The sequence below is a fragment of the Orcinus orca genome, chromosome 12 (genome assembly GCF_937001465.1).
Source record: "Orcinus orca chromosome 12, mOrcOrc1.1, whole genome shotgun sequence".
Taxonomy (NCBI): Eukaryota; Metazoa; Chordata; class Mammalia; order Artiodactyla; family Delphinidae; genus Orcinus; species Orcinus orca.
Window position 1 is genome coordinate 38,099,119 of NC_064570.1, and position 144,179 is coordinate 38,243,297.

Below are 144,179 nucleotides of genomic sequence, written 5' to 3' on the forward strand. Positions count from 1 at the left end.
CGTCTAACACATGCCACATTTCTTCTCAGTTATCAGGAACATTGGAAGTCATTTCCTGATTATCATTTCCAAGTAGCTTGAGATAATATGCATACATGTTGAGATAATATACATGAATCTCCTTTATGAGAATGTCCACTCCTATTTTTCACTTAGCTTTGCCTTTGACATAGAAATAGTGACATACGTCCACCAGAACTTTCACACCATTAGTCACTACCTTGAACTAAGAGTATGTCAACATTGCAGATAGTTCTGTTTTATGAGATCTTCTGTGTCTTCGATCTTCCTTTTACTGACACATTTTGCAAATGTGTCAATGCTGAAGACCACATTGCACTAAATAAACATAATAGAGAGGGTTTTTTTATTACTATAAATGACAAAATCTATTTCAATAGCACTTAAACAATCTAACTTTTGGATTACACAATACATGTTATATATGACATGACTGATATGCTTCACTTTATAACATATGTTAAGTTACAACATTTTTATTAATGAGAACTCTAAAAAGCAGAATATCCTGATAAAATTAATTTGGGGTAATGTCAAGATATTTTTAAGTAGCAGGCATTTGTAGTAGAAATAACCTGAGCATTAGATACCCAAGTTTTAAAATCCTGCTTCTTCCATTTATTACTCTGAACTCATCTTCACAAAGTCTTTACTTTCATCAAACTGAAGTATGAGTTAAAATAGCTTCTTTACATTAAAAAAGTACTTGGTACATAATATGTTCTCTCTTCTTCCATGTTTATTAAGAACATTTAAAAAGTAGAATAAGCTATGTATTAAGTAATAAATAAGGTAAAGTAATATAATTCAGTGTCTTTAATAATTTTAGCAATCAATCAATAATCATTTTACTGTCTGTACTACTAACAATATTGACAGCAAACATAATGACCAATATTATTTCAATATTCATCAATATTTTGAGACTCTTCTTTGTCATAATTTTCAGTTTTGCTTAATAACAATCAACGCACACTGAGAAGCCTTGGTCTCCTTTGGCTTCTAGTTCAGTTTCATGATACTTGCTATTTTCCAATTCCTCATTTGCCTTGGTAAGCTGCATCCTCAATTGATGGGCATGAGTTATTAATGGCAAGAGCACATAAGGATGGATGTAGCAGGAGACATTGGTCAAAGCACCATAGTAGTTTTCTCTCTCTTCAAATGGGGCTCCAAGTTCAGGAAAAAGCTACTACACATATAAATATAAAAGATGAAGAAATCTGGAGCAAAAGAGGCAAATAACGTTTATGACTTTCAGTTATAGATGTTTTCCTTAACACTAAGATCAGTTTATAATGATAAAAGGGTCAACCCATTGACAACATACCAGTTATAAACCTTCAGGTACGTAATAGTAGAGGCCCAAAATACATGAAAGAAAAACTGACAGAATTGAAGGAAGAAATAGACAATTCAACAGTAGTAGTTGGTGTTTTCAAAATTCCATTTTCAATAATGGATAGAATGACTAGACAGAAGATCAACAAGGAAATAGAATACATGTACACTGTAAACCCACTAGACGTACTTGATATCTTCAGAGCAGTTTGTGTTTCATAATTTTTTACCTAAATGTAAAAATTATAGTTTCCATCCTGTAACAATTAACACTAATAGTTAACATTTGCTATTTACCAGGCATTATCCTAAGTGTTTTGCAGGTTTCTTATTCTTTAATAACCACAACAATCCTAATGGTACAAAGAAGATGTAAAAAAAAAAAAAAAAAAACTGGCTGATGTCTCATAGCTGGTGAACGACAAACAAGGGTATTATGGTCTGAATTGTATCCCCCCTGCTCTCCACCCTGCCAAATTCATATACTGAAGCCCTGAACCCCAGTACCTGAGAACGTGATTGCATTTGGAGATAGGACCTTTAATAAAGAAGTAATTAAATTAAAATGAGGCTGTTAGGGTAGGTTTGAATCCATTCTAACTGGTACCCTGATAAGAAGAAGAAATTTGGACATGGAGAAACACCAGGGGTGCAGGTGCATAGAGGAAAGACCATGTAAGGACACACTGAGAAGGCAGCCACCTCCAAGTCAAGGAGAGAAGCCTCAGAAGAAACCAAACATGCAGACACCTTGATCTTGGACTTGTAGCCTCTGTGAGGGTGAGAAATACATTTCTGCTGGTTAAGCCACCCAGTCTCTGGTATTTTGGTAAGGCAGTTCTAGAAAACTTACATTAAAGACTTAAACTCAGTGTCTGACCTGAGGGGCCACCGTGCCAACCATTACTCTAGGGCATGATGGCAGACATGGTTATTTTTGTTTGTCCCTGATTTTTTAATATGTATGAGTTGTTTTAATCTATCTATGTTATTAATACCCACTTTGAACCTTTTTATCCAGGCAATTGTAGAGAGCTATTTAATAATCTAAAAGTTACTTTAGGTTCTGAGTAAATCGTGATGGATTTCTTGTTGGTCCACAAATGACAAATCTTATAAGAGATCACCTCTGACTCTGGAACACCCATTCTAAAAGGTATAAAATGATTTTACTAAGAAACTATTTTAGAAACAACCTGGAGGTTGTGAACCCTAGAAAAATTAGAGGCAAAAGAATCCCACTAGAGTATTTTGCTTTCCATAACATTGCCTCCTATAATCCAGAGAGGATTTCATCTTTGCTAGGTGATTATTTAAACAGAAGGAATCCATGGGAAATGACAGACTCCTTGTTGAATACTTTCTGTATATACATGACCTCAGAAAATCCCGTCTAAACTTATGGAAAAGTGCATAGGCAGCAGGTAAAATCTGAGAGATTTTTGCCTAGACCAATACATAAATTATATGCAAGAGAAGAATAAATGGCTAAGCAACTCTGATTCCAAGGAAAGTTACAATTCCAAGGAAAGTTGTCAATTCCAACCAAAATAGAATACCTGACATAATGTTCATCTACAATGTCTAGACATTTATTCTTAAATCAGTGAGCTTTCAGCCTCTTACACTGATATTTTCTTTTCTTTCTTTTAATGTACAATATTGAAACACATTGCATTGAGGCACATGCCGAGAGTATTGGTGATAAAAAACACATCACAAAGGGAGTAGCAAAGTTCCTAGAATATATATTTCTTAAAAACTAAATTAGGTTTATTATTCCAGTGCTTTTATTCTGCTGGAGTTAAAAGTTCTTAAAATGGCAATCAATTTGAAAGACTTCTTGTACTATTGATATGTAGGTACTGTGACAATTCCTCCCTTTGTAAAATAAAAAGAAATGCTATATTTAAAAAAATTATTTAAATAATGCTAAACTGACAAGAAAATAAGGGAAATCCTCATATGATAAATACAAGACAGGTGTGAGAATCTGAGGAAGGATTTCAAAGACTGAAGACGGCCATTGACGGGATCTTTTGCCATTCCCATTTCATCTGAAGTTTTGGCTTGAATAGTTACTGAAAATATAGGAGATATAGCAGGGGCCCTGTATGAGGCTGGAACATTTGAAACACACAACAGTAAATGAAGTCAGGGCTATTTAAGACTAAGGTTAGATGCTTGATGGGGACAGGGCAATATTTGATCGCCATCATTCACTGTGTACAAATATCAGTTCCACAGAGATCAAGGATTAAATGTGAGAGGCAAAAATGCAAAATGTTTTAGAAAAAAAGAGAAAATATATATTTTTTAAAGAAAAGAATGCATAGCTTTCAAAAATTTTAATATTAGAAAATAAGAAAGACTTAATAGTTTAGAATCCAAATTAAGAATTCATGTTTTAAAAAAAGATCCACAAAATTTAACACAAAGAAAAAGACAAATAAAATATAATACAGTGGAGTTAGTGAAATAAGAAGCAAAAGTACAATACAGTTTCAACTAAATTATTGATATAAAAAGGCCTATGGCAATGCTAATAAAGAAGACATATATTAATAATATGAGGAGTAGGAAGGGGAGGTGAATACAAATACAGCATAGGTACTTAAAAAAACAGAGATTAATATAAAATTTATGCAAAAAAATTTGAAAAGTTTATTGAAAATGATCAAATTTCTAGAAAAAGAAATACAGGCAGGCATGCCTTGGAGATATTGTGGGTTGGATTCCAGACTACTGAGGTAAAGTGAATATTGCCATACAGCCAGTCATACAAATTTTCTGCCTTCTCAGTGCATATAAAAGTTATGCTCACACTATACTATAGTCTACGAAGTATGCAATAGCATTATGTCTAAAACACAATGTATGTACCTTAATTAAAAATATTTTATTGCTAAAAAATGCTAACCATCATCTGAGCCTTCAGTGAATCACAGTAGTAACATCAAAGATCACTGATCACAGATCACTATAACACATATAATAATAATATGTTTGAAATATTGCAAGAATTACCAAAATGTGACACAGAGATACAAAGTAAGACAATGTTGTTGGAAAAATGCAGCCAATAGACTTGCTCCAGGCACAACTGACACAAACCTTCAATTTGTAAGAAAACCCAATATCTGCAAAGCATAATAAAGAAAAGCACAATAAGAGGAGGTATGCCTGTACAATAGCCTAAACCAGTTCAACGAGAAACTGAAAATTGAATTAGTCCTGAAACCACTGAGGATGTGCTATTAAGGGTATAAATATTTACATAAGGAAAATACCAGTCCCAGATAACTTTGGGCTTGCCATTCAAAGAAGAGAAAATCCAATCTTGCTCTTTGCAATGTTATATTTTTCAGAGATCTACTCATAAGTGGTAAAACTATAGAGAAAATAAAATTAATCATTAACATAATTTGGGATAGTTATCTTTAAGTGGAATCAGATGGCATCGTGTAGAGACGTGAAGGAGGATTTAAAACTATTGGTAATGGTCTATATCTTAAGCCGAGGTATGGATATATGGGTACTCCTTCTGTTATTCTGTATATATACTACAAACTTTAGCAATGTCAGAATGGCTTAAGACAATAACAATTTCTTAAGTTTTTATTTGATTTTTCAATAAATAATACATGCACAAAGTTCAATTAAAAAAACATGGAAAGGTGAAAAGTGCAAATTTCCTTCCCACCCTTACTCAATCTACCCAATTTCCAACTCCCCCCAACAGACAACAAATGTTATTAATTCCTTTGTATTTTTCTGCATTTCCTTAATATACAAGCATATATGTATATTTATTTTGTTCCCTTCCCCACTTTTTTACATTAACTATAACATATTCTGTACAATATTCTGTACGTTGCTGTTTTTCTGAACAATGTATCTTAGAGATCTTTCTATTTTAGTACATAAAGTGTTTCCTCATTTTTTTTACGTTTGTATAGTATTCTGGTTTATTTAAGCAGATTACATCAGATCTGTATAGTATCCTTTCTATGGATATAGCATATATTTTTAAACATTTTTTCTTCCAATTTTTTGTTCTTGCAAACAATTATCCTATGAATATCCTTGGAAATACATTTGAATATATCCTATGAAATATTTCTCATGTATGCAAGTATGTTTGAAGGATAAATTCCCAAAAGTGGAATGGCTGAGTCAAAGTACACTTCTTTTTGTAGTTTTGATAGATATTGCCAAACTGTCATCCATCATAAAAGGAACGTGAGGAAGAACTTATTTCCCCATAGCCTCCTCAAAAGAGTGTGCCCTGAAACTGCTCCACTGAATTTTTATTTCTCTCATTTTGAGCATGGTACAGCATCTTTTCATATTTTTAGAGAGGCTATGTTTTCTTTTCTGTGAACCATATGTTTATATCAGCTGCCCATGTTTCTATTGGGTTTTTCTTTTTCTCATCCATTTCTAGAAACCTTTTAATACATGAGAACTTAGCTCTATATCTGTGATATGAGTTGAAAAATTTTCCCAATTTGTCCTTTGTCTTTTGACTTTTAAAGGGCTTGCATTTGAAATTTATCATAATACATGGTATGAAGTATGAAGCTATGCTGTTTTTGATTATAATTCTGTTTCCCGAAGAGAAATATATTTAAATTAGATTACTCCCAACTTAGAATACAATAGTATTATAAGTACTATGGGTTTTTTTAAGTGCATTATTTTAAGATAGTTGACTCTGTGTAATATTTATGTTCTCAGTATGGGTCTAATACCATATTTTCACACATTATTTAAAAAAACATAAAAATGCAGTTTAAAAGTCAGATAAAATGATAATGGCCAAGTAACTCCAAAGCCACCATTTTCCAAACTCAACAATAGCAATGCTGAGATAATCTCTGATAAAATCTGATACAGAACATTTTTACTCCTTTTTAGTGAACTGAATTAAATATTTCTGTACACTTAGATTAACCAATTTATTAAGATCTATAGTTCTCTCCAATTTTTTTCTTAAGATTTGAGAAAATCCAATCTGTGAAAGATATCAGCCCATAAAATTCCTATAGCAAATCCTATGAGAAAAGCTCACAATAAGGTAACACAGTAGGGGAAATGCTTGTGGGAAGCTCTCTCCCAAACAGTACCACAGCTCTCCCATGGAACACATAGTTGATTTGCAGCCATCATGATAGAAAAAGTCACCAACCTCCTGGCCTTTAATCGTTGACAAATGTAGAGACGATAGTCAAGAGTTAAGTTGAGTAGTTGTGCTGAGCTGCTCCCCATCCCATTTTCTTCTTGAAATCAAGGAACACATGCTTCTAAACACAAGATAGTTGGCTTCATTGGGTGACTATTGTTTTCTTAGTCATAGGCCTGATAAAGTTTCATCTTCCTGCAGGACTGGGCTTATGCTACATCTACTGATTGTTAAGATCCTTTCAAAGGCTGGGCATAGTGGATATGTACAGTCTGTTTCTAATTTTAATACCCCTGAATATTGTGCTCTTAGTGTTAGTAGATGTTTACCTAATATAATACTGGTGGAGAATTCCAAGCACAGTATATGGTATGGGGAAAAAATGAAATGGGGACATATGCAGGAGAAGAGAGTTTAATAGAAAAGGGTTAGGAGAGCAAGGAAGAAGTTATTAAAAGCAACAAAAGTATCACCAAATTGGTTGAATCTTCATTCTAGTATGAGCATTTCCCTTAATTAGTTGTGTGACTTCTAGCAAGACAGACCTTATAGGTTTCCATTTATATACTAATAAAATGAGCAATTTGGATTACTTAATCTCTGAAGGACCTTCTAGCAGTAGCATCTATTATTCTCAAGGAAAACAAAAAGAAAGGTAGTTTTTGATTGTGGTGAGGAGGGCCATGCCTGAGGGATAATAAGAAAGCTTTTTTTGCTTTTTTCCTTAGGTGTTAACAACTGTCTGTTTGGCAGTCTTCATTAATCAAATATATTGAATAATTACCAAATATCCTCATAATCGTTCCAAGTTAAAAATATGTATGCTACAGATTCTTAGATTTTTTTAAAGTCTTGAATTATATCCATAATTTGTTTTATTATTTTTGAGAAAAGTTTGTTAAAACATGTTTATAATAGCCATTAAATGACAAAAGAGCAACTGTGGCAAAATAAGGTTTAAAATTCTTTGCGCTAGAAAAATTGCTTTCAAATACCTTTTAGTATGTAAGTTGTATAAAAACCACTATTTGGCTTCCCTGGTGGCGCAGTGGTTAAGAGTCCTCCTGCCGATGCAGGGGACACGGGCTCGTGACCCGATCCAGGAGGATCCCACATTCCGCGGAGCGGCTGGGCCCGTGAGCCATGGCCGCTGAGCCTGCGCTCTGCAACGGGAGAGGCCACAACAGTGAGAGGCCCGCGTACCGCAAAAAAAAAAAAAAAAAAAAAAACCCACTATTTTTTTCTAGAGACTGACTAAAATCTTTAGTATATAATCAATGAGGGAAATAAATTTATAAAGACTTCAGAAACACATCAGCTCACAAAAATAGGTAATACTTTCCTGCTCTCAAAAACAGGATGTTTTATTATGATCGTAATAGATTATCTGGTTTTTTCCCATAAATTTAATGCATCAATTGTTGGTGGTCTGAAATATTCCTTTATGAAAGTCAGTATGTGAAAGAAGACTCAATTTTTCTATTAGTTAACTAACATGGCATCTAGCCTGCCCTAATATAGACACTTTCTTTTAGTGATTTTTCTGTATGAACAGAAATAGAGAAGCCCTATGTTTCCCCAAGATGGAAGTCATTTGCTGTTTTTCTCTCTATTTCATAAGTGAAACTTTTATTTGCTCACGGCTCCTCCTAGATGAGTTATAATCTATATTCACCGTGTCTTGTAATTTGTCCAAACGTTCTCACAAGTTTCTCTGAGTATTTTATAATATGACTACTTTATAAAAAGCAAAACTTCTAAGTTTCACATACCAACAGGAAGTAATCCTTTTAATTCTACCTAAATTAACACCTCTGGATCTACGGTGATCGGAGCGCCCTTTAACTGTGATACTGACACGTAGAATACACCCAAACCTTTTCAGGAAAACCATGGGTTTGTGGTTCTCCCTGTGGATGAGGGAAAATAACAGATTAAATGGAAAGATTAAATTGTGCAGTCTATCAGGGCTCATTGATCTTTTGTTCTTTTGGTCTTCTTTTCTGATGAAAATTGATGTTTATTTTTCACATATAATGAATTAAAGCAGTATGGAATTTACCTTAAAAGGGACAAAACTGGGCAGGAACTGGCACCTCTGGATGACCCTGAAACGCAGCTTGTAAGATTCATTTTCTATGAGCATCTGCAGCCCTGGCAACCACTGGCAGTGCTGAGCAGAAATGAAGGAACTGAAGAATCCTGATAGCCATCCCCAAAATAGCAAGGAGAATGATAGATTATATTGTATTTTTCCATGAAAGGTAAGGGGCCAGATTAACAAGAGGATTTATAACAAGATCTAGCTCATGTTTTGGGTACAAGTATTGTCCCATTTCACAGGTGAGGAAACAGAGTGCCAGAGGTCACACAAATTAAACTAATAAGTCTTCATTGTACTTACACTACTACCTGACAGTATATAATTTTTCTTATCTACTTTTTGCATGTCTTCTCCAACAGAATAAGACTTTCATAAAGACAAAGGCTTGGTTTTGTTTACTCCCGTACCTCTGGAGCTTAGAACAGTACCTGGGACAGATAAAGTGCTCAATTAATGTCTGTTAATGTTAAAAATGAAATAAACTGAAATCATCATCCAGTCCATTCCACTGCTTCAAGGGGAGGACATTACAGCTGACACTGGTTTGGATCACCATTCTGTCATTCCAGAAGTCACTAAGTTCTTTCCAGTGATTTGCTGTTTATAACAATCTCATCAAATATATTGTATCAAGTCAACAATAAATTCAAAATAACATTACAATATGCCCACAAATGTTTAGAGTCCCTTTAAAAATATTTTATACTTCTAAATACTAACACCATTTTCATATGTCTCCATTTTTAATGACAAAGTTACTCATAGCTATTTGACACGATGTCTTCTAAATTTACAGGAATTTAGCTTATGACGAAAAGATTGAAAGGGCATATACGCACATCCACATTTTAGAATCTGAAATTTCATTTAGCGACACTTTATTGAACAGAAATCCATTTGTCCTCAGAAATCAACAGACTTGAATAATCTAGACATTAAATGAAACATGAATACTATGGGTTTAAGAATATAATAAAGTGACCTATTTTGTAAAATTTCTAAGTCCATTAAAAAGTGCATATAATGAATAAATTTATCAAAGAACATATTGTTAGGATTCAATCATAAAAAAAATTCATGAAAAAAAATTCAGTAAAAGATAACATGAATTACAGTATCTTCCATGTACTGTGCATACTTGAGCTTGAATCCCTTATTTCTGAAGTGATGCTAAACACATTCTTGAAGATTGGCAAAAAATGTTGCCACAGAGGCAAATGGCTTCTACTGTACAGACTGTCAAGGATAGAAATACAAGAAAATCCTGCCTTGTTTCTGAACAAGAGCCATTTAATGTCTTCTCTATAGAAGAAGGTTTTCCAAACTATCCATTAACCCTGATTGCAATATATTTATGTAACTGACAAGAAACATGATCATTGCTGAGTACCAATGTACATACTATACATCACAAAGTCACTAAAGACTGGTTGTCTCCTGAAAACACTTTCAAACATCTATCCTTATTTTTCAAGTTATAGTTCTTTCTTCAGTACCACCTGTCAATCCTTTATTTTCAGTGTGTTCTTAATAGAAGTCCTGGTAGGAAATTATAAAACTGGAGGATTGAATTATTACAATGTAAGGAAAGGCACAAAAGTGTAGTGGGGGAAAAGGAATAGCATAGGTTTAGCAAGAACAAAAGGATAAACTGCAAAGGATAAAAATCAGAAACTTGTCACACCAAGAATCAATATCTAAGATATTCGGTTACTAAAATTATGGGTGTGTCCAAATTGTAAAAAAAATAATATGGGGATAGCTAAGGACAAAAAAAATGTGATTGTAAAGTTCAGAAAATGATACCTGCAAGTAAAGTACAGAGAAGGGAGAAAGTTGGAAAGCCAGTTAGACTATATGAGTTTGATCAATTCCTGTCGTGTGGTGTCAGGACTATAAGAAATATGTAAAGATATCAAATATAAAACTCATTTGATATAAGACTTCTGTTAAGAGGGCTCATGGACTAAGTAGTGTAACATATAGATTTCTAGATCATGGGAAGCTCTTAGAAACACCAAAAAACTTCCTCATTTATAATTGTTTCAGAGAAAGGGTGATCATTATCTCTTTCCTTCTTCCTGCTTTTTCCCTCTCCTTTCCAGTAAAAGTAAGTATATAGGCATATTCTCTTGATCTGTCTTCCAAAGTGGAAGAACTATGGTCTTTTAACTTCCTGCAATTTTTAAAAATTGGAATTAACTAGGATAATCAACAAAGAACAATTTACTATGGTTTTGAGCTCAAAATGACTTTTCATCTGAGGTATCCTGTAGTCTCTCTAGGTGTAAATATAAGCCATGAATATATAGACACAACATCTAATGATCTTAGGGTGACTTCCAAAGATAAAGCTCAAAAGTTATGTAAAATTTGGGCCCTGGAGTAGAGACCAGATTTGGGAGAAAGGGGAAGAGAATTCTCGGCTCATGATAAATTCCCACTTTGATGATGTTTTAAAAAAATATTTCTTATTAAGAAAAAAAGGACTCTCCTTAAATGTATACTACTGGCTAATACATAACTTGTTGAAACAACTTAAGATATTCATGCAGTCTTTTTGGATTTGCTACTAAATTCCAGTCACTATTCAAGGCACTGGTAATACAACAGTAAACAAGACAGACACAAATATCTGCCTGTGTGGAGTTCATATTCCATTAGGGGAAAATGCAAAGTGAACAAAATAAATAAGCTTTATGCTGTATTAGAAGGTGATAAAAGCTATGGAGAAGAAATAGAGCAGAAAAAAATACGTGAAGAAACACAGGGCCATGTGATTTTAAATAGGGAAATCCAGAGAGTTCTAAGAAGGTGTCATTTGAGCAAAGATCTGAAGGAGATGAGGGAATAAGCTACGGGGATATCTGGGGGAAAGAGGCAGAAGGAACAGAGAGTAAAAGTTCTGAGGTGGAGGAATGCTTGGCAATTTCCTGGGAGTGCAAGGATGACCGTTTAGCAAGAAATTAAAGAGTAGATGAAAGCTTAAGAGATGATCTAAGAAAAGTCAAGGTCAGGGGTGAGAGGGTATAGTGTCTAGAACTTTAGAAGCAAGAAATTACTTAACAATTACATTTGCATCGTACAGGTAAAGATGCCAGCCCAATCAGAAAATATGCTCTTCTGCTATACTGGTGCTTACAAACCTCGTATCACTCCTCCTCAAACATCGTTATAAGGACTGTGGTTTTTACTCTTGCAGAGAGTTTTGAGAGGAATGAAATCATCTGAGCTCACTAACATGTTGTGCTATAAATTGATTCTAGGGGGCAAGGGCAGAAGCAAGGACACTAGTTTTCAGATTATTAAACTATTCCAGGTGGAAAATGAAATCTTGGAGCAAGGTACTGATGATGAAGTTTAGAGAAGTGGTCAGAGTGTGGATACTATACTTTGAAAAGGAGCTAAAAGTATGAGCTAGCAGATTGGATGTGGTTTTGAGATCAAGAGAGGAGGGATAGAATGACTATAAAGTTTTAAGCCCTAGAAACTAGAAGGTTAGGGTTGACTCTTAGTGAGATGATAAGGTTATAAAGAGGAAACAGGTTCAGGATAGAGAAGTTTGGTTTTGTAAATGTCAAATGTGAGATGTTCGTTAAACATCCAAATAAAATGTTTAGATATATGAATTCAACAGAAAGGATATTACCAGTCTTCCCACGAATCCCAGGTACAAAGAACATTTAATAATTTTCTAGCAATAAAGTCTTATTATATATGTTTTTAAATTTTTAGGAAGCATTTATAAATCAGGATGCAAATATTTCAGTCCTATGCAACTGAGTGAGTTGTGTTTATATGGGTATAACGTAGCATTTTTTTCTTAAAAGACAACTAAGCATTTACGGTTTCCAACTGATACTTTTATGCTTCCAGTTAGAAAAAAAGGGAATAAGAGCATATTTTATTTTTAGAGAAAAGTGATACTCAGAGATAAGGGTTTTGGTGGTGCTGCTGTGTGCAGACAGACTACACACCAGAGCCCTGCCCATCATGTCCCCATGGCCTCTGTTCTTGGGCTAAGCATGTTTAACTCTTGATATCAGAAAGTCTTGACATTTTGAAATCATTTTCTGTATTTAGAATTAGTAATACAGTTTAATGCACTTTTAAGTGACAAGGAGTGCAGACCATATCTCTGGCTTTTTGTGTATTGTCTGGTTGCCCTTGTTTTATTCCTACTCAGGATGCTTCTGCAGTAGCTGCTAGAAACGTGGGCTCCTCCTGACAGAGCTTTACAAAGAGGTGGCAATAACGAGACTTGATAACCTCAAAAGCTGTGCACAGGAAAATCATCTGCGTTTGAGCTAAAGAAAGTCATGAAATCAATTATAGAGGATTCTAGTTAGGTGTCTCTTGCCCCTCCATAGATGGTTTTTCATCCACAGGTAAGATAAACGAGGAAAACTCGCAGAAGATACAAATGTGTATTTATTAAGTCAGCATTTTTTTCAAGTCAGAATGAATTTTTTTTAAATTTTACTTAATTATTTATATAGAATTTAAATCAATGTTTTTTATAATTCAAATTTCTGAATTTAGTTCCTTGTCTAATCCAATAACATTATATGAAAATGTGAAAATGTTAGTTATTTTACTTATTGATCATTCCCATTGCTCCATGCAACTTAAAAGTTAACTTACTTCTTCATTCAAGCTCTCCTTTGAAGTCTTGTCTAGAAGTTATAGACTATTGAAAATGTAATTTTAATGAAATGAATTGTGTTTTTCCCTTTAGCCCCAAACATACAAGTATCAGAAAATTTCAGGTGTCCTAACCAAAATAGCTAACTACAATTTCTCTCAAAATAAAGTTCCTGTTGCCCATTTTTAGATGACATTTTAGAAATCTCCATTTCACAGATGCAAAGATCCGTACTACAAAATTCAACATCTACTATATGCAAAATAAAGGCTTTTTTAAAGCAAAAATGTATATTTATTCAAAATTACATTATACCATTTTTAATATTGTATTGGAATAAACAATTCCCTCAAAAGGTCAAAGGTAGTTGAGCCAAATAGTAAACAGTGTGCTCAGTATTCTTATAATTACCTCTTGGACATCTTATTTAATCTGTTTTGAAAACAAACACTACTTAGTTTGGGGAGTTTTATTTATCTTTTACACAAATATGAAAACTGAAAAACTTAATTAAGAACAAGACAGAGCTTTGAACCTCTGTTATATATAACCAATTATAATGCATTGCAATTTTTTAATATGGTTTAGGGTTTGTTCACTTCTTATTTAGGTCCCTCTCATTCACCACAAGAACTAAGTTTGACAGAATAAATGCATTGCTATCATTAAGGAAAAAAATATTTGCATGAAATTTGAAACTAAGTCAAATACTGACTGACCAAATACCTTCTGAATTGTAACAATGTCCACTATTTACTATAAAAGTGCATTTATTGTATTTAAGACCTATGCTTATTTGTTTTCTAATTTTTTTTTATTTCAACAGTATCATTTGCACTCCTTTAAAAAAAATAGTACAACTTGAGTGTCTCAGTCCAGTGCATTGCTATTTCATGTTTTTCTCCTACAGTATAGGGGAATAGATTCCCACGCTCAGCGCAGAATAGGTTCCATAGTATTATGGCCATGTGCCGGGCTAATCTATGGATATTTACTAAATAAAAACTTCAATTCATGAAAAAAATGATATGCTTTAAGCCATTAAAGCGATATAATAATGTTTCAAAGCCAAGCCTCCTTATGTATTTATTATTTTCTCCCTTTCAAATAGTAATAGTGCTAACTAGTTCCAAGAGCATATTGGAAAACATTTTTTTCAACTAAAACAAAACAAAATCCTTTTCACTACTAAAGATAATTACACACACACTGGATATTTAGCCAGTCCTCCACGTTTGTTCCAATATATTTTAGGTAATCTGCTGATTCTTACATGATCTAACAGCCTCATAAATTTAAAATGTATCACTATTTCTTAGGCTATATAGCTATATAGCACATATAAAATGGAACATTTGCCTATTAGCCGATTGATGCAAAAAATGTAAATACCGTATCTGAAAGTTCACACATCGTGCCAGAGCTCTGCTCCTTTTATTTTGTGTTGAAAGTCATTCTGAAATGTCCTCATAACTGGCGGCAATTTTTCAAGTAATTATTAATAAACACACACCAAATAAGAAGCAAAAGAGATTATTAACCAACCAAACCAGCTAGACGCTTAGATAAAATAACATAAGATTGTACAACCTTTCAGCAGGTTTTCTTGATATAACTTCTTTAAAGGACCATAAGCATGTCCATACGCTTTTGGGTTATTTGTAGATGAAAAGGAAGTCTGTTCCTGAAGACACACTGCCATAGCTCTAAAAGTTTCTTTTTGTGAAGAGTAGTAAACATGTTTCTTGATGTTTAAAACAATTCTGCATTACCTTGATGCATCAGAGGGACCTCTGTTCCCTCAGAAATATTACGGAAACTTCAAATGTTTAATTTAACAATGTGACCTAGTTAATATTAAAGAGAACCCAGCTGCTTGGCTTTCTTGCTTATGAATGTACGAATTTTCAGTACTGTAAAGTAAACAAGCATTTTATATGAAAACACTTAAGGAATGTCTCTGCCTACACTTATGCAAACTATTAATGAAATAAAAGTAATCATGCATGTACTTCAAAAACTTGCTTGCAACACTCAATTTAATATTTGTATATTGTTTTAGCATAGTGCCATGTTTGTCAGTAACATGTTGAAGTTACTGTATTGAACTTACACAATAAAGACAATACTATACGAGAATACTCAAAGCAAGACCTCAAATATCCTTCTTCAGATTATAGCTATATTTCACCCTTATAATATAATAGATGCATGTATTTACTTTTTGGAAGAGAGAACAAATAGAATCCATATTCTAGTATCACTGCTTTATTCCATTTTTAAAGAGGCACTTCTTCATATTTCTTAGAATATATTTTTATGATAATCTCTTCCTTTTAAAATATCAGTCAAAAATGTGTGCAAATATCACGGACAACATAAGGAAGTTACTTATTTTTAAACCAGCTTTGGAAGCAGCTGCCCCTGAAACACTGGAGAAAAGAAATGATACAAGAAATAGAAGGTTAGGCAGGCTAAGTGAGGGAAGTAAATGAATTATGGGCCTATTCCAAATCAAATGTGGTAATTCTTTGATGCCTACAAATTTTAAGTAACAAGATAACTGAAAAAGAAAAGCATAGCTCTCAAAATAGAGAGGCAAATCATTAGAGCAAACAGTCTAGTGCTCGAGTGTATGTGTGAATGGGGATGTACTATCTCAATGAAATCGAAAGAATATAAGGGTGCTTATTTACTATGTATGTAACAGTAGACATAGCAACATAACACAGAAAATCACATGAGGAAAAAGAAAATTCCTAAACAGTGTTAGTTAGCTGGTGCTGAGGGGAAAATTCATAAAGTTGATCAAATGTTCTCTAAGCAGCTTCAAAAACATTACTGGAATTTTTTTCCAGACTGAAAAGACATAGGCAGACCGAACTAGATACAGCAATTTCAAAACACATCATTGTTGTAATTTGTTCATTCATTTAAAAATATTTTACACAATCCAGCCAACTCTCAATTGCTCATTTGAAAAAGAGCCGTCAAGCAGCAATGCCAATGCAGTTTCCAAATGTGGGGTAGGGAGAGAGTGTGAATGATACTTATAAGTGGGTAGGTATACACATAAAATATGCCTTCCAAGTTATTTTTGTATATGACACTAGCCTATGACAGGGGGAAAAAAAAGCTGGCTATGCTGGTTGACATCTGAAGCTGGTAGAATTCTGAAAATTGGCAATAAATGGTGCATATCAAATGAAACTCATGAAAATGCAAGGTTGACTGGCCTCCTGTACTTACTTTCTTTCCATTTTATTCCATCATATTGCCTAACACTTGCTTGTATAGTATATAAAGCCCAATGCTAAAAAATGTATGTCAAGTTGGCAAAAACGTAAGAACAACATTGGTTAGGTTCTTAGATTAAGAGTTGCTGTGGCTTTTTATTCCAATGCATTCCAATCTCTGTAATATTTATGGGTGGAGCAGAGGACCGACAGTCATTATTCTTCTGCATTTGATTGGAGGTCAGCATTTTTAAGGTATCTTGCATTCATATTTTTAATGTATATTTATGTATTTTTACAAATACTAGACAGTCCATTGGTGACACTGCAGAATTGTGTACTGATCTTGATTTTAAGATTCTTAGCTATAGAATTAGAACTTGACTTTTTAAAGCTTTTGACTAAGAAGTATATGAAGGCTGCTTGCTACATGCCTTTATTTCTGTTGGTTTCCAAAAGTTCCTTGAGATATTTTTCTTTCAAAAGAATATTTTAATGTTAAATCCTCAGTCTCAAAAATTACCACTCTGAAAAGGTGGTAAAAATCTTGCTTTTTCACACTAGAATTTGAAATTTAAAGTTAAATTTTTAAAATGTGCTATCATTGCAAAATTTTTATGAAGTGAAAACTTTAACATAAGGATTCCAAATCTAGATTTATACTATAATATAGTATCTCAGATGCCCTCAGAAGATTTCATTATCTCTCCTGGATGCAATATGCTCTTAAAATCTTTTCTGAGAAGAAAACGTGAACTTACTGGATCATTAGGAAAATTAACTTGAAATTGGGGAAAACAATATTACTCTCCATCACCTGATACTGCCTACTGCCTTTGTTGATACCTGTTGTTTTTTTGAAGACAAAATATATTGCACTAAAATGGCAGAGTCAAGATTGCATTACAAATTAAATTGAATTCCCTTAAATAAGTTCACTGAAAGTCTGTTTTACTATACCTCATTTTCATTAACTTTAATGGAAGTGGTTTTCCAGAGTTAGCATTGCATACAGTAATCTATTACGTCTCTAAGACCATTGAATATGTGTGATTTACTTTGTAAGCCTGTCACATTGAGGATTTATTAGAGCTCAGTAAAAATATATACGTGTGTGAGAATATATATATTTTTTCAACCAGTGCACAAGAATTAGAAATTAGCCCCTTATTGGTACTTGGCAACTTTTATGTTCAAAATTAGCTGTCAAATACTATTCATGTATGAGTTCTCTTTCTCTTGATCAAAGAGTTTTGGGGGAAAAAGTTTCTTAAAGTACATCAGACAGGGATAAAATGGGGTCTGGAATAAAGGACACATTGTGAAGACAGCAGTTTAAAAAGAATCCACTCTCTTTCAGAATTCCACATCTTAATTTGGGGAACATATTTTTTCACAAGACTCCAGGAATTAAACAACATAGAAGAGTTCAAGTGTTGAGTTTACCAGGTCATTTGCCATTCCTTGTCTCCCAAATGCAAGGCCAGTGATAGTCACCAGGGTACATTTTCTGTGAACTGAAAATCACTAGACAGTTAATACATTTATCATAATAATTTCCTAGAATCATCTAGTTCCCTGTGCCCATTAAATGTACATTTGAGTACGACAGTTTCAGAGAAAAACAATGAAACAATCACTATGATAGCTGAAATATGGCTTCATAGGAAACAGGGCTACATTTAATTAGCTTTAATTGCTTATGTGTCTTTTCTGTTCTTGTTATAGTTCATATCACTGGCATAGACTCATAAGCCAATCTTCCAATTTAAGTTACTACCAAAATTTACAAACTTGACGTGAAGAGTACATTGTATTTACAAAGAACTTGGCACTTACAGAATAAATTATTGACCTTTTAAAAAAAATTCAGACCAGGGCACCCATGGTTCAGGCAAACGGGAAAGCCTGATGTCTTATATATTATGCTACATTAACGTGAATAAATAAATTTCCAGCTGGTAATTCCTCCACAGCGCTGGCCCTGGTGCTGAAAACAAGTACCTTCCATTTCTAATCCATGGGGAGGGTAGAGAAGTTATCAGTCCAGAGAGAGCAAAGGTTGCATGTTTTCTTCCTCATTTTTATCCATGCGCTTTAACACTGTAGGATCCACAACTGATTGGGATCTAGAAACGATAAAGCCAATGTCAGTGCGTTACTGCCAAAGAATCACCTTCTGTTCTCTGTCTTTTCTCCTTTATTACTTCTCTCATGGATGCGGATTAACTTTTTCTACAACAAGAGACTTATGAACTGAGAATGCTGCACATTTAAAGAGATACATTTATGGTGATGTTTTGCATCAAAGGAAACAATCCCCTCTGGCCTCTGAATAGAAAAATGCACAGCAGAGGATTCTAAATACATAATAATAGGCTTAAGTTCTCTTCTTTACAGTCAAGGAAGAGACTTTTCTTTGAGTCTGAGAATTTCTAGTACAGGACTGATGCATTCCAAGAGATCACCAAATGGGGGAATTATTACAGTGAACTTATTGTTATAAGAAAAGAAGTAGAAATAAAAGGAGCCTTGATTCCTGTCTGAAAGGGCTCTATGAAACAACTTCAACAGGAATGTGCATTTTTAACCATCTTTTTTTATATTTAATGAGAACTTTAGGAAAAAAAATCAATATTTCAATATGAGTTTTGTTCAATTTTCCACTAGGGCATCTGAATAAAATCAATCTTACTCTTGAAAACTTTAAGAAAAGTAGAAATACCTCTTGTTTAGTCAGGAGCACTTTATGATTAGGAAAGCAAATAATGTGAAAACCCCTTGCACATGCCTTTGATAGCAGGCGGGAATTATATCTCAGTTCCTCACTAGGAAACAACATAAAACTGGGAAGGAGGAAAGTCAATGAAAAGTGCTACTGTGGTGGCAGGAAGCTGTCATCTTAATGGCTATGGCATTAAAGAAGCAGCTGCCCTTTTAAATTCTCCTCCATAATGAATTTTTCCCCTGCTGCTGCATTCCAACCATTTGGCTATTGCTGTGGCAATATGCCTCTTCACAGACCTCATTAATTTTCAAAAAGAAAGACTATAAGCTAAAATACAACCACACATGCTAATGAAGAAGAACAGCAATGGAACTAATTATCAAAGCAAAAATAATTACAGAATTAACTGATAAATTGACTCCTTCATTTAAATAAACTTAAATTCATTTCTAAAGAGAGAATGAAAAGGAAGGTGAGAACTTTAAAATAAGGAGGTTTATTTCCTAAGTCACTTTCACTATTTTACCTCAATAATAGGTATTAGATGCATATGTCAGAATGGAGACTGGCTGCAGTTGAATGTGGGGTGTGTGTGTGTGTGTGTGTGTGTGTGTGTGTCTGTGGGTGTGCAGGAGAGAGAAAGAGACAGAGAGAGAGGGAAGGAGAAGGAGAAATGATAATTTATCTTAGAAAAAATACATGAATAAAATACATTTTAACACAATTGACAATTGCACAAAGCACTTAATAATTAGACTTGTAACATTGTTTTTCTTAGACTCAACTGAAATAATTGGTTTCCCAAGATGAATCCATGCTAAAATATACAGGGGTTCATTTAATGTCCTGCACTAGAGGGTTACTTGACAACGAGTACCCACTAGACTATAAATTCCATGAGCAGGGACTTTATCAGTTTCTCTCCTTGCTGTGAACACAATGCATGTCACAGAGTCTGTTACACAGTAGGATTTCGATTAACTTTTATCCAATAAATAGTTTCCATACTGAAAGAAGATGGCTATCAAGCATTCAAAGCGAAGAGTGATGAAGATAAAGCAATTTATCCTGTGGAGAAAGAAATTCTTAACAAAAACATTTATTTTAAAATTCTCACAAAGTTAAATATATAAATGTTGAGGCATATCCTAATAATATATTCAAGTACACACCAAAGCTCTTCAGACAGCACAGAGTCTACAATATAATCATTTGCCATAATGTTCTATTAAAACACACATCATACAAATACACATACACATGCACACACATCTTTTAAATCCTTACGTTCCTTGACTACTTTTACAATCAAATGTAAAATAGATAGCTAGTGGGCAGCAGCCGCATAGCACAGGGAGATCAGCTTGGTGCTTTGTGACCACACTAGAGGGGTGGGGTGGGGAGGGTGGGAGGGAGGGAGACACAAGAGGGAAGAGATATGGGGACATATGTATATGCATAACTGATTCACTTTGTTATAAAGCAGAAACTAACACACCATTGTAAAGCAATTATACTCCAATAAAGATGTTAAAAAATTTTTTTAAATAAAAAAATATTAGAGGATATGGCAATTTTAATAAAATAGTTTAAATTACAGTGCACTATCCAGCCTGGGATTAAGTTCCTAGTTTGCTTTTTTTAAAAACGTCTTTATTGGAGTATAATTGCTTTACAATGGTGTGTTAGTTTCTGCTTTAAAACAAAGTGAATCAGCTATATGCATACATATATCCCCATATCCCCTCCCTCTTGCGTCTCCCTCCCACCCTCCCTATCCTACCCCTCTAGGTGGTCACAAAGCACCGAGCTGATCTCCCTGTGCTATGTGGCTGCTGCCCACTAGCTATCTATTTTATGTTTGGTAGTGTGTATATGTCCTAGTTTGCTTTTATCATGCACTACAGATGTCAGAATTGTTGGATGATGAATGCTGCTGGCTCAATACGCAGAATGATTCCTCAATAAAACAAGCCAGGCAGAAACAATTTCTGATTAAGATTTTTTTGATATTTAATTGCCCCAAGTGTACTGTTGTTTTAGTCTAGATTTTCTTTTGTGCTCTCTTATACAAAAAAACAGGGTTATTTGTGCAGGATCATAACTGTTAATAAATTGGTCTGTTTCAACTGCAATAGAGGAAGTTACCTAACATTAACTCACAGTACATCTTAGCAGTCTCCAGCCTCTACTGTCTTTCAATGAATAACTTTTTTTCCTCATGAAAACCTATAGTTTAACTTTAATTATCCAGGTATCATTTATTCATTTATTATGTATCTACAATATTGTGCTATACCTTAGTGTTTAAGAGACTAGATTTTAGACAGAAATGGATTCCAATTCCACCTTCTGCTATTTATTAGTTCTGTGACCAAGGGAAGGCTATTTAAACTTCCTAAGATTTTGTTCCCTTATCTGTAAAATGGGGAAAATAATACCTACATCATACAGACGTATTGAGGATCAAGTGCAATAATGCATGCATAACCCCCGGCATTAATTCCGGCAGATAGCATATGGTAGTGGTTAAGGAAATAACTTAGAGAACACTATTACCTGTGTTCCAGCATTAGTATTGTAGCTTTGGAGCTATGTGAAATGCAGAAGTTACTTACCTTCTCTGTATCTGGGTCTCCTCATCAATAAGATGGGTATAGTATTACCTTATTAGTTGTTTAGAAAAGCAAAGGAGTTGATGTATACAAAGCATTAGGTAGGGTTTGGCACGTAGTAACAATAGGTGTTGAATATTATTTAATAAAATGGAAGTGCATATTACCATTAACAACATTAGTGTTGATGCTCACTGCAACTGTTGTGTGCCAGACACTATCCTGGGTCCTAGAGGCATAAGGTAAAAGACATTCCCCGAGTTCAAGGAACCCATTCTCTAGTGAATTTGTGTTCTTTCACATGATTATACTATCTCTCCACAAATTTACACGGAGAAACATAATCTTCTAGCTATACACGTAGCTAAATTCACCCAAAGGAACAGTTATCTACAACTCTTTGGTGAAGGAATGATTTTCCCCTCTCAATCTAAGAATGATATAAAACTGGAAAAGGAGATGGAGGAAGGGTGGAACCTAGAAACAATTTTCTCCCATCCTTGATGGGGAACTACCATCCCCTGCCAGAGAGAAGATAAAAATAAAGTGAAACAACTTTCTTGATCTCATTCTTCAGGAGTTTTCAAATAGAACCATATAAGCTTCATATGATACAAAAGCTACACCAAACAAAGAATGTCTGAAATTCCAATCAGCCCATGTCAGAAGCAAGAAACTCAGGGTTGGGGAGGTCATCGTGCTGTAAGCCAACTCTTCAGGGGACAATATGTCCTAATTAATTGGAGAAGAAAATCAGGATCCAAAAAGACTTCAAAATGTGGATCGCCTGAACCAAATCTAACAAGAGGATGTCAATTAAAATAATGTGCTTGGAGGAAAAAGCTAAACACAGAAATAAAGAATTATGAGGATAAGGATCTATAAGTAAAGAGACCAGTTTTAAGGGGTTCAGTATGAGTCAGCAATGTGCCTTGGCTGCCTGAACAGCAGCAACAGTGACAGCAACAGCAACTAAAGGAAGCCAATGAGGTCCTCACTGCAAAGCCAGAATTCTGGAACCTCTATGCAAGTAATGGTAACGTCAGATGTCACCTCTACAATTCTAAACACTACACCTAAAAGGGGCCACTGACAGACAGCAGAGGACTCCTTCATTCATTTAACTGGTGCCTAGTGAGCATGGTTTGTGTGCCAGGCTCCACTCCAGGCACTGAGGATTCAGAAGAGAACAGGATAGACAAAGCCACTAAAGTCTCCCTGAAGCTTACATTGCAGGACAGGGGGATAAATAACTAAATAAAATCAATCATTTCACTGACTAATAATGAACTATGAAGAAAATAAAGAAGGTGATTGATAGGAAGTGTCTAGAATGAGTAGGAAGTAGAGCTGATTAAGACCTGGTGACTGAGAAAGAGCAAAAGACCCTCTTGAGGAGATGACCTTTGATTGGGGCCAGCCATTGGAAGACAGAGGAAAAGAATATTCCAGCCAGAGGTGACAAGAATAAAGACCCTTGGATAGGAACAAACTGGGGAGGCTGAAGGAGAATAAAGAAGGATGTTGTGTCTGAAAGGTAGGGGAGGAGAGGAAAGGTAAATAAACTTAGAGGAGAGAGGTAGGCAGGATCAGATCATGCAGCATATTGTAAGTCTCGATATGGAGTTGATTGTTTTCATTGTATAATCAGCAGTCACTTAGAAATTCAAAGCAGAGGAGTGAAATGATCTGATTTACATTTTTAAAATATTATTTTGACTGCCACATGGATAATATAATAAATGGAAGGTAGGGGAGCAGGGTAAAGGTGGAGGCAAAGAGAGCTGGTAGGAAGTTTTGGAGGAAGTGTAGGTGATGGGGATGCAGCTAAGGCTGTAGAGGATATGGAGAGAGGTGTGCTCAGAGGAGGGGACCACATTAGTTAACAAGTCACAGAAGGAGGGGCTAAAGGAAATGAGCATTGCTAGCTGGCAAAGGAAAAGACTAAGGGACACCTATGAGAGCTGTCTCCAAATCCTCCTGTAGCTCAGTTCTACAGTGAGGGCACTCTGTGTCATGCTGTCACAGAAGAGTAGACAAGATGTATATCAACAACATGAAAGACTCTGTACCTCATGGATTGGAACCTTGTTCCATCACATATAGACTATGTGACTTTGGGGATACAAATATCTGTTTAACAAGGTTGCTGTGAGAATTAAATAAGTGAATGTTACCAAAAAAGTACCTAGTAAGGGCCTAACTCATGAGAAGTTTATTAAAAATGGTAGACTGTAACAATTATCACTGTTAGAATTTTAATTTTTATCAGAAGGAACCTATTCTTAGGTAATGGCTTTTAACCATTTTTGTCTTAGACAACTTTGAGAATTTGATGAAATATGCCTTCTCTCCAGGAAAAAAAAAGCACTATATATACATTTATATATCTATATATACATACATACATTGAAACATATACACACACAGTTTTGAATACAACTTTTATCACTTTACAGACCACTTTGAGAGTCCATCAATGAACCCCTTTGGTGAGAAGAGCATATAACTCAAATTAGGAAGCCTTGTTTTAAGAGGAGGGAGTTGAAAAGCCCAAACTTGATTTAAAGATAAGCTTGTCAATTAGTGGAGAAATTAAAGCTGAAGATGTTCCTGGCCTTTCCGTTCTCTCCAAGGAGTTGTGGAGCAGCCTGGGGAGAGAAAGGCATCACAGCCCGCCCCCCAAGAACAGCAGCAGCTGCAGCAGCAAATAAAAGAGGCCGGTCTCAAAGATGCCACTGCATGAGTCAGTGGTGACCGAATGACCCTAAGGCTTTCCTCAGAGAAGGATGCAAGATAGTGTTTGCAATGACATGGGAGATGCCCTTGTGTCCTCCCTGAATTAGGTGAAGAGAGACTTGTAGGAGCTGGGGTTCCTATATTTCCAGGATAGGAAATGAACCAAGAAATAATATTTGTGATCCAAACGAACCCTGGGCTGGTGTGGCCTGGGGTAGCATAAGAATTAGATGTCTTCATCTAATTGCTACAGAATGCAAACTCAGAGGCAGTTACGCATTTGTGTGTGTCTGGCAACCCCCTTGCCCTCGATCACCAGTAGATCATGGCTGGACATATGTTTTTACCCATATTGGACACAAAACACCTAGGAAAGTTTTTATTACAGAGCATGTGTTGAATAAATACCCATTGACTGAAAGAAAACAGGCCTAATAACACTATGAGAGTCAAAGCAGGAAATCAGATTCTGACTCAACAATGAATTTTGTAAAGATTAAAGCTGTAGGGAAAGACAGTGTTTTGCCCCAGGAATGGCTAGACAGAAACTTTTAAACAGAAACTTGGCAGAGATGCTGAAAAAAGAACATAAGCTTTGAATGTTAGTGTTTGAAGTGTGTGTCTGTTCGCTCTATGGATCCCTTCCTTCAAATGAAATCTTACACAGGAGTCCAAAAATTTGTTTAGATAGTCAGTCTCACCGCAGTGGAGATGGGCACTGTCCCCACCCGCTACCTGCTTGCCCTGAGGCACTCAACCAGAACCTTAAAGAACAGTTTGAAAAGCCACTGGATTGGCTGACTTCTAAGGGGCCAGCTGGATTGTGAATTTGGAACAACATTGAGTTGAGGTTACCTTGAATGAATTTATCTTTGACTTGAAACTCCTTAGACATCCAATCATAGGAGCATGAAAGGCTTTAAAATGTCACCAAATAGCTACTTCAGAAAAATATAAAATCTGGAGTTGTATCAGGTGTCCCCACCCTGGCCCAGCCCGCTTCCCAGCAACCTCCAGCATACCTCTTCATGGACTTGGGGGAGAGTTCCTTCTCTACCTCCTTCACAGGCATGCTGTAGGAGTCCACATTGTATTCACTGTCGTCATCATACTCGTGGTCTAGCAGTGTTCTTGCCCAGGTTCCCATATCATAAGGGGGGAGCATTCCTCCAAACTCAGAGGGCAAAATCTCAGGATGAATTAGTTGGTGTAGACTGTTCAGGTTGTTACCGTGCAAAAATATCTACAAATGCAAGAAGAGGGTGGGAGAAAACACACAGAGGAGAATAAATATCACCCAGATTTTGGGAACTGGGCGGGGGGTGGGGGGGATGGAGGATTGAGGATAGGAAAGCCAAAGCAAGAGTTTTCCATGTCTGTTAAAATATTTAAGCCCCTCATCTACTCTGTGAAACAGGAAGGCTGGTTCTGTAATCCTAATACTTCATATAAAAATCCTGAGGCTCAGGGATTTTAGGTAGCTTCTAGAAGGTCAGATCATTATTGGTTTAAAGAACTGGAACAAGAAATTTAGTTTCCTGCTTCATAGCTGGGAACATGAGCAGAATCTAATGTGCACGTTGATCTGCATATTATCCTGGTGTTAGCTGTACAAAGCTGTTGATGTGCATAATGAATGCTGTTAAAAGACTCTTCTCATAAGGACTCAACAACTGCTGAGCCCATTCAAGTTATTAAACCCAAAAGCTGTCACCAGTATGGCTTTCTCTTTATGTTCAGTAAAAATAAGAATACTGTAACCACTAAATTACTGCTTTATAATACAAAGTATGTGATGTAAATAAAAGTAGATTAGCATCACCACAATGCAAGGTTGACTGAAGTTTCACATCCCAAAGGACCAATGTTCTATAATGTTGCCAGCATCTTCTCTGCTAGAGATTTCCATGGTTATCATTCAAATCAGAAATGGAATGAGTTGAAACTGTAAAGCTGTGTGCATCTGTTAATTATTCTTATCACTGTCTACATAGAGCTTTTTGTTAAACTGGAGAATTGTTTAAGCTACATACTCAAGATTTGTTTCTCCATAAATTGCTACCTCTTTCCTCTTCTTTCATTTCAATCTCAAGACTTCAGATCAGTCTTCTCTGATAAAGTACTCTTGTCACCTCATATAAACTTCTATATTTATTTAAAGATTATAATTTATAAGTGGCTTAGAAATCTCATACTTCAGGTTCAAGATGAACAGAGGTTCATCTTGCTTTCCATACTTTTAGAATCCACGGAAGTAAATATACTGGAAAACAGAGACTAGTCTATATCAAATAAAATGAGAGGAATGGGAGTCACCAGTCAACAAATAATTTCAACAAATTGTGGGAGTATAAAAGCACCTGAGATCGGGTCACTGGTCAAAATGATCACAGCAAGTGGCTGGTGGAATACATAATGTGGGGCTTACAGAGGTGGAAGATACTGTCTTCCCCAAGTTAAATCAGGTTAATTGCAAATTTTACACCTTCCCCTTCCTACTTACAGAGCACAACAGGAAAACACATACACTCTCTCCTTCTCTCTCTCTCTCTCTCTCTCTAGCTCTCTCTCTTATAATTTTCCTGGGAAAATTAAGTTCTAGCACCTGAAATCCCTACTTTATTAGGTATACAACCTTTATTTCATCAGATGTACTACTTCATGTCAGAAACCTTATCTTTCAAGTCATGCAACAGTTAGGTAATAAATCCTTAGAAAAGTAAATGTAATTCACACTACTTCTCTTTTCACTAACACTCTGTTCCCTCCTCCCTCAACATCACTTTCAGCTTTGGCCTTGTTTCCTCTTTCCCTGAAAAAATAGGGCAACCAGATGAGACCCACCCACTAGCATCTGTGTCCATATGCTTTGCCTTTGCTCCCAGCACAATGGAAGAATAAATTCTACAAAGGCCAACCCCTCCACCTGTGCACTAGAATTCATTCTCTCTTCCACTCAGTTATATTTCCCAAACAATTCTCTCTTGTCTCTCTCACATCATCAGATTTCCTCCTCTTCTGTATCTTTCCCATCAAAGAACAAACATGCCAACTCTACTCTTCCCTCCCCCACCATACAGATGCATAAAACCTCTCTTGACCTTACCTCCAGTTATTATCCTATTTTTCTCCTTCCTTTCATTGCAAAACTCATCAAAGGAGTCATCTATATTCATTGTCCAAGTACTTTTGTCCCATTTTTTCTGAATCGAATCCAAATAGGCTTTGCCTCCCACCATTGCATGAAAATAGCTCTTGTCAAGATCCTTCTCACTGCTAAATTCAGTGTCCAATAATTTTCTGTCCTTATTTTCCTTAAACTCTCAGCAGCACTGGATATAGTAGATGGCTCTCCTCATTGAAACACTTTCTCCCAGGATCTCTTGGTTTCCTTCTATTTGATAGATGCTTTTTTCAGACTCTTTTGCTGGTTATTCCTCACCTCCCCAGCATCTTAACATCAGAGAGCTCCAGGCTTCAGTTCTTGGATTTATTCTCTTCTCTAACTATACTCACTCCTTGGTGATGTCATTCAGTCTAGTGGCTTTAAGTATTGTCCATACACTGAAAATTTATATTTTGAAGCCAGACCTCTCTTTTGAACTCCATATTGGTATTTCTACTCTCTATGTCACACCTCCACTTAAATGGTAAATGGGCACCTGGAGCTTAACATATTCAAGATTGAACTTATAATTCTCTCCCCCAAATCAACTCCTCCCTATTTTCAATGTCAGTTAATCGTATAAATATGCTTCTAGTTTCTCAGGCCAAAACATTTGACTCATCTTTTACTTCTCTCATAATCTAAGTTGTCAGTAAATTCTTTTGGTACTATCTCCAAAATCTATCCTGAATTCAAACATCTGAACAACTCCACCCTTACAACCCTAACTCAACTCCCATCATCCTTCACACTGTGTTACTGCCTCCTAACTGCCCTCCTGACTTCCACTCTTGCCACCAACACTCTATTCTCAACACAGCAGACAGAATGACCATGTTAAAACATCCGTCAGGTCACATTATTCTGCTCATAATCCCCCATTGCCTTCTTCTTTCTCTTAGAATAAGTCCTATAAGATCCTCTATGAACTCTTTCTGTGAGCACATCTCCTACTACTCACACCCTGCTGGAATATGCCATGCACACATTTGTCTCATCATTTATTGAAGTTTTACTATATTCTCCCCCGTGTATATTTTTTCTTCCTCCATTTCATGCAAGAAGTCTGGTTCTTTGGGTCTCCTTTGCTTCAGATTACCTTACAATTATACTTAGGCTGAACTTTTAAATTTAAAAAAATTTTATTTTCCTAAACCGTGCCATTGAAGAGATTATGGTAGCTGACCATAATTATGGTAGAAAGAGGGTAGAATATTTTTAAGAATTAGCAAGGAATAGAATAGCAAGCCCACGATTGAGGAAGAAGTGGAAATTTGTGACAACTAGCAGGAAAACCTGTTTCCTGTCAGCTCTTGGGGTGTGGCAGGACCACATCTGTGGACCAGCTGAAGAGTGCACTAGGGTAGTGGATTGAAACCTCGCCATTGGGTTCTGGCTTCAGTAAAGATGCTGAACCATCTCCTTCTGCTGGAGCAGAAGGAGACCTTAATTCAAGGAACTAATACTAGCTTGAACAGTGAGCATGCCAAAAGTGGCCATGATGGATGGGAAGTTAGGCTCTACATGAAAGATTCTAGACACTGGTGAAATTTTGAGAAGAAGGGACCCCTGTCAACCCCTAAGGTTGACATTCCCATCAGCCCAGTGTGTTGGAAACTCAAAGTCTGATTTAATTTAAGAAAATGAAGAGCTAAATGTCTACTGTGAAAGAGGATTCACGACTCTTTCCTAGGTTTCCTTTTACCAGTTTTTCAGAACATAGATTTACAGCATCTGTGTTATAAGTTGTTTGAGTAATACTGTAATGCTGAATCACTTGGGATTCCAGTAAGGAAATATAATAATGTTGCATTGTGCATTGATTATATACTTAAAAATTAAAGGTGTTTCAATCTATAATTATTTTCTCATACAAAAATTTCCAAGTCATATAGTTTTAATTAAAATGGTAAAATTCAAATACCTCAATTCCATCTGGAATAGTGCTAGCAATGCATTCTTGTAGGCATTGTCAAAATCATCAAATTCCATCAAATAACCCCCAAACCTAGAACTTTCCTTGTTTTGTAGACTTGAAACTCTTCAGTCTTTTCAACAGAGCAAAATCATGTCACAACAAGTCACTCCTGCACTCAAAGTCTTTCAAGTGTTCCTCATTTCACTCTGACTGAAAGCCCAGATCTTTACAACAGTGTACAAGACCCTCTATGAGCAGGCACACTATGTTCCTGCCCGTCCAGTCCCCTAATATCCTCCCCAGTAGCTTATTTGTCTCCAGCTTTTCTGGCCTCCTTGCTGTTTGTCAAATATTCCAGGCCTTTTTCTACCTAAGGACCATTGCCTTTGCTAGTCCCTCTACCTGGAACAGTCTTCCCAATACATCCACAGTTTCAGCTCTACTACCTCCTAGCTGTGATTTAGAGCAAATGGTTTCACCTTCTATGCCTCATTTTCCCATCTATAAAAGGAGGAAAATAACAATGCTTACCCTAAAGCTTTGTTGGAGGGACTAAATGAGTTAACATACCAAGAGTACTTAGAACAGCACGCGGCATAGCGTGAACACTACAAAAGCATTCATTAGTACAATTTGCGCTAAAAGCCCCAGCGGGTATTTTGGATCACCTGATCATCCCTTCATAAAACAATGCTGAAAGTGTTTTTTCTGAGGCACATCAATACATTTTTCCAAGTTATAAAATGTAAATTAATATGAATCTTGGTGGTAGAAATAATTCCTAATATAAATTATAATTGTTTACAGAATTCTTCCTCCTAAATTACTAAAACATATTCAACAAATTCATAAACAGAAAACTCTCTGTTCACAAATGTTTGACACCGACACATACTAACAATGATTTCACTTTCACACTCACAGTAAGGCTTTTATGGCACTGAGATACCTGAAGTGCCTTCTCATTCATGAGAAACATGGAAAATTATCTTCCCTATGGATTTAGAAGTAACTATATTTTCCTGTGGAACTAATCATTTGAAAATTGGTCACAGCACAGTGGTAAAAATATCTCTAAATGCAGAGCTATTTGTATTCAAATGTTAACTCTACAACTTTACAGCTGTGTAAATGAATAAGCAAGTTATTTATCCTTCCTAAGACTTACTTTCCTCAGCTTTTCAATAGGAGATGATGCTTACTAAGCTTACTTTTCAGAGATGTTTGGAGGATAAAATGAAATAATGTACATTAAAATGCATTTTAAAATATTATCAATAGTGATAAATGTGTTCGGTATTTACAATGTGCCATGCACTGCATTAAATAATTTATATAAATATTCTTATTCTCAGAAAAATGATTATTTTGGAACCTACTTTGAATATCCTCATTGTTGGATAAAACTGAATCTTGGAATTCAAGTAACTTGTAATTTAAAGAGATATTAAAATTTCTACACATTAGTATTCTTTCTGAAATGTGTGATTGATCAAGACAATCACTACAAAATTATATTAGAGATCACAAAATTCACTATATTCAATGTAATACATATTGTGAAATAACTAACCCCTATTTATAACATAAAAAATTATAACTTTTCCCTGCATATTACTTGAAATTAAGTGTACCAATAACAATATAGTAACACGGTATAATTTTTTTTACTTTTAAACTGAGGCTTTAATGTATAATGAATGTGCTAAAATGTTCCCCATTTGTGGAAAAGCAAGAGAGCTAGTTTTTAAGTATTTCTTTCACAGATACACTGTTCAGAATTAATCACAAGTTTTTACATTTTGTAAAATATCTTTTATGTTATCTTTTAGAGTTATATTCAATACAGAAACACATTTTACCACAGCACATGTTATACATACAGTATGCATCATAATTTATTGAACGGGGGAGCAGAAAGGAAATTAAAAAAACAAAGAAGCAAACAAATACCCTTTTCCGAGTCTTCTCCTTCAGGAAAGGCCGGATCACGGTATACAGGGCATGGATATACCATGGTTGGTTGACAAAATGAATTCCTCCAAATCGTGCTGGGAAACTATCCTAGAGTAACATGGCGAGGAAAAAAAATCAAAACACGCTTTAAGACACTGAGAAGGTTTAGGGAAGGCCATATGGTATACAAATTTGTTATTCCGTACACTTAAATGATTATGTGTATAGCTAAGGAGAAGAAAGAAGGAAGAACCTTAGGAAGAACCTTATTGCAATTAATCATTGTAACTTTCATACAGAAACTGAAGCAATATGGAATAAAGCACATCTTTCTCAAGAATAGGTTGTTGATAGGAATTTCAGCATTTTTAGGAGTGCCACGTTTTAAGCCTGCAAACTGCTAACAGTCATTATAGACCAAGAAATATAAGTAAAAGACTTTAGAAATTTGTCAAATAATGAATCTATGTTAGATAAGTGTCTATTAAAATGTATTTAAATTAAAATGTTTTATTAAATTTCAATGTAGTTATCTATAATGTGAGGACGGTCAGATATCAAAACTCACTTTATTCTCTTTATTTTATTACCAACTTTACTATAAACACTCTCCTTTCCTTATTCCAACTACAAAAAAAGGAAACACGCTTAAGCAAAATAAAAACCTGGAATTGTGGTGTAAGAAATTTGCACATGCATTTTGCCAAGTTAAATGAAAGTTAAACCCTCTGAGCTCACCCAACAGGAGGAAAACGGGGCTATCACAAAGCCAGCCTCTCCTTCAGCAAGAACTCAACCATGTAAGGTTTGCATCTGAAGTGATGTAGAGGTGTTTTCCTCCTTTCTGTGACTAAATAGGTGCATCTCAAGTCCACCCCCAAATCTGAAGAGAATCCTTAAGCCAAATAAGTTACAACATTTGACAGTGCTACGGATTCTACGTAAATGGACATAGATTTTGCTACTGGTTCAACATTCCACGCTGAACTGACTACAAAAGTCTCCTTTAAAAAACTGTACCACTGGAAGTGTCTCTTGAGTGGCATGATAATAATTGGCATACATCTAGATTCTACTGAGAACATAAACAGGAACAAAAGAGAAGAAACTGAAATAATTGTAGATCTATTTTCTTAATTTAAATTTTCTCTTGAACAAGATTCAAAAGATTTAAAAACATGCATGGTGTAACATCATTAAATTATTTTGTTTTTAGGGGACACTTATGAGCATTAGAAATTCATTAGTGATTTTATATATTGATTTTTAGAGTCAACAAACATTTTTTCTTCAACAAAATTTCTATCTTTGAGACTAACACACTACGAAAAAACCACAGTACTTCAAATAATAAATACATTCGTAAGCTGTGTCTTATTTTATGTCAATGTCTTACTTCTTTTATAAATTTGTAGCTTTCATTCATCAAGAGTATTACAAAACAGAAATGAGTCAGGTAGAAATGCAGACATAGTGTCTTTTAATTTTTTTATTTTTTCAGCTAAATATGCTTTTATTTTCATATGAAAAAATACATCTGACTTCCACATAGCAGGTTACTTTTTAAAAAATTTTTATTGGAGTATAGTTGCTTTACAATGTTGTGTTAGTTTCTACCGTACACAGGCATAGAGAACAAACATATGGATACCAAGGGGGAAATGGGGGGGGATGAATTGGGACATTGAGGTTGACATACATACACTATTGATACTACGTATAAAATAGATAACTAATGAGAACCTAGTGTATAGCACAGGGAACTCTACTCAGTGCTCTGTGGTAACCTACATGGGAAGGAAATCCAGAAAAGAGGGGATATATGAATCATATATGTATATATGATTCATAGTGTCTTTTAAAATTATGACATTTTTATACATAAAATGAAGATAAATAATGTATATACAATAAAGAGAATACTAATATGTGCCCTCCACTCAACTTAAGAAATAGAATATAATTGGTAACCTTGAAGATCACTGTATTTATATATTCTTCCATTTCCCCCACATTTTAAAATTGCACATTGTATTTCAAATATAAGGATTTCTCTTGCTTATATCAATATTTTATTTTATAAATGTTATAAATATATAAATATTATATTTTTATTTTGCATATTTTATATATTTTATATATATATATATATATATATATATATATCCCTTAAAACATACTGTTAAGTTTTTTAAGTACTTAAGCTTTATAAAAATGTCATAGTCAATGTGGTCGGGTAACAGTGTTTTTGCGGTTCGTTGTATCTGAAATTTAAACACGTTGTGCATAGCTATAGTTCATTGTCACTGTTGTATAGCATACCATTGTATGGAACACCACAGTTTATTTTCTCCTGTCCCTGCACATTGTTTTCCAAATTTTCGGTTTGTTTTGCTATCACCAACACAGCTGCTCTGCAGACTTCATTCTCAGAAGTGTCTCTTGTGCACGTTCAGGTGTATGTGCAGGGTATTTATCTAAAAGTGTTAAGGTTGAGTCATAGAGTGTATACAGTTCAACTTTACAAAATTGTTAGGAGCAAACTGCACCAATTTATACTCTTCTTTCCCCCAGTAATGCAGGAAAGTTCTGGCTGCTCCACATACTACACTTGGTATTACCCATCTTTCTAACTTCTGCCAATCTAGTGGGTGTAAAATAGATTCTCGTGACACTTTAATTTGTTAGTTGCTTCGTCTTTGCTTATTTTAATTCCATCATTAATAACATTGTTTGATAACATAACCATTTTACACAGAGGTGTTTTGTTTCTGGGTCCTTGAGGGCCTGAATTTGTTATCTCTGCTGGTCTTGTTCATGATATCTTGTTTATGGTGGATCATATTTGGCTAATATTAATCCTTGGGAATCCTGAAAGAGATAGTTTGAGGATGCGTTTGTCCCGACAAGACCTATATTAGCTCCCACTAGGTTCTATCCCTGGATATGGGAGAGGCAGAGAGGTTCCTTAAATGTTTCCTGGCCAGCAGGGATTTCCCCAGCACAACCTTTCCCTAAGGATGCAGCACCTGGAGGAATGCAGGTTCTCACATCCAGTCCCCAACTTGCCCTCAGTGTGTGCAGGCCTCACGTCTTCTCCTGCCCACCGTGCACCCCCAGCAATCATTACTCTCCCAAACTCTAGGTTCCTACAGTCAACATTGGCCTCCAGAACCACTCAAGCTTCCCTTATTCTGTTTCTTTCCAATAGACTCCATGTGTTTGTCTCTGTTGGGACTTGTTTTATGTTCACAGAGTTCAGTAGAGCACCTAGACGTATTTTCATTGTGATTTATTCAACACCCTGGTGCTTCATGGCAGGGAGATCTTTAAGAATTTTTAACCTACAGCACTACCTAAAGCAGAACTACTTAGTACACTTTTAAAATATACTCCTGAGTGAGCATTTGATCTCTAGAACAAAACTGAATGAACACCAGCTATCAGGTTTTTAAGCCAGAAGTCTTAGCTCAGTGATTTTTAAACTTTGAGAACCACTTGAGGTCATGCCTTCTACTGTGAACAAAGAATATACACATGTAAACACATAACTTACACATGATGCCATGGATTCCTTGGACACATCTTTCAATACAGAATGACTTGGTCAGTACCAAATCACAGTTTAGGCAGCGTGAAAGAGAAAGGAAAGCACTGACTTTGCAATCAAGTAGACCTAGGTTAAAATTCTGACTTAATAGTACCTCTGTGTTAAAAAGGTATCAAAGTATCAAAGTCCAAAGCAAGGACATAATACTTGATTCCTTCCTTTCCTCAGTGTGATATCACTCATTTCCTTTCTCTTTTTCTTCTCCTTGTGGTATTACCATTATACACATGGTACACCTTTTGTAGTTGCCCTGCAGTCCTTGGATATTCTGTTCTGTTCTTTTTTCCCTTTGTTCTCTTTGCATTTCAGTTTTTGAGGTTTCTATTGATATATCCTCAAGCTCAGAGATTCTTTCCTTAGCTGTGTCCAGTCTACTGAAAAGTCTATCAAAAGCATTCTTCATTTCTGTCACAGTTTTTGATCGCTAGCATTTCTTTTTGGTTCTTTTTTAGGATTTCCTCCTCTCTGCTTACATTGTCCAGCTGTTTTAGCATGCTGTCTAGTTATTCATTAAAGCCCTTAGCATATTAATCATAGTTTAAAATTCCCAGTCTAATAATTCCAATATCCCTGCCATGTCTCATTCAGATGCTTACCCTGTCTCTTCAAATTTTGTTTTCTACCTTTTTTCAGTTATGACTTATAATTTTTTCTTGATAGCCAGGCATGATGTACAGGGTAAAAGGAACTATTGTAAAAGGCCTTCAGGAATAAAATGGTAAGAGGTGGGGGAAGGTAAAGCATTCTATAGTCCAATGGATTAGCTCTTGGGCTTTTAATGATCATGTGCCTCTGGACTGTTAACTCACAAGTGTTTCTTGATTTTTTTCTCCCTGCTTGGGTGGAGCAGGATGGCTAAAGTACCTGGAGTTGGGTATTTGCCTTTTCCCATGTGGAAGACTAAAGTTGGGAGTTTCCCTCCCCCGCAGGTCAGTTAAGCTCTAATAATACCCCAGCAGGTTAGGTTCTGGTTACCTGGTTTCTCCTGAGAGCAAGCCTTGATGAGTAGAGCAGAGTGCTCTGGCATATGTAAAAATGGTCCCTTTTCCCCTCCTCCTGATGCAAACACAAGGAGATTTTTCTCAAATATTTACGGTGAGAACTTGGTCAAGGTCCTGGAGGTAAATCTCACAAAAGTGTGGAAGGCCCCCCTATACCTGCTCCTCTCCCTGGAGCTTTAACTCTCAGCATTTTATACAATGAGCCTCCAGCAATTCGTCATTAACAATTCAGGCTGTCCTTCCCCAGATTGGTTCCCACGTAGGTTTCTGATCATGACTTTCTGCCCCAATAAGCCAAGACTCCCTGTATTCACCTGTTTCTCTAATCCTGGGGGGTAGGGGATTGCCCTGTGTCCTCACACCACTTTTATAGACCTAAGAATAGTTGTTGAGTTTTCAGTCTGTTCAGTTTTTTCCTTGTTAGGACAGAGTGGTGACTTCCAAACTGTTTATATTAGGAACTGGAGACCAGAAGTCTGATCCCCTTTATTTCTGATCACACCTCAGGTCTTGCAGTATTTATACCCCCACCTCTGTGTAGCTTCATATTTTCATATTCACCTTCCATATGATGCTAGTGTGATCACAGTAAAATCCGAAACTCACTACCTCCATTCCACTCCTTAGTACCATGTCACTTCCCCCCATCCCCTTCATGTCTGTTCATGTTCACATGCTGTTTTATCACTTGTTGATTCTGTTCCTTCCCATATGCATCCCTCCCTTTTTGTATCATCTGCTCTTACTAATCCCTTAAGAATTAGCTCAGGCAACCATTTCCAGGAAGCTCTTTTGATCCTTTTCCTGACTTATCCCACTGCTCTCACATCAAAGCCCATCTCTACCATCACAGTGCCTAAGTCCATCACTGCACTTGCCATGATACTAAAATTGTCTCTTTATTTATCTGCCTCCACTACTAAATTGTGAGCTCTTTGAGTGCAGAGGTTGTGTGTTCCATATGGTCTGTTGGTGCTGGGCCTGGCATCCATTTCCACCTACTTCATGCCCCACCTAACAGAGCAGGGGATGGAAGGCTAAAACAGGAATCTATGTTAGCTAGGGTTCTGACTAGGTGAGATCTGTCAATGAGATGCACTTGAATAAGATTTAAAGGACTAAAGGGAGGCAGCAGTCACCTTCCTGTGCAATGACAGCTGCTAAGCAAGCTCTAGAAGAGCAATTGTTTACAGTAGTATCTGCACACCACCTTCCACTTTCTAGTTACCACCTTTGGAAGGTAAAAGTCTGCTGGGACATTAGCAGAAAGAGGGCGAAGACATCAGTTTCTTGACCTCTGAATCACATCTGCAGGGTTGGGACCTCAAAACCAAGAGAGCAGTCACAGTCCTCCGTAATTTTCATTCCTCCTGCTCTTCCAGTGAGGTTTTAAGACTCACGCACTGCATTTAAATCCATTTTTCCTTGAACTATGCAGAGAGGTTTCTGTTTTGTGCACTGAATGCTGATCCAGACTGTGCCTGATTCATCCTTCTACTCCCAGCATTTTGAAAACCTGTGTATGTGAATGTGTGTGTAAGCTAGATGAATATTTATTAAATGAAATACATTCTGATATTTATTATTTAAGTAAACTATTTACATTCTCTGAGCTACAATTTATCTGCAACATGGGAACAATATTTAACAGGACTGCTAATGGCTCACCATTGGTGCCACTCATTGAGCCCACCTTCTTGGTGCTGAGCTACCATATTAACTCCCACTTTACACACGTGGAAATGACCGCAGTGGTAATTTTATAATATAGTTTATTGGGCAATTGTTTGGCCCTAAATAACACTAGATAGTAGAAAATAATAATCAAAATATTAAGAATATACAGTATGTTGATCATTGGCTCTGGCCACACTGCTCTTCACTGGAGACAAGGAAATAAGTGCTTTGCAATTAGTGAGAATATAGCCAAAATGGGCTGAAAAGAGTTAATAGAATTTCTACCTTCCAAAAGCTTTTGCCAATTCACCTACTTCCATTCGTTTTTCCTTGAGCAGAACACTTTGTGCTTGAGGTACAGATTGTCTGGCCTGAATTCTTCAGTTAATGGAAACTTGACCCGCCAAAGCTCTAGTGGAACTCGGCATGTCTCCAAGCTTCTGCTGACCACAAACTCAAATAAATATCCTTCTTTGGGAGAAGATGGATTTGGAAGTACTTCCAGCATGTAATATGTGGGTTTCCTTAAGAGTTGACAGCCATGGCAAACAACTGCAAAATGAGCTCAGTCAAAGCAAAGCCTTGATCTTCTCCTCATTGGCATAAAAACACTATGAACACAAGAGACTTTGGCATCATGGGCACCATATAGAGGGGTAAACATATTTATATCTACCAAATGTACATAAGAGAATTATTCACATATTTCTAGCAAAAAAAAATACGTTTGCCCTAAATATCTAGCTATTCAAGAAAAAAAAAATTAGAGAATCTGAACTATTAGCATGTAACTCAAATTTTTAACTGATTTTGATGAAATATAAAAATTGTGTATTAAGATTAACACTACTATGAGTAAATTGTCAGATTTGAGAACATAAATCAATATAGTTTCTGGTGTAATTAAAGGTTGAGGTAATAAATGTGAGGAAAATGAACTTTTCTATTATTACATCACAGCTCTGGTCTTGTTTCACAAGTAAGACTGTCTAGGACTCCTAAACCAGACTGTCTACGGTTCCTCAACTTCTTCTTAAACTTATCAACTGGGTTTAAGAATTGTCCTCAATGTGAACATAGGCAAAAATTGTATTTGTAACTCACCCATTCAGAATTAAATCTATTCGGCCTTTTTTAATGTTTGTTTTTCTTTTCCTCTTTTCTTGCACTTTTTGTAGCACTTAGTTTCAACTACTATATGCGCTATGGCAAAATGCATTTAGTGATAAATTGTAGCACCAGCACCTAGAAATTACACCTTTAATTCCACAACTCTACCTCTGAAGTTATACTAGGATCAAAAACATTGGACTATTCTTTTATGAAGCTTTTAGAATAAATATAAAACACGCTTGTTGTAGAAATTTTGAACACAAAATAAAATATAATTTTTTTTTGCGGTATGCGAGCCTCTCATTGCTGTGGCCTCTCCCGTTGCGGAGCACAGGCTCTGGACGCACAGGCTCAGTGGCCATGGCTCACGGACCTAGCCGCTCCGTGGCATGTGGGATCTTCCCGGACTGGGGCACGAACCCGTGTCCCCTGCATCGGCAGGCAGACTCTCAACTACTGCGTCACCAGGGAAGCCCAAAATATAATTTTTAAAAAGTCACTCATAACTTTACCACCTAGAGACAAAAGCAATACTCTAAGCATCTTGGGGTATGCCTCCATTTCTTTTCAGTTATGTTTTATATAGATGACATGAAACTCTAACAGTCTGAAATTATGATAATAGTTTTTTTATAATGGCTCATATGTGTGCAACATACACGATATCACTTTCTCTAAAAGTATGAGTAGGTATAGAAAGTAGGTGATTATTGTAGCAGTTGGTACTACTGGTTCCTTAGGTAGGATCAACATTAGCTTCCTTCAGATATGTTCAAACTTCTTAAGATCGGTCTGCTTTGATAGCTAGTGGGAAGCAGCCGCATAGCACAGGGAGCTCAGCTCGGTGCTTTGTGTCCACCTAAAGGGGTGGGCTAGGGAGGGTGGGAGGGAAACACAAGAGGGAGGAGATATGGGGATATATGTATACATATAGCCGATTTGCTTTGTTATACAGCAGCAACTAACACAACATTGTAAAGCAATTATACTCCAATAAAGATGTTAAAAAAATAAAAATAAAAACTTTGAAAAGAAAGCATAAAAAATATGCAATCAAAAGGTGAAGAGAAAAAAGATATAAAAGATGGTGTTAAGTAGTTATTAAGAATATTATGTTATTTGTATAGATTTTATGATATTTGTGGTATGTGTCAGCTTCTTAAAATGTGTAGTTTATAGCGATTCATTTCATTATGAGTAAAATTTCATCTTGTATCTGAAAAAAAAAAAAAACGATTGGTCTGCTTTGACGTGCTAACCGTAGAATGTTTTGCTAAATATGTATATTGAGGGTATTCTTCCTAGATGGTAAAATAGTATTTTAATCTCATATCCGTCTTTTATTTATTTATTTATTTATTTATTTGTGGTACGCGGGCCTCTCACAGTTGCGGCCTCTTCCGTTGTGGAGCACAGGCTCCGGACGCGCAGGCTCAGCGGCCATGGCTCACGGACCCAGCCGCTCCGCGGCATGTGGGATCTTCCCGGACCGGGGCACGAACCCGTGTCCCCTGCATCGGAAGGCAGACTCCCAACCACTGCGCCACCAGGGAAGTCCTCATATCCCTCTTCTAGAATGTTGTACTAGCTATTTGTCTACATGTTGTACCCATCTTCAGAAGCTTAAGATTCCTGAATGAAATCACGTTTGTTCTAGTTCCAAAGCCCTGCTCCCATTCCCTACCACTAGCACCCTGCGCAGAGTCTGCAACTGAAAAGAATGGAACTATAGTTGTGATCCCATATACTTAGTGCCATCAATAGTGGACAGACAGATCCAGGCAAGTCATTCAACTGCTTTCACAAGGGAAACAAAAATTTTTACCAAAACATTCTAACTAGTGCCTTCTGCCAAACTGCAAGAAGACAGGCAGGAAAGTATTTAATTATCAGCTAATTGGTATGTCTTTTTCTGTGCCTGTCTCATGACTGGTAATAAGCCATATGTAAATGAATGTAAGTGACATTGAAAACAAAGGATCTTGACCCTGGTATGGAGATAAGAGAGTTTACATTGAAATCGTACACATGCAGGAGGATGCTTCATCTCCATCCTCTTAACTTGTAACTGTCCATTAAAACCTCATGCTATCCAGGTAGGCATCAAATAAAGGAACTTAGATGAAAAAAATTGTGTAGAAACAAAATTTCACCAAAAGGAAGTAATTGCTCTGACATGTAGGGAAACAATAATGATTAACATTTTCTACAACCAGTTTGTTTAACATTTAGAGTTTGTCATCAGAGAAAAGAGAAGAAAATAAGCGAATGGTTGGAAAATGACTAGTGAATTCCTGTTTCAGGAAACAAGTCAGCCTTCAAAGATATATCACATTGTATTCCAAAATAAGCACTTAGCAAAGCTTTTTGTTTGATGAGCAACCTCTGAAACAAAATGCATGTAAATTACAGATTTAAATTTTTATGATTCCTCAGAAAACAGTGTCTTAATTTTAATAAGTGTTTTAAGAAACATGGATTAATGATGATGGATCATTTAAAAGAGTGATGAATAGGATACATTAATTTCCCATTAATAAGTGATATTCTTTTTAGAATTAAAAATTTTTGAGATATGACTACATTTTGAAATGATTTTACCCTTATAAAGGTTAAAATCTTAAATCCAAATACACACTAAAATATAGATAACTTTTTATGTTAAATTTTTAAATTTGAAAATTGATGTTCTTAGTTTGCATTTGCAAACTTTACAGTATCTGTTTGTTTTAAGGCCTCTGGCAAAATGTCAGCTATTGTTTAAAGTGTCTATCATGAATACAAGTGTGTCAACATGAATTTCTATTAAGGGTGATCAACAGAATGTGCTCTACCCAAAGGCAAATGCATACCATTTACAACACTTCTATTTTTAAAAATAGCCACTTTCCTTCATCCTATATGCATCGATACTTGGCTAAAGAAGATTTCATGGCGCCACGACTCCTAATAATGTCTCTTTTGCCCTGTCACTCTCCTTTTATAAAATTCAGTTCCCATTATAGAGATATGCTAGCTTTGTTCTTTTTCAGTTTTGTCTGAGGGTGTTCTCTGTTTTGTTTTGTTTTTTAAGTTAATTTGAAATGATGCCCAAGTGCAAGTGCAGTGATGTTGCCTGATATTCTCCTTTCTGGGGAACATAAAAGAAAACTTAGAGGGGCTCAATGGAGGGCTCTATCTTCTCAATGCAAATAACTAGGAAAACTGCTATAGGATCCTAAGGTATTAAATTATCATGTCCTTTAAACTGTGAGTGGACATGAGCTGTAGGGAGAGCAGGTCTCACACCAACATTTTGAAGGCAGAGGCGTTTGACTGCATTGCTTTGGTGATTGCTTGGACTGAGAGAGTCTTCCAACTTCCACTCCAGAGGTCTAGGAGGAAACTTCTCTGGGTCACTCAGAACCCAGTGGTGGCCAAGGACTGCTCCAGCTCACAAAGCTACAGGCTTAGAGAAAGGGAAGGAGTGATCCTTTCCTCGTCCAAGACGGCACATGATTGTCATCTGCTCACATGAAAATGAGAATTGTGTAATGTTCTTATTGTTGTAATTTTAATGTAGACCATCATTTCCCAATTTTTAATTTTGTTATAAAAATCTTAAATAAAGTATAGTTCGCTTGCCTAAATCTACAAAGAATAACCTCACTTCCTCTCTCACCAGTAAATTATCACTTGTAAATAATGGTTATACACTAATTCCACAGGAAAAAACACAAATGTTATTCCATTTTTTCCTATTCCTGCTATGTTTCAAACACATGTATTGAGGTAATCCATAACACTCTTGGCTTCTAGGTTCCAGGGATAAATCCACGTACCTATTAGGTAAATGTCTCTGTCAGCAAAAGTATTCCTGTCCCTTCCTCTCAGCCACATAATCAGAATTATTAAATAGACCAGAGGGATTACTATGGAGAGAAAGCTTACGAGAGTACATTATGACTATATGATCAGGGTCTCTGAAATTTGTGGGCTAGAACTGACTAATCTTTCTCAAAATCTCAGGTATATTCTAATTCCAGACAAATCACTGTTTTATTATTGTGTTCTTGTGCTTATAGTTGATCATCTGGTGTTGGTTAACTTTGGTTCAAATACAACCCTTCCCATACTGTAAGGAACCCTGGAACACAATGTTGGTACATTACAGTGGATAAATCCCTATACCTAGATAAAACTCTCAAATTACACTGGTGACACAGTGATATCAACTTTGCATATGGAAGGGTATGTCTGAGTCTTGAGTACAGTAAAATACAGACAACTTAAAGTGGGATAGTATATAAAATATTCCTCCTCGAAAGAGCACTACCTAGATAAAAAAGTTGCTTAAAGTATAACCAACACTGAAAATTAATTTGTACCATGTTTAGTCATCACATAACTGAATGAACAAGAAGATTTCTCTTTCATGAGCAAAATAAGTTGGTATTCTCCCCAGCTATTTTTTCTGTCAGAGAAGGTTGAAAACAGATTGAAACGAATCACAGCAACAGAGCCTTGACACGAAGACACAAGACTTATTTAAGTTAGTCTCTGCTGGTGTGTGCCTGGTACATGCGGGAGGTGAGACAGCCAATAGGACAGGATACAAAGCCATTCTTACACCTCTTCACCATCCATGAAGTACCAATTTCAATCAACTGTAACAGCAGGAGAGAACCCAAAGTCAAAGCTACCACCTTGGGCTTCCCTGGTGGCGCAGTGGTTGAGAGTCTGCCTGCCGATGCAGGGGACACGGGTTCGTGCCCTGGTCCGAGAAAATCCCACATGCCGCGGAAGGGCTAGGCCGGTGAGCCATGGCCGCTGAGCCTGCGCGTCTGGAGCCTGTGCTCCGCAACGGGAGAGGCCACAACAGTGACAGGCCCGCGTACCGCAAAAAAAAAAACAAAACAAAAACTACCACCCTATAAAAACACTAGGTTCTTTTATTAAAACTGAACACAAAGCAAAGGTCACAGTTAATTGTGCCATTTCTAATCAAAATAGAATATATAGTAATTTTCTATGACCTGTACCTTGAGTCTTGTGGCTTCAATCTATGTGTTAGCTGTAGCAAGACAGCCTTACTTTTACCCCCAGCCAGCATATCAATAATGAATTAGGTCTCCCACTTGACTTTTAAACTACTTTAGTAACACACATTCAGAAATGCTAACGTTCTCATATTCAAAATTGCCAAAGGGGAATGAAGCAGCAGAACTTCAGCCAGAGGAATTCAGAAGAGCAAATTATAAAAGTAATTAGGCAGAAATCCTTAAGTGAACATTTCAGGACACTCCTGCCTACATCAGGCAGGTGAAACTGGCCAAGATTGTTTGTAATGGTGAAACAGTGCTGCAAGGGTTTGGCAAGACAGGATCTGTCATATTCTGTTAAGGAACTAGAAATTGGTGAAACATTCCTGAAAGAAACCTCAAAGCATATACTTTATTTCTCCTAATACTCTTTCTAGAAATAAATTATAAAGAAATTATCATTAATTGGGGCAAAATTTTCTGTACTTGAATGTTTTGTACATATTTTGTAATGAGGAAAACACTGGAAACAATTTAAATTTATTTAACAAAAGAGTGAATAAATGAATAGTGTATTTATAATATATAATACTAAAGAGCCATTGAAATGGCATTTTCAAAGAATTCTTAATAACAGAAAACAATCAAAATATAATATTAGGCAATAAACCAGGAAAAAATTTTATTTTAACAAAGAATATAAAAGAAAAGAATTAGAAATATACATCAAATATTGGCCTGGTTAACTCTGTGTAATAGAATACTAGATGACTTTTATTTTATTCTTTGTATATTTTATATTTTTCAAATGTTCCGAAATGACCACACACACACACACACACACACTTAGAGAAATATTTTTTAAAAATCAATACAAAGACAACACAGAACTCTAAGCATTGATTAATGCTAACAAATATTTACTGAAAACTGCTCAAGCCTAGGAAACATAAGGGGAATATGAATGAAGCAGAGTCCTTACTTTGAAGGAATTTATATTCTGGTAAAAAGAATAAGTAATGTAAACCAAGGAAAAACAATGTTCACAAAATTTTATAAGGTTTAAAGGAGAGAAAGGATGACAGATTGAACAGAAGTTGGAATGATGAGGAAAGAACTCCCAAAAGAGGTAGTATTTGGAATAAATCTTAGGGTGTCAATGAGAATCTGGTCGCTGTAGATGAGGCAACAGAGTGAGTGGAAGAGAGCATCTCAGAGAGAAGGAGAAGTGGGACTAGACACGGGGAGACTGGGCCACCTTTGGGATTCAGTTGCCAGGACTGTTTGTCTGGAGTTGAAGGTAAGTGTGAAGAAGTGTTGACAGCATGGCTGTCAGCAAGACGGTTTCGCAGGCCACCTGAACCATCCAAGCTGTCTCACAAAAGAGCTCGTGTGTACCTTGCACTAGGTCTCCTTGAGAAGAGTGGCATGTTGCAGTCGTGCTGTGGGAACATTAATCTAGCAGGGTTGTGTAGTTTGTTATGGAAATTTGACATTTTAATATTTATGTTTTAGTGCAACCATTGTAATGTAGAGACATTCTGTCTCAGGTTAAAAATAAAAAAACACCTAGAGTGTTAGTTTTGTTGTTTTGTTTTTTAATGACCAAGTGATGTGTGACACACACATCCATCCACCAGGTCCTCCCATCATGCTCACCTACCACATGCTCACCCGCAGCAGGGATAAGGTGGTGAGGGTAAGGGATGGGACGGGGCTGGAGTAAGACTTGGGAACTAATGGAGATAAGGATGGAATAAGAGTCCTGGGTGTCTCTGATGCACATTTCTTGGAATATGAAACTGATTTTTATGTTTTCACCTGCCCAATCGTTTGGTGAAGCCTTGCAAAATGTCCTACTTTACTTGATTTCAAGTAGGGAGACAGGGACGATGGACACATGAGGTCAAGCCTATTAGCACTATGCAGGTAAAAAAGCCGAATGCGAGTCATATTAAGGTGTTAAGTATAAAAGGAAAACAAGATACACTCGTCAGAAATACGGTGAAGACAGAAGAGGGAGCCTACAAGAGAATGGCTGAAAGTAGGATGCTACATTTTAATCTTGGTTAGTTGAGAGACCACTACTTGTACTAGAAACTGAAAGAGGAAACGGATTATATTTGAGAGGAAGTGTGATCTGTCGAATTTCAAGTGGCAGTAGGCCATGTGGAGATGTCCCCAAGTTTGGATAGCTCAGACTGGAGTAGAGATATAGAAAAGCAGAGACAGAGCAAAAAATGGAGATTCATGAATACACTGAAAAACATTTTAAAAGGCTACAGACACCTGTAAATTTTAAAATGATAATAATACACATTTGTCCCCCTAATTGAAGTTCTTGACCAATATCATGTTGCCGGCATTGGAGAGAAGAGGTCACTGAAGCCAGTGTGATGTTTTCCAATCATTTGCCAGGACATTTTTAGCTCTACCAACTCCTTCCAAGAATGTGGTGTCCATATGGATTGTGAGGCAGTGGATTATAAAGATAGCTTGAGAGGTTCTAAAGATGTTCAGGCACGTGTCCTTCAAAGAAGCACATATGAAAAACAGCACGGCCGAGGCTCACGGTGTAGGCAGCCCCTCTGCCTGACACTGCTAATGAGGAGCTCCCATTTGGTCTCTGAATGTCTCCTGCAAGGCCAGGGGTAAGGAGGATGATTCCTCAGTTTAGCTAATCTGGGAATATTTACGTTCTCTTACCTGTTAGTTTTACAACAGGAAGGAAGCAAGGGTATAGCTTGGGATGGTCACCCCCCCACCGCCTCCAAAATCTGAAAACTCGTAATGAATGTACCTCTAAAAAAAAGAACTTCTAATTCAATGCTTCAAATATTTTACTGTGCTTTCCTTGTGTTTATTACAAAATCAAATATACTTATCCATTTTGGTTACTTTGAGAAGATTCTAATTAAAGCTACAGGAAATTCATGTGCGCTGTATAGGATTCTTCTTCCTTTTGCTTTACCTTCTGTGACTTTATTGGCAGTAATAATCATCCAAAGCTATTCCCTGGAAGTTTGCCTTCACATTGCTGCAAACTCCTCCTACAAATAAAGCTCCTTGGGAAGTTGTAGTCAACAAGCTGTTGCACCATGGTGCATTTCCTCGGAGTGGAGATGTCAAAGATTGGCACTTACTGTCCCCCCATAGCATTCCTATGCACTCAGGGCCTCCTTGAGTGCACAGAACTGGAGAGTTCATATTAGTCTTTGGTCTGCCAATTTGCATGAACAAGATATGGAAGCATCTTTATTTGTCCAAGCATTCATATCAGGGCAACCAAACACATCTGTAGTCTTTCTTTCCTTAATCTCAGTCATGGTATATACATAAAAAATAAAATAAAATTCTAGCCCAGCCACACAAAGTTGCAGAAAATCCTCAAGAAAGCACAGATTTCCTGAACAAAGAACTGTTATTTCCAATGATTGCTGTATGCGTGGAGGTATGTGTTTAAGAAAGCTCCGTAGCTTCAACGTCTTCTTCGCAATTCATGAGTAGAAGAGATTGCATGCCTTGCCCTTCACCTGCCCTTGAAGGGAACACAACAATTCTGAACTAGTGACAAAACTGGTTTTATCCGTTTTATATAACGTGTAAATCTGACTGGGGCAACGCATGTCATTTAAAAAATTGAAGTATGTGACATATTTAGGCTGATATTTTGTTCACTGTAATTTTTAAAAACTCACTCTCTAATCTTTAGAAGAGTCCATGGCTCAACTGTGAGTTACAATTTAGGTGGATTCCAGAGATTTTGGAGACAAAACACGGACAGCTACACCTTTTCTCCAACTTCAACACTCTCCCCACCCCATACATGTAGTTTGTCATTGGATCAGGTTTTGATCATATTCCTTTTTTTCTATCATCTACTTACAATTCCTTTAACATGGGTCTTATCTGTGTTCATGTATGTACATATGTATGTATTTGATGGAAAGCTCCACATGAAGTTCTATGTATTAACTCTAAAAAAATAACCCCCACCTTTAGGTAAAGTCATCAAAAAATTCCTTTACAAGTAAATATTACCAAAGGAGTAGATTTTACTTTAAAAAGTGTTGCTTTTATCTCTCCAATAGTCTCTGCCATATAGATCTGATCAAAAACAAAACAAAACAGGAAAAACTATTCTACTTCTTTCAATTGATGCAAAATAAAAATGTTATTCTGAATGTTATTCTATGGTCTTCTTCAAAAGAGGTAATAAAAGTTTATTTCTCATTCAACAAGGATTTATTGTTTTAAGTACGATGCTGGTGGTGAGATCCAGACTCTAATATTTTCCCTTTTTTAACCATTCAGAAGGTACTTGTATTTATCTATTTACTCACTGATTTTTAAATTTTTAATAATAGACTCACAGGAAGCTGCAAAACTGAAAGAGACCCCCTGCACTACTCCCCCTTCCTCGCCCAATGGAATATTTGTACAATCCACAAAGTTTACTCAGATGACATCAGTTTTACAAGTACTCATTTGTGAGTGTGTTTGTATGTATTTCTATGCAATTTGTATCATCTGTGTAGCTCACCACATTCAAGATGCCGAAATGATCTATCACCACAGGGCTCCCTCCTGCCACCCCTCCAGGGTCACACCCAACCTGACCCCAATCCCTCACCTCTGGTAACCATTAATCTGTCTTCCATCTCTATAATTTTGTTATTTTGAGAATTTTATATACAAGTAGAATCATACAGTATATAACCTTTTGAGACTGGCTTTTCTCATTTACATAATGCCCTTGATATACTTCAAAATTGTTGTATGTAGCAATAGTCATTTTTTCCCCTTTTTATTACTAAGTAGTATGCCATGGTATGGATGTACCACCATTCACTCATTTTAGGACATTTGGGTTGTTTCCAGTTTGGGGCTATTATTAAGAATATTTGTGTGTAGTGTTTTGTGTGAACATAAGTTTTCATTTATCTGTGATAAGTGCTCCAGAGTGAAATTGCTGGGTGATATGGTTGCATATTTAGTTTTATAGAAAACTGCCAATTGATCTTCAGAATTGCTGCAGCATTTTACATTCCCACAAGCAATGTATGAGACATCTGGTTTCTCTGCATCTTTACCATCATTTAGTATTTTCACTGTTTTTAATTTTGTTTTTATTTTAGCAATTCTGGTAGGTATATACTGATATCTCATTGTGGTATTAATTGCATTTCCCTAAAGGCAAAAATGTTGAACATCTTTTCATGTGCTTATTTGTCATCTGTATATCCTCCTCAGTGATATATCTGTTCATTTACTTTGCTCATTTTATTATTGGAGGTTTTTTTCAAATGTTGACTTGTTAAGAGTTGTTTGTTTCCTAGATAAAAGTTCTTTCTTGGTTATGTGGTTTGCAAATACTTTCTCCTTGCTTGTAGCTTGTCTTTTCATCCTTTAAACAGGGTGTTTCACGGAGTAAATATTTCTTTAATTTTGATGAGGTTCAATTTATTTTTTTTTCTTTTATAGATTGTGCTTTCAACATCAAGTCTAAGAAACCTTTTCCTAGCCTTAGATCCTAAAGATTTTCTTTGATTTTTTAGAAGTTATAGTTTTGTGTCTTACATTTAATTCTATAATCCATTTTGAGTTAATTTTTGCATAAAGTTTGAGGTTTAAGTCGGGATTCATTTTTTTGCCTATGGATGTCCAGTTACTTCCTGCATCATTTGTTGAAAAAGCTATACTTCCTCCACTGAATAGCTCTCACATTTCTGTAAAAAACCAGGGCATATTTGTGTAAGTCTATTTCTAGGTTCTCTATTTTGCTCCATTTTTCTATGTGTTTATCCCTCTACCAGTTCAACGTTCTAATATTTATATCTAATATTACTGTAGCTATATAAATTTGACACAGAAAGAACAAAATCTACTTTTTCTCAAGATGTAAATTAAAACTATTTTCCAAATATATCACTATGTTGTTCTCTGAAACATAAATAAAAGTTGATTTTTAAGGAAACAATTCCATCCCTAGAAAAAGCTGAAAATTAACTTGCCATTTTATACCTTTCAATTTCATGAGCCAAATAATGTTAGTTTGAAATGTTTCTGTTAAAGCAAAAAAAGATTAATATGCCAACAAGAAAAAAAAAACCCCAAACCTGAATAAAAAATACATATCTAAAGATTGAGAAAAATTATTAGGAAAAAATATATAACTAAGAAATAATTAATTTTTTTAAAAACTCTGACATAGATAAAGAAACAACAGACAACAAATAAACCTTTGGTGTTTATGATATACAGAATGCCCATAGCGTCTTGGACAAGTCTGTCATTACATGATCTTAATTTTATTACTGAGAAAACTGAGACACAGAAAGTTTAAAATTTAAAGGATTAAAGTTAATCAAACTGTTGTTAGTTAAGGTGAGCATGGACTCTACCATAGTTTCAAATCTACTTCTTAGTCCACTCTGCTATAATTTTTTGTCTATTAGTGAGAAAGAGACCATATTTTGAATATTAGAGTTAAGTATCATACTAAGAAAATACTGCACATACTCCTGTAGCAGTGACACTGCTTCAGTCACTCTACAGCCAACACACATCTTTATCATTTTCTTAGTTTAAGCAAAAAAGAGCTTCACATTTTATTGATGATATATGTATTGAAGGAACATTCGTTAAGCCCCACTTTTTGCCATTCCCTTAGTGATGGTAAGATACCATCTCTGCCACCCATGGATTTTGCCATTTAGTTGAAATAAAAATGTTATATTCTATGTTTTACCAGAGACCATTTTGGTGGCTTACAATGATACAAAACTTTATTTTAAAGTAAATGAGTAGTTTCTGATTTAAAATGACAGACTGAGCATGGGCATTTGTCTCCCTTACTCCTGAGACTTCATTACAATTATGGGAAAGGAATTTTTTTGAGGAAATGAAACCATAAATAGTGAGCGGAGTGGAGAAAAAAACATGATCACATAAATTATTTCAAAGCATTTTTAGAATAGTTGAAGGATTTAAAAGTCTAATGAATAAAACAGAGGCAATACAGACGGGTATGAGAACAAGAAGAAAGGGATTTTAAACAAGAAACAGTAGATTTAAACAAGGAATTCACTGAAAAACAATACAGAATGATAGTCATGCAGAAAAACTAGAAAGCAATTAGACAAATTAGAAGAGAAAGTGACTGGGCTAAAAGAAAAATGATTTTTAAAGGAATAAAAAGAATTTCATGAGTAAATATGAAAAGATGACTATAAGATACTGGCAGTGAATCATGGGAAAAGGTCTTCTACTTTTAGTTATAAGCTCTTTTATTTTTTATGAAGAAGTAAATATCTTGATATAATATTTTTAAATGGAGTTAAGTATAAAAGAAGGAAAAATAAGACCAAGATTCTCAATAATGAGACTAATGCAGTAAGGTATATGTAGTACTAGTTAGTACAGATATATCACTGAGTGTTTTAGCAGCAGCATTTGAAGTTATAATCTCTGAAAATCTTCTGGAAATAGTCACTTAAAAGTTCATCAGATTTGTGAGTAGACATGTGAGCTGGAATTAGAATTGGCATTTGCTTGTGAAAACAAGCAACTTTTAGAGGTGGCCTAATAGAGACACCTAACACAACAGAAATTCACCCTTCCTCTACTCTGTGATAAGCTGAATGATAACCTTTCAGACAGGATTAAGATTCTCCTTAGAAAATGATTTCAACCCCGTCCTAATGCGTAGCAAGCAAAGTAGCAGTTAAGGCCCTAGGATTTATTCCATCTTCCTTGGCAGAGTGAGTTTTAGTCTCAGATATTAATGTGAAGAAGAAAGCATGTGCTGTCATTTGGATCTTCCCACCTTGGTTCCACTCCAACACTACCTGGACAGCAAAGTCCAGTTTGGAGCTATGAAAAAAAGACAAAGGGAAGGAGATCTAAAGAAAATGTTACTGAAGATAGGGCTGACCATTATGCTTAGCTAGCGGGGAGTGAGCAATTCTCTGAGCAGTCATATATGAGTCTGAAGAACATAGAGTTTAGGTGGCATAAAGCTTGACTTCAACATGACTCATTCCTGCTTCTCTCTCCCATAGTGCTGAGAACATTAAAACAGAACCTGAGGTAAGGTTCTTGGATAACTGGGACTCCACTGGAGATTAAATATTACGCAAAGAATTCAAGAATCCAGTCTCCTATCCATCTCTTATAATAGCTCCATAAGACCAGAGATGAGATCAAACACCAGAGAGAGATCAAAGATCAGACACAGATAGAATTGAACAAGAAAAGAACAAAATGTACACACTTTTATTAACAGCCTATTTAAAAGACTATTTCAAAGAAATAAGGAAAAAATGACATAAAAGGAGACATTGGGATATTATAAGGCAACAGTGTGATGGTGATAAACTGTAACTTCCTGCCTTTTTCCAGTCGGTATTGCAGAGCTGTGATAGAGCTTTGACTCGGCTCTCTGTACAGCTCGCTAAAGGTCTGGTGTACAGAGGTTATGAGCATTTCGCTAAGTGAGGATGATGCACCTCCAAGTCCAATAGCCTTCTCCATGTAAGATGATTCATGAGAACTATTCTCACAGTAGTTTTAACAAAAACTGCCTCATCAATCTGTGTTTTAATACACAGGTTCCTTGCTACCTGTGAATTCCATCATCAGACAGTATTTGTTATAAGTACAGTTGATGATATGCTTAAGTGAACCAACAGCATGTTGCAACTGTTACAGTGTTTCGCTCTGTTTAACCCATCCTTTATAACAGGCCCACCAGATTTTCTATTAAAATACACTTTCCCTGTCAAGTCAAAAACTTGACTGATCACCCACAGAAAAAAATTTGAACTCTAGAGTTGCATTCATGACCTTATACTATTGGTATCAATTAACTTTTGCAACCTTATTTCCTACTTTACTTTTTCATGAATGCTAATATACAACTAAATTAATCTACTTGCTAATACCCATCATGTACATCATGTACATATTCATCTCTGTTTTTTCCCCTAACTGTCCCTCAGCATGTAATGCTTTTAACAATGCATTTCCCTTCTCTCAAAATCCTTCCAGGGCCTTCTATGGATATCTTTTTTCTTAATCCTTTCCTTAAGTAAAATATAACTGCCCTTTCCTTTCTCCCTCTTTAGTATGTTATTTGCACTTTTACAGAGCTTTTGCAATTTTAAGTTAACATCATCTTTGGCTATTTAATAATATACTTTCCTAATCGTGGCAAATATTTGCCACACTGATCCAAACACATGTGGAGTAATTATTTTTTTACTTGGGGATAAACTGGAAAAAAAAAGTTTTGAATTTAGAAGAAGGAAACTAGAATGATACACTATTTAAAAACTTTGTCATGAGAGAAAGGATGGAGGAACAGGCCATTGGTATTTGGAGAAGAAAATCATAAAATAAAAAATATCAGATAGCTCCAAATGTTCAAAGGAACAACACTCTATGTTTTTGAAATATTGTTATGTAAAGGGCCAGGTACTAGGTGCAGTAGCATTGATCCTGTCTTCATGAGTTGGTATAAGGACCAATGGGTGCAAGATTCAGAAGCAGATTTTAGCTGAATTTAAGAAAGAGCTTTGTTGCCAAACTCAGAGACGGAAAGGACTGCCTTTTGAGGTGCTGCACTAGCTGGCTCAGATTGTGTATAAACGGAAGCTGAAGAATCATCTCTTAAGACTACCACAGAAGTAATTCTTACATAAGATGGCCTGTGTGACTTCTACGTTTCCTTCAAATGCTAAGATTCTAAAGATTCTAGCCACATCTACACTAAGCTTTTCATGACAGCATCTGACATAGAATGTGCTCCTGTGTTGTGTACCTGCTGAAACTAATTTAGATCTATATAGAATGGTCAAGAGCCCAATACGGAATGACAAAAAATGCCAAGAAATAGCATCCTAATTAGATAAGAAAGATCACATTAGGTTGCTCTCTGTTATTTTAATACTTGGTTTTCCATTCATTTTACTTAGTATTAGTCTAGAAAGTCAACAGGAAAAAGAAGAATCTAGTCATGAATCTGTAACCCTTAAATATTTAAAATATGTGAATAGTTGTTTATAATTTACCAACATTTGATCAGATTTTAGAAGAAAATTAATTCATTAAAAAGTCTTATAAAACAGAATGCACTTTTTTGTACATTCAATATCATAAACACAATTTATCATCAGATCTTGAGCAAATGAAAGTATAAACCTTTTCAAGAAAATCTTTTCCACAAAAGGCTTTACCATGAGTAACAACTAATTTAATTTTTTAAGAGTATCATTTTTTGAATTTTATTTTATTTATTTTTTATACAGCAGGTTCTTATTAGTTATCCATTTTATACATATTAGTGTATACATGTCAATCCCAGTCTCCCAGTTCATCCCCCCACCCCCCCACCCCTGCCACTTTCCCCCCTTGGTGTCCATACATTTGTTCTCTACATCTGTGTCTCTATTTCTGCCTTGCAAACCGGATGGCATTCTAATTTGGGTCCCAAACCGCTGCCTCGCCAAAACCTCTGGTTTGTTTCATTTAAGGTAAGCCTGACAAGCTCTGGGTCTATGGAGCATGCCAGAACCCTTACTTCTCGTCTGTTCAAAGAGACCAATGTGAGCAAAGACATGGGCTGGGGGAGAGTATCTGGTGACTAGATCATGTTTTAGAAAGACAACTGTGATTACCACGTCCATGTTGAGGAGGAACTGGACAGGGTCCAGTTGGAGGCAGGGCCACTGATTTATCTTTGGAGATAACAAAGGTGAGAGGTAACAAAGATTTAAAGGAGGATAGGGAAAAAATAAGAATCAGAAAGGACACAGACAAAAAGTACCCTCCCCTTCTTTTTCATATCACTTGGCCTGAACTAATGCAGACATTCAGCATCTCTGGGCTGGATTGCTATAAAATTGTCTCCTAAATTCCCACTTTTCCAACTTCTTTCTTTAAGATTATCCCACTCCATAGATATTGGTGGGCTGAAGTCATGAACAAATGAATTATATCACATTAGTTTTTCAGTTGGCCATTTTCCATGATTTGTTTTCTCACTTAAAATACTCATTGATTCTCCAGTCTTCATAAAATGCAGTTTAAATTCAAAGTCCATCCCACTTTGACCCCAACCTATCAGATTTCTCCAGTGTATCTTTCTTGCCTACCTTACATCAACTCGTCACATGAGACTGCCTAGACTTATAACATATCCAAAATGCAATGTATGAATTTTCACTCTATACTTAGCTGCACTGTTTCCCTCCCTATGCATCTCTATATACCAAATCATGTCATCCTTGAAGATATGCTCAATCTTTAACTCTTACATAAAACATTTATAGCATTTTAGTCCACACACCACAACTCCCTCTTCTGAACTATTAAACAATTTCTGTCTGTAAAAATTTATTTTGCCATTTATAGAACCAATTTTAATAATATAAGGATATGACTGGTAGGCAGAAATAAGATGTACTGTTTAAAAGCATGATTGTCCTTATAAGGTGTAATTTATGTCCACTTTTTGTCTTTTACTTAATTCATCGATGGCTATCTTATTCAGATTTGCATAAAAATGTTTTAAAATGGGGCTTATTGATGGCTGTTTAAAAATTCAACTTCCTTCTTTCCTCCTACCAAACACTGGTTAGTTCATATCAGGTATATTAGCATAATATTTTGGTTTATATATCAGCCTGGTAGCTTCATAAAACATGCTTTTTTAAGCATGTCTGATCTTTAACTCTGAAGCATATTTACATTTCCACTGACTCTGTTTTCCTAGGTCTTGCTGTAAATTTCCTTTGTGGTTCCCAAATGTGACCCGTCACAGCTATATGAGTTAGCACTGCATAATTTTCTTAAGATGAGCAGCTGCAGCTGCCTGATTCTATTAATTTTCTCATCAGACTATGTTAATATCACTTTAAAATAGGAGCTAACCTTTTTAACATGGCACATTGTATACTTATTTGTTAAATAATTTGCTTTATTTTCTACTGTATATCATGACTACTTGAAATAAAATTTTTATGATAAAAATACTATGTTCCCAATGGTAAAATGTGTAAAATGCAGAAAGTAGGAAAAGGAAAATTTCTCCACAGTCCTACCACTCTCATATAGTCATTGCTTACATTCCAATGCATTTTATTCTCCTCTTTGTTTAACATATTATTAACATAAATGTGATCATATTTTCATAATTCATTTCTATCACACACACTTACGATTATTAATAATCATTGCCCATATTATCACAAACTCTTTGCAAACATTACTCCTAGCAGTTGAAAGATCATCCATCATAGAAACATCTTGGTGCTGCAGGGTTCTTCCTCCCAAGGATCTATATTCTCCTTCAGCTCATGGATTCTGAGTCTGAGAACTATCTCAGGTCAGAAAACTAGGCATAATATTCTAACTTTATATTCGGATAGCTGCCTTCATTCCTTTTCTCTTTTTTCTCGTTTAATATTTTAAGCAACATTTATTGTCTTCCTATCTTTCTTTCCCATAGGAACACCATGCTTAATAACCATACCCACAGCTCCCTTAGGGCCAGGCCCTTACGATTGCCACTCCAACCTTGCCACTCATTATAATAACTGCACCCAACATACTTCTGGTGTTTAAATGCCATCACCTAGCCAGCAGTATTTCTGAATCCTGTCATCCCCATTGTTCAGGAAATCCTTTGACCGAGTTTCTTTACCATAGTCCTTTTGATTACTAATTCCCCTGCAGCTTTCACATGTCTTAGATATTGCACTCTCCAGTGTATGTTCTCCCATGAGTATCCCACCCTATTTCATCACTATGAAAGTTTTAAGAATTGCAGGTCTATAACATGCTTTTAGTCCACCCAGGACCAATGATATGATCCTCCTTGCCAGCCAACTGGTGAGTTATTTAGCGGAACTGTTATCTTGCCATTGAGGAAGTCTTCATCTAATTGAAAACAGTGAGGAGAGATATGTATATTAATCATGTAAATACAAGTCTCTTCATGTATTTCAACAGAAAATATTTGTGATATTCCCAAGAGTGAAAATCCCCAAAGTCCTAAGAACAAACCAACGAGTTCCACATGTTATAAATCACAATACTTTTTATTATCACATTTAACCATTATCTTACAACTTGGAAGAACAAATATAGTGACTATAAACTTCAAAGAGAAAATTACCCACTTAATTTCTTAAAAGATGCATTATTTTCAGAAAAAGGGGGTGGGAGACTTTCTTCCCACCTAATTTTAGTTGGTGAGTTTTGCATGATCTGCCAAGTTAGGTTGATTAATTATATTATATAACCACTGTATTTTGTTCTAAAGACATAATCTTCTTGTTACATAGTTTATTTATATTATCTTCTCCAGCATGGGGCAGGGAAGAAGTGCATGGTCAGGACTGACTGTAACCAAGTGACTTCTCTGACTAGGTATCATGCCAATCTCTTTCATATATGTTATCTTGTTTAATCCTCAAAATAACACCAGGTGGAAGGTATCACTCCCATTTTATATGTGGTAACAATGACCGCGATCAGTTAAGTAGTCTATCTAAAGTTGAAATCTGGATGTGGCTGAGACAAGACTTAAGCCCAGGAATGCTTGCTTCTAAAGTCTGACCTATTCTAGCACCTGTCAGGGGAGAGACAATTCTGCTTTCAACTATATCCTATATAATTTTTGTCCAAATACCTCTTTATGAAGACAGCACATAATCAAACCATGACTTTCCTAGCAGTTTTCGTGGGTGAAAGAAGACAATCCCTTTCTTCCTTACATGGCCTTATGATGAAACACAAATCACAGAGTCATTTCTCTTACCCTATATCCAACTTAGGAATGTTTTTGTGTTTTTAAAATTAGGACATAAATAACTTATGGGAAGATTCCAAGAATAGAGGAAAGAGAGGCGATAGTTCTAATTCCAATGCTGATACATGAGTTTCCAGTAAACAATTCCAAAAAAACAGGAGCTAAATAATAAAGGGAAAGCCTTAAAAGGAAAACCTTGGACGACGTGAAAAATGTAGCCTTGACCCAAACATAGAAAGTATGAGACTCAGGGAAAAATGAAGGAAACCTCCACTTCTGTGAGTACTGTGACTATTCTAAGAGGTAGAGGGGCTAACTTTAAGGGCAGTGATGACAAGAGAAAACCAGAACTGCAAAGTGGAAAAGACAAACCGCAGCAATGGAATTTCTGGGAGCTCTCCGTGGTGCTGCTTAAGGCTGCACCTTACTCAATCACCTGCACTTAGGCTGATTTCAATTCAGCCTAAGCCTACTTTGATGGTTTCTATGCAGCATTGAGGTCACATTAGCTCTTTTCTGAGTTAAGGCACTTTCCAGACCCAAATATCTATGAAACTAGAAAACAGCCTGTTATGATTTACAGCAGAGTGCGTTTACCCTCCTCTCACTGACTAAATTATAGCTCTAAGTTTAGCATATAGTAGTAACCCATTATGATGCTGATTATCTACCCCCTGTTGAGACAGTAGGCCTCAAACACCACTAAATGTAGCTTGTTTACCAGTTCTGTTGTGGCCCATCGTGGTCTTGCGTGGGGTAGAATGTGCTTTTCTTAGCCATCTTAGGAGAGACAATGCTCTGACTGGTAGCATCTTTTGGAGGTTTTCTTTTTAAAACCAAGTGATAAAATTGCCTATCTGCCTGAATTTCATCTTACTTGAAAATAAACCTGGTTTTCTAAGCTTTAATGCCTTAGTTCATAATAATTTGCAAATAATTATGGGTATATCTCTTGGAATATTTTTGGGTTTTTGGAAATAAATTTACTCCATATTTAATCCTAGAAAAATATCTCTGGGGATTTAAAGAACATAATAATAAAAGCTATTACTACATAGAAGAAGAAGAATTTCTCCCTTAGATCATTATCTATAGATAAAAATGATGGCTCATGACCTTCATTTCTATTGTCTTGTGGTCCTAAACTAGAAAATGGTTGCTTTGGGCTTCCCTGGTGGCACAGTGGTTGAGAGTCCGCCTGCCGATGCAGGGGACACAGGTTCGTGCCCCGGTCCGGGAAGATCCCACATGCCGCGGAGCGGCTGGGCCCGTGAGCCATGGCCGCTGAGCCTGTGCGTCCGGAGCCTGTGCTCCGCAACGGGAGAGGCCACAACAGTGAGAGGCCCGCGTACCACAAAAAAAAAAAGAAAGAAAAAGAAAAGAAAATGGTTGCTTTAAGGAGTTAAGGAGCTTCCAAGTCAATAAGGCTGACTGAATAAGCACACTTTCCTCACCTCCTTCCACAAATTTAAATGACAGTAAACGGTACAAACTATAATAAATTTACAACACTGAAAACTAAATGAGGCAAAGTAACTTTATTAAATCAGATATTTGATAAAATTTTAGAAGATGAAAAATACATGTGGTTCTAACTTCCACTTCCAGAAAGACAGAATATTCAAATCATACTTTTCCCTATTCTTCTCATTAAATATAACTAAAAAACCTGGGCAGTAACCATAAAACAAACATAAGAAGACTATAAATGGTGAAAAGAAAAAGGCAAACCAGCTAGAGACTTTGGGACCCAAAGAATGAAATACTAGCACATTCCCCGGGCTTGATTTTGCCTCAGATATCCCAGATTTATAGCTCAGGAAACTGGCAACTGGAAACAGGCACAGACAAAAAAGCCCTAACTAAAGCTTGCTCTCACGGGCCAAAGGACCAGGAAAGACGCCTACTAGCAACACGCAAAATTTTTAGGCAATAACTACTCTACTCCAGCCAAGCACTAGAGGAAAAGAAAAAAACAAAAACAAAATAATGTGACCTCACTCCCACCCACACCAGCAAAGGATGAAAGCACCCTCATCAAGCTGTGGTGAGGTATCCCAGCTCCCACCGGGGTCATGTAAGAGAAGACTGAGTATGCAGCCAGGACTTTCATCCCTATTATATCGATGTTAATATCCTGGTTGTGAGATTGCACAATACTTTTGCAAGATGTTACCATTGAGGAAAACATATATGAGATCTCTCTGCACTATTTCTTACAACTGCATGTGAATCTGCATTAATATAAAAATGAAAAGTTTAATTAAAAAACATGTGATCCAGAAACATTATGATACACAGAGGATTAAGACCACAGATACAATGTCCACGCAATAGTAATACCAGAAAAGGGATCAGAGAAAAATTGAAAGGAAAGAATAACAAAAATGTTTCTGTTTCTATCTGAAGGATTCATTAAGGTGTGGTAGACACAAGAAGATCTGTTCCCAAATGCATGCTTGTAAATGCCAAAGATGGAAAAAAGATCCTAAAATCTTTTACAGGTACCTACAAAGTATCAAAAATTTGTCTGAATCCAGGCTTCTTATCAGAAATAATGGATGCCTGACAACTATAAAATAATGATTTCAAAGTACTTGAGGGAAATTATTTTGAATCTATATATCTAGACAAAACTATTAACCGATGTGAAAAAATAAACACACTTTAGAGAATGCAAGTGCTCTGCAACTTTACCTCCCTCATACTCCTTCAGGTGGAAAAAAAATATATATATATATATATATGTAAACAAAACAAAAAAGAGAGCAAAGAATTCAAGGACTTGAGGAAAGGAAATCTAAGACACAGCAAATATTACACAAGAATGAAATTTGAAAGTCTTCTAGAATGACAGCTCTAATACAGACCTAATAAACAAGAGGAAAAAGTCATAACAGGAAATAAAGAGTTCCTAGAATACCTTCAAGAGGAAAGTAGATTCCTTATGGTACACAACATGATTGAAAAACTAGGTACTGATAGTATAACTTTTACTTTATTAATTTATGTACTAAAATTATATTGACTTTTTGCATGTTTTCTCTAGATGACTAAACAATAAGTAAAACTTCAACTGGTTTTTAAAGCACTGGATAGATATTGACAAAATGGTGAAAGCTGGTGGACTCTGCATCCTAAAATTTGACATTGATTTCAGTCTTTAAGCCTATGCAACAAGACTCTACAGTGAAATCCTTTCAGTGTTTCAGCAGCTAGTATTCTTTCTGGGGGAGTTTCTCAAGGTAGGTAATCTTGAATTTTTTAAAAAGTCATATTCTCATTTTATGAAAATTAAATCCCCAATTCAGAGGATTTCTAACTTTCAAGGTAAAGCAACAAAAATATCACTATAGCTGTCTTACATGTAGTCTTAAGACGCTAGAAGAATGATTTACTATTTTTCTCCTTTTAAAATCGGGATCTTAGGAGCGCTGAACTGACTGAATCGCAGCTGTGTTACCTTTGTTATGGGGATATAGCTATAGGGACCCACATACATAGAAATGGCCAGCACCCCTACCTACGCAAAGCCAGTCGGGTACAGAGATTGCAGTAAGTACACAGAATGGATTGCAGGAAAACTGCATTTATTTCTTTGTGCTTAAAGGTTGGAATAAAACTTTCTTGAAACACTGTCTAATTATCACCTCTTCCTTTCAGAGAACATAAGCAAACATGCTATAAAGAGCTGATAGAAGAGTCATCATAGGTATTTTAGGGAATCAGCATTGTGAAGGAGAGGACGAGGTGTTCACCATTTCTTTTCTTCCTAGAATCACAGACTACATTTCTTCATCTCCTTTATAGTTATGGGTGTCGACCTGACTGAGTTTTCTAGCCAACAGAATTCAAGTTCAAATAAACAATGTACACTGTTTTCAGGTTTGGCCCATAGACATGTATCATATGTGATTTTCCATGCTTTTTCACCTTATAGGGAAATGCAATGAAACTGACCAAAGTGACCTGGGAAACCACACATAGAAAACGGCAGGGCAACAAAGTGGAAGGGACATGGGTTACTGACTAACTAGGAGAAGCACCGTACCTTGATCAATGCACCCTATTTGATTTCACCGTGAGATGGTTGAGCAAATGCACACATTTTCGTTTGTTTGTTACAGCAGCTATCAGTACCTTATATAACTACCTCACACTCCCCCACATCTTAAAATTCCAACTGACTGAGGCCTTTCAAAATGCAGTTGACCTCAAGCCATAGAAACACACTATTTTTAATTGTGCATCAAACAGAAGCCCAGGATTAATACAAGGAGGCATTCCTCTTATGAGTTTTTTGTGACTTCTCCGATTGCTGATATGAAGAAAATGAAGCCCATTAAAAACAAATCCTCAGAATAGTTAAAATGAAGAATAAAGAGTATTTTAATTTCCAGATCAATCTTAAGAGAATATAACAAGAGTGCTACTCATGGATGGGACAGAAGAATCACTTACCTCCAAGATTCTGGCAATATGGTACCAGAATTTTAAAACTTAAGCAAACAAAAATGACACCTTAATTTGAGATTTCAAAAGATTTTGATTTAGATGTCCAGGAGGGTACATTTATGAAGGTGAAATGACTAAACATTTGAAAGATAAGCATGTCAGTTTTATCAACATCTGTAGGAAAATCTGATAGCACTGGGGTCTTAAACTAATTTTTTCCAGTTTTATCAAGGCATGATTGACAAAAATTGGATATACTTAAGGTATACAGACAGCATGATATTTTGGTATACACACACACTGTAAAATAATTGCCACAATCAGGCAATATCTATCACCTCACATAATTACCTTTTTTTATGTGTGTGTGTGTGTGGTAAAAACAGTTGAGATCTACTCTCTTAGCAAATTTCAAGTATACAACACTTTATTATTAACTATAGTCACCATTCTGTCCATTAGGTCTCCAGGATTTTTTCATCTTATAACTGAAATGTTGTACCCTTTGACCAGCATCTCCCCATTTCCCCAACCTCCCGACCCCTGGTAACCACCATTCTCCTCCCTGTTACTATGAATTTAACTTTGTAGATCCCACGTGTAAGTGAGATCATGCAGTACTTGTCTTTCAGTGCCTGGCTTACTTCACTTAGCATAATGTCCTCAAGGTTCACCCGTATTGTTGCAAACAGCAGGATTCCTTTCTTTTTTAAGGTTGTATCTAAACTAATTTTTTAAAGATAAATGAATGTTCACATTTTGCCATTTTGATTTGAAGAGAGTGAAAAAAATGAAGTTCTACTGGGATAGAAGAATATATCAAGATGCATTTACATTGATAATAAAAAGAGTAAGAGAGAACTTGCAGTTACTCATCTTTTTTGTTCTCCAGTTAAGGACTTGTCTTAACATAGCCAATAAAATGAAATGGAGAATAGCTCGTATGGTTTGTTCAGTTTTTCATTATAGGTGGTTATTTTCTATCCATTTATCATTATCTCAATGACTCAAACAGAAAGATTATTTGCTTCCTTCCTTTTTTTTTTTGCGGTACGCGGGCCTCTCACTGCTGTGGCCTCTCCCGTTGCGGAGCACAGGCTCCGGACGCGCAGGCTCAGCGGCCATGGCTCACGGGCCCAGTCACTCCGCGGCATGTGGGATCTTCCCGGACCGGGGCACGAACCCGTGTCCCCTGCATCGACAGGCGGACTCTCAACCGCTGTGCCACCAGGGAAGCCCCTTCCTTCCCTTTTGTTGCTTAAATTATTTGGCTGTTAGAAGAAAAATGATAGCTAGTCTCCTTTTCAGTGGTTGAAAGTGTACAGGTATTAAATGTTATGGATAGTTACTGATACTCCTTCCTTTAATTCAGTAAGTGTATGTTAAGTAAGTCTAGAGCACTCATCTCTTTATTTTTTTTTTCAAGGTTGACAACTACTTCCTCTAACTAGACATTTTAAATGGATTTAGCTGCTAATCAAAAAAAAAAAAACCCAGCAATTTTAATGCAAGAAAAAATAGTGAGATATATGCACATACACACGTATGTAGGTACATGTATGTGTTATGTTTATGTGTATATATGTACATATATATGCAGAATTAACCTGGCCTGTTAGCAAAGTTTATATAATCCTTAGCCTGCTTGCTGAACTGAATATTATATATAGCTTTTACATGTCTATAGTCAGATTTTAAAAAGACTTCCAACGTCCTACTTCTGGGGACTAAACCTCGCAGCCAAGCCACAGTCTCATACCATGAAATCAAGCAGCTTTAGGGTTTTCACTCATTTTGTTTTAGGTTAAGAAACAACTGAAAGGAAGCACACTTAGTTCAGACAGCTATGCATGTGATGAACAAAATGTCACTTTTTTTTTATACACTGCCCTTGTCACTGTTTCTCAACATGGTTCTGACGGTGCATACAAAATGTGGAAATAAATGCTCCCACCCTCCAGGCTGTCTGAATAAATACAGTTAATGAGTCCGTGTGTTCATTTTCAAAAAGACAGGTATTGTTTCAGACCTCTACCATCAATGCACCATCATGCTGCCTTAAATTTACAAGGCAGCTTGCATGCAAGAGGTTTCTGCTGTTGTCAGAAGCATTATAAGCCTGAAAACTATTGGCAGGTTAAAAACCATTGCAAAAAACACTGTTGCAAAACAGAGTCCTTTCGTCTTATTATGAAAGCCCAATTTACTCAATATCTCATTGACTTCCTCTTTAATATTCTCCCATAACTGTCCTCCATACACACACACACACACACACACGCGCGCGCGCGCGCACACACACACGTGCAATTTCAAAGCTAGCAGGAGCTGTGGGTAAGATCGGGAAGACTGAATAAGCTAACGCTAGACTGAAGTTAATGGCACTCCTCACCCGCTAGCCCTGGACAGGGATGTTCCAAGTCATTAGCATAGCCTCTGTTTTTGGCAAGATCCCCTAGGTAGGACTGGGCTTCCAAACAGTCAGAGCCAGAATTTGTAGTTGGCAGCACTTTCTGCCTTCCACATGAATGACCAGAGCTCTCAGAGCTAGCAGATTGGTGGCTGCTAGTAACACTGGACCCTTGAGTCAAAAGAAAGGGCCAGCACTAAGTACTGTGAACTGATTACATGTTCTTGATTCTTTCACAAGTCCTATTTATTAAGGGCTCTTACAATATCTGGCACTGATTTAGGTACTTCGTGATGGCCCTACATCTGAGTCGTAGGTAGCAATTCAAAGAGCTATTCAATTCTTTGTTACAGCCAAACCCCTTGTCAGCAAGCAACCTCTTGACTTCATTATGTACTTTTCAGCAGATGGAGTTTGGGGATTCCTGTGAAATTGTGAAAGCAACAGCACGGAGACTCAGCAGAACAGAGCTAAGGGGGCATAACAGGTAAATACATCCAAAGGGCAACAAACAACAAAGGTAGGGTCAGGATATGTGTAAAAACATCACAAATAAGAGATTCTGGATTCATAAGAGAGTTTGAGTTTTTCACTACCAAAGAGTTTTAAGGATGGTAAAATTTTATAAGAAAAATATTAAAATAGAGCAACAGAAACCAAAAAATATTAAAAGCATACTGCTTCATTATAAATTCAGTCTAAGCTGTTCTAGGTATTTCCAAACATTTCATGTTTTAATTGGCTTCCCCAGCAGATATCTTAGAGTCAACAAGTCACATCCGCTTAATCTTGTATTGATTTTCTAAGATGCTTCCTGTTACTATGACTACCCTAATCAATTAAATTCTTGTAAGGTGCAAGACAATTTTCTCTTTCTCTTTTCCTTCCGGCTAAGAATGAATACTTTATTTCCACAAAATATATCTGATGTTGCCTCTTATCTATCAAGGAGCCGCATTGTGTTGGTAAAAAAATCTTTTATGCCTTTCCTTTAAAAAAAAATGTTTGAAGATTCTGCAAAGAGAAAGCGTACAGAATTGCCTTGGATTGGTATAATGAGTGGCTTACCAATTTGTGGTTGTGAGGATAAAAGTTCTCTTTGGCTAGCAGAAAAGTGCCTTGCCCTTGCCCTTCATCACAGGGAACTGGGAGGTTGGTAGTCACTCAAAGAGACCACTCACTGGGAAGAAGAAAATGGTTCTGCCACTTGGTGTCCAAAAAAGTGCAAGGTCAGCCATTTGTGACTATTTTAGTACTGTACTATCCCAACAAAGACATTTCACCTGTACTGAAATGTGAGGATTTTTGGCATGGGGGAGGAAAGTTACTTTAACCTGAGGCTACCCATTTTTTCTTAGGCACAGCCCTGGAAACAACAGAAACAAGGGTGCATGGGAGGCACAAACTATTGGATGTAAAATAAGCTCAAGGATGTATTGTACAACACGAGGAGTATAGCCAATATTTTGTAATAACTGTAAATGGAAAGAAACCTTTAAATTTGTATCATTTTTCTAATTAACAGAAAACCAGAAAAAACAAGATTCAGGAAAGACATTCATTCTTTGGAATCAGACAACCTGGACTCAAAGCCTTGAGGTCAGCTGAGAAAATTCAGGTAAGCATCTTAAACTCCCTGAAGTTTCATTATCTGTCCTACAAAATGGGATCAATATAAGTACCTCTAGGGTAGTCTGGGTGTTCTCTATATCTAAGCCCTCTCCTTTGATCCAAGTCAATTCTTCTACCCAACAGATCCTTCCAAAGAAGAAGAGTGACCAGGTCACTTTCCTGTTCCAAATGTCCCCATGTCTGGAGTACACAGGTCAAACCACACAGCATGCCTTCCTCCAGCCCATAGGGCCAGGTCTCAGCCTGCCCTTCCCAGATCACCTCTGGTCATTTGTTTCAATTCATTTCTCACTCTAGCCATATCGAAACTGATTTATCACATACTTTCAATGCTTTATAGCTGTCTGTTCAAGGCACCTCCCCCAAAGTTCCCCTGCCCCAAATGCTCTTCCTGTCCTTATTCCCTTAGCAAACTCTTGCTCTTCCCTCAAGGCCAAAGCTATCTCCACAATCACCACCTTTCCAACTGTTCCAGGAGTTTCTCCCAAAAGAAACGAAGACTAATTTTCACCAGGTAAAAAAAAATCTCTTGTTTGGCTTCCAACGAGAAAAAAATATATTATTTGGCAGCTAACATGAAAATATCTAGATGCTATTTAACCACAAAGTAAGTGATTTTTAAAAAATGGAATCTGTGTATCTATAATCTGAGCACTAAAAGCAAAATACGATATTTTTCAGATTCCCAAAGTCAATCATCTTTAAGTCTTCACAGCCTAGGTAGTCACTGAATTGTGAGAAAAACAGCACACATCCAGGAAAATATGCCACTTGAAAAATGAGCTTACCCACATCAATTACTTTGATCATTAATATCACCTGTGAGGTGTATTATTTCTAATGTAATACTTTAAAATTGGTATAAATGAATAGACTGACATCCAAACAAGTTAAGTAATTTGCCCAAATATTTGATATGTGGCAGGGCTGCCATCCAAACCCAGGTCTGTCTGCCCCTATAGCCCGTTTCCATCCTTCAACAGTGTCTCTCTATTGGCCTTCCACTGTGATCACAGGTGGATCTTACAGCAATGGTCTCTGTGTTTTTATCCAAAGTATAAGGTGCTATCTCTAGCTGGGTCACTCAAAATACCTGAGGAAAAAGGGGATTGGTGTATGCAGGTAGAGAGGTTATACAGTCACCTCTGTATAAAGGAAGAGAGATGGGCCCTCTTCAAAACACAGTTACATCCCTTAATAATACACATCATTAAATGTTTCCTCCTTGGCACTAGACCCACTGGTAGCTTTTCTTACTTTTGGTTTAATTCCCTAGGATATTTTTTTGTTTGCCTAAATAAAAGTAGCATAGATAGCAGAATGATAGCGTGCTACAAATTATCACTGAGTTATTAAAAATATTCTCACCTCTTAATTTCCCTGACTGGGTTAATTGGAAGGGGTTTATTATTGTGGTTTTGGTGGTGGTCTTAGTGATGGCGGTAGTTGTGTTTAACAATCTAAAATTGTGCATATGTGTCTTTACTTCAAACACTTTACGGTTTCACGCTAATCTCAAAAAACACAGTTTATTCATGCTCTGCATGAAACATATCAATACACAATAATATTTCTCACATAGTAAGTACAAAATAAAACAGAGTCTTAATTAGAAAAGTCAGAAAACGTTACTTCAGTATGAAAGTAAATATGAAATCACACATGTCACAATGGAACATTTTTAGCACATCTTATATTCTTATTCAGAATCACCATTGTTTATAGATATCGATATAGACATAGACACAGATATAGACATAGATATAGAGCATTTAAAAATTAATTTGAACTAGAGAAAAAATGTGTTTAAAAGTTAGTAACATGTCAAATTTATTCCCAGGAGGATCTCCCTCCTTTTAAGTGGCTTCCCAATTGGCAACCAGGAGGAATCAACCCTGCTTACTCAGTCTGGGTCCTGGGAGCAAGGAAAGGGGATGGGGACAGTGATGGGGAATAGAGATAAGGCAGTTCAGCAGAGGTCCCTGCAGAGAGGGGGACCATTTCCCTGTCTAACACAAGCACAGAGGTTTAATCTGACTGTAGCTCCTGCTGGGCTGACCCTCAGCACTTAAAAAGTCCTGATGGGAGCCATGGGTAATGGGGAAGTTCCCAAATGTGTCCAAGTGGTCAGTTTTTTCCTCCACCGAGGACTTATCATAGTACTATTAAATGACTCCATAAAGTGTGTAAATTAGCAAACAGCAAGATATTGAGTCTATCCTTGAGTTGTTTGTTTTTTTCAATTTTTTGGAAATAATATGAGTTCTCCAGTTCTTCATATGCTGAAGGCCTAGACTACCCCTCATGCCAGTTAAATTGGGATCACGATTATAAAAGGCTAGGTTACCATTCTGTGTTAAGTAATATGGTTGGTGGTGACCAATTTTCTCTATAGACTGAGGAACACTTTACACGCTGATGGCAGGAGGGCAGAATTAGGACTGATTCTACATGATACACACATTTCCAAGCACTGTGTTTCCCCATGGCCTCCCAACTCTTATTAACTGTCTCTATGGAGTTAAAAAGAAAGTGTAGTTCAAGATAAGGCAGGAGCAAGGCTGACTCACCAAGAGCAACTCAGGAAACCTGCATCAGGGAAAACCTATCAGAGAAAAGGATCAGTGTGTCTTATTCACTCCAGGCAAAACCCAAACTGTGAATTCAATTTGGTTAAGATGTCCTGCTGCTTGGAGAAGAGACCTTTCTTTAGGGGGCCATCATCCTTCAATTTAGGTGCCTATAGACACAGTCAGAAATTACTGTGAAGCAGAGATCTAGATAATTTTGGTTGTTCTACTTAAAAAAAGAAAAATCTAACATCCTGAACTAATGAATGACAACGATAAAATTAGTTATTTTGCGATATTTTCAGTGATAAACGTTATAAAAACTAACTGCTGCAAACTTCTAAAAAGCATGTTGAACATACTGAGAATAAATACTGAGTAATCTCACTTAAGAATTAATTTGCAAATCTTTTTAAGAATTTAAATTTTATTCCATAAATAGTATATATAAAGTAGCATAAAGCCAAGCAGAGAGCAGAAAAAAGACACCTTAAAACTTAAAAAGAAATCGTCGATATTAGGTTTATAACAAGCCACTAAATAATAACTGATTTTCCATTTTATAATTCCCAACCAGTTAAATGTCATTCATTGGAAGATGCACCATTCCTCTGTCAACTCCACATCATGGCTCTTCCATAATTAAAAAAAAAAAAAAGAGCAAAAAAAACCCCAATTAAGTATAAAGAAGTAATTCAAAACAGTGATTCCATATCTCAGATACCAAAAAACATATTGATTGATTGGCTTTCCAACAGTTGTTGGGCAACTAAATGCAACAATGAAGCAAACATTTAGCTAATTAACAACTATAAACAGAAAAGGAAAGAAAAACAAACAAACAAAAGCCTAGATAGCTAATAAGTAAAATACAGAAGATGTTGCTTGTTCTGATTATCAAGCTAAAAATCCCAGATCATCACTGGCACTTATAGACATAGTGAGGGCTTAGTGCCAAGTGTCACAAGCTTCCATTCATTAAAAGGCCCACATCTTCTAGCTCTTCTTCTATGATCCTTTGTCCAGTTAGTGTTTGTGCTTGAAAACTAGTTTTTTAAATGTGCTTTTATTATTCCTTAAGTAAGATCTTCTGTTGTTCTACCACAGATAAGCCAAACATGGGAGACTGAGAAACTGGGTAATTTGTAAATCATTACCTGAAGGCCTTCGATAGCCAAGCGCAGCATGCTTGGTGTAAGTTTAGAGGCTTGCTTGAAGGTGAAGTTACTCCAGTCTATGATCAAAACAAATCCATTCACTTGAAGCTCGGGATCTTCAATCATGGCTTCTAAAGAAAGTAAGATGGCGCGCAAGATATCCACCAGTGTGTACCTATCGGCAACAGAAAAGGGCTGCATTAAATCTGACAACCACTCGTGTAGAAGCTATAGAAAGTTGTGACGCATACTAAAAATTCCCTCTTAAACTACATCAGGAATCTTAAGGAAATGATTTTGTTTAAAAATCCTCTTTTAAGATGAAGTTTACTTTATTCGCTATACTCAGGGGACATACTAGAATTTAACATGTATTCTACCAAAACAAATTCCAATGCTTTTGAAAATACTACAATTTGTTTCCTTTTCCTTTCCTTCTAGGCCTTGCTATGAGTTTATAAAATCTCATTTCAACAACCCTAAAAAGTAGGCATGGTACTTTTAAATAGCTCAAGAATGCTCTCAGCAGTACTGACATTTCATATCTTCACATGTGGAAAATTTGAGAATGAGATTTGAAGGAGTTTCATCAATAAACAACACTATACGTAAACAGTTATGATTGAAAGTGTCAACAGATTTTAATTGTACTGAGTTTATATCATAAAGATAAAAGAAAAGAAAAGACAAAAAGGAAAGGTGGGATGGACAGAAAGAAAGGGAGATCAATGAAAATAAAAGGGAAAATGTACCTGTCTGTTATTACATAGGCCATCCAAATTTAGGGGTCAAGACTTTATCTTTTTCTACCTTGCAACTTAGCACAGTGCCTGGCACACTGTAAAAACTCCATAAATGCTCTTTACTTTCTTCTAAAATGGAACTAGACTAGAGTGCAAAGACACTAATTGTGCATTAAGACACTGCCTCAACGAAGGCAGCGGAAGTAAGAAGAAAAGAAGCCAAATTTGAGAAGTATTTCAGAGGTAAACTTTTTAAAATTTAATACTTAATTAAACGTGAGGGCTAAGATTCAGGGAAGAGTATAAGATGACACACAGATTCTAGCTTCAGTCTGATTAGATGGTAAAAATCTTTCATCAAAATCAATAGTGCAAAAAGAGGATACAGTTGAGGATGGCTGGAAATGTGGAATTTGGAATAGTATCCATTGTACTTGAGAAACATGTAGTATACCCAGAAAGATATATCAAGTAAACATCTGAGAAAGTAAATTCCAAACTCAGGAGAGAGCTCAAGATTGAAAATTCCAGAATCAAAAGCACACCAATCTTACGTTCAAGGAAGTGGATGAGGTAATGCAATCTGAGCTGAGAAGAAAATGAGATAATTACTCTAAGAGGGAATCCCAGCATTTCAAGAGGGATTAGTAAATTTATGGAAGATGTTAACAATTTTCCGTTTTTAGCAGCCTGCATTTCAAGTTTACTTTTCTGCTCAGACATTCAGGTGGAGGTATCTGGGAAAAGCGAGAGAAAGAAATCCTGACCTCAGGGGAGAGGTGGTGTGGGGAGGGGGGTGGATTAGGAGTGGAAATCATTGGGATTCAGTGGAAGCAATGGGCTCACCAGGAAGATGCATGAGACAGTGAGCACATGTGAGGGAGTAGTTCTATTTTGACTTCTAAAAACATTTGGAGGCGAATGGAGAAAGTGTAGTAGTTCAGAAAGGAAGGAATAATTAACAGTGAAACCTCAGGCAATTTCTCACTTTCTCTGGGCCTCATTTCCTCATCTGTAAAATCAGTAGTTTGGAATAGAATCTCTTTAGGGTCCCAGCATTAATTAAGCAACGGGCGTGGTGTCAGAAGACTTCAAGACGGAATCTCTTCCTGTCCCTCATTAGCTGTGTGGCCCTGGACATGTCAATGATTTATCATTCTGAGGTTTAGTTCCCTTAAATGAGAGTATCTATGATTATCTCACTGCATCTCACTGGCAGTGGCAAGGTGGGAGGAGGCGGTATGGGAAGGGAAGTCAAAGACATGATTCAGGTGAAACCATTTGCACAATGCTAGGTATGTAGCATGTGTTCAGTAAATGTTGGTTGGAATACACACATAGCACACTTGTTACTGTAATGGTAACCACAGACATAGGCAGGGTATGATCAGAACTAAAGAATATTTGCTTGTAAATTTTACTTAAAAATTAACAGTAATCTTTAGATAGCTTATTACTACTGTGAAAGGCAAGGATCAAGAGATTATTTTTAAATCTCTGGAAAGTATACAGGGTACTTATAGGCCTAAGGCTATGGCATCCCAAAATACTACATAAGCACATGAGATAAATTTTTTTGTAGAGCTCTGTTAGCTGTCTTTAAATCTGTGAAATATGAATGACTGAATACCTTTATCTGTCACTTCATGGCTGGCTCATCTCCTTTTTAAACATAATGGCCTAACACAGTATTGTGAACAGAAGCCTATAAGCCTACACAGACTGGAAAGTTGGAGCAGGAAGGCTTTAGTTCTGGTTAAAATTTAGAGCTACCCCCTCTAAAAAAGTATTCACTTTAATTTCTGAAGTTCATAATAATATCACAGTTAAGAAAATTAAAAATTAGAACAATCCAGTTTAGAACTTCCCCCCATTATGATCATTCTTACATTTCCTACAAGAATGACAAATAGCATTAATACCAAACAGCCTTAAGTAAAAGTGGAATCTGAAATCGGCTTTGGAAGAATGATGCACTGTATGTATGAAGAATAAACCATGGCACCAGCAGGGCTGAAAACAAGAGGCAATTTGTTTTAAGTAACACATTTTAAGTTTGGCTTTTCCAAAACTGTGTCAAATCAAGAGAGAAACTTATATACATATCATTATTCCAAAGGAAAGAAAATAAGGCAAATCCCAGGATCATCAATAGAGAAAAGCAGGTTTGCAAAGTTTTCAAGGGTAAATCTAACAATGTTTTTTTTAATTTAATACTTTCTTCCAAAAAGAGAATTAAGTGATTTTTATATAAATTATACTAATGTATAAGTTTAATAAAAGAAACATAAAAACATCCTAGCTAACTGAATTCAAAGGGCAGGTCAAAACCACTCTTGAGGGCTTCCCTGGTGGCGCAGTGGTTGGGATTCCACCTGCCGGTGTGGAGGACACGGGTTCGAGCCCTGGTCTGGGAGGATTCCACGTGCCGCGGAGCGGCTGAGCCCGTGCGCCGCAAGTACTGAGCCTGCACTCTAGAGCCCACAAGCCACAACTGCTGAAGCCCGCGTACCTGGAGCCTGTGCTCTGCAGCGGAGAAGTCACCGCATAAAGAAACCCGCGCACTGCAGCGAAAAGTGGCCCCCCGCTCGCCGCGGCTAGAGAAAGCCCGCATGCAGCAGCGAAGACCCAACTCAGCCAAAAATAAATAAATTTTTTTTTTTTTTTAAAAGGGCTTCCCTGGTGGCTCAGTGGTTGAGAGTCCACCTGCCGATGCAGGGGACACGGGTTTGTGCCCCGGTCCGGGAAGATCCCACATGCCGCGGAGCGGCTGGGCCCGTGAGCCACGGACGCTGAGCCTCTGCGTCCGGAGCCTGTTGCTCTGCAACGGAAGAGGCCACAACAGCGAGAGGCCCGCGTACCACAAAAAACAAAAAAACCCACTCTTGACACTCCAATCCTCTGTTGTCAAACATGTCACATTACTACCATTAGCAGCTCAGCAGGTTATTCGTAAGCAGAACATTATTACATGAGACCTTGCCAAAGTCTGCAAAATATCTTCCAAAGAAATGGAGCATTTTATGAATTTTCTGTCTTCAGGAATCCTACTTTCATTATTCTCTTTGAAACTATTTCCGAACTGTTGTATTTTACAAATTAGACGTCACTACAATAAGTATTTCACAAGCTCACCCCAATTATAGTAGCTCTACCATTGCTATTCTTCCCTTCTATGTTGAAAGAAAGCCATAAACAATAAACTAGCCCATTAATGGAGCTCTTGGCTCCTGACTGTGCTTCCCAAAGCAGCATTAGGTAAAGCCTGAACCTGAAATCAACTTGGAGAGGATGAAATAATGACACCAGTACACCTGGGACTAGTAGACCACTGCTCTTGAAGGAAGTCAAAGCTGCTATAATATGTAAAAAAAAAAAAAAAAAAAAATTCTCCTATTTAGTACCAGTGTGATCAAGAGCAGGGAAGCTTCTTCTGCCTCTGGCCTTACAAGGTTTTGGGGAGCTACCTAGCCTATGCTTCTCTCCTGGGGCTCACAACGTCTTATCCCCTACTAGAGCTTACAATCAGTGCAAAGAGCGACTTAAATCACAAACAGGCCATTTGCTTCCTACTCTCCAGCCCTTGCTTTTAGCCTGACAAGGAAAAACTGGCATCTTGGCATCACACTGAGCAGCACAAGAGCAAGCAGCTTCCCCTCTGTCACTAAATCAATCAGCCATTATTAAATTCTTCATTAAGGCTGCCCCCAACCCTCAGTTTTCATTATGCCACATTTTCTAATGTCTGAAGCACTTTGTGTTAGAAAGGTGCCCGGGGAAGAGACAGAGGAGAAGAATTACTTTTATTAATGCCTCAGAGTATCATTAGTGCTAAAGTCAATGAATTCACCAAGGTATTTTATATTACTGAGTGGTAATAATAATATCTCTATCTGTGTAATCGTTTAAGATTTCCAAAGCAATTTCAAACGCATTATCTTAATCTCAAAATAAGCCCAAAGTCTCTGTGCCTGACTTAGTTCCTATTATTTTGGAGATGAGGACACAGATGAGATCTCAGAGAATTTAGACAGTTTGTCCAAAATCACTATGGGAGTAAAACTGGAAGCCTAGATGAGAAGCTGGGTCTTTCTGACACCCCAGTGCTCTCCACTCCTTATGGTGCCTAGACCTAGAGCCGAGTTTGATGAATAGCTGTTCTGCTTTCTCATGTCTCAGTGGCATACTGTGTGTCAGAAGGTGGATCAGAAAGTCGATACCAGCATGGCGCCAGGCCAGTTATCAGGTTAGCTCCAACCTGGTCCCAGCAAGGGGCTTTGGTGGAAGAAAAGTAACAAGACATTTGTAAAAGTCAGAATGGGAACAGGCTAAGTCTACAAACCTTGGAGGAAATGTGAAATCCAAAATAATTAAGTGTCTGGTTTGTATCACTAGGCACAGATTAGTTGTCTCAGCCTTGCTTTAATTTTACTGCTGTGGAAATGTACATGAGTAAGGACAAAAGAATCCTTGTAAATGAAACATCTAGAGGAAAAATGTAATTCTTTGGGGAAAAAAAGGTTAAAAAGTGTGCACGGGCTGCTGCCAAAATAAAATGAAATGAAATAAAACAAAGTTGTGCTGGAAAAATACAAACATTGAAAAGGCAACTCTTCCTCAGAGCAGAATAAGTGTCTGCTTAGCTGCTTAATACAGTCTTTGCCTTCAGAATATTTATTCTACCAACTTAAATTTCTGTGCCTAATGGTCTACATTCTGATGTTTAATCAAGATTTTCTAAAACATAGATGAATTTTTTTAATTATCAGAGCTTGCTTTTTTTATAATTATATTTAATTGTCTTTTCCCAGATTTATGTTGGTTAACTACCTGTACACACAAAACAAGTTTGACCAATTCACTTACTAGCTGTGAGGTTATGGGTGGAATAATTGCTCTGTGCCTCAGTTTCCACATCTGCAAAATGTGGATATTAACAGAACCTACCTCATATGTATGTGATAAAGATTTAATAAATTAATGTTTATAAAGTGCTTAGAATAGTGCCTGACACATAGCATGTGCTATAGAAGTGTTTCAACATGAATGAATGAATTAAATAATTAATTAAAATGAAAAAATAAAAAGTTGATTACATTACCCGAGCAGGTGATTTTCTTTCTATACAACACTGAGCAGCCTGCTGCCCCTGCCCTGAACTTCCAGCACTGACAAGCAATACCCTCATTTAGCACTTAATGACCTCTCTGGAGTTATTTAGCTTTTTGTGTTTTTTCTTCCCGGAGAGGTTGTATGTTCCTTGATGGTACAAAGAATGTGTCATGTGTCTTTTTTTGCACCTAGCACCTATTAAATGTCCACGTATGTAGCAAATGCTGGAAAAAAGTATACTTTTTAAAACATTGATTTGAATCAAGTACTATTCTATTCACTCATTTTACTCGATGTTGTAAGGACCCAACCAACGTACGGGGACATCTTTTCCCTCATGTCAATAGTGCCACTTACTATGTTAATGAAATGTATGTACCTGCTTTCAATGATGTAAAAGAATTCAATCTTTTTCCCAGAATGGAGGAAATATAGTAATTTACTAAGGATAATTTAATAATTTATTAATTGTTGGCTCATGTTTTAAAATATCTTTACACATTTTTTGAGACATCCTTTCAGAGCACTTTAGTAACATCAAATCTGTTGCTTCTTTTCAACTTTGTTTAAAGTTGCATATTTGAAACATGAAAATAGCCTGGTTTGGGCCAGACCCAATCAACATCCTGCTGAAGTTTGGAACTCTTGGTCATTGCTGTTATTTCAGGATTATTTCACTAATTACTGCATAATTACCCTAATTTTTAGAGACTGTCCTATTTTTTTTAAGAGATTTGTCCCAATATTTCGCTAACATTTCTCAGGACAATTTTTTTTCTCTCCTATTTTCCATGGTATGAACCAAGGGCATATTTTGAAGTAAGCTGCAGTTCCCAGAGTATTTGTTTAAAGAGCAGCCTTATAAGGAAGCAATACAGAAGCCCTGCTGGGACAGAAACCCCGTGGAACCCACACCTGCATTCCTAGTATTGACCTAATCTCAAAATCAGCCGTAATACGGCATAGCAGTGCCTCTAGACTTTCGAAGGTAAGGATTCCTGACCCTGCCAGGATATGTGACACCAAGAAACAAAAAGTTGAGAAATATTTAAATATTTTAATAAACAGAGCCAAGAAGACTTGAAAAATCAGTCCAAAAAAATTAAGCCTCATTTTGGCTTGTTTTTTGTTTTTAAAATTATCAAGTAAGAGTGTTTCTCCCTAATTAACTAGTTAATTGCCCTTGTCTGTTTTAATCTATTTCTAATCATTTTATTTTATTTTATATTTTATGTTATTTTATTTTAGTGCACTTCCACAGAAGAGTAAAGCTTTGTGGCTGAGAATAAAGCAAATATGTATAGTCTATGGCTATTTTTAAAAACTTTTAAGCTACCATCATCATAACCTTCTTTCATTTGAAGACTGGCTACATTATTTTAATAAATGAGAGCGTAGTCATAATTAAAACTGAAGCTTCAAATAGCTGGCCATTTGTATAATATTTTCCTTTGTATGAAAAAGCCACACAATAGGAACGAACAAACTGACAACAGTACATGTTTTAGGCAAATTCCAGGATAAGTTAGAGGATCATAGCATTGTCTCACCAATCAGTCTTTGAGCTCTTTCAGAGTTTCAGTACTATAAGTGATAATCAATGTCCACTATGACAAGCCAAACATGGTACAAGACGGTCAGTGCTTTCTGAATTGCCACTATATTAGGATCATTTTAACTTGGCTGTATTTAATTGTTTTCTAATGGCTGTTAATCAGATTCCAGATAAATTGTTTGTTTACAATTGGTTGTTTGTGGTACTAAGAAGAGAGAAGTCATTTATAAGTCTAAGAAGGTAAAATATTACTTGCAGGCTAACTGACAAATTACAGGCCACATATCAGAATACATGTCATCATTATGTTTCAGGTAACACAGTTTACTCATGAATATTCCCAATAATTACATGCCAGTGAATTTCGACTTCTCAGATACCAGCTCTCACGCCCTAGGGTCTAGACCACAATCTACTTCCGTTCCAAACTTCCTTTTCTTAAGGTAGTATAATCTATTCTAGCTTCTCGGTACATTATCATCACACTCTGTTGTTGAAATCAGGTGGACAATTTGAAGGTATCTGCTGAGTCCTAAGCAGGGCACTGTCACTCAGGAAAGCAAGATAGCATGTAATATATGGAGGACTACTGCATCACAGTGCTGCAGGGTAACAATCGTTTGTTTTTAATTTTGTGGAATTTACTTTTGTTTTCAGAAATTATGTTAGACGATTTGAAAAAAAAATAAAAATAAAATTGTGTGAATCTTTGCCAAGGATAGCCTGCTCAATAAACGTAACAAATCATCTGAAACCTGTTCTGTTTTTTTATAAAAGAACCACAGACCACACTGAAAGTCATTTTGACATTTCAGTATTTCAAATATTTTTTTAGCTGTATTACAAGGTGGGTACACTGTAAATATTATACCTCAGTCTCCTGAAGATTCCATATTTCTTGTAAAGGCTTTGGAAACGGTCCAGTTACTTGCAATAACCTGAAACTGACCTGCACTATACTGCGATAGGAAGAGACACTATTTTATTTATAGTCACCATCTCACACACATTTACTGTTTCCAGTCTCCTGAGAAGCACAGAAAACTGTCCTAAAAATTCAATATAGGAGAAAGTATATATAGATAACTTCCTGCTTAGAATTCTTTTTTTAAAAAATGCATAACTCAATTCAACTCAACAAACATTTACTGAACATTAACTCTAGTTCAGGTGTTGTTATAATAACATGAGGCTTAGTATTTTTTTGTTATACAAAACCCTTTACAAAGTTTTTCAAAATTCACAAAAAATCTTGATATTCCCTTTGGGAAGTTGGAAATAACCTGTTATCCAAATAAAGGGGGACATTTTCTTCTACCTCATTTCTGGAATTTCCCTGTGCAATCCTGGACAATTCCCACCTATTCTTTCTTTAAAACAATGTTATTGTGTCTCTTTTTTTTTTTTCTTTGTGGTACGCGGGCCTCTCACCGTTGTGGCCTCTCCCGTTGCGGAGCACAGGCTCCGGACACGCAGGCTCAGTGGCCATGGCTCACGGGCCCAGCCGCTCCGCGGCAGGTGGGATATTCCCGGACCGGGGCACGAACCCGTGTCCCCTGCATCGGCAGGCGGACTCTCAACCACTGCGCCACCAAGGAAGCCCTATTTTGTCTCTTTTAATAGTGTTTTTTTTTTTTTTTTTTTTTTAGTTGTTGAAAGCCAGGTAATTCACTGAACAGCTCTAGAAGGTGGTTAGAATTATGTTCAGATGTGCAGTCTTCTGCAGGGACCCAGGTTGTTTGGACTGGTGGGATCAGAGCAGGAAGGTGAGAACACCTCACTCACAGAACAGGGGAGGGATGAGGAGTAAAAGAATTTGGCACATGGCATATCCAGCTAACAGAGCAATCGTAAGGTAAACACCTAGGGAAGGTGGCAGAGACTTCTGTAGGAGTCAAGTCAGATAAGCCTTGAAAATGTACAGTGGAGGAAGGAAGGGGATTCAGGCCAAAGGCAGGAAAAGAGCTGGTGACACTCTGGGCACTGTCAGAAAGGCAGTTGTCCTGCTGGTTTCAGAGCAGGGCAGAGACAGTTCTTAGGCATATCTCCCAGGGATAAAGGTTTACAGAGGATGCCAAGAGGGGGGACCTGCTTATCCACTAGTCCTTGTATATGTACATGTAGATATGGGATGGGGGGTGCAGGCAGGGAAAAGGAGGGAGGGACTTTTTTAAAACTATATAGGAGGAGGAAACTCAACTGAATTTTAGATAAGCTCCAAATAAATTGTATACCTTTTGATCTTGAAGTACTAAAACTTCTTGATCATACCTGTTCATTTCCAACCACAGAAATTGAATTCACAATTATTAGTCTATAGGCCCTGTAAGGTATTTTTACAGGACATGGCTTTTCATTTTTAATGTCACATGTACAAAGTTTTAATATTTAAGATTTTGTGTAGATTTAAAGAAATAGTTCTACATATCAATTAATAAGTCCCCTCCCATTGTAGATTTCCAGGGAGATATATTTTGATTACTAGTAACTTAGCCTTTACATGAAAACATGAGATAGACAACTAAAACACAGTTTCTTTAGTAAGTCCAAAATAATCACCTTTCCACATACATGAGAACTACAAGAGGCTTTCATCTTAATTAGGTTTATAAATCAATGTCAATATTAGCTCACTTATAGAAATAAATGAAAATAGGTTTGATGTATGTTCATGTCTCCCTAAGGGCAACCTGCTTCCTTAATGATATCTTTAACAGACTTTGAGACATATTTAAATATACAATTTCCATAGCGCTCATTTCATGGCAACTCAATAAACTAAGTTCCAGTCTAACTCATGAAATACTAGGTTCTTTCTTGAATAAAATTTTTCTGCTTTGATATACACAATAATTGGTTTGCATAACCCTACAATGTACTTCTTAGATGAAATAAAAACTTTTAAAAGAGAAATTGTGGTCAAAGGATGCCATTTCATGAGCCTTTAAACTTTGCTACCTGATAAAGAGTACAGTAAAATCTCTATAATTAACCAAAATAAGAGACAGAAAGAGAGCTCCATTCCCCTCAATGGCTAACTCTATGAGTTTCTTAGCTTTATGATTCTTCAGGTAGTAGTTTATCTTTATATTTACCTAAAAAATAATTGTAGTTCTCAACGTAGAATTACAGGAAAAAGGAGACCAACTGAAGGGTTAAACGCCTGTTAAAAATATTAATTTGCATTCTAAAATCCCAAGACTCTGAGAAGCCTATCTGGAGACCTATAAGATCCATAAGATTTCTCAGTAACTGTAAAAGTCTTTTAAAGTTGCTCCAGAGATGGTTTAAACTAACCAGATGCATCAAAAATCACCATTCACCGCACTAAAAATACAGCGATGTTTTAACAACAAGCTTCTTATGATTCATAATTCTGGTAACGCTTTTAAGTTCCATGACATTTATTTAACTTCAAACTTAATTGAAACTACCTTACACAAAGGTCTTTTATAATTTCTTATATCTTTCAATCTGAGAAAATAATTCCTCCAACTGAGGAAGTAGAAGAGTCATTGTCTGTTTTTTTCTATTGTAATGTAGATGAAGTAAGAATATTAGTTCTCCTCCATTAAAAAGCCAGAGAGCTCAAAAAGTCTGCCAACTGACAGATCTGAACATTTTTCACTTCCTTCCAAATGACGAAAAATCACATCAGACAGGAAACACATTCTTTAGATTAGTGACAGGTGTAGAACAAGCACACAAGTCAGCCTTTATTTTCAGGGTCGGCGGCATGCTCAGCAACAGAGGGGACAACTCTTCCTTTTTATTGAAGTGACACACATCATATTATTCCTTCATCTACACATCACCAAGCAGAAAAGTTTCCAAGCAATAAAACTACTTGATCTTGGTTGAATGCCAGGATAGTCTTAAAAAAATAAAACCGCAGTACTAAAGAGAGAGAGGAGGGGGAAGTGGTGGAGGACGATGATGGTGATGAATCCAGTTTAAGAATTTCTTCAGGAAAAAAAAAAAAAAGAATTTCTTTAGGAGGAAGGAGGGAAAGTTGTCTCCATTCTCATACTCATTTCTCCACAGAACAGTAAACTTATTTAGGAGTTGAAAAAATTAGCAGCTTTATTTAGAAGCTGAATGATTGAGATTATACAGCACAATAATATGGTTCATGAAGCACCTAACGCTGCAGTAGAAAACGGGTGCTAGTGAAGTAAGAGTTTCAAAGGTAAAGATAAAAGTCCCACCACCTCCCCAGGGTGCCCACCAAAAACGCATTTCTTCGTTCCAGTTTCTCTTCCCACCCACCCCACCCACCCACCCCGAGCCAAATAAACAGTAACGTCAAAGCTGTAAAACTATGACACTACTCAAGATAAATTCTGGAAAATGGGAGAGTAAAAGAAGCCCTAGTACAAGTTCGGATTTAGGACTTACCTGCTCTGATCCCAGTTGGCAGCGAAAAGGACTAGAATCTTCCTGCCATAGTGGTCCAGATTGGCTAGGCCCCCAGGGAAGCCATCCTTCAGTGCCTGCTTGATGCCCGGATCAGTGGCCTTGAAGCTTTTGAACATGTCCAGGTTCTGCTGCCGGTACTCAAAGTACTGGGCCAGGAGGCGGAAAGCCTCGAAGTGATGAAACTTCCTGGCCCGTAAGAAGCGTAAGATGAAGGCATCATCTGTGCGGAGAAAGCCAATGTCCGGCCTGGTGATGACCATATCCCTCACCTCCTGGATGTCCTGGTGCAGTGTGTCTGGGTTCTCATTGAGCTCCAGGCGGGCTTTCTCCAGGGTCTCAGGAGAGAGACCAGCCTGTAAATGAGTCATTGTTCTGCTTGTTCCTGAGCCCTGCCTTTCTCTTGCTGGCTGTCCCACTGCACCGCTGGCCCTGGTCACTACCACACACCGGCCTCCAGACCTCGCTGCTGCTTGCTTCCTCTTCTTTACAGGAAACGATTTGTCTTGGTGTCCAGTCAAGTACCCTGTTGCTCCTGCTTCCCCACACCTTTTCTATGGAGGATATAAACTTCTTTGCCCACCCCCTAAAAACAATGTCCCACTTTAGTTCCCTTGTCCCTTTCCTTTAAAGAGATGTGGACCTCTGGCGGCCCAGCACTCCTCTTCTTGTCCTTTCTCTCTCCTAACAAAACACCCCTAACTGCACCCCGCACAGGTGGTGCTGATCTTGGTGCTGTCCTCTTCTCTTCCGAGATGTAACAGAAACAGCCCCCATGCACATCTCAGCCCCAGCACTGTGATGCTTCTGCGGTCCCTACTGAAGGATGCTCCTGCCAGGGATAACGATGGAAATTCTGATTAATAATAAGGCGGCTCTTCAGCGCGGAGCTCAGGGCGGGGGAGAGAGCGTCTTTGCCAGAAGGAAAAAGAGAGAAAGAGAAAGAGGGGGGAAGGAGCTTATTTCTCCTTCTACTTATTCAAAGATGCTATTTCTAAGACATTTGTGGGATTCCATTTAAAATGACTGGGATCCAGTTAGGCGGAGGCTCTGCAGATAGCGCACCTTCCCTCCTCCCCTCCTGGATGCACCGTGATCTCATAAGGCACCAGAAGGGGTTTTGGTGGCGTTGGCACCAGCGTGGGCTCCCCCCTCAACCCCACCCCCAACTTCTGTCTTCCTCTAGCCCTTTATTTCAACGGACTTGCTGCGGAGAGGTTGGGGGGAGGGATCTCGCCGGGAAGGTACATTGCAAAGGCAGGGTTGGGGGAGGAGAGGGTGGGAAAAAGGAGTGGAGGATAAAACCTTTTCTATAATACCCCAAAGCGAGAGAGAAGAAAGAGCAGCCGGCTCCTACCAGCAAACCCGGAGGCGGGGACGCTAAGCAAGGCGGCCCTCCCTGGCATCCATCGGCCGCGGCTTCGGAGGCGGCGGCGGCGATAGCAGCATCAGCCCCTCTCGGTGGGTTGGAGCGAGCAGAGAAGAGGGACGGCAGCTGGGACCCGGGCAGAAGACGCTCTGGGGAGCAGCCCTGACCACATCGTCCGCGAGCAGCCCGCTTCCTCTCCCCGCAGGAGGGGTGGGGGGAGCAGAGCTAGGGCCACCGTTGCCCCAGGTTCTCGCCCGGCCCTGCCATTCTCGCCTTCGGGAGAGGAGAAGGAAGGGAGCGAGAATCGAACGCCTGGATGGAGAAGGCCACGCGGGTAGCCGCCGCCTTTGTGCGCCCGGAGCCGCCGGGACCGTGGGCGCGGCGGGGCGGCGGCTGCGGGGCGCGGGCCTCACCCTGGGCGCTGCCCAGCGGCCGCAGTCGGACGCGCCCCTCCGGGCTGCTGCTGCGGCGGCGGCGGCTGCGGCTGCCGCTGCTCAAAGAGGACGCGGCTCAGCCTAACTCCTCTCTAATTATCCCAGCACAGATCTCGCTGCGACGTAAGCACTCACTCAGCTCGCGCACGCCCTCGGCTGCTCTCTCCCTGACTCGTTTGGGTAGGATCGCAGTTTCCGTGGCATTCAGATATCCCGAGCCCCAAGTTGAGCCGGCTCCTGGTCCCCACTGACGGGATGGCCGCTCGGGCGGACATGGCCTGGCCGGGCGGAGCAGCGACGCCTTGCAGCCTCCCCACGCCCCGCTCTCACCCTTTGTGTGCGAGACCCCGGCGCTGCCCGGCGGCGAGGAGCTGTAGCAGATGGTAATTCACAGTGACATACATTTTCTAGTTCCGGTAGGAGGTAATTTTTTGATGTGGAAGGAGTACGGAAACATTGTGTCCTTTCCACATTTTGTTGTTGATAGAAAGGTTGAATTTGGTAAAGAAGACCAGAGTGGTTCCAAAGCATTGTGCTGATGATTCAGTCCCCGGAGGAACTTATATGGATAGAATTTCGACCATAAGCTCTGGCTGCTAAATTCCTGTTGAAGAGGATGGAAATGAGCACGGGGTGGGGTGGGGGCGTGGGTGGGACCAGTTCTCAGAGGAAGGAAAAACAGGCGCTCCTTGACTTCCTTCTCATCTCATAATAAAACACACATTTCTGGAGATGCATATGATGGTTCCCTCCGTTTTATACATCTGTACACAAGAATCATCATAAATGAGCAGAAGTCTTTGAGCTTGAGATGACTGTCTACGGGTTTGAGAAAAAGCAATGTTTTCTATTTTCAAAGGACAGCATGTTACTGAGCAAGCATGTCACCAAGAGCAACTTTTGGCTTACAGACTGTCGAATGGGGTCCTGAGTTCAGGTTAACTCAATGCAACAACAGATATTTACTGAGCTCCACTGTGTGTGAGCCATTGTCCTAGATTCTATGGATAGGTGGTCTTGAAGATAAGAAAACATTGTCATATTTGATGACTATTAGTACCTTCAGATTACAGGCACACACTTTTAGTTATTGTTCTTAAGATGATGGTGTTGACAAAGAGAAAGAAGAGGGACGGCAGACCTATACCACTTTATTAATTAAAGTAGTGCAAAGTAATGTAGGAACCAGAATAAGAAAATAAATTATACACACACACGAAGTCATTATCCTCAGGGAATTTACATTTTAAATGGGGGAGGTGGAAAACAAACCATATTGATGTATGTGTATTACATATATATGCACTATATGTATTCAAGGTCCTTCTAGGACTTCATGTGATTATGACTCTCAAAAGCATTCTGAATGCAATATGAACTGTTAAAAATTTTTGGTTCCCATTTCAAAAAAAAAAAAAAAAGGAAAAATTCAGTTTAGACCAGTATTCAGTATTCAGTTTCTAACTGAAGAAAATGTCTTATATCAACTGTATAAACAGGTTTTAGCCATCACCAATATGGAGAGACAGTTCTCCCGGGGTCTTGTGTTTCTGCATGTCTTATGAGCAAGGCACTAGCTATCCTTTTTTCGAGACTATCCTTTCAAGGCTGTATGCATAGTGAACAGCCTTGGAAGAGCCTTGGCAGCTGGATATAGTACCTCCATCTGAACGAAGGGTAGGTTTGCTTAGAGCTTTAGAAGATAGTATCTCTCTCTCTTTTTCCTGAGCAAAGGGCAAGCAGGCTTATTTGGTTTCCTTCAACTCAGAGCTACTCTCCTGTAACGCCACCCACGGTGTATGCAAATATAACCTGACTTCTCTTAGGCCTGTGGGAATTGGGGCTCAGGAAACCAGCCCCAAATAAGCTGATGCTCAGAGTGCTTTTCTGCATCTGACTCTTTCATCTCTAACTCAGGAGTTGTGCATCCATGGAACTGTGGCCAGCTAACTTGTTAGCTTACAAATAGGGTTAAATCTCAAATCCTTCAAGGTGCTTAAAATGCAATTGCTTAATTTTGTTCTCTGAGATGGAAATACTAGACTATACCTTTAGAAAGGAGTTTATAAAATAAAATTAAACTTGTTGGTCATTGGTATGGTGTGACCTATATTTAGTGATGATATTTTTATTATATATCAATAATAGAATTGCCTCAAATAAGGTTCATTTTAACATATCAGTATATGATCTAAATAGCTTCTGTTATGCAGTAGCATCATTGGAGTTGGTCAGTTATATTTACAAACTATTCAGTCCTGCAATGATCCTACTTTTATTCTGTCTCCCTTGTACATTTGAAATCAAATTAAATATGTAAAGCCGTCTAAGAATTAAACAAGGTGTTTATCCAGATGACACCAGAGCATTTGATTCTCATTCAATATTAACTCACTTTGCCAAATTAATACAAGTAATGTAGAAACTAGAATATGAAAATAAGTTAGTTAAACAAAAAGATTAATTAAATTGTAATCAGAAAATAATTAAATCAAGGACTTCAGCTGTTTTCAAGCAACCTGAAAGGACAATTTGTTTTACTGCGGTATTTAAAAATGGATAGAGTGATTTATGCTTTAAAGCATTTTATCCCATTTGCTGTTCAATACAGTATACAGACGAAAAGGGGCAAAAACAAGATGTACAGTTCAATGATATATTACAAAACAAACACCTGTGTAAATACCCACCCAGGTAAAGGAACAGAACATTGCAGGTACCCAAAAAAAACCTATCTCCTCCCCTCATAACTACTGGCCTCTCTTCCCAACAAAGAAAGCCATTCTGTCTTCATTTTGAAAGTAATCACTTCCTAGTTTTTCTTTAAAAATTTACAAACTAAGGAGCGATGCACTATAAATTAGTTTTTTGTTCTTTAAGTTAAATAAATGTAATCATTCATATGTAATTTTGTGATTGGCCACTTTCATTCAATATTATGTTTGTGTTTCATTCAATATTATGATTCACCTATCTTGTTGCATGTAGTTAGTTCATCCATAGTCAGTGATGATGCATGGAATTTCATTTTATAAACAACATACTTATCGATTCTCCTGTTGATGGAAATTTGGGTTGTTTTGTACTTGGGGCTCTTAGGACTCCTGATGTATAAACATGTTGGTACAAGTCTCTTAGTGCACGTGGACATACCTAGGAATGAAATTGCTGGGTCTTGTGGGATATGCATCTTCAAATTCAGTAAACAATGCCAAATTATTTATATCCAAATGATTGCGCCATTTCACCTTCTCCCCAGCAGTGTATGAGGTTTCTCACTGTGCCACGGTTCTCATAAGTTCTTACTAGTGTCCATCATTTTAACTGTATTTTAATTGCATCCATGATCTGATTTTGAACAGGGGAATTGCATGGTGACTTTCAAATGCATTTCTATGATTACTACTGAGGTTAGCTAGTTTTTATATATTTGGCCATTTGTATAACCTTTTTTGTGAAGTGTCATTTGAAGAATTTTGCCCATTTTTATAGTGGATTGTTTATTATTGTTGGAGTTCTTTATAGATTTGGAATATGAGCTCCTTGTCATTTACACATGTTACAACTATCTGCTTCCAGTCTGTAGCTTGCATTTTTACTCTTAATAGTGTCTTTTGATTAACATAATTAAGAATTTTAATGTAATTTAAATTTTCCCCTATGAATAGTGTTTTTTGTGTCCTGTTCAAGAATATCTTAAACAGGTCACCGAGATATTCTCTCATACTACCTTCTAGAAGTTTTGCTGCTTTTGCCTCTCACATTTAGACCTGCAATCACTTGAGACTGGGTTTAGTGCACGGTGTAAGAAAGGGATCAACCATTGTTTTTTTTCCTATATGGATATCCAGTTGACTCAGCACCATTTACTGAGACTATTTATTGAAAAGACTATCTGTTTTTCCTGCTGAGCAGAAGGGCTACCATTGTCACAAAATAACTGTCCATATATGCATGGATTTTAACTCTATATAAACTATAAGCCCCACAAGACATCATTGTTTTATATAACTAATATTTCTCAGTGGTTCTCAAAGTGTGGGCCCCAGGCCAGTAGCATTAGCATCACCTGAGAACTTGTTAGAAATGTAAATTCCCACCCCTGACATACTGAATCAGAAATCCTGGTGAGGGAGATCAAAATGTCATCTGGCCAGCCTTTCAGGCATTCATAATTTACACTAAAGCTTGACAATTGTTGCTTTATATTTACAGACATATTTATTCTTTTTGTTGTTCTTCATTCCAATGTCATTGTCACAATGATCTCTATTGCAGTAGTTAATAGGCAAGATTCTTTCCTCCAGAGATTTATCTTGTTTTGTTTTCTTTCTCTCTCTTTTTCTCACATATAGGTAGAACTACAGATAAGAGTATGGCCTTTAATAGCATTGCATAGACTAGGTGTTGCAGACGTAGTTGACAAATTCTCATTTCATCTTAGTGTTGTATTACCAGTGATATCACACCTTCACAGAAACCAGTAATGGGAAATTGATCCAGCTATCCTCCTGATGATACAAATGCTTCCCAGAGACCCCATTTGATACAGCGAGGGCGATTGTACTGCTCTCCCTTCTTTCAGGAAGTAAATATACTCAAGGAGGTGATTACATTAAATCTTATTAGCCTGACAGGTTTTATTAAATTTATAATACATATTATATATAACTATTTAAATTATTATTTCATATCACAGATCTATATTAAATTAATTGTTAGTTATTTTATTTTATTTTGCAAAGTTGCTCCCTACTTTTAAATAAGGCTTTCATAAAGGGATTTGCCTGGATCACTTAATTCTATGTGTCAATAGTTCCAATATAGCTGGGCAGGTGAAACTAGATTAAAATAATCATTAAGGACCACCTCAAGGAAAAACACTCCATAAAAGGTTTAAGAGGGGTGTGTGTGTGTGGGTGGGTGTGTGTGTGAAGGTCTGATTGAATGTATATGAACCTCAGCTATTTTTAATACAATCAGCAGCTGGGTGCTCACTCCCTGGGCAGCAGTTTATTATAAGCAACACTAACACCCCTAAAATGAGTCCCCTGAATATGAATACTAAAGAGTCTATCAGGGTGAAGATACTTCAATTAAAAAAATGTGGAAAACTACTATTTGCTGAATTTCCCAGAGTTGTCGCTTCTTAAATAAAGGCAGTGTATCCAGGCTTGTCAATGGCAGTGAACATGCCTGTGACTAAATGTCCTCCTGTTGCTAGTGTCTCATCAGTACATAAGAACAAATTCAGTTCTGCTTCATTTGCTCTTATTTTGAGGCATGTAATTTCAGTTCTAACATATTTTCATACCAACTGCTCAAACTTGGATTTCTTTCATTTTTGTTCTCCAAAATATTGAGAATGCTGTTATTGCACCATATCTGTTAATAATCATCTAATAGGACCTGGGTTTGTTCTAATGAAACATAATTAGCTAAACTTCATGAAAGTTTGAAGTAAATTTTATACAACAAGCACATGGAAACCATATGTATGTTTGCCCTGCCTATAGTCCCAGTACTCAGCACACATCAAATACTCCAAAGGCCCCAAGTGGAAGAAAAGTAAAACTTGTGGAGTTAAAAAAATCCCTACATGTTCCAACTGTAGGCGAATTTTTTAAAGTGGGAATAGTGCACATAATATACAAGTGAAATATTTTAGATTTTTGAAACCAGTTGTCTCTGACATTTGCCTGAATGTTATAAAGTGGTTTTCTAGGATTTCTTCTGCAGTCCAGTTAAATCATCCTTTGAAAGTACTTTCCTTAGATTTCCATTGGTTCAAGTCCTCTCAGGCTACAGTTACAAACATTCCTGTGACTTTTCCAAACTGTTTATCTTCTGGCTTACTAAAGAGGATTTATATAGCAGAAGAAAGTCTTGAAGCTGTCCAGCTGGATACGTGTTGATGGCTTATTAAGATGACACTCTTACTGATACAAAGAGTGCTTTAAAAAATCATTCTAGTAAGTCATGGACCGATCCTCACATGAAGTTTGAAAAAAAAAAATGTTTAAAGATGGGAGTGGAGGGGCTTCCCTGGTGGCGCAGTGGTTGAGAGTCCGCCTGCCGATGCAGGCGACGCGGGTTCGTGCCCCGGTCTGGGAAGATCCCCCATTGCCGCGGAGCGGCTGGGCCCGTGAGCCATGGCCGCTGAGCCTGCGTGTCCGGAGCGTGTGCTCCGCAACGGGAGAGGCCACAACAGTGAGAGGCCCGCGTATCGCAACAAAAATAAAAAATAAATAAATAAATAAGTAAAATAAAATGTGCTGTGTCCCTTTAGGCTGTACTTATTTAAAAAAAAAAAAGATGGGAGTGGAGTTTCAGTTCTTTGCAAATTCATTTATTCTTCACTAAATATTTATTGAGAACCAATGTAGACCCTGCGCTAGGCAACTTTCTGCTTCCTTTTTAGCTCACCACTGTAGAATATACTGGAGCTAAATTATCTGAACTATTAGACGATTATTTTGCAAAAGCGTCATTTTTAGGGTTATATTGCAAAGGTCATTTTTCTAGTTTCAGATGGACACAGGTCTGTAAATTCAAACAGAATCCTTTGGGATAATGACCACTATCGGGGATGCTGTGGATTTTCAAATTGGTGCCTTAACCTAAAGAGCATCCTTTTAGCATCTCTTTAGGAGCAGCTAAATTTTTCTCAACCATCCAAAACAGGTTTTCTCAAGCTATTTTAGATATTGTCCCATGAACCAATAAATAAGATAGAACTTTGAGTATTGTGCAATCCCTGGAAAGCTTGCTTATCTAGTATACTGCCACTCAAATAAGTATATTATAAAAGAGGAGTGAGTTATAAGAATACAACCTGGGATCCTTACAAAGTGTGTCTGTTGGCTCCCTGTAATTAAGAGTGACTGGTCTTGGCTTCATCAATTGAAGTGAAGTTTAGCTAGTTTCTGTATCTGAATAATTAGACGTCTTTGATAGTACTTTTGATGACAGTTTTCTCTTTAGCGATGTCAGCAGCTACCTTACTTTCTCTCTCTTGTTGACCCAGCTTCTCACAGCTGAATCCAGTGTTAGCTGCTTCTGAAGATTCTGGTCCTTCTCAGCCTCCCAGATCAATCAAAACAAAAGTAAAGTGTCAGCCAGAGTTTCCAAATTCAAATGGCATTAGGGACCCAGCAGCCGGTATCTTAAACTGTGAAGCAGCCTGTGTAAGGCCACAGGGAGTGTTGGTAACTGTGGCAAATTTTGAAAGCATACTCAACGTTCAGACCTTCTGGTTTGTTTCCACACTATGCAAGCCACCAAAACATCTGCTGGGCTGCCAGTTTGCATCCCTTGACATAAGCTAATATTTTCTGCCTAAGCTATTCCTCTGTCATGCTTCAAACATGAGATTCTGTGGACCATTCACTGCAACTCCCAGACCCTCAAGTTGTGCTGCCCCACTGACCTCCCCTGCTTTAGCAGCCAAACTCCCTGGGACATGGTGTGCCGGAAGCTCACTCCCATACATTCCCTAAGTCACAGCACCTCAGAACTCCCTCATATTTGACCCACAGGTGGACCCAGTCCATGGGGTTGAACTGCAAAGCATGCCCCAGACACCTCCACGCTGACTAGCCATCTGTTATTCCGCTTTGCTGGTTCTGGTTGCTGTCCTTGTGGCTAGAACATTGCCTTGTATCTGAAACCAAGTATCAGTCCTCAATAAAAAAAACTTCTCCAGAAGCTGACCAGGAACTCTCTGACTTCTGAATGTTCTCCCACCAGTCTAAGCACTGGAGGCTGCACCCTGACTGCCTGGACATGCAGCCAGGCGCCAGGACCTAAGGGCACGTCTCTCCGCCAACACTGTGTGGAAAAGATATAGGCCCTTCTGGAGAAGCAGCCGGAGCCCAGCAGCATCTCAGAAAACAGATTTTCTGACTCCATCTTTCTTCTTTATCCAGCCAACATTGTTCCGGAGTCTACCAAAATTACAATTCAAGGCAAAATATACCCTGAATAGGCCAGAATAGGCCTCCTGTTTTCCACTCACTGGATTATGCCAGTTTCTCCTCATATTTCAAGAAACTGATGGGGAGCTTGGTGTTGGCCACCAGATGGAAAGCCATCTGTAATACACAGGCCAAGATGTGCTGCCCTGTAAAACTGGGATTCGGCCCAGTCAACCTGCTAGCTGTCCAGTTTCACACTACTTGGTTGCAAAGGTTAAAAGACATGTTTACTATAAATACTTCCCCACACCTCAGCAACTTTGCTGCATGTACCTGTCAAGTTACTCTGCAAAAAGATTTGAACAACTCTCACAATGAGGCAAAACATAAGAAACTAACATCATAATGAGAAAAAGAACTGTTAGTAGCAATTTTCTCCAATTAGAATTTTCAAATTGTCTATTGCTAGAACACTAATCACTGAAAATAATATCCTACTTCTATCTTCTGATCCTGTAACCCTCCAGAAGCTACAAGACAGGACTCTAAAGATAGTTGCAAGTTTTCTGGGATCCAAGTTACAATGGAATATTAAAATAGTTTGATGTATATTCATTGTGGAACAGAAGAAACAAAACACGGATGTCATGATTTCAAAATTAAACAATAAGTGACTTCATATGGCTGTAAGAATTCCTAAAATACGAAACAACTGAGGGAAAAAGTGTATGGCTCAAATCTTCAAGATACCCCCTGTTTCAAATGAATAGATTTACTCCCCATCCCCCATAATCGTTTTATACTGTCTTCCATTGCCGTCCATTACTTCCTGCTCACAACTTCATAGTGGAGCTCAAGTCAAAGATGTGGTCTGGCTTGCCAGCAGAGGGAGCTACAAACTCGCTAGAGCTTGACTAACATCCAGGGACCAAAAGCACAGTGGTCACGTGGGGTCTGGGCTATCTAAAGCCAGTTGAAAGTAGGGTTGCCTGATTAAGAAAAAGACAAAACAAAATACACTCAGATAAATTTGATTTTCAGATAAATAACAAATAACATTTTTAGCATAAATATGTCCCTTGAAATAATTGATATATATTTATACTAAAAAAAATTATATCCAAATCTAACCAGATAGCCTATATTTTATCTGGTAGGCTTAGTTGAAAAGTCTGTTGCCTACAGAGGGGAAGAAAGAAACTTTAACAGTAGAAGACAGGGCCTATTTTATCAATACCAGAAATGGAAGCAGGGAAGAATTAAGGGAAGGAGCTGGTAAGACCAGGCTCATACTGATGGCACTGCACCCGTCAGGTCATGTGATCTAATGTCTGCAGGAGAGTGGGCTGCAGGACTGTGGGGTAGCTGTGTGGGTAATAGGAGCAGTGGATTCAGGAGGCATTTTCCACTGGAATTCACTATGCATGTCTGCAGCCTGGGAAGCCTGTCATTTGATTTATCTGGTCTATCTTTTGTGATTGCCTTGACTCTTGTAGGGAAGGCAGAGGCTCTAGGATATTGCTCTTTCTCATGCAAGGGAATCGAGAGGTTGGAGAATTAGAAGTTCAAAGAGGGCTTCCCTGGTAGCGCAGTGGTTGAGAGTCTGCCTGCCGTTGTGGGGGACACGGGTTCGTGCCCCGGCCCGGGAAGATCCCACATGCCACAGAGCGGCAGGGCCCGTGAGCCATGGCCGCTGAGCCTGTGTGTCCGGAGCCTGTGCTCTGCAACGGAAGAGGCCACAACAGTGAGAGGTCCGCATAGAGCAAAAAAAAAAAAAAAAAGCTCAGAGAAACTCAGTGGATGTTTGAGTTAAACGTGTTTTTGAGTATAATCCCAGCCTTTGGAGTGTGCTGTGGTTTAAAGGACCTGGAAACAGCAGGCACAACTGTGTCCACTTGCATCCACGGGACATGTTTGGGCTTCCTGAAGAAAAGGGTTAAATCTCATTTGTATTGACGTCCCAACCGCTGATACAATCATGTCTCAAAGGAGCTGTCGTGGATGTTTACGTTGATTTGATGTTTTGTGATTATGAGACTGAAAATTATTTTTCTCCAAAGACAAGAAATGGGACTTTCAGAGCTTCAAGAACTGTATATTTGTTTCAAAAACAATCAATGAATCAAAATGTAATTGAGACTTTTACAAAGAGGGGGGAAAGTAAACTGGTAAAAATAATTGCATCCCTTTATTAATATAAAGCTGAAATATTTCACTTTGAACACTAAAAACTATTGAAGCTAAATCTTTGCAAGACCAAATACTCCTGTCCTATAGGAAATGGTTAGCTATACTCTGGTGACAGAGTGATTTTAACGTGACCAGGATTTAAGTCATTGGATGCGTAAGGAGTGCCACGTGAAGAAGCAATGAACTTTATTACCATCAGGTGATGTGCTTCTGGAATTATGTACCATCCTGTCCCCTTCTCATCTCACACCACTACCCAGTGCCTTGACTTGTACTACTGAGAGACTCACCTGTATAAACAGCACTGCCTTTCCACCAAGTGAATGCAGCATTCACAAGGAAGACTGGTGTTTCAGCCTACGACGCTTCACCCCGGAAAAAAATCATTTTGAGCATAAAATACCATATTAGACACCATGAGAATAAGGAAATGGCATGAAATTAGGAACATCAGTCAAAGCAAGAACCTTAGGTTAGCTCATAAGCTTTACCTTTTATGATAATTGTTCAGGCTGCCTGGTTTACATGAAAACTTACTTAGCTTGTATGCCTTAAAGCACCTTCTAAAATTCACTTTACTGTTTGTATAAAAGTACATTTTAAACTTCCTCAAACTTGAGAGTTTCTCATAGTGTCAAATAATAGATCAACATTATACTAATCCCTATTAGCCATCATTTTCCGTGAAAATAACACAATGAGAATGTATTCTTAGTTTATCTCCTGCAGAGGAGTCACCAAATTCATGACATTGGTAACTGTTTAGGTGAAGGCAGGGAGATAAAATCAAAGAGGGGCATCATGCGGCTTTAAGTAATTTGGCACTATTTATTTTTTAGTATATCAGTGGATATAAGGGTTACTTCATAATGTGCTTTCTATTTCTATGTCTTAAATGTTTCACAATAAGCTTTTAAGAAAGAAGAAATCAGTCGCTTCAATCATGCACATACTTTGGTGACTCGTATATACAGGTCAAGGCATGTGATGCACATTTGTTTAGTATGATTTTTGCTTTTAGGCACATAATCACGCATCTTCTCTGATGTTTCCATATTCATCCAACTACAAATCAAAGAAAAATATTTTGATGAGCTATCAAAATGGCTTTATATTTTTTAAAAAAATGTTATTGTTGGGCTTCCCTGGTGGTGCAGTGGTTGAGAGTCCGCCTGCAGATGCAGGGGACACGGGTTCGTGCCCCGGTCCGGGAAGATCCCACATGCCGCGGAGCGGCTGGGCCCGTGAGCCGTGGCCGCTGAGCCTGCGCGTCTGGAGCCTGTGCTCCGCAACGGGAGAGGCCACAACAGTGAGAGGGCTGCGTACCGAAAAAAAAAAAAAATGTTATTGCTTATGGGGTTTACAACCTCATAAACCTCTGACTACCACCCTATCTCCTCTCCTTTAAACTTGTTGACAAGGCTGTTTAGAGTCACCATCTCCTCTTGGTCATCCTCCACTCACCCTCAACCCTGTCCTCGGACTTGCTCCATTAAAGTTGTGCTCACCATGCATTAGTGGTTGTCACGAACAAATTCTTGCTAAATATTACTTAATCTCTGTAACATTTGCACTGTTAATATCCCCACATTTCTTTTTTTTTTTTTTTTGCGATACGCGGGCCTCTCACTGTTGTGGCCTCTCCCGTTGTGGAGCACAGGCTCCGGACGCGCAGGCTCAGCGGCCATGGCTCACGGGCCCAGCCGCTCTGTGGTATGTGGGATCCCCCTGGACCGGGGCACGAACCCGTGTCCCCTGCATCGGCAGGTGGACTCTCAACCACTGCACCACCAGGGAAGCCCATCCCCACATTTCTTGACATATTCTCCAGACATCTTTGGGCTTCTGTGATCTGATATTTATTTGGCTTCTCTCTTCTGAGTCCTGCTTCCACTGCTTATTAGCCGTTTCCCTTGACAATTTTACTCTAAGCCTATTTTTACCTATAAGCCTAATTTTCTTCACTGTAAAGATTACTCATTGCAGCATTACTTGGACTGCTTGTTGTATCCATACGATGAAATACCAGCAGCTGTTTTAAAATATAAAGTAAACCAGTTGTGATCATCTGGAAAAATTAAGTTGCACAAAAGTAACACAATCTTAAAAAAAGAAAGAATTATCAATCACAACATAAATATGCAGAGAGAAGGAAAAATTAGAGAGATATGTGCTAAACTTTACTGAAAGTTATTTTGCAGAATGGATTATATAATACAGTTACCTTCTAATTCTGTATTTATATCATTGTGAATTTTGTAAAAGCATACATTATTTTGATTGTTGTAAAATGTGAAAGACAAGGTGAGAAATAGGGATGTAATATACTTCATTGTATTGTCGAATTAATTAAATGATACAGCACTTGGCACTATCTATGGTATACTGTAAGCCCACAACAAATGTTAACCATTATTATTATTATTATCTCTCTGCACCTTTGTAGTTTCATTACTCTTTTCCCAATTCTAAAACATTTCTGTTCCTCAGGGTTGCATTTTCAGCTCTTTCCTGTCACTCTACACGCTTCCCCTGCCATTCTTATGCCAATGACTTACACCTCTCTATCCAAATTTCCCTGAGGAGCTCCAGACCCACCTACCACAGTCTTGAGCTTATTTCTACTTGTAGATCCTTCAGCCTAAAAATGCAACATGCATAACACTGTAGTCTTCACGTTGACCTTCCATAAGTACTCTGCCTCTGGGTTCCCTATTTCAGTGACTGGTAACCCCATCAAGCCATTGTGTAAGCCAAACCTGAAGGTCAACCACTGTTCTGCCATCATCCTTCACTATCGATCCCTTGGTTCAGTCAATTCTTCCCCTGTATCTCTCTTTAAAAAAAAAAAAAAAAAAAAAAAAATTATTTATTTATTTATTTAATTTTTGGCTGCGTTTTGTCTTCGTTGCTGCGCGCGGGCTTTCTCTAGTTGCGGTGAGCAGGGGCTACTCTTCGTTGTGGTGCACTGGCTTCTCGTTGTGGTGGCTTCTCTTGTTGTGGAGCACAGGCTCTAGGCACGTGGTCTCAGTAGTTGTGGCGCACAGGCTTAGTTGCTCCGCAGCATGTGGGATCTTCCCGGACCAGGAATAGAACCATGTGCCTTGCATTGGCAGGCGGATTCTTAACTACTTTGCCACCAGGGAATTTCCCCCCCCACCCCCCTGTATCTCTTTAGTAGCTCTAAGGACCATCCACTTCCTTCCAATGCCATTGTCATTCCCTTGGTTACATCACATATGTAACCACCTCATGTTAGTCTCATTGTCCCAGCTTTATACCAATTTATTTATTCAACAAGCATTTACTGAGCAGAGGTTATAGCCAGCAAGGAAAAAGATAAGAAAATTTGCAGTCACAACTTCTGTTTCCAACAATGTCGGCTTTATTATTCTTATTTCGTATAATATCACACATATATTATTCATATTTGATGTTTTATTAAGAACACAAGCGTTTTCGTGCAATCATATTATGGATGACAATGATATGACAGTGATAGTATGGTTGGTCTTGAAGACACAGAGTAGATAAAACCCAGCTTAGAGTAGGACTGTGTGATTTCAGAAAAAGCTTCCTGGAGGATGTAACAGTTGGGCTGAAATTTAAATTATGAGTAGGTGCTGCCTGGACAAAGAAGAAGAGGAGAGGTGTTCCAGGTAAGAAGCCGCATTGTAACATACTGACATACTGAGAATTTTCAATGTCGCAGAAGCCAGACTTCTTAGCATGAGTCATTCTGTTCCAGTGCAGCTGAAATTTGGAACCAAGGTAGAAGAAACAGAAGCAAATCCCTGTAAACTGTGTAAAGAGATTAGACTCTGTCCTAAGGAAATGGAAGCCATCAGACAATTGAAAGCAGGATGTCACATAGCAAGATGACTGCCCTAACCACGGTGGTGCCAGTCTCTGCCCTTCAATCAGAGTGAACTTTGTATCTCCTCCTGAAGCCCCTTAAACAGATCTCTTTTTCCCTCAGTTTAAAGTCCAAATATTATCTGACCCTTTCATACTTCTTTACTCATTTCTCTTGTCATTCACTCAGCTTCAGTAAAATCAATCTCCTAGCACATCCTTGAAAGTAAAAGTACTGCACAGTCTTGCTTCTGAGCCTTTCCACACTCTGCTCCCTAATCCTGGTACATGCTTTTTCTATTCTTCTTCACTGCGGGGGTAACAACCACTAATCATTCAGGGCTCAGTTTGCAATCAACCTCATTATACGACCCACCCACCTCTGTCCACCATTGATCTGTGCTCCTACTCTGTACTCATAACAATGTATGATAACCTTATCATATATCATGCTCCAGTGTAATTGCCTGCTTTCTCCTTGTTTATCCTGTTCCCTAGTACGCATAAGTTCTGTAAAGTTAGGGCTTTGTCTTGTAGGGATGTGATAAATACATGTTGAATTAATGACACATCGTTTGGTTTTCTGGTTTAAAGAATATACCAGGTTTCTCAATGAATTAAAAAACTCAAATAACTATATCAAAGAAAATAATATAATCACAGTAATTTAAAACAGATAAGAAAAAGAGTTGTGAATTATATGGTAGAAATTAGATGAGTAATGTCTGAGTCAAGAAACCAGATATCAATTATGTCTTTCTTACTTGCTATGTTATTAGGTTAGGTTATTTAAGACCTCTTAACCACTTTTTCTTCACTTGTAAAGTAAAGGTGTTCACTTAGATGATTTCTTACACTTCTTTCAAATTTAAAATCCTCTACTCAGATAATAACAAATGGAGGTAGCATCTATGTAAAGTACGAATGTTTCCCAGATTATTTAACTAGCAATATGGTTTGCTTACTTCTTTTCAGTTGTGTAAAATGAGAGTAAATGAAATAATGTATATATTATTAGCTATAATATATAATGGCTATATTATTCGTCACTATGATTTGATTAAATATCTTTCATACTCTCTTTATAAAGTGGTTTGTTTTTGTGATTTTGCTACTGAATGAAAAATTTAATTCTTAAATAAAATTGAAGTGGAAAACAAGTTTGTCTCAACTCTAAATGATGTCTTGAAACCCACTCTTAAATCAGCTCTTAGTAATTCAATTTTAATTACCAGAATTCAATCTTAGATAGAAATTCACTTTTCAGTTGAACGGCCATTTTTCTCTGACTCTGTATCTTTTATTAGTAACTTTTTATACATTAGCTTCTTTGATTAGAGCAATATAGAAGCTGGCATGGAGAATTCAAAAAGTTAGTATTATACTCTTTCAAATGAGTATGATTTAATGTCAGTATGTTGTTATGTGGCTATAGATATAGAATTTCCAGTTTTAAATGAAAAAGGTAATATCACCTTTGAGAATCTACCACAAACTGTCAGAGCAAAATTAAAAGCAATTCATCAAAGAGCATACTGACTGTCTTAGTAGAATGGACATTGATTATGTCCCAATTAAAGCAAACATGACTCACACTGAATGGAAATCAATTGACTATCTGTATGATAAGCATGATCCTCCCTTTGCTGTGTAGGACAATGGAGCTATGAAGGTGGCTGGGGAGAGAGATGTGCTTCATCTGTATGTCGCACGGCACTGTAGTGAAGTTCCAGAAAGCTGAGGATGGTCCCAAAGAATGTGTGGCCAAGGACAAAACAGACACAGCACACCATTCATGCCCCACTCCACTTAGGTACCAGCTGGCCTGAGGAGGGTACTGTAGAGGAAACTCTCTAACGTGCTGGCCCCAGGGAGATCCAGAGCTTCTCCATGGAATAAGCTTGTGCTTAGGGGAGCATCTGAGTGAAGGGCGAAGGAGGCCCCTTCTCCCATTAGCCAGGGGGTGTGCATTACAAGGACAGAAGCATAAAGTACACGTCTTTAAAGTGTTGGGGGCAGATGTATCTCTCACCAGCCCTCACAGCAATGGGAATTCCACAACACATCCTCCCTATGCTGCTGTGATACACTCAAAGATTCCCCAAAAGCATTTTTACAACGGAAAAAATAAATTCTGAGGTTCTTCACAGTTTGTTACATAGCACTAGGGTGTGAGAGCAATGGCATTAAATCTGATCAGCTCCATTTATTAGTTGCTGTAAACTTTTTATGGTTTGTACAGACAACTGAACATTGCAGTGTGATGAGACAAGAGCGACCACTGTGGTGTCAGAGTAAGCTCTCCGGGTTGTGTGAATTCAGGAACCCTCACAACAAACCACGAGAGCAGCTGCTTTGACTAAAAAGCTTACTGTAATTCTATGCCATTTTCTCCCCACAAAAACTGTTTACTTCTACAATGTTATATAGTGCATTTAGCAAAACTGCTGATTAAAACCCTCTTTTTTCTTTTTATTTGTAGATTTTTTTCTATTGTCAATTACAAATATGCTACATATTATCAATCTCCTTTTGAGGTTGTAGATAAAAAGAAGAAAGGAAAAACCTATGTTGATTTTTTTTTAGACTTCATACTTATTTCATGCATTTTTTTAGTGGTGTCTCAGGACAAGGGTGTGATATTTGATTTTTTTTAAGCTCTTGACACGAACTGCCACCTACTAGCCTCACATTTTGTTTCTCTCCCGCTCTTCTTTTCCTCTGGTCTCAATAGCTCCTTCTTCTGTCCTTGCTTATTTGTTCCTCTATTAAAGTATATATTTTATTCTGTCTAGCAGCAGATCTTTTTTTTTTTTTTGCATGTTTTTCTCTATGACGGAATTTCAAGCTTTTAAAGGGCAGTGCCCATGGCTTTTTCATCTTTGCATCCCTCGCAGCCACAAGATATGGTACTCTCCAAAGACAAAATTCAGGTTTTTGTGTGTCTAATTGAAGCAAGTTTAACTTAACCAGTCCAAAATATTCTTACTTTAAAAAAATTATTTAGGGAAAAATATAATTTCTTGCAAACAGTAAATCACTGCAGTCACCATGAACGACAAGTGATCAACAAAATTTCATGTGAGGAGATCCATTTAGTCACCATGTTAGGCAGCAAAAATGCCCTAAGCACACAGGTTGCAGATGAGAGGCAAAGATCTGACATTTAGGGCTTCCCTGGGGGCGCAGTGGTTGAGAGTCCGCCTGTCGATGCAGGAGACACGGTTCGTGCCCCGGTCCGGGAAGATCCCACATGCCGCGGAGCGGCTGGGCCTGTGAGCCATGGCCGCTGAGCCTGCGCATCCAGAGCCTGTGCTCCGCAACGGGAGAGGCCACAACAGTGAGAGGCCCGCGTACCGCAAAAAAAAAGATCTGACATTTAACCTAAGCAGTAGTGTGAAAATAGAGTATTTTTCTTACTATTACTACATAATGATAAAGCCTCTAAATGAAGAAAGAAAATGTCTGTCAATTATATGGTGCTTTATTGGCAAAATACTAAAATGTCAAATGGTCTAAATGTATACTTTATATACACTATATATTCAATTGCTATCGCTAAATAGCTACCTGCTCAACATTAGTTGAGCAAAACACTTGGTGAAGTGACTCAACTCTATACATTTCATACAACAATCTGACATTGTACAGATAATGTCTTTAATTCATGTTTTACAGATTTTTTCTTCCATGTGACACATATTTATTCAGTGCTTTTATGCTAACTTTCTATAAAAGGTGCCATTCTATTTGAGGTCTACAAAATCAGTTTGCATTCTCTGTATGTTGCATCCTTATAACAACCCAGTATTTGTCTCTGAGGTAAAAGACATTTTAAAATTTCCACTTTAGAAGTGAGAACTAAGGGACTTCCATGGTGGCGCAGTGGTTAAGAATCCGCCTACCAATGCAGGGGACACGGGTTCGAACCCTGGTCCAGGAAGATCCCACGTGCTGCAGAGCAACTAATCCCATGCGTCACACTACTGAGCCTGCGCTCTAGAGCCTGTGCACCACAACTACTGAAGCCCATGAGCCTAGAGCCCGAGCTCTGCCACAAAAGAAGCCACCGCAAATGAGAAGCCCATGCACTGCAACGAAGAGTAGCCTCTGTTCGCGGCAACTAGGGAAAGCCCGCAGGCAGCAAAGAAGACTCAATGCAGCCAAAAATAAAATTAATTAATTTTTTTAAAAAAGAAATGAGAAGTGAGGACACAGAGGTGAAGGTGCATGACTGAAATCCCATTGTTAATATGTGTCTGAGTCAGGATTGTAACTCAAGGGAACTAGAAGTTTGCCAAGGCTCCTTTTCACTCTCTACTACTTGAGCATATCTAGAGGGATAACTGTGATTTTATTTTAATTTTTATTTATTTTTGGTTGTGTTGGGTCTTTGTTGCTGCGCTCGGGCTTTCTCTAGTTGCTGCGAACGGGGGCTACTCTTCGTTGCGGTGCGCGGGCTTCTCATTGCGGTGGCTTCTCTTGTTGCGTAGCACGGGCTCTAGGCGTGCGGGCTTCAGTAGTTGTGGCACATGAGCTCAGTAGTTGTAGCACCCGGGCTTAGTTGCTCCGTGGCATGTGGGATCTTCCCGGACCAGGGATCGAACCCGTGTTCCCTGCGTTGGAGGATTCTTAATCACTGAGCCACCAGGGAAGTCCCAGCTGTGATTTTCATATTCATTTGAATGTTTTTCTTGCACAATTCTTACTTTTTAGCAAGAGCATTATGTAAATGAAATTATTTACAGGCGAAATGACAGAATGTCTGGGATTTACTTTAAAGCATGTGCTAGGAAAAAAATGGAGATTAGTGGAAAGTTTAAAAACATTTGGGATAATGTTGATAATTGTTGAAACTGGGTAATGGATATAAGGGACTTTGTTTTGCTATTCTCTTTAATTTTGTATATGTTTGAAAATCCCCATAATGAAAAGTTAAAGAAAATAAAGAGGATTTTGAAACTCACACTTGGGAGCATAGATGGTAAATTAGTCAAGTAAATGGTTCCTTGCGATGCTGACAAGAGGATAATTTTGGAGAAAGTCCAAGATTACAGTTCTTAGAGTTTTAGACCTGGATAGTCCATTTAAATTCATCCCCTTTCAATAGACAAAACTTTCACTTTTCAGAATATTCACTGATTATTCAAATTATTCCATGGACTAACAAAAAAAACAGCCTAAGGGAAAATTATGCATAAGAAAGCAAACATTAAAATTTCTTCTCAGGACAATGGGTAAGAAGAACTATGTGGAAAAGGGAAATGATAAGAAAATACAATTTGAATATATTATTTTCAAATTCTTTGACACCATGACTTGGCACACTCGAAATTTAAGACTTTAATGGAACTTAGAATATATTGTTTTAAATAATTCAAGAATAAAACCAAGAATATGTAAACATTTAATATAGTGTTGAGGAGAAAAATGAAGAGTTTGACCTTGAAAATCATGATGTTGCACAACTACTTTACTCTGAGACCCTTACATGATAATGCAGGTGAAGGGTGACACAAGAAAATGACCACAGACTCTTTATGATTGCACCACAGTGTAGGTGTGACAGCCCTTAGCATGTCACATGTGAAGGGAAGGAATATAAAGCAAAAATATACAAGTAAAAATGGAGATGAAAAACATCAGGCTTGCTGCTACTCATAGTGCACAAAAGAAATATTTAACCCAAGAGATTAAATGTCCCCTGGAGAATCTGCTAGTACTAGTCAATCAAGACAATTTTCCCAGTTTCTTCTAAAAAGATACAGAGCTGAACGTTCTGTGGAGAGCAGCTAATTACCTTAAATGATTTATGGCCACCTCTTCAAGTATTTAATAATACTTTGTGTCTGTCAAAGTAGGCAGAAGTTAAAAGAAAAGAGTGCAAACATTAGGTGTCTAATTGTTTCTGCATTAACTAAGGACAATAGAATTCACATTTTTTCTGTCAGGAAGTCAAGAGTATACCACACAAACAGTTAAGAAGAAGAGTGTATGTTTGAGTCACATCAGGAGAGACAAAATATGAACATTATTGGGCTTCCCTGGTGGTGCAGTGATTGAGAGTCTGCCTGCCGATGCAGGGGACACGGGTTCGTGCCCCGGTCCGGGAAGATCCCATGTGCCGCGGAGCGGCTGGGCCCGTGAGCCATGGCTGCTGAGCCTATGCATCCAGAGCCTGTGCTCTGAAACGGGAGAGGCCACGGCGGTGAGAGGCAAGCGTACAGAAAAAAAAAAAAAGAACATTATTAATGATTCTAGTTGCTCCCTTTATCTTCAAGCAATAGCACAAGATGCTGTGAATCAATGCTAATATTTTTATTGCTTTTGAGATGCTATAGTGATTTTGTCAATCATGTAAGGCAGGCTAACTCTAACATAGATTTTTCTCATAGTGGAGTCCTCTTTGGATTTTTCTCTCACGTATTTTTAGAGAGCGGACTCTGCAATTACGCTGCTGTGTTTGAATTCTTCCACACCCTAGCTGGAGCAAGTTGCTTAAATTTTCTGCTCTTAATTTTCGTATCAGTAACTGAACATAATTGTACCTACTTTAATAAGATTGTTGTGAGGGTCATTTTAGGTAACAAAGAGCTTAGATAAGTATTTGACATGTACTTAAGAAATGGTAGTTAATAATATTATGCTCTATATAACATACATTCCTTTTTCCTAAAGTAAGTTTTCTATTTTAAATGAAAACTAGTTGTCATAGGCCAACACATCCCAGCCTCTGATGCTGAAATAGTCTTGTTTCCTCAGGACTCAAAGATCCTGTTTTAGCAGAGTAGATTGTTTAACTTACCCAGAATCTAACTCTGTTCTTCCTTTTAACAGAACTCAATTGTTTTTTTATTTGTTTTTATTATGGTAAAAAACATATAACATGAAATCTACCCTCTTAACAAATTTTTAAGTGTACGGTACAGTATTGTTAACTATAAACACATTGTTGTACAGCAAATCCCTAGAACTTTTTCTCTTGCATGAATGAAACTATACCCATCGAACCCGCAACTCCCCATCTCCCTTTCCCCTTAGCCCCAGGCAACCATCAATCTGCTTCCTGCTTCTATGAGTTTGACTACTTTAGATACCTCATATAACTGGAATAACACAGTGTTTATTCTTTGACTGGGTTATTTCGCTTAGCATACTGTCCTCAAGTTTCATCTATATTGTAGCATATGATAGGATTTTCTTATTTTTGAGGATCAGTAATATTCTGTTGCATGTGCATATCACATTTTCTTTATCCACTCATCTATCAATGAATATTTAATTTGTTTCCACGTCTTGGCTATTGTGAATAATGCTGCAATGAACATGAGAAGGCAAATATCTCTTTCAGTTTCTTTGGGAATATACCCAGAAATGAGATATGGGGCTGGATCATATGGTAATTTTATTTTTAATTTTTTGAAGAAACTTCACACAGTTTGCCATAGTGGCTGTACCATTTTATGTTGCCACTAGGAGTGCACAAGAGTTCCAATTTCCCCACGTCATGGCTTGTTATTTTGCTTTTATTTATAATGGCCAGCCTAACAGATATGAGGTGGTATCTCCGTATGGTTTTGATTTTCATTTACCTGATAATTAGTGTTATTGAGCATCTTTTTATATACCTTTTGGCCATTTGTATGTCCTCTTTGGAGAAATGTCTATCCAAGTCCTTTACCTAATTTTTAATTGGGTTATTTGTTTTTGCACTATTAAATTGTAGGAGTTTCTTATATATTTTGGATATTAACCTCTTATCGTATATATATATATATATATATATATATATAGTTTGCCAATATTTTCCCTTATTCAGTATGTTACCTTTTCACTTTGTTGATTGTTTCCTTTGCTGTGCAAAACATTTTAGTTTGAAGTAGTCCTACTTATATATTTTTGCTTTTGTTGCCTGCACTTTTGGTGTCATATCTAATAAATCATTGCCAAGACCAATGTTGTGAAGCTTTGCCACAGTGTTTTCTTTTAGGATTTTTATAGTTTCGGCCTTACTTTTAAGTCTTTAATCCATGCTGAGTTGATTTTGTGTGTGGTATAAGATAAGAGTTCAGTTTTATTCTTTTGCATGTGGATATCCAGCTTTCCCAGCACAATTTGTTGAAGAGATTGTCTTTTCCCCATTGTGTAGCCTTGGCACTTGTTGACTATTATTTGATTGTATATACCTAAATTTATTTCTAGTCTCTCTATTCTATTCCATTAGTTTATATGTCCGTCTTTATGCCAGTACTACACTGTTTTGAATACTATGGTATTGTCATGTGTTTTGAAGTCAGAAAGTGTGAGGTCTCCAGCTTTATTCTTTATCAAGATTCTTTTGGCTATTCAGGATCCTTTTTCATTCCATATGAATTTTAGGCTTGTTTTTTCTCTTTCTATGAAATATGCCATTAGAATTTTGATAGGGATTGCATTGAATATGTAGATCACTTTGGGTAGCATGGAAATTTTAGCAATATTAATTCTTCTAATCTGTGAACATGGAATGTCTTTCCATTTATTTGTCTTTAATTTCTTTTATAATTTTTGAAGTTTTCAGTGTACAAATCTTTCACCTCCTGGTTAAGTCTATACCTAACTATTTTATGCTTTTAGATGCTATTATAAATAGGACCGTTTTCTTAATTTCCTTTGGGGATTATTCATTTTTATTATATAGAAATGCAATTGATTTTTATGTGTTGATTTTATATCTTGCAGTTTTACTGAATTAACTTATTGGATCTAACAGGTTTTTGTTGTTGTTGCTAGTCTTTAGGGTTTTCTACATATAAAATCATGTCATCTGTGAACAGAAATAATCTGAATTCTTACTTTCCAATTTTGATGATTTTATTTCTTTTTCTTCCCTAATTGCTCTAACTAGGACTTTCAGTACTATGTTGAATAGAAGTGGTAACAGTGGGCATCACTGCCTTATTCCTGATCTTAGAGGAAAAGCTTTCACGTTTTCACCATTGAGATTATGCTAGCTGTGGGTTCTTCATATTATGGCCTTTACTATACTGACATAAATTTTTCTATTCACAGTTTGTTGAGTGTCTTTAAGAAAGTGTGTTGAATTTCGTCAAATGCTTTTTCTTCCTCTATTGACCATGTGACTTTATCCTTTGTTCTGTTAATGTTGTGTCTCTGTGGGGGAAGGAATTTTTGGGGCTTCCTATTCTGCCATCTGGCTCTAACAGAACTTAACTTTATGCACTCCATCCCATTCAGTCCCTGACTTTCAAGAGAACTGACTCTACCACCAGCTCCTGGAGGTGGGCCTGACCCCACTAAAGATCATCTCATCTCTTTGGCTAGTGATGAGGTTTATTGGGTTCCATGATGATGAGATTTTACTGGAGTTAATGTAATTCAAGGAAAGGACTGCTGTCCCATTGGAAGGTTCTGGGAAAGTCTGCCTTCCTCTTCTGGGAGAGCCTCCAAAAACAATGTTCTCTGTCACTCCCCTTGCATGTGAACGAGGAAGTATGCTCAATTGCTATTGGCAGGCATCTTATGACCATGAGAGAACTGGCCTTAGGTTGAAACCCAAACTGTGTGTGGCTGCACAGAGAGACCAAAGAAGCCTGAGTCCTTGATAACATATTTGGTTCAGTGAATCTGTCAACACTGAAGCCCACCCTTAGCTTTGAATTTCATGCAATGTGAATTTTTATTGTGTAAGTTTGAATCATAAATTCTAATAGTTGCAGACCAAAGCATAATGGGATGAATTGGAGAATGTCATTAATATAGCTAAAGCTCAGTTCTTGGATCTGTAAAGTCCTTGTAATGATTAAATATGATAATGTTTTATATATACTGCTATGTATAAAATAGATAACTAGTGAGAACCTACTATATAGCACAGGGAACTCTACTCAATGATCTGTGGTGACCTAAATGGGAAGGAAATCTAAAAAAGAGTGGTATATGTATACATATAATTGATTCACTTTGTTGTACAGCAGAAACTAACACCACATTGTAAAGCAACTGTACTCAATAAAAAAAAATTTTAAGGTATGATAATGTGTTTAAAGCTTCTATCAGTGTCATGCACATTCAGTTCTCAATACGTATTAGTTCCCTCTTCTTTCTTGTATAATGAGGCTCAGCTTTTCTTTCCCCACATACCCCTAGACTTATTAAGGAAAGTGCTTTCTATTTTTTGTTTCATAAGGTAAAAAAAAAATAAATCTCACATCTGTTTCCAGAAGAAAAGGGTACAATTCCTCAACAAGAAAAATGGTTTTTGTCTTTTGTTCCCAGTAACAAGATTATTACAAATCCCTTGTCAATTCCCACCCTCCCAGCCCCAATTTTTCTACAAAATTTTAAATTTACATGCCTGACAGCACTGTTAATAAAAATTGGAATATAGGAACATAGTATCCAGAGCTGAAAGCTCATGTTTGAAGTCTAAGACCAGAAAGAGTGTTCTCTCACCAAACTGTACAGACTATGTTCAGGCAGTATTTTTTACATAAAAGCAAAGGAGAAAATGTACCAGTACTGTAGGCACTGGAGGAGACCACTGGGTTTTACTCAACCCAAAATACATAAATGCATATGCCAAAGGAGTGGGAGACCTAAGGTCCTGCATATAACCATTTGTAGTTCAAGGAAACAATTGGATCAGTAACTTCTAACCTATAAGTTGTGATTTAAACCTCCATCTTTTTTCGTAGCGACCTTGGAGTATCAATCAGGTGGACACCATGCCACATAATAAGCTAGAACAGATTTAAACTGATACAATAAAAATTTAGTATTTCATGTTCCCTTGTGAAATATTTATGCATTTATGAACTATATCATTTATATGGTTTGTGGAGTCACTGGATAAGTGACACTGATACAAATAGTGTCCATTGTGTAACGTAGAGATTTTAAATTTTGTGTGTTGTCAGGCAATGTTTATGATACCTTAAAACGTCCACACAGCTAGTGACAAATTATAATTGAAGAGACAGCTAGCTCTAAAATAACTCTACTATAGATTTTTGCTCTCAGAACACATTATCAAAGACATTTTTCCAAACAACACACATCACTGCCCTTCACTTGTGGATTTAGCTTCCTCCAAGTTGTTTTCACTTCTCTCACTTACATTTTCTTTTTAAACAAGAGTTACACTTCCTTAAGCAGCTTCAGTGAAGCATATAGTTTGGGACTACATGGTTTCATGCAATATTGGCCATGGCACTTTTTAATCCATCAATGTCCATAGCGTTTAAAATGGACCAAAACCTCTGTGGAAAAGAAGCATACAAATCTAACACAGAAAGTTCTGCCTCAATATTACATCAAGCTAGATAGTCCCTATGTGTAACTATTTGTTGCTAACAAGGCACTTTAAGAAGTTCATTAACTCTGTGAGACTGCTTAATCACACCTCATAAAGGACAGTTTATTTATCCTGCAAACATATAATTCCAGCAATAATTTACTGATTTATATTTGAATCACTATGTTACTCCATTTCATATCTTTCTTCTAGATCTCTGACATAAGCCTCCAACTTAAGAGCAAATGGTTATAATAGGTCAGTAGGTTAAGAATTATTATAACTGAAACAATTTTATGCCAACTCAAGTATTTATTAAACGCTTTAGCACCAGGCTAAATTGGGAACAAAGTAATAAAGCAATTATAAGGCACAGTTCCTATTTTAGAATTTAGTTGAGAAAGGAGAATAAAAGTTGTACAGACATATATATTTTTAATATACACACATATATGTGTGTATTATATAAGAGCTATACAGAGCTATAATTACATATTGTTAAACAGTTATATATAATTATATAGTGTAGATAGTTATGCTATTATATATTATTTATATATTATACAACATGATTTTAATATGCATTTAATATACATGAAATGAATATTATATTTACAATATACATTTTTATGTGTGTATATATACATTACATTCATGTATTTAATATACATACAGTATATATTATATAATATACATTATGTGGTCTATAACAATATAATTTTATGATAAAGTATCAAAATTGAGCTTTTATTTTCATTCATTCAAACATTTTTGGAGTAGAACAGAGGTTGGCAAACTTTTCTGTAAGGAGCCAGATAGTATATATTTTAGGCCTTGCAATCCATATAGTCTCGGTTGGAACCATTCTATTCTGCAGTTCTATGATGCACAAATGAATGGGTGTGCCTGTGTTCCAATAAAACAAAAGCTTCTCCTATAACCTACAAGGCTCTACATGACCTAGCCTCTTGTTTGCTCGCTGTCATCATTCAACACTTGTTTGCTCACAGACACAAGGACTCCTGGTTTGTGGCTGTCACCACAGGGCTTAGTATTCGTTTCTCCCTGGAATTCTCTTTCTTCAGATATCTGTATAAATTTTTTCTCCTCCCCCTTCAAGTCTTTGCTCAAATATCACCTTCTAATAAAGCCTTTCTTTGTATGCTATTTACTACCATGGTATGTAGTATTGTCACAAAATATCCTGTAGCCTTGTCCAAAACTCTGTATTTTGCTCCATGGCTCTGATTTAGCCCAGTGGTTGAGAAAAGCATAGACTCTGGAGCAAAAATGTTTGAGTTGAATTCTGGTTCTTTTACTTACTGACTGTGTAACTTTAGGCTAATTATTTTATCTCTCTAGGGCTCATTTTCCTTTACCCATAAAATTAACATACTAACAGTATATAATTCATGGAGCTGTTTGAATTAGTTAATATATAATTCATTTAATATACATAAAATGCCAAATTAATACTGAACTGAATAAAGTTTCTAAAATAACAGAGGAATAAAAAGATACTATCCAGCAGAAGACAGGGAAGCAGAAAAATAAGAAAAGGAAAAAAAAATAAAAAGCAGAAAACACAAGATAAGTTGCAAAAATAAAGCCATTGTATTAATTGTTAACTATAATCATTGTTAATTGTTAACTATAATATTGTTAACTATAATAAATAAACATAATTGTTATGTTTAAAACATATAAATAAACATAATTGTTAACTATAATCAATCCAATATAGGTAAATGGATTAAATCTAGCTATTAAAAAAACAGATTGTTGGGTTAGATTTTTTTAACGAAATCCAGCTCTACACTGCTGACAAGGAAAACATCCAAAACACTCACACGCACACACAAACATATGTACACATACACACATACACATATTGAACTTAAAATGATGGGAGAAGATATATTTTGCAAAAACTAATCAAAAGAAAGCCAAGGTAGCATGTTAATTTTAGACAAAATATGTTATGGAAAAATTCATTATAAGATAAAGGGACACATAAAAATAAAAATACACCTGTATCAGAGAGATATATACAAATGATGAACTTGTATGTACCTATCTTAATCTGTTCAGGTTGTTATAAGAGAATATCATAGCCTGGGTGGCTTATGAACACCGAACATTTATTTATCAGAGTTCTGGAAGATAGAAGTCTGAGATCAGAGTGCCAGTGTGATTGGATGAGAGCCCTCTTCCAGGTTGCAGATTTCTTGTATCTTCACGTGGCAGATGGAGCTAGGGAGCTTAGTAGAACCTCTTTCATAAGGGCACAAATTCCATTCATGAGGGCTCCACCCTCATGACTGAAGCACCTCCCAAAGGTGCCACCTCCTAATACCATCACATCGGGTGTTAGGATTTCAAAATATGAATCTGTTGGTGTGGGGAGTTTGACACAAACATTCAGATCATAGCAGTACCTAAGATAAATGTGCAAGGATTTTTATTGTGACACTATTTATAGTAACAAAAAAATTATGACATTCTCTTATTAAAAAATCCTGATTAAAAAGTTCAAATTAAAAATACATTTTATATGCCATGTTTATAAAATATATATATAAATTTATATTTGCATAGAAAAAGAAACTAAAACACATCAAACATTTATCAATAATTATTATTTCTAAATGGTAGAATTTCAAGGTTTTTAAATTTTTTCTTAAAAATGTTTTCTAATTTAATATAACGTACATCATTATGTATAATTTTTAAAAGCAGAAAAACAAATAGTTTTAATTCAAAGTTTTACCAATAAACAGCAAAAGTTTAAATATATTTGCATCATGACATCAACATTAACCTTTTTTTTTAACATTAAGATTTTTCTAAAGGAATTGCTCATAGAGTGCTTGTAAAACAGCTATTTCCAACTGAATTTTGAACATATTCAGATGTTTCAATTCCTTTTTGCCTCTAACCTGAGTTCAGTACTGCAATTTTAGCTATATATCCATAGTAGAAATCCTTCATGTATTTATTGAGAACATAAATATTCATTAGCATATCTTATTTCCCTCCAGGGTAACATCAGTCTATATCAACACTCCAACCTCTCAGTTTCCACACTTCAATTTTGCAGGGATGAGGGTATATTATTTATGTTTTCACACATACATTCTAAACATCTGGGATAAAAAAACCCTGCTCTCATTATCACTCATTTAAATCATTTTGCACAATGCCACAGGAGAAATGGTTTGAGAATAAATAAAATGCACTTTGGTTGTTACATTTTATGATTTAACCAGAAAATGTCTGGACATTTTTTTTTAAGTATGCTGTAAATGCCAGTCTATTGTCATTCTAAAGGAAGATTTTCTGCATGAATCTGTGATTCTTTCTTAAATAGTCACCTCACCTCAGGTGCTTGCCTAGGCGTTTTTCTCTCTCTCTCTCTCTCTCTCTCTCTCTCTCTCTCTCTTTCCCTCTCTCTCTCTCTCTCTCTCTCTGGTTCTCCTTTCCATCCCTGTTCTTAAGTCTTGGGTTAGGCTTGAGTTAAGAAAAGGAGATAAACCTTAAATTGTAGGTAAAATTAGAATTTTGATTTACATTAGATTTCATTTTGAAATGAAAATGACTGAAAACTATGAAATCTTTCCAAAATATCAAGAAGGGGTAGGAAAGATTGATCCTGGAGACTATGTTTGCATGGTGGTGTTAGGAGAAAATCCCTGTTTCCTGGTAATACCCTACTGAATTCAATCTATGTAATGAATCAATTAAAATTCATTCCTAATTATCAGTCCACTCCATGTCGTGCTCACTGTGCTCCACGCAGGTTTTTGTTTCACCAGTGCTTCTAAGTTGACTTGAGCTTTAAAGGTCTTTCCTACAGTCTTAAGGTATCTAATCCCCAATTTGTCTCCACCAAAGGAGCTGCACTGCAGTCTTCAAAATGCCAACTTTCCATAGTAATCTGCTGTTACACAAAGAAGAATTCACCCTCACTTTAAGTTTTCTTACTAAGTCAAATATTTTTTGCACTATTCCATCTTCTTAGGATGAATTACTATCCATAAAAATGGATTTCCATATGATTGTCCCACCAGTTCTCCAGAGATGTCCATATATGTCTGATTCCCAGATATGAGTATTGTTTGAACTTAAGCTGGAATTCCCACTATGTCAGTCAAAATCAATACCTCATTAAGTTACTTAATCTGTTTTTTTTTTAATAAAAGAGTTACCAGAAAATAGTTCCACACACACATTATGGATAAAATTATAGCTGGAAATAATTATTTAAATACACACATACGTGTAAAATTATAAATATCATACCACTAAGCACTAGACTATATACCATATATAATTATAATTTTTAGATTTCTATCTTTCTGGAAGTGACATTAAGACAACCTTTTCAAAAAACATCAATAACACTGATATTATTTCAATAACACTAACAACAAATACTCTTTCCACCTTTTGTTGATATTTCCTGGTTCTTGTAACTAAAAACCAACAGATTTCTTCATCAAAACCTCCCATGCTATAGTTGTATGACAGGCATTTAAAAGCCATTACAGGCAATGGGCTGTCCCAGGTTATACAGAGAGGGACTAAAGCATGAAATTAACATCTAACTACAAATGGGTTATGTATGGAAATAGAGTGCAAGGTTAAAAATTATTCCAAGACAAAAACCTAGATATTTTTGCAAAGCACAAACCTGTGACATCTGTATTGTAATAGAAAAGCTTGGTTTTTTATTTAATATTCAGCCTTGATTTTACTGCTTGTCACTGATTCTAACATTTTAAAGAAAATTTTCTTTTTCTGTCTTCTTACCTATTCAGGCATCATTATTTATACTCACCAACCCCCCTCAATAAATGTAAGTGCATAATTGGGTATGTGCATAATTGCGTACATTTATGTATACATGCATGTGCAGCAGTGTAACAGCTATGCCAGAAAAGACTTCCAAGCGGAACCTGTGAGAAATGAAGAGAAGGAGAAAATTAGGTATTTTAAGAATCTACTATCTGACAAGACTAAAGTATCATCAATAAATTATCTCATTTAATTGCCATAGTCTATTAAGATTACTAATATACCCTCTTCTTGCTAATGAGGAAACTGAAATTCAGAGAGGTAAGAAACTCGCTAAAATGTACACACTGGTTAATTACAAAAATGAAATTCAAGCCTACGTCCAACTCCAAAGTGCTTATTCTTTAAATTATACAATAGCTCCTTTTCTGTGCTTGTATTCAAATAGAGTATGGGATGTGTGTGTTTGCCTGAACATATTTTTCTTCAAAAGACATCATGAATAGTAGATGTTTGTACCTAAACAGACAGCATGATCATAAAGGCTGAGAACATTAAATAGATATCCCAAAACACAAGTCTTATCCAGTACTAGGCTTTACTGATGATTAGCAAAAGATATGACAAGTTAAGCAGCATGTCCAGCATAAACAGAGCAGAGGCCTTGAACTGATAGACACAGATTGCAGCTGTGGCTCATATATTGCAAATTTGTTTACAATAATCAGACTGAAAAACCAGGTATATGCTTCTAAGTGCATTCTTAAATCAGTAATCAATATATAACAAGTCCAACACCCTCATTTGTGTGTAGCTAATTTCTTTAGTCAGTATGAGAAAGGACTTCAAGTTGCAGTCAAAATGACATTAGATATTTCTGAGAAGGAAGGAACATATGAGGTATAACAATTCTGTTAACTTTTTGTCTCTGAAGACTTTATTGTGTAGAGATTGGCTAAAATTTGTATCTGGATCTTGAAAAATATGGAAAGACAGAAATACTCTTCTGCCTAAAAACAGAGGATGGTTATGATTATCTATATAATGTATATGTAGATTTATATCAAGTGAATACATTTGCAAATCATTTTAGGTATACTAAAGCTCCTTCAGAATTAAGACATTAACTTGCTGATTACTGTTTTAATGTGCCTGGGATGGAGCTTCTGAGACTCTGCCTAGAGGAAACAAGAGGCCCTGGAAACACTCTCAAAAATATTCTTCCTTCTCAGTTATGCCAATTAAAGGTTATTGAGTTTTCAAGATCTCTCTTTGGACCATTAATCATTCACATCTAAACATGAATTAATCAGCTAATTTTGAAATGTTACAGATTTGCAGATTTAATAGATGAAGAGTATAAGTAAACTAGACATACTCTGAAGAAAGAAAGGCCGGAATAGAGTCTCAGTGTAGGCAATGTGAGAGCAGTGACCAATTTGTGTTTGGAGAAAATTGGGAAAATGTCAATACAGAATAGGAAAGAGAAAGAGAACTAGGTGAACACTCAACACAAATCCAGCATCTTTGCAATTTTGACAATGGCAAATCTTGATGGTGTCCCCAAGATCACACTGCTGAAATCAACATCCCAGCTGTCCTATGTTGTTGGTCCTTGTGTATATCATCCTCCACTCTGCCTGAATTAGTCTTGTCAGCTAAGGAGTAATGGCTTTATAAAGTCAATATCTCTGTATAGAAACAGAGCCATTAAAGTTTCCCCTTGATCCTTCTGTCAATTCAGAAATGCAAAAAATACATTATCTGTCTGTTAATAGTAAATAATGAGACAAGTAGACTTTAGTATAAACGCAGTTTAGCCTGGAGGAGATATTATGTCTATACCTGAAACAGAATACTCTGCAATAAGAAAGTAATCATATGAGTGAATTAAAAAGATCGTGAAAATTAAGAATATGATTACTGAAATAAAAATTCAGCTGAGAATTAGATGATAAAATGAAGATAGCCTCCCAGAAATCATAACAATTAAAAAGAGGCAAAAATGAAAGAGCAAAGATAAAAAATAAAAAATCTTAGAAGACCGATTCATGCCATCAAACATGTAATTAATAGAAATTCCAGAAAGAGAGAATGAAGAAAAGAAGTGGGAGGAACTTGTCATTTAAGCAATAAAACCAAATATCCCAGAGTGGAAGTAGGTCATAAGACCCTAGATTCAAAGGTGAACGGCACTGAATGAAAAAACAAAACACAACACTACATTATGAAACTAGCACACCAAGAATAAAGAGCATATCTTAAAAACCTACAGAGGATTAAGCTGATCACTTACAAAGTTCTGTATGAAAAGTCTCATCACCGGAACCTGCTTGACATAGACCAATCCCTTCAAAGTCCTGAAGAAGCACTTTTTCATTCTAGGAGTCCAAAAGTAAGCAATTACCAATCTTTTTGAAGGTAAAATTGAGATTTTTCACACATGCAGGGGCCCCAAAAATTTACCTCCACACACTTTTCCTTAGGGCACTCTTTAAGGCAATGTGGGCCCCAACATAAAAGGTCTCAGTCAAAAAAACGTGCAGCAGGACTTCCCTGGTGGCGCAGTGGTTGAGAGTCCGCCTGCCGATGCAGGGGACACGGGTTCGTGCCCCGGTCCGGGAAGATCCCACATGCTGCGGAGCGGCTGGGCCCGTGAGCCATGGCCGCTGAGCCTGCGCGTCTGGAGCCTGTGCTCTGCAACAGGAGAGGCCACAACAGTGAGAGGCCCGCGTACTGCAAAAAAAAAAAAAAAAAACCAACGTGCAGCAGACACATTTCAATAGCCAATCTTTCCATTCTTCTTACTTTGAGGTTGGGGAAAGGAGTGGGTAGGTGCCTACCTTTCTCCCAGATGATCTTGGAATGGTGATCCTAGCTCCTATCTAAGTAAATTTTGATTATTTAAACTAATCATACTAATTCCATTATCCTTGCCAATAATTTGTTTAGGAGTGAGACAAGAGCAGAAGTCTACGTAATGGCTTCTAAGGAAGTTTTCCTAAGCCTGAAATAGAGAAATAAAGAAGAGACTGCATATTTCCATGCCTATGTATGACACTTAGAATTGTGGCTTCCATGTTGCCATCCTGACAGCAGCAAGACAGTTAGACAAAAACGATGCACTGAGGCTGGCAGAGCAAAAAGATGGAAAGTAATTACATCCTTGTTTCCACTTAGTTACTGAATTAAACAACCCTAGAATCATTCCATCTGAGGCCTTCTTTTGTGTGAGGTGATTATTTTTGTAATTACTTAGGTCATCTGGGTATGGATTTGTTACTTGTAGTCCAAACTATTCTAGTGATACAAAGAAGAAGGCGTTGGATTCAGGAAACTTTGGGATAAAATATGAAAAATAGAGACAGTCTCAAGATAATAGTTACATTGATATAAAAGGTCTAGATGGCAAACAAGGCCAAAAAAATTCAGAAGCGAGCCTCAAGAGCAAAAGGGAAGTTAATATAATGCTTGACTGGTAGATTAAAAAATGAAAATATGATAAACTAAATAATACAAGGAAAAGAAAAAAGCAAGGGAAACTTGAGGAAAAGTAAAATACTGTACACAAAAGGAAAAAAGCTCATGGCAAACCACTGGTTCTTTAAAGAGCAAGATTTTACTACTCACAATAATGTAAACATTGTTTTCCTTTTGAATTTTTAGAATGAACTTATGGAAAAATTGAACAACTAGTTTTGGTTATAGAGCATAATTTAGATATTAACATTAACAATTCAAAAGTTTAGATGACAAAACCCTAAAATGGGAAAGATGAAAAGGAGATTTGAAAACAATGAAATCCTTATCTTATGTATTGAAAAACGAAGATATGCAGTCTAATATAAATGGAAAAAACCAATTGCTTAAGTATATAAATGTGTTAAAATTTATGTAGTAGGTAGCTATAATCACGATAGAAAATTCCCACCTTAGGGCCTTTGTTTTTGCTTTTCTTACTATCTGGAATGTACTGCCCATTTCCATAAGGGGTATCCCTCTACCCAGGTCCCAACTCAAGATCTGTTCCCCAGAGAGCATTCCCTGACAGTCCATGTAAAGCGGTACCGTGGTTCCAAGCACGTTTTTTCCTAACATTACGATGCTTTATTGTCATTTCACTCCATTAACATTTGAACGTTCTCATTAATTCATTTACATGCTGATCTCTCTCCTTACAAGACCATATGCTCTTTGAGAGCAGGGACCTTATCTGTCTCATTAATTGTTGTATCCCCACAACCTGGCTCACAGTATCCACACAGTGACTATTTCTTAAATGAATAAATGAAGAAGGGGATGAGATAGTGTAAATAAGCCAGCATAACATTAAATCAAAATATGAGGCATAAAATTGATAACATAAAACATGTCAATGTGAGGATATTATTTAGAGATAGAAAGACAACCAGAGAAGAAATAGTTAAGAGATTTAAAAGTGGTTAAGTTGCCTCTTGGAAAGCATTATTAATAGTCCAATAGGAACTTTCTATATATACTGTTTCAGACTATATTTATAATATCTTATGTTTTCTTTGTGATGACATTTAATATCCTCAATCCATTTTTGTACGCGGGCCTCTCACTGTTGTGGCCTCTCCCATTGCGGAGCACAGGCTCCGGACACGCAGTCTCAGCGGCCATGGCTCACAGGCCCAGCCGCTCCGCAACATGCGGGATCTTCCCGGACCGGGGCACGAACCCGTGTCCCCTGCATCGGCAGGCGGACTCTCAACCACTGCGCCACCAGGGAAGCCCCTCAATCCCTTTTTTTAACCTCTTACACTTGTCTTCCTAGTCCTCCCATGCTGAGATTGAAGATCATAAATTGAGGAAGATGGTGCAGCAACATCATGTCTTAGACAAATGAATGTAATACTTGGATAAATCATCATCCTGCAGGCAATGCCCTTATAATGTTTTATGTCTTTAAAACATTTTCCAAGGGCTTAAGGACAGAAGTCTGAAACAGACTCATCTACTGAAACGTTGACCTACTGTTGATCTTGACTTTAAACATTACAGAAAACAGGAAATTTAAAGAAAAAGACATTTGTTTATAGGTATACCATTGTCCCTTACCTATCCATAGAGAATTTGTTTTGTAGATTTCATAATAAAAAGATAATGGTTTTATTTGAATTTAATATTTCTGGGAGAAGTAACAAGGATTCACTTAGTGTTTAAAGATAAGACCTGAAGGAAATATATATTTTTTAATTAAAAAAGTAATTCTTGAAGGATACTGAAACCAAATTGATATTCCCTGGGGTTTTAATTTCATCCTAGGCCTAAAAGAAATATAATGGAATTTCTTTTTAATTCTGTATTATAGGCAGACTTAAGACATTTTTCAGTATAACATTAATGCCTGCTTACTCCTAATGTCTTTTATATTGCAACTCCTGCTGTTATGAGGTCAATAGAGTCTCCTGTCAAATTGGATAACCTGTGGCCTAACATTGAAGTGTTTGATATGAATTCTTTGATTTGACTCTGAATAGAGTACATGACTAGTGGAACAAAATTCCTTGATGAACTATGTGTACTCTGACTTGCCGTTCTTAATAATACTATTTACTTTCACCAACAATAGTGAGAAACAACTTTTATTGTATAAGACTAAAGTAGATTTCATGGAGAGAAGTATGGAATATGACAGTAAACAAAGGAGAAATATACATGAAGTAATTTCAAGCTTTAAAATTTCCAGCAAAATCTATACAGAATAGTTAATTGCAAGTTGTCCGAGTTCTGTTTCCTTACTGATTTTCTGTCTAGATGTTCTATCCATTATTGAAAGTTTGGTATTGAAATCTTCTATTATTGTGTTACTGTCTATTTCTCCCTTCAGTTCTGACAATGTGCTTCATATATTTGGATACTTTGATGTTGGATGCATATGTACTTATAATTGTTATATCTTCCTGGTAAATTGACTCCTTTATTATTATATAATAACCTTTGCTCTTTTTACAGTTTTGAGTCTTTTTTAAAATTTTTATTGGAGTATAGTTGATTTACAATGTTGTGTTAGTTTCAGGTGTACAGCAGAGTGAATCAGATATATAGATATAGATATAGATATAGATATAGATATAGATATAGATATATCTCCACTCTTTTTTAGATTCTTTTCCCATATAGATCATTACAGAGAATTGAGTAGAGTTCCCTGTGCTATACAGTAGGTCTTTATTAGTTATCTATTTTATATATAGTAGTGTGTATATGTCAATCCCAGTTTCCTAATTTATCCCTCTGCCCCTTCCCCCTTGGTATGCATAGGATTGTTTTCTACATCTGTGACTCTGTTTTGTAAGTAAGTTCATTTATACCATTGTTTTAGATTCCACATATAAGCAATATCATATATTTGTCTTTCTCTGACTTACTTCACTGTTTTCAGTCATTTTCCCTGTTTTTTATTTATTTTTTTATTGAAGTATACTTTACATACAATATTATATTAGTTTCAGGAGTAAACCTAGTGATTTAAATTCATTATGAATTGATCACCGTGATAAGTCTATCAATCATCTGTCACCATACGAAGTTATTAAAATATTACTGACTATACTCCCTATGATGTACATTACATCCTTGTGAATCATTTATTTAGAACTTGAAGTTTGTACCTCTTAACTTCTTCATCTATTTTGCCTAACCCTCTGCCACCCTCCCCTCTGGTGACCACCAGGTTGTTCTCTGTATCTATGAATCTGTTTCTGTTTCATTTGTTTGTTTCTTTGTTTTTTCTTTCCAGTCTATATATTTTTATCCATTCATCTATCAATGGACACTTAGGTTGCTTCTATATCTTGATTATTGTAAATAATACTACAATGAACATAAGGGTATATGTATCTTTTTAGATTAGTGTTTTCATTTTTGCCAGGTAAATACCCAGAAGTAGAATTGCTAGATCATATGGTAGTTCAATTTTCAATTTTTTGAGGAACCTCCATACTGTTTTCCATAGTGGCTTCACCAATTTACAGGTCCTCTGCTCATATTTTAATCAGATTGTTTATTTTTTAGATTGAGCTGTGTCAGTTCTTTATATATTTTGGATATTAACCCCTTATCAGATACATCATTTGCAAATATCTTCTCCCATTCAATAGATTGTCTTTTCATTTTGTTGCTTGTTTCCCTCACTCTGCAAAAGCTTTTTAGTTTGGTGTAGTACAATTTGTTTATTTTTGCTTTTGCTGCCAGTGCCTGAGGAGACAAATCAAAAACATTATTGTTAAGACAGATGTCAAAGATAATACTCTTTAGGTTTTCTTCCAGGAGTTTTATGGTTTCAGGCCTTACATTTGAGTCTTTAACCTTTTTGAGTTTATTTTTGTATACGGTATAAGAAAGTGGTCCAATTTGATTCTTTTGCGTGTAGCTGTCCACTTTTCCCAAAGGTTATTGAAAAGACTGTCTTTTCTCCCACTGTATATTCTTGGCTTTTATGTCATAAATTACTTGACTGTATTTATGAAGGTTCATTTCTGGGCTCTCTATCCTTTGCCATTGATATATGTGCCTGTTTTTGTGCCAGAACCATACTATTTTGATTAGTATAGCTTTGTAGCATAGTTTGTAATCAGAGAGTGTAATACTTCCAGCTTCTTTCTCAAGATTATTTTGACTATTTGGGGTCTTTTGTGTTTCCATACAAAATTTATGATTATTTGCTCTAGTTCTGTGAAAAATACCATTGGTATTTTGATAGGAACCGCATCAAATTGGTAGATTGCTTGGGGTAGTATGGACATTTTAACAATATTAATTCTTCCAATCCATGAACATGGTATAATTTTCCATATATTTTTGTCATCTTCAGTTTCTTTCATCAGTGTCTTATAGTTTTCAGAGTACAGGTCTTTCACCACCTTGGTTAAATTTATTCCTAAGTATTTTATTCTTTTTGATGCAATTGTAAATGGGATTTTTTTTGTTTTAGTTTCTCTTTCTGATAGTTTGTTATTAGTGTACAAAAATAGAACAGATGTTTGTACATTGATGGTGTATCCTGTAATGTTACTGAATTCATTTATCAGTTCTAATAGTTTTTTGGTGGGGTCTTTAGGGTTTTATATATATAGTCATGTCATCTGCAAACAGTGACAATTTTGCTTCTTCCTTTCCTATTTGGATGGTTTTATCTCTTTTTCTTGTCTGATTACTGTGGCTAGGACTTCCAATACTATGTTGAGTCGAAGTGGTGATAGTGGGTACTCTTTGTTGTTCCTGATCTTGGGAACAAGTTTTCACAGTTGAGTGTGACGTTAGCTGTGGGTTTGTCATATATGGCCTACATTAAGTTGAGCTATGCTTCATCTGTATCCACTTTGTTGACAGTTTTTATCATAAATGGATGTTGAATTTTGTCAAATTTTTTCTGCATCTGTTGAAATAATTATATGATTTTCATCTTTTGTTTTGTTAATGTGGTGTATCACTTTTATTTGCAGATATTAAACCACCCTTGCATTCCTGGAATAAATCCCATTTGATCATAGTGTATGATCCTTTTAATGTTATTGCTGAATTTAGTTGGCTAATATTTTGTTGAAGATTTTTAAATCTCTTGTTTATCAGGGATATTGGCCTGTAATTTTCTTTTTTTGTAGTTCTTTGTTTGGTATTGTTATCAGGGTTATGTTGGCCTTGTAGAATGAGTTGGAAGTATTCCTTTCTTTTTGATTTTTTTGGAATAGTTTGAGAAGGATAAGTATTAACGCTTCTTTAAATTTTTGGTGGAATTCACTTGTAAAGCTGTCTGGTCCTGGACTTTTGTTTATTGGGAGGTTTTTTAATACTAATTTAATTTCATTACGAATGGTTGGTCTGTTTATTTCTTTTTCTGAGGTTTTGCCTTGTTCTTTCATTTGGAAAGTATTCCTTTGTGTCCATATTATGCCTAACTCTCTGAATTTATTTCTATGTATTAGGCATATCAGCTATGTCTCCTGTCTTGAAAGAGTAGCCTTAGGTAGAAGATGTCCTAAGGGACCCAGTGGCACAATCCTCCCAGTCACCAGTCTCCTGTCCCTTTCCCTTTGTTCTTAGCTGTCTCCACCAAACTATGCAGGGTCTGTCAGTGCTCTTGGTGAGGCAAGACAGAAGCGAGCCCCTCAGACAATGAAGTGAAAGATTGGGATGGTGGAGACATGCTCCATGACTCTCCCTCTCTCCTGGGGAAGAAGCCTCAGGTTCTGTGCCTCACCTCCGTCTCATAGAGCCATGTCAGCCACAATAAGTCACCTGCTCTTTTTGCTTTGTTCTTAACTGAATCTAGGCCTCTGAACTATGTCAATTCCAACAGTCCTTCATGTGAGGTGAGACAGGAAACTGGCCCATAGGGCAGTGCACCAAAAGACTTATTCCATTCTCTCTTTCCTCCCAGGTGCTGTCTTGGGGAGGGACTGATGGAGGTAAAGTGAGATTGCTGTTCTTATTCATTTCAGTGTGGCTGTTCTTGGTTTTATGCTCATCTGAAGTATAACAATTTTTTTTTTTTTTTTTTTTTTTTTTTTGCCGTACGCGGGCCTCTCACTGTTGTGGCCTCTCCCATTGCGGAGCACAGGCTCCGGACGTGCAGGCTCAGCGGCCATAGCTCACAGGCCCAGCCGCTCCGCGGCATGTGGGATCTTCCTGGACCGGGGTTCGAACCCGTGTCCCCCGCATCGGCAGGAGGACTCTCAACCACTGCGCCACGAGGGAAGCCCTGAAGTCTAACAATTTTTAAACTAGATTCTAGACTTCTCATAAAGTTATTTTGATCCATATATTATTTTTAAATTGGCGCTTCTGTTGGGTAATGAGGGCCAGGAGTTCTTATTCTGCCATTTTTGTGGAACTCCTTCTATGAATGTGTATTTTGTAATTTTTTTTTAACATTCCTAGCTAACTTCTTCAACTCTAAAGACAAATAGATAGAATTACTTTAATATATAGTTAAAAGCCTAGTAATTGTGGTCAAATGCCCTATGATTTGGGGGGTTCTCTCCCTTTATCTTCATTTAATTTAAATTTTGAGGCAAAAAGTTTTAATATGAATGTTGCTAAAATTACAATTTTTTGTTACAATAAAAGCTACTTAAAAGTGGGGGTGGACAATGCTAATATTTTGCTACTTAGATGCCTACTTTATTTAAATTTATTTAATATAGTTGCTCTATAGTATTTACTTGTATGAGTTATAACGATAAAATAGAAAGATTTACTTTTAAAAATTTAACTTACTGAACGGTATACATCCAAATGAGTGCTAACATCCAAACTATTCACTTGAAAGGCTAAACACATACTCCAATGCTGCTGCAACCATTTTTGAAAATCCTCCCTTGAAATGTCCTTCCAAGTCAACTTAGAAAACAGTATTCACTGTTTTATAGTTTCATATTTTATTTTAAATCAAAATTCCACATTGTACCAAACATAAAATGAGATGTAAAAAACTATTTTCACTGTGTTAAAGCGTAGAATCTATTGGCAGCACAGCTGAGGTGGATAAATGAACATCTGACAGATGGAGAGCACTAGGTGGTCACTGTACCTGGAACAGTTCAAGGAACAGATGGTATTTGTCTGTGTTTTTGAACAAGAATGAAGAGATGCTTATTTATTTTATTTGAAGTGATATCCAGAAAGATATGAAAGAACAGAAAACTGCCTTAAGAATAACATGATGAGCAAACAATGAGGATAAGTAGATTTCATGTGCTATGAAAAGAAAGAGCACATTTTCTTTCAATTAAAAGCACTATAATCCAAAGAAGGTTGACTCATAGCCTAAATCAAAATATAAGAAATACATATTTTGAGATGCTATAGATCTTCATCTTTTTACTAGCCCAGCTACATAAATACATTTAAGTCAACTTTATGGTAGAGCCTGTTATGTTTCAGAATACCTTTTGCTTAGTATTTGAATAGTCTTTGTTCTCTTATTCCCCGTGGGTTGCCTAAGTAACAGAAATTAATGACAAAGTAATTGGCCTATGGTGGTAAATGGTGGATGTTGAAGTAAGTTATTTCTCCTTTAAAAGCCTTCCAGGGTACTTCCATGGCGGTCCAGTGGTTAAGACTCGGGGCTTCCACTGCAGGGGGTGCAAGTTCAATTCCTGGTCAGGGAACCCGACAGGCTGGTGACCAAAAAAAAAAAAAAGTAAATAAAATAAATAAAAGCCTTCTAGGACTAGTGGTAAATTAATAGGATATCTTTTTTGAAACCTAAGAACATGTACATATAATTGAAAGTTATCCTTCAGAGTCTAACATATACTCATTCCAGGGAGGCTGTCAGTAGTCTAAATATTTTGTGAACTTGTTTTACAATTACCTTTATTCAAGTTCTGAGACCAATATAAATATATATATATATATAACTTTACATTCATATTGTGATTATCATACATATCAATCTAGTAAAATACCTTTTTTATTACTTTTGGAAGCCTCCATTGAATGCAATTCTCCACCAAACAAAAGGGGTGGAGATCTGCCACCACTGAAGATTTCCACAAGAATTTGACACAGATTCTGAGGATTCAGACATGAGTTTGAATACTGCCTCTACATTTATAACCATGAGACCTTGGGCAAATATTACTTAAGCTCTCCAAGTCTCAATGTTTCATTTATGAAATAAGAGTGATAATATTACTAATGTTTGAGCCAAAAGTCATGATGCCAGAAGATGGAGGACTAGAAGTAAATTTTATGCATTCTACATACTCAGAGCCATACATATCATACAATACATGGTATGCATTTAAAGATGTTTATTGACTATATAGATGATGGTTTCATTTTTAAAACTATGGTTCCTGCGTTAAGAGTTTATACATTTTATTAAGAAGATTATAGGAGGATTTAAAAAAAAAGACAATTTGAGAGTTGTTTAAAAATTATAGTGAAAAATATGTGATGGGTAAAGAAGAGGATGTTTTAGAGAAACGAAGAGCAGAACACCAGAAGAAATTGGAAAGGAAATAAGATAGCTTGTTCAAGGTCACAAAAACACCTGAATGCATTCATCAGCCAGGATACGGTATGATAACTTTAGAGCAGGAAGAAAAAGAGGGGCCAAGTGAAAAAGATTTCTAAATCCAGAGTAAAATAAAAGTAAAACATTGATTTCAGACCTGAAAACAGTTCTTAACTAGGATGAATGGATGATACTAGGACTTGGGCAGTACTTCCTTGGAAACCATGAGATCTCTGAGAAATATTTCTAGTGTTGTATTGAGAACACTATCTATGTAGAATGTAAATCCAACGTCAGCTGTCCACGTGCACTGAGAAGCAGAAAAAGGCAATCCACTGGGGGCAAGGACGAAGCTGACCTGCTTGAAAAAACCACTGAGAGAGACCTCATGGCCCTGAAAGATGGAGCGAGGAGCACCAGGTCATCGTTGTTCAGCTCCTGGCTCCAGACCCTCCTGAGGACCACCTGCACTTCCAGCTGAGTCAATCCCACAAAGCAACTCTGAATACTTCCAATATTTTCCCAATTTTAGTAAAGCTAATTTCAATGGGTTCCTGTTCTTTGCAACCAGACTCTTTAGACTATGATAGAAAGATTAATAGAGTGCAACCTTATCAGAATCTATAAAACTTTTGGATTCAAACATGCTTGAGTTTTAATTTTGGATCTACCAGATATCATTTTCCCAAGAACAAATCTAGTATAACAGTACTATTACCCATGGTTCCAGGTAATGAGGTTCAAGTAGGAAGAAGCCGTATGCTTAAGGACCTAGAGGATCCTTAAATAAGATAAGGTCAGAAAACGCTGCATTGAGAAAGGAGGGAAGGAAGGAAGAAAGAAAGGAAGAAAGGAAGGGAGGGAGGAGAAGAGAGAAGTAGGTAATAAAAACCTTTTAAAGAGCTGTTTTGGTGGAAAGTTAAGCCAGAAATCAAGGTTTCCTTTGAAGGGTAAAAGCAGGAGAACAGTTGCTGGTACAGAGTGGGTCTGGTTGTTCATACAATTGTTTACTTGATTTTTTATGTTTTAAATTAGTTTAATAAGGAGTTATATGAGTGTGTTTAAACCCTGATGGAAGGAGATAACCCCCCCCCAAATTGTCTCATTTTATTAGGTAGAAAAAAAGAAAATTTTGGTGTCAATATATGTAATTGGGCTTATAGGTTCATGGGCAACATTTTGAAAATGTTCTGTTTGATGGATTTATTTTCTTTGAGAAGTAACAGACAAGACTATTTCCCCAAAATATGAGGGGGCCTAATAGAAAGGTAGAATGAGAGGTTTAAGAATAGAATAGAACATTTGAAATGTCACCTGTGGAGAAAGAGAACTGACAAGGGGAACATAGTAGAATTCTTGGACAACCTTATGGTCATGGATAGTATGTCCCCAGGTCCATTAATATATAGTGACAATTACTTGCTTGATTGTGTAATTACTTCCAACAATACTGCAGACATCAAAAAATGTAAATAGCTGGATTTGTGCAACACGGGGTTAGTCTGTGTGACAAAATAATGGGTCAAAGGAACTCAGTATACATGTAAGGGATGGATTGAAACTATGCACCGTGAAATCTAACTTAGGTTGGAGATGACATGAAAATGGAAAATGTATAAATAAAGTAGATGTAGATGTAGACTAGAATTCCTGATAAGGCAGAACCAACGGAAAATGAAGTAATTAATATAGTGGCTAGTTGTAATATTTTCTGGCTTCAAGGAACCTTTCAAACACCTGTATAATATTTGAGTACTTTCTGCCTTCTGAGTCCTGTTTAGCCAAAGTATAAACCAAGAATCTTCCCTAAACAAATTTTCTGCTAGAGTATAGCATGTGAACAACAACCAGGTTCATGGTCCTAGAACATCAATTTTAAGGGGTGAGCATTGTGAGGAGGTGGGCAAGAGGGATTTAATTCCTAGCAACTATATCCGTAAAGATGCCTAGCTTGGGGCTTCCCTGGTGGCGCAGTGGTTGAGAGTCCGCCTGCCGATGCAGGAGACACGGGTTCGTGCCCCGGTCCGCGAAGATCCCACATGCCGCGGAGCGGCTGGGCCCGTGAGCCATGGCCGCTGAGCCTGCGCGTCCGGAGCCTGTGCTCCGCAACGGGAGAGGCCACAACAGTGAGAGGCCTGCGTACTGTAAAAAAAAAAAAAGATGCCTGGTTCTTCAGAACAACTGGTGGAGAGTTTTGAGCATCCAGTGACACCAGTGTCATCACTGGTACCAGCAACACCAATGGTACTGAATATTGGCAGCAGGGATATTTTCACTACAACAGTCCCTAATAGGGTCAAACCCCTTTCCTACTTTCTGGCATTTATTTAGACATGGTTCTCTGGCTTCCTTGAGCTAACTTTTGTTTTTCATAAAAAATCCAGATTAGTTTATTTTGTTTGCAATAAAGAACGCTGACTGATACACTGAGTGAGGTAGGTGGAGGGGTGATAGATTGGACCAGTTCTGAGTGCTGATCTGGTCCACAATATGGCAATGGAAATGGGTTACTGAGAAGCTGTAGATGTCAATACAGGTGAGGCACCTGAAAGATGGGGCAGCCCAGATGTCGGCTCTTCATCCAGAGATGTTGACCTCACCCTGGATCCTGGAAGGGGATGAAAGCAGAGGTTGAAAGAAAAAGAAAGTTGACAACAGCCACAGATAATACAAAATGCATATGGGAACATATGTATATGTATAGCTGATTCACTTTTTTATAAAGCAGAAACTAACACACCATTGTAAAGCAATTATACTCCAATAAAGACGTAAAAAAAAAAAAAAGCACAGCTTATTACAAAATCTTCAAAGAAGTAGGAGACTTACATGAAGGAGGAGGATTAATGGTTCCAACATGGTAGTGTGGACCGAGAGCTCATCAACCCCATTCCTTTACCCTAAGATTTGGGGGTAAGATTTGTAGTCTTATTCTGAGAGTCTTCAATTGTAATTTAATTCGTAGGCTAGAGTTACCAAATTCAGTAGACCACCTTGAAGCCCCCCACCCCTATAAACAAAAACTGTGCAAGTGTAAGTTAATTTCACTGTATCATTGTCACTGGCTCATTACCTGAGCTCAAATATTATGTAAAGACTATCCAAAACCCAGGTGTGTAAGATGGGGCTCAGGAAAAAAGTGGATAAAAGCCCAACAGAACCTTCCCACATTAGAAATACTAAAGTGTCTCCACCCTTTTATCCTCATTCATATAGTCTCCTGAAGTTAACAAGGCTCAGTTTCACAGGATTTCATATAATAAAAGCGCCAGCCTAACACATGGTCTCCCGTGGAGACCATGGGAACTTGCACTACATGAATAAATGTCCAACTGAGCGGTGTGCGATCTATGGGGAAAAGGGGAAGAACGCTACCACTTTCCATTCCAAATAAACTTCTGTAGTGATTGCTCTTCCAACAGTAAGTGTGCCTGACTTTTTAAATTAAAAAGCCAGTAAAGGTTTGTTGCTTATTTGTTTCTTTTAAAGAAGCAGGTCTTTTTCTCAGGAGTCAATAAAGTCTAATGACTACATCTCTGGATCAGACTGCCGGGTTTATAGCCTGGATCTGCTTCTTCTAGATGTGTGACCTTCGGTGTGTTATTTAACCATCTGATGCCTTCATTTATTTACCTACAAATGAGGCAAATGCTTTCCTACAAGACTTAATAGAGTTAACATAGGTTAAATATTAAAAGAGCACTTGGTATATAACAAGCACTTAATAAATATTAACTATTACTATTATTTCTTTGAAAAGTGATACTTTTCCATTTGTGAGGGTTTTTTTTAAATTTTAAGCTCAGTCTTTCCAAGTTTCAAAATGCCATGTTTATTATGTATGTTTTACTACATTGTTATGTTCATTTTCCTGTTCATGTATCAGTGCATTTTATACCAGCCTCCCTTAACACTAAGGTCATGAGCATCTGTACTTTTTTAAGCCACCCATCATTTGAAACGCTTCCCTGGATTTTGGGAATTCACATCTTACCACTCATGAGAAAAAGAGCAAGCTCTCCCTGATGGAGCTAAACCCACCAGATGCTAATTTCCCAGCTTCCTTTGCAGCTTGGGTGTTCCAAATGTGATCCAGAATTGATCAATCAGATGTACCCAACTTAGACTATGAACAAGGGTCAGTGATTCAAAGATGCAGGGGCCATGCAAACTACATTTTCTTGGCATATATGTTTTTGCAACTGGCAGCAAAACCATTAGGTCTCCAGAGACCTCGGGGACAGCCAGGCAGGGTAGTGCTTGGGGTCTGGTGCCTTGATGAACTGCCGTGAGCTTTGATGGTCAGAGTCAGTGGCACTAGCAGCTGCGTCTCCACAGCACTCATTCGGGGCATACTCTCAGCCTGGTCCTAGCTGATGCCTTGCTCCCTCGTTCCTATTTTCCGAATCCTACACTCAGTAATGTTCCCAATATCCTCTAAGTAAATTCATTTTCTGCTTAAATCTGTCAGAGTTGTTTTCTGAACCTTACAACTAACAGACCTTGACTGATACAATTCAGTTTTATGTACTATGGCATGGTTGAATGTATACTCCCTCAATCAGCCTTCCTCTTTCAGCTCCCTGGGAATATCTGATATAGAAACAAATGTTCTTTACTAGAGTTATAGAAAGAAGTTAAATTAATAGAAAACATACAAAATATTGTTAGTTTCCTATCACTGCTGTAACAAATTATCATAAATTCAGTGACTTAAAAGAAAACAAATTTATTCTATTAGAATTCTGGAGGTCAGAAATCTAAAATAAGTCTTAACAGGGTCAAAGTCAAGGTGTTGGAAGGGTGTTTTTCTTCTAGAAGCTCCAGGGGAGAATCTGTTCCTTGCCTCTTCTAACTTCTAGAGGCTGCCTGCCTCCCTGTCTCCTGTCCACACCACTGGGATCTCTTGCTTCTTCCATCACATTTCCTACTACTGACTAATATTTTCCATTCCTCTTACAAGGACCCTTGTGATTACATTTCGGGCCCGCTAGGATAATCCAGAAAAATTTCCCCATCTCAAGATTCTTAACTTAATCACATTTGCAAAGTCCCTTTTGCCACGTCAGGTGACATTTACAGGTTTCAGGGATTAGGAATGTGGACATCTCTGAGGGACCATTATTCACTACCACAGACATCTAGACCACTTATTACTAAGTATAGCCTAAATTAAGTAATCTCAGGTCCTCCAGGGGCCTCTGACCCCCTTTATATTCGAAAAAGTCCTCGGTCTCCTACAGCTCTCAGCTTACTTCCAGATATAAGTGGTATAAAGATGCTGGCTGCCAGATTCAAGGAAACAGAGAAAGTGTTCTTGAGAAGAAGCTAGAGGGAGAAAAACAGTCACACATAGAGTGGTGTGATCTGTCTCACTCCCTGCCTAGCTTGGTCATAACTCAGAGTGTACATCACCAAAATACGCATGCCCACAGGTTCCAGGCAAAGAGGAAAATTCTGGTCAATCTTCTGCCAGTCAGATATATATATAATATTTTATATTATATTTATATATAATATTTTAGAATATATATGTTTCATATTATTATGTATATAATATATACATTTGGCAACTATGAGTATCAATATAAGACAACATAGTCCTAATCAAAGTACATCTTTATTTTACACATGAGGGCACTTTTTTATCCCATATACATGTTTTAAGAAGAAGAAACACTTCCCGATGGTCTCATGAGGTAATCATAGAGTTGCCTCTACCTGTTGGGAGCCATAACCATCACGGCACACCTCTTCCTGTTGGACAAATCTACCTTTCATTGACAAAGCATCTCACCCTGTATATGGTCATTCTTCCCTGGTCACCACCAGCACCAAGAATGATTTTGCTTTCCTTTAGACGTCCCAGTTAGGTCTGCAGAGCTTCATACTGCTTCTCTTCCTGAAGGTCAAGTGTCCTTCTCTGAATTTAAGGACTCTCAGGTATTCTTTGGTTCCAGTGCATTAGGGTAACTTCTGCCTGCCTTTATTCTTGCTCTGAGTCTCATTCCCTTCTTTTCTTTTGGTTCTGTCAATTCATGCCTTTGTTTCTTTCCACCAATTAATAAGATACCTCCTTGTTTCATTTCATGATAATTCCTTTGCTTTATCTAGGAATGTGAATTATCCTTAAATACTTGAAGGGTGATTATGTGATCAAGAAATTCAAATTATTAGGAGTAGCTCATGGGGAAGAATTTGCAGGAACTAGTCACTAGAAATTACGATGAAGTAGATCTAAGTTTATGTTAGGAAAGACTTTCAAACAGTGCTCTTTAGAGGTAGAAAGAACTGCCTTACAAGAAAATAATTCATTAGAATTATTCATGCAATGGGAAAGTGGTCATCCATCAGGAATAGTGTTCTAAGCAGAGGAAATTCTATAATGAAATAAATGGTTGGGTCGAAAAATCCTTTGGGATTTCTTCATCTCTAAATTCTATTATACCAAGTCATATGGTACATGTACTAAAATGTGTTTTTGCCTGTAGTTGATACTTATTTTATATTCACAATACCTCTTTTAGGTTGGTAGTGGCTCTGACTTTGTGTAAAAGTAAATATAAATATAAAAATAAAAGTATATGTTCCATATGGAAATAAAAGGATAAAAACACAGGAAAAATCTACTGTCATTTCTAATCAATGTGAGATTTTCTATGAGGATGCTTATGAAATTAGAGTTGCATTAGTGACACAGCTGATGAATATATGTCTAATGTGTGCTACCTAAGATTTCTGAATTGCCAATTATCTTGAGACAGTTACATGTACTACCAGAGGCCTGAGTAATATGTGTGACAGTTGGACATTAGCAAGTTTACCCCTAAGAAAATGTGAGACACGGCAAGTTGAAACCTTAGTACAAAGAGCCAAATGCAACTAGGGAATTGGAGGGTGCAGGAGCCAAAAGAACAGATGGGCAGAGGAGACAATGAGGTTAGCAACAATTTCTGTGATGGTGAGGCTTCTGTCAGTACTGCCACCATTAAGGCTTGCCACCCAGAAAGTCACATCGTTAGCTTGTGTTAAGGTTAATTCTTGAGATTGTACCACATCATCATAATAGATCTAGTTCTACTATCATTCATTTTACTTGGAATGCTAGTCTAGCAAATACGCCTGAATTTAACTTCAGAAAGTTAAGGTTAGGGAACTTTCTAAGCCATGTACAATACTCAGAGAAGTGCTTTATTGAGTGAATTACTCACTTGCTCAGAGTGTACACATGCTCCATCTGGGCCTGGTATGAGGTGTAGGATTAGATCTTTGCAGGAGGTATTACAGAGAGTTCAGAGTGTCTAGAAGCTTAACTCCATTGGAAAAGGCTACTTTAACAACAGAACAAAGTTGGACTTAGGTCTTTGGAGAACAGGGTGGTCTCCCCTGATCCCCCTTGAGGAAGGCAGAGAGCTCTCTTTCAGCTGTTAACCCTGTGTTCTCTGAAAAAAACTAAAGGGCATCTACAATTTCGGGAATGAGTCTATTCTTGGAGTTCTATATGGGTTTTTTTTTTCTTCAGCTTTACTGACCTACAGCGCTGTATAAGTTTAAGGTGTACAGCACAAAGATTTAACTTACATACATCATGGAATGAATTTCACAGTAAATTTAGTGAACATCCATCATTTTGTATAGATACAAAATTAAAGAAATAGAAAAACACTTTTCCTTGTGACAAGAACCCGTAGAATTTACTCTGGTCACAGCTTTCATGTATAACACACAGCAGTGTTCACTAGATTTATCATGTTCTACATCACATCCCTAGTGCTTGTTTATCTTATAACTAGAAGTTTGTATCATTTGACTGCTTTCATCTGTATGTTTTAAACTTTTTTATAATTTTTTTTATTTCCTTGATAATTTTTTAAAGTTAGGATAATGATTCAAATGCACACATTATTACTTAGGTCTCACTTTCAATAACTTATAATCAAATACAATACAGTTGTGCAAATTTGCATCCATAATCAGTTTAATCCAAGCAAAAGGTAAATGTGCATGTGCTCTAAATATGTGGCGGGACACCTCAAGACTCTTGATATTGTTTATAATTCAAAGAAATCCCCCTAATAGCTCACGTAATTGAAAGTAATTTGAATGGGATCCATTTCCCAACCCATGGCAACACTTCTTAGGGGCATCTCATAGTGCTTAGCAGAGGAGCCCAGGGACTCAGCTGAGTGACGAAGGGCAAAAGGAGGTAGGAGGAAACTTGGAATTTCCCACAGACCCATCCCTGATATTTCCGGTGTCTTCTGCTGCGCCTTTTTTTTTTTTTTTTTTGCAGTACGCGGGCCTCTCACTGTTGTGGCCTCTCCCGTTGCGGAGCACAGGCTCCGGACGCGCAGGCTCAGCGGCCATGGCTCACGGGCCCAGCCGCTCCGCGGCATGTGGGATCTTCCCGGACCGGGGCACGAACCCGTGTCCCCTGCATCGGCAGGCGGACTCTCAACCACTGCGCCACCAGGGACGCCCCAGCGCCTTTTTATAACAACAAAAGACTCCTGACTCCACAAACCAGAGAAATCAAGATATACTTTAACTACATGCAACACTAAATATATTTTCATAGAGGGAAAGTGAGATAAGAAATTAGCCAGACTGTTATTTTCTGTAGAAAAATAACCTAGGGTTTCCTAAACAATTAATTTATACATAGACTTTGGGAAAGTAACACATTGCTGAGTTGGAGACTACCTACAATATTTCATTTTTGTTCTAATATGCTTCTGCTGTCTTAGTATCTAAAAAACATACATATGTAATATATAACATCATAATATATAAGTAATAAATAATATGTACAGTTCTATAGGTGCTATTCAAAAAACAAAATTCTCAAACATTTCTGCAAGAGTTCACTTTCACCTAAAAGCATAGCACTGCCCACCTCCTGCTAATCCACACGTGCCATGAGGAGCAAGTAGCGTTATCATCCAGACAAGGGGGTGGGAAATGATTTTCAATTATCATTCAGACAGATAATTCCTAGGGGAGTGGGGGAGGCCCTTTCGCTTCTCATTGTGATAATGATCTGGATTATTGCTCCAATTCAGTTTTTTTGCCCTGGGAGTAAGGGTTTGGACTCAGAAGCCTCTAAGGCTACAGCAGCTCTACCTTCAGACCCAGAAACCATGGTAACCGACGGCCACTGCAAAGGCAACTTCCTATGGCGCTGTGTATTTTCTAGATCTTTATAGCTGACACTTGAAACACTGTTTACAATCAACCAATCGCACAGATTCTGCAGTGAGCTCACTGCCCTTTATTGATATGACTGGAATGATTAGTTTCCGGATGAATGTGCACATAAGGCAACATTGTAGAAAGAAGAGATTAGTTTTGTGCTGTTCTTTTTTTGCTATCATCATTATGTGACAAACTATGGTAGCTCTCTCCATTTTATTATTTTAATTAAATCCCCAGGAGGCAGAGAAAAGTGAGGAGATGTAATGTCCTGAACATAAAAACAGATGCTCTTGTTTGTTCTAAATATGACATGTATATTTTTCTCATAAAGGAATATCCCAGAGATTATCTGTCTCATGAGCTATAAATAAAATAAAGAATAGGCTTCAGGATATGGTGTGTGTGTATATGGTGAGGAAGGTGGTAAAAACCTAGAATTTTATTAAAGGCCATGAAATGTAGCAGCTTTATTATTACGGGGCTCCACAGTTTTTTAATGTGTCATTAAATAAACTCCACTAATTAGTATGTAAACCCTCCATTCACAGCACCTAAAAAAAATTGAAAGATAGAGCGTAGTAGTTTAAATAACAAATTCCGGAGTCAGACTACCTCAGTCTTCTTCCACATACTGGCTGTGCCACCTACTTACCTCTCCCGTGCCTCAGTATCATCATCTCTAAAATGGGGGTAATAATAGCTTCTATTTCTTTGGACACTTATGAGGATTAAATGATTTAATGTATATAATTCATAAATATACCTAGAATTTAGTATTTCATGAGTATTAGCTATTCTCATAATTATCATCACCATTATTTTACTATTATTGAACCATTTGGTATAAAATTGGATTCCAAAAATAAAAATGATTTAATATATATAATTCATAAATATACCTAGAATTTAGTGTTTCATAAATGTTAGCTATTATCATCATAATTATCATTACCATTATTTTACTATTATTGAACTATTTGATATAAAATTGGATTTCAAAAATAAAATAACTAATTGAAGACCCAAAAGTTAAATAAATAAATACTAGAGAAAAGGAATTAGATACACAATTGTTTCAAGTAATCAAAAATAAATTATTGTCTTTTAAACTAGAAAAGATCTTAGAAATTATTCAGTGCAAATGCCATATTGCACAACTGTGAACACCAGATTCAACGGGAGCAGTGGTAGCCCAGGGTCCTGGGGCTGGTCTGTGCTATGGAGGCAGGTTGGGAGAGGCAACTGACTCAAGTTTCCTAATTCCTAGTCCATTTCTATCCCATAACACTAAACCCCTTTATAACTCTGATGCTATAGGTTAACTATGGTAAACTCAGCTTTCAAGAGATATAAGTTAACTTGCAATAGTAATATATCTAGTAAATAGGATCTACCTATTACTGGTTCTGTTTATGTGTGTGTGCGTGCCTTAGTGCAAGTGTACATAGGTGTGTATGTGGTGTTTCTTGATAGCTGTTAATGACAAGATGAACTTCTTAGCTGGCTTCTGGTATATTATATGTTTCAAAGTTATCAATAGGTACAATTCAGTAGCTAAGAGCATCGGCTTTGAAATCAAACAGATCAATACTCCAGTCTTGAATGCTGACTCTGCATTTTAATTGTGCCTCAGTTTTCTTATTTGTAAAATGCGGGTAATAATAATAACTCCCTCATGGCTTTACTCTGAGGATAAAATGAGATAAACTAGATATAGCCCTTAAAGTACCTGACAATTAACAGTAAATATCAGCTATAACTGTTGTTGACGCAGACAACTTCTGATTACAGAGCTGTGACCAAATGTTTCTTTAGTACTCTTCCAATATTTCTATGCTCAGAGTTTTTCATTACTAGATTTTACATGTGGTTGGAACCAAATCGAGAATACTTGGTAAAATCTAAGGGGTTTTATAAATACCAGACTTTCTAGAGGTTTGTTGACTCCTGCACTTCTTCACATCCACAATGTTTAGATCAATAGCAGAGTCTCTACCTTGGTTTCATGAAGAATCATCTGGGGAATGTTTAATTTCCTAGTCGTCACTATAATTAAATTGGAATCTCTGAGTTGGGACCCAGGCATCAGTAGTTTGTAAAGCTCTCTGGGTTTCCAGTGGGCAGCCAAGGGTGAGAACTGTTAGGTATGATCTAACTGTGAGTTTAGATATTAGGAGTGATTACAGATTCTTTGAATGGCTGGACACACAGATAGATGAAAAGCAAAACTCCTTTTCACTTACTTCTCCAAATAACAGAAGGCTGCCACGCAGGGCCACATAGTGTGTTGTACCAGGGACAGGGTTACAGTGTAAACTGGAATTGTAGAAGGAGGTGTATGTTTGGCAAGTGGGGTGGGTTTAGCTAGGTTTCATGGGTTTCCTGGAGATTGGATATATTTGAATAATTCCTTGGGCTCAAGGAAGAAGGGGTCGTCCCTGGAAGTTAGGTATCTGGGGCTCTCTCTAGCTGGGTATGTGTGTATTGTAACCCAGTGGTGTTGGAGACTGATGAGACAAGTACAGTAGCTGGAGTAGGGGCTTAGCAAACTGCCTGCCAAGGAGAATTGAGAGTTTTTAGTCATGACATCAAAACTGGGTCAAGACAGCGTTTGTGAAATACTACAAGAACCGTTGTTCTAGATCCTTAAATAAAATGCAATGCTCTTTAAATGTACTCATCCAGTAGTACACTGAAGAATGACCTAGTGCAAAGGATGCCATATTACTGATCAGAAGACTTGAGCGCCGGACAGGACTCTGCCACTTAGCAAATATGGGGCTAAATCATTTAATCTCAAATTTTATTTCTTTATCTATCAAATGGGCAGGACATCTGCCCTGCAACCTCACGATGCTGTGATGAGGATCAAACAAATCAATGCCTATGGATAAGTGCTTGGTACTCATTAATGTTCTAAGGGTAAGTAATCATTTTTTATTAGGTATTATTCCTCTTGGCACAAGATAGGAGGTGGCTGAGGTGCACAGATGAGGGAAGGCAGAAAAAAGAGAGAAAGATGTTGGTGACTGAAAATAAATGTAGCCTTCCGACCAAGCCTGAAGCCAAAAGCAAGCTCTCTTTCTACTACCACAAATCCGGGCAGTTAAGGGCCCTCTCCTGAATTGTGGAAAAGTAAGTGTTCTTCCTCAAAGCAGTTGCTCTGATGCATTTCCCCCTTCTGACTTACCCTGCATTTCCCCAACCCCAAAACACAGCAACCAAGGCTTCAGATTGCCCTTTACAGCCCCTTCTGGATTCAGCCAAGTAAAACCTGACACAAACGGGACACATCTTGCCCTCTATGCCTCACGTTTCTGATCTGTCAATCCTGCCCATTTCTCTTCCTTAACATTCTCCCCCTCCCCTCTGCAGCAGCCCTCATCACTTCCCATTTGGAAACCTGACAGACTTTCCAGCCTCCAAACCTTCCCCCAGACCAGCCAATCCTCTGGCCTCAGGGTGATATTCCTAAATTATAAATCTGCTCTAGTCTCTCTATGGCTTAAAATCTTTACTTCAAGTTTCTGGAAAGCAGCATTCAGTTTCACCCTTTATGGCTTTTTTGTAGTTTCCTCTGTCCCAGAATATACTTCCTACCCTTATCCATGAGAAAAATTTTGGTGAAGAGAAACCAATTTCTTACTTTAATATTTGTGGGGGATGGAGGTTGATTACTTTTTATATTTTAGGAATTAAGTTGATTGGATGCTTAATTATTGTATTAAGCGGATTTGCTCTTTATTCAGCATATCATACAGCCTTTTAAAAATACTGCCACGCTGCTCTTAGAATTGACGATGGAATATGGAATGAAAAGCTTTCCAACCAAATATTAAACTTGAATAGGATGTGGTAGACAAAAGTTTGAGATGGCCCCAAGATTCCCAGCCCCTGGTGTACACACATCTTCTCCCAGTTATTCAATCAAACATTAATCTAGGTGCTGCTGTGAAGGGATTTTGTACATGTAATTAAGATCCCAAGTCAGTCAACCTTAAAATAAGGAGAGTGTTAGATGGGCCTGATCTAATCATGTGAGCCTTTTGAAAGCAGAGCATTTTCTTTGCCATGTGGCAGAGGAAGAAGCCGAAGATTAAAGCACAAGAATGATTTGACCAGCATACCACCACTAGCTTGAAGACGGAGGGGGTGATGTAGCAAAGAATGCAGGTGGCATATCAGAGCTCAGAGCAGCCCCTGGCTAATAGCCAGCATGGAGATGGAGACCTCAGTCTTAGAGCTAAAAGGAACTGAATTTTGCCAATGGTTAAGAGTAAAGTTGGAAGATTTTTCCCCAGAACCTTCAGATGAAAACTCTATCTAGCTGACATCTTGGTTTCAATCTTGAGATACCCTGAGGAGGGAATCCAGCCATGACAGGCAGACTTCTGACCTAGAGAACTCTGAGCTAATAAACGGGTGCTGTTTTAAGCCACTGAGTTTCATAATTCATTACACAGCCAGAGAAAAATAATACAAAGAGCTTTTCAACATATTGAAAACAACTGCTCTCTGTCATCCCTTTCTTAATGTTTTTCTCTTCCCTTTGTGCACCTGGCTTAGAGAGCCCTTGTTTTCATCATATTGATTGAGAGTAAATAATCTTACTTATTAGTAAATTTATTTTAAAGATGCCAGGAGTGACCCCTAAAAAGGCAATAGAATTTCCGTGGACATGCACATATCTCCCTGGTCTCCACCATGTCAGTCCCCATTATCTCCCAACTTTGAACCTGGACAGAGTACAAGTGTTGTGTACAGTGGCTCAGAGAAGCATTAAGAAACTCACCCAAGGTACCACAGCAAACAATAGAACTTGGACTTAAATGTCAAGCTGAGTTTAAATCCAGCTCTGCCCCTAACTAATCATATGACCTTTGGCAGATTTCTTTTTCTGGATCTATAACAGTGATTCTCAACTTGCCTGCACATTAGAATCTTATGGGAACTTAAAAAAAAATTCAGATATCCAAACAATATCCAGACTAATTTAACCTGAATATCTGAGGGTGCACCCAGCCATCAGTAATTTTTAAGGTTCCCAGGTGATTCCAACGTGCAACCAAGTTGGGAACTACTGGTCTATAAAAGAGAACTCAGACTATACGACATCAAAATCCTCTTCCAGTTGTAACAGTCTATGAGTTTTTCTTTAACAAACATAAATTAACACTCAATATTTCAGTGATGAGGAGGAAAAGGGGGTCAATTATCATTTAAAGCTACAATTCACTACAGCTCTGTCTGTCCCTAACTGAGTTGGCATCATTTCAATCCAGAGGACATGCCCATTTTATTATTTCAGCAACCGCCTTAATAGGAGAGTTTGCACCTAAGAGTTAATCTTCTGTGTTTATGACTTCGTCGAGCGTAGAAAACAGAACAAAAGGTGTTCTGTCTCTGTACAGAACAGAGGTAAATGTGTGTTGGTATGGTGGGGACAGAGAAGGAGAAGAGGAAAGAGAAAAGCAAAAGAATTATCTCTATTAAATATATATATATATATATATATGAAAGTAAGAGAAAAGAGAAAGACTGAAAACTAGATAGACAATGACATAGCCTTGATAATGAACTGAAGGACATGTCAGTGCTGAGATGTAATAATAACTGTCTATTTTGCAAAACATTCTGTAAAATTGACTATTACATAAAAAGTCTTGTGGGAATATAGGAGTGTTTTAGGGACATCAAGATGGAAAAAACGATGGTTGTTTTTCTTAGCTTACTAGGCACAAGGCAGAGAGCAGAAAACAGCTCTGTGAAAGGAAACGCTATTAAAATTTAGAGTTTGCAAGACACATAAAATTGAAACAAAAAATTACCATGAGAAATTAAGTCCTTTGGAATTCCAGAAATCGTGGGGGGAAGGGGGGTCACTAGCATTCCCACTGAATATGGATTGAGGGAGCTAGAACTTATGTCATGCCTCTTGGTACTCCAGTTTGCTGATCTGTAAGATGGATTCAATAATGGAAACCACTTCATAGGATTACTTGTAGATGAAATAATTTAATAGTTATAAATCACTAAAAATAACATTGGGCACATGGTACTATATAAATGTTTATTACTTAAAAAAATAAATGAAGGACTTCCCTGGTGGTCCAGTGGGTAAGACTCTGTGCTCCCAATGCAGGGGATCCAGTTCCGGGAACTAGATCCCGCAGCATGCTGCAACTAAGAGTTTGCATGCTGCAACTGAGTTCACACGCCACAACTGAGTCCACATGCCACAACTGAGACCTAGTGCAGCCTGAATAAATTAACAAATAAATAAATATTTTTAAAAACTTAAAACAAAAAAAACGAGTTGAGCTAAATAACAGAGGATAGTTAAAACAGTGTGGTGCTGGCAGAGGACTAGGCAGATAAATCAATGGTACAAATTCAAATGTACACACAGACTTGGATATGTAATCAGTCAGTATGTGATGAAGATCACATTTCTCCTCAGTGAGGAAAGAATGGAGTATTCAGTAAGTGGTGTTGGGATCACAGTTCCTTCTGATGTTTCTTCCCATTTCTTGGTGCACCAAAGCTCTGAAAAGAAGACACTAAGCTCAGACTGACCTCACTTTGTCCTCTCAAGCACTGACCTAGCTAAATAATTTATAGATACAATTCAATGTATGGACTGTGATCTCTCAGCCCCCAAACTGAGATTGTTAAAGCCCTCAGCTCTTTCCATTGTATTCTTTTGTATATTTGCCTTTAACTCTATCTTCAGAATTGGAAACCGCTTTAGACATAATGAACATATAACTACATCAAAACCTAGAGCTGGGGCTTCCCTGGTGGCGCAGTGGTTGAGAGTCCGCCTGCCGATGCAGGGGACACAGGTTCGTGCCCCGGTCTGGGAGGATCCCACATGCTGCGGAGCGGCTGGGCCCGTGAACCATGGCCGCTGAGCCTATGCGTCCAGAGCCTGTGCTCCGCAACGGGAGAGGCCACAACAGTGAGAGGCCCGCGTACCGAAAAAAAAAAAAAAAAAAAAAAAATCCTAGAGCTGTGTATCATATATTCCTGGCCTAGATGTTTTTAGCATGTTTAATGTTTAGATTTTTAGTGTAAGCAGTAAACACTCTTCCTTATACAGCCTTGCTTTTCCAGTGTAGAGCAGATTAAGCTGTTAACGGAGAAGTTTAAACTAGCCACATCTTCAGGAGCCACAGGTAAAGCAGGATTAATGGTCCCCTGAGAGCATCCACCCCAAGCCAAGAGGAGGCTATATATTTCTCAGTCGTGATATTCAGTAGTCAGAGAAGCAGGGAAGGAGGTCCAGTTAATACACTGGTCTATCTATTAGTAACTCTTGAGGCTGCTGCATTGCATTTAGAAAATTACTACACATATTCATTGCCAAAGACAACACTACTATAGCCCCTTTTGGGTTGTAATGAATCCCAGGAAGAAAGGTCGATGGTGTCACTTTTGACATACTATCCTCATATGCTTTCGTGTACGTGATGAAACAAAGCAAAAGCAAAAATATTTCTAAGAGCTCTGGACAACATCTTGCCTAGTATACACCAGGCTCATATGGTAAAGAATAAAATTACTGTAGCTTGTTTTAGGGACAAAGTCTGTGAATCTTTGCAGGGTATTTTTCAATCTAGGTACAAAGACTAAATGTTTAAATTGTATCATTTAATAATATTCCAGAAATCCTTGAATCTATGATGTTTGACCTGCTTGCTATCTCTCACCTTTTTCTATCCCAATATTCCCCTGCCCTCATCCAGATAATTCTGCAATGATTGTCATGATAAATTTAATATTGTGTACCTTTCACTTAGCAAATGTGAGGTTGCAGTTCTCCAGTGTGTTCCCTTCCCCTGGCCTCATAGTGCACCCTGCTGGGCTCCCTCGGGAATGCCATCTTCTCTTAGACAAGCTTCCTATATACATTAATGGATGAAACCTAGTCTCTAGTGCTATGATCCCCAAACTTCTTCCTCCTTTTCCTTGGTTCCCAGACTGACCCATCTAATAAAGATTTAGATTATTAACAGTTTTTGCAAAAGTTTGTGCTTGTCCCAGTGCAATGGACTAAATGTCTGAGTCCACCCCCAAAATTTGTATGTTGAAACCTAATCACCAATGTGATGGTATTTAGAGGTGGGACCTTTAGGAAGTAATTAGGTCATGAGAGAGGAGCCCTCATTAATGGGATTAGTGCCCTTACAAGGAGAGACAGGAGAAAGACATCTCTGTCATGACCATGTGAGCACACAGTGAGAAAGCAGCTGTGTACAAGCCAGGAAGTGGGCTCTCACCAGACACCAGATCTGCTTGGTGGTCTTGGACTTCCAGCCTCCAGAACTGTGAGAAATAAATGTTTGCTGTTTAAGCCAACCAGTCTATGGTATTTTTGTGATAGCAGCCAGAAGTGAGTATCAAGGGACTGAAAGCAAGTTTCTGAATGTTAAAATTATTTTTGTTTATCTTGTAGTGCACAAATAGCCATGCCTAGATTCTACCTGGGAGGTAGCCTAGTGGCACTGGGATAGCAATCAAAAAATTGTAGCCCCATCAGGGAACTCCATAGTGACTGGTGGTGGTGGTGAAATTCTATTCTTTATCTCCTCTTGATCCAACAGCTATGATGTGTCCCTGCTTGCCTTTTCCACCAGAAATCCCAAAGTAATCTCTTTCAAGATGATTATCCTTCTCATACGCCATCTATTCTTCAATTACTGTTAAGTTTGCTCTTTTGATTGTTCCTTTCTGTTTCTCCTGCCTCCTCTACTCTTAATCTCCCATCTGGTACATGGTGACCTCCCTTTAGTTTATGAAATAGCTGCTAAGAGAACCTGGGGTAATTTATTTTCTCCACATGCCTTGCTTAAGTTAATGCTGCAGGTTTGCTAATTTCCTTCACTAATATTTAATATTGATATTTGTCATAAAAACAATGAAAAGTTGTAAAACAAGAGTTTACTAAGCACAGATGGTGTGCCCTGCCCTGTGCCAAGTTCTGTTAATACAATGAAACATACATCCACAGAAGGCCTACTCCATCCTGGACACGGCAGAGAACTCAAGCAAGTACGTTACAATAGGTTCTCAAGAATGTACAGTTGACACTTGAACGCCAACAGGGTTAGGGTCACCGACAATAGTGCGGTTGAAAATCTTCGAAATTCTATCTCTGCCTTGAAAACAAAGGAGTTGATAAATGACTCAG

The 144,179-nt window shown here is 37.2% G+C and overlaps 1 protein-coding gene across 2 annotated transcripts; it reads right to left on the reverse strand.

Moving 5' to 3' along the window:
* Positions 1–220: 220 nt before the first annotated feature.
* CLVS2 (clavesin 2) lies at positions 221–82,313 on the reverse strand. Of its 2 annotated transcripts, XM_012536426.3 has the most exons (6): positions 81,925–82,313; positions 70,117–70,291; positions 31,652–31,762; positions 25,637–25,857; positions 18,537–18,661; positions 221–18,049 (listed from the first exon to the last, which is right to left on the reverse strand). In XM_012536426.3, exons 1-5 carry the CDS (start codon positions 82,311–82,313, stop codon positions 18,574–18,576), a joined length of 984 nt encoding a protein of 327 aa, XP_012391880.1. In that variant the 3' UTR covers positions 221–18,049; positions 18,537–18,573. The 2 variants fall into 2 exon arrangements, with proteins under 2 accessions (XP_012391880.1, XP_004263911.1); XM_004263863.3 differs by having other exon boundaries at positions 221–18,661.
* Between the last annotated feature and the right edge of the window lie 61,866 nt (positions 82,314–144,179).

Coding starts and splice junctions, on each gene's coding strand:
- CLVS2 (XM_012536426.3), bottom strand. CDS start 82,313: ATGACTCATTTACAGGCTGGTCTCTCTCCTGAGACCCTGGAGAAAGCC. Junction 70,292..81,924: donor GCCAACTGGGATCAGAGCAG/GTAAGTCCTAAA, acceptor TGTTGCCGATAG/GTACACACTGGTGGATATCT. Junction 25,858..31,651: donor AGGAGAAGACTCGGAAAAGG/GTATTTGTTTGC, acceptor TTGCATTTGTAG/ATATTTTTGCACGGTAACAA.